The following is a 144,179-nucleotide window of genomic DNA, read 5'->3' as shown; positions in this document are numbered from 1 at the left end:
ATTAGAGTACTTGCCAATAAAAGGCAATTTAAAATACCTCTTTTCTAATACATTAGTTGTCTCTGTACTGACAGCTGTAGAAAAATTCTTATCAAGGTACTTTGAAATATGGCGGTTTACCAGTTTTGTAGAAAAAAAGTTTTTTCTCAAAATTTCAGTCAGAGCCTTAATATTAATGTCAAAGTGTTTTAATGAGACCTATTTTATAGATTTTGGGAGTCAAACTAAAATAATTAGTTAAAAAGGCCAGTATAGGTTGACTCATGGAACACAGAAGTATAAAATTTGTCACTGGTGTTCTCAATTAAAATGTCAAGAAAAGGAAGTTTACCATCAACTTGTTTTTCTAAGGTAAATTTTATATTAGGGTGTCTCTGATTCAAGTATTCAAAAAAGGCCAACGCTTCACTTTCATCGTTAAATAAAGCAAAGATGTCATCCACATATCTACGGTAGTATGTTGGGCCACAACCCGAGTAATTTTTTATCCATTCCTTTTCTTTAACGCCCATGAAAAGATTCGCTAAAATAGGTGCCAGCGGCGAGCCCATGGCAACACCATCGACCTGTTCATACATTTCATTATTGAACAAAAAATTCGAGGATGACGTTGCAAAAACGAATAATTGTTTTAGTTCAGATTTTGTGATTTTGAGTTTACGATTTCCGGCAATTACAATTTCTGATTAGAGTAATTGAGTGGTTATCCTAGTGAAAATCAAATATGGGTTTATATTTGTTACAGAACACATTATTCGAATAAAGTTATCAATATAGAAAGGGTTGCGAGAGGTTGCCAAGGCAAAAGCATTAAGCACAGGAAGGAGAATGCACGGCAAAGGCAGGCAAGGAAATAGGAAGGTGAAATCACCAAGGTAGGGTAGGCAAGGCATGGCAGGCAAGGGCATGGCAGGAACTAGAAAAAAAATGAAAAGAGTAAGCAAAGGCACGGTATATAATGGCAAGGCAAGTAAAACGACAAGGCAGGGGCACACATCCTAATAGGAAGTCTCTCTTACGTATTCTCAAGATATTAAATTTATATAAGGTCTAATTTATATACAGTGGATCATCTTAACAAAATTATGTGCCAATACAAAAGCTTAAGCAATTAGTCATAATGCTAAAAAAACTATCACTTTTTGATAAATTTAGGATTAAAAGTCGATTTGGTTTCATGAATTTGGCAATATTGGTTTTTAATAACTCTAATAACATTAAAAGTCAAGGTACAGAAATGATCAGAGAGGTTAATGAGAAAGATAAGATTTTTCATTAAAAACACGCCTTTTTTGGTTTCTTGTAGCTACCAGGTTCATCAACATCAAACCTTTTTACCACAACTGACAGATCTATTACAAAAACATGGCATTTTAGTGCTATATAAAGGAAAGTGGAGAATATATGCAACTCTTCCCTCTACAACTCAAAGATTACCTATTATCCTCAATATAGCTATGTCACAAAGTCATGATTACTTGGATGTTGTAGGTGCAAGATAAATATGTTTCTCCTAGCCCTGCATAGGATTTGAAACTAGATCTCTCATTTTCATGAGTTTCATAGCCATTAGACCAGCAGGACATGAATATCTATACAAAACTTTACAGATGAATATTATATACATATATATTACATTTAGACCACACGGCTTAGTTAACTAATCTTTTGAGAAATGTTGGATTAGGCTACAAGCAACTTTGTTACCGGTGTAGAACGCCCAGTTGAACGATTAATAAGGACTGTATATTGTGTCACACAATTTGAAGGTAAAGGTGAAGCACTTTAATGCAGGTATACATTATATTTCGTAAATCGAGTGAAGTGCACACAACATTAAGGTGTTTCGGGTGTAATATATTTTTTAAAAAACAACTTCTGCAAATTTAACTAAAACAAAAACACAATTTCTAACCGTGTCGCACAACCGCACATCACACATCCGCTTTAAAGATTCATAAAATATCAAAATCAAGTACCTCGTGTACTCTACTCGTTATCTTTCTCAACTATACTCTCTAGAAAAATTGTACAACAAAAAAATAAGAATGCGGGGAAACCCCGAAAAAATAATAATGGCGTCATTATTTACATACTCCCCCCGTTGACATGTCCGATGTCAACACGGTATGACTAAACATAAAGAAATCCTAAATATATATATATGTCAAAAAAAAACTATAAATACTCTTCGCGGAGTTTACGCATCAACTGTCCTTCAACCGCAGCCTTTCTCGTCGGCCTTCGTTGTTGCTCATCTTCATTGAGAGTGTCTTCAGCGGGTTTTTCAAGTTCACTTTTTTCAACTTTTTCAACTTTGTTTTCAGTCTCATTTGCTATTTCAAGTGGAATCAGTTTTTGAATAGGACGCGTTATCGTAGAAACAAGTCCTTTCTTGGTGTTAACCCGAATCTTCGCACCACGAATAAATCCGTCCTTTCCATAGATCAGTTCCGTAACTTTACCCAATGGCCATCTACTTCTTGGCAGTTGGTTATCATCTTTCACCACCACGACGTCGTTCAACTTTAAATCAGGTGTTTCTCTGCCATCCTTTCTGTAGAAGTGATGTTGCCGTAATTCGTTCAAATACGTTTGATAAAATCGTCGCCACTGATCGTCAAGCACTCGTTGTACATAAAGTAATCGTTTCGAGCACTGGTCGGTATCATTCATTGGGACACATTCAGCACCAACAATGTTCGAGCCGTAAATCAAATGCAAAGGTGTGATAGTCTGTCCAAGATCGTCCTCACTCGGATATGTAAGTGGTCTTGAGTTAATCGATGCTTCAACTTGGCACAGAACTGTCTCGAGCTCTTCGAAAGTCAATAGTGCCTTCCCAATGGTCTTACGCAAGGCGGTTTTCATTGATCTGACGATCCTTTCATAAAATCCTCCCCACCAAGGACTCTTGGGGAGAATCGGGTTAGTTTCAATAGACTCATGTCTCATAAATCTTTTTACATGGTTAGATTTAAACGTTTTAAAGTTATCATGCACAACCGTAGCAGGCGTTCCTCTTCTGGATTGAAATCTTTTGAAAGCTCTAATGAACGCTGGCGCCTTTAAATCGGGTGAAAGCTCAAAGTGCACAGCTCTAGTAGTAGCACATGTAAGTATTAATACGTATACCTTTTTCGTGTTTCGGTTCTCGGTACGAATGTAGAGTGGACCAGCATGATCGAACCCAACGTGTTCAAAAGCTCTCGATGCGCAATACCTGTATTCTGGTAGATCTGGAGTCGGTGGTGATTTAATAGGTTTGCCTTGGTATCGTCGACAAACAATGCACTGTCGTAAAATGGATTTGATTGTGCGTCTACCTTTCGGAATCCAAAACTTCATTCGTAACATGTTGAGTATCGCTTCTACGCCTTGATGAAATGTTTTTTCGTGGGCATCTTCAACCAGAAGTTTTGTAAAATGTGAATCACTCGAAAGAATCAACGGATACCTTTCGTCATATGAAAGCTTTTTATTCTCACCAAAACGTCCTTTAACACGTAAATCTCCTTTCTCATCTTCAAACAACTTCAGGGCGGACGAAAGTTTGTTGAAGTAGTTTTGGTTGTTTCGAAGTTTTCGTTGATTGTTTGTAATCAAAATATCAAATGCACTTTTGTATTTTTGAGTCGACAGTTCACGATCGTTGCATACTGATAAGTCTCTTTTTCGAATTCGATTTAACAATTTATTCGCAAATCTGTAAACATATCCAATGGTAGTTATAAGCTTTTTCAGTGAGCTAAACTTAGTCTCGTCTATAATATCATGTAACTGCGAATGACAATGATGAGTGGAATGACTAATGTTAGTAGTGACATGACTTTTCTTCTCTTCTGACAAAACATCGAATGAATGTTTGTTGACATGAAACTCAGGTGGAACAAAGCTGAAATCAGACAGAAATTCAGGACCGTTTAACCACAAATTTGAATTGAAGTCACCAATTTTGTCTGGTCTGGTAGGTATATCACTGGGGTTATGAATGGTGGAAACGTGAAACCATGATTCCGATGGAATGACTGATCGAACATAAACAACTCTGTTTTCTACCCATGGCTTCCACTGCTTCAATTTGCCTTTTAGCCAACAAAGGGCAACTTCCGAATCTGACCAACCGAAAAAACGATCAACTTTCAATCTACCATTGATCGCATTAAGCACATGGCTCATCAACTTTGCTAAGAGAGCACATCCTAGCAATTCTAAACGTGGAACAGAATGCGGCTTTAGGGGCGCAACTTTCGTTTTAGCAGTCACTAGCGAAACACTTACGCCGAGGTTAGTTCGTATTTTTGCATAAATCACAGCAGCGTAGGCAATCGTCGAGCTATCACAAAATCCATGCAGTTCAATTGATTGAATTTCATGACGCGGTTCACAGAATAAATAACGTGGTATCTCAAAAGTTTGTAAATTCGCAAAATCGTTCAATATATCTCTCCATTGTTTAAGCAGTTCCCCTTGCAGTGGATCATCCCAGTCGGACTTGTGTTGACAACATTTCTGGAAAAGAACCTTTACTTTGGTGGTGATTGGTGCGATCAGGCCCAACGGGTCATAAAATGAAGCAGATATACGTAAAATGTTTCTTTTTGTCGGAAACAGTTCTTTCGCTCGTTTCAATAACTCGTCAAATCGGTACACTAGAATATCTCTGTCGATGTCCCACTCGATCCCTAATACTTTGGGGTTAACAGTTTTGTCGCTATTCGGTTCAGAATTCACGTTCTCAATTTTATCGATAAAAGTTTGTAATTCATTGTTATTAGTAGCCCATTTTCGCAAATTGAACCCTCCTTCTTTCATGATTTGTTTACTAATTTCGTAAAGTTTCTTGCCTTCAGTTACGGTATCGGTACCGGTTGTTAGGTCATCGACGTACAAGTCATCCTTCAAAACATCAGTAATTTCGGGGCAGATAATTTCGTAAGTCTCCAAGTGGTGTTGGATTGTCCCATTGAGTAAAAACGGACTGCACGTTAACCCAAACACGACACGCAGAAATCGATAGATAATGAGCTTTGAATCGTTCTCGGTAGGGTTTTCTTTCCACAAAAAAAGAAGATTATTACGGTCTTTCTCAGCGATTTCAATATTTAAGAAGGCTTGTTGAATATCAGCAACTAAAGCGACGTAGTTCGTACGGAATCTCAGCAGAATGTCAAACACCTTAGCAAGTAAATTAGGACCAGAGTACAAAATGTCATTGAGGGATGGTTTGTGAATGGCACAAGATCCATCAAAAACAGGACGAACTTTCGTTGTACTTTTATCTTGGCGTACAACCGGATGATGCGGAAGGTAGTGAGCATTTTCGCAAGCTATCTCACTTTCTGGAACTTTTTCTATAATCTGTTTCGATTCGTAGTCTGCAAAAACGTCGTTGTATTGCACAGCTAAATCAGGTTCATTTCGTAATCGTTTGTTAACAAGAGAATCTAAGCGTTGTTTCGAAACTGCAAAATTATCGGAAAGTTTATCATGATCAGGACGAAATGGTAATTCGGTCACGTAGCGTTCACCGTTGAATTCAAGAGTTTGTTTAAAAGAAGATAATACGTTTTCGTTTTCTCCGTCACCGATCGACTCAATTTGCCAAAACTTGTTCAACTCGTCACGAAGAATTGTGTTTTCGGTATCAACACGGCAGGCGTGGACTTCCATGCAGCTTGATTCGTTCGCTTTCGACTGTTCACCTCCGGACAAAATCCAGCCAAGTTTGGAATTGATAGCGATAGGACCGCCTCTCGGATCTCGAACAACTTCGCCGGTAACGAATGAATAATAATGGTCTAAACCAATCAGAACGTGAACATTCAGTCTCGTTTCACCATTTGAAAAATCTGCTAATTTCAACCGCTTCAAGTGTTCGTAATTATCAGCGTAATATTTCGCATTCTGATTTGAGAGAGGAGCGCAAATGTTTGGTACGGCAATGGCTTCGATGGGTACGGTAGATGAGCGGTCAGCGGTTTTTACATACAACTTAACAACGGGTAGCTCTCTCGATTGGCTGTTGCTATGGCCAAAAGTGTTAATAATTAATTTCTCCTTTCGAATTGTTTCTAAATTCAGTTTTTCTTTCAGTTCATTTGTGACATATGTTCTCTGGCTACCTGAATCAAACATGAATCTCGTTTGTATGTTCCTGCTCTCCCTTTCTTTCGAAACAAAAGCTTTAGCCGTCTGCAAAAGAATTCCTTTGTTTTCTTGGCTGATGTGATTCGCGTTGGTTTCGTTAGAAGGGTTTTCCTCCGAGCCATTGTTGTCTTTATCTTTTCTTTCGGCACGTTTTTCTTTCATACACAAAGAGATGTGGTGACGTCTTCCACATCTATTGCATATGTAATTTGAACAACAGTTCTTTGAAATGTGTCCATGCTGCAAGCAAAAAAAGCAACGCCCTTCCTTTTTCATAATTTGCGAACGTGTTTGTACGTTGGTAACTTTTGAACACCTCGACGGAGAGTGAGAATCGTGACAGAAAACACATTTTTTTCTGTCCAAAGTCAATAAGCAGTCTGCGGTAGAAATTCCTCCTCTCTTGTAATTTTCACTGGGAGTTTGTCCCTTGCCTTTCGCGGTTACAGTGCACCTCTCTCGAGCTTGCAGTTCGTTATTGATAAAAAACAGCATCTTTTCAACGGACCACTTCTCCTCTCCAAAGTTTCTAGAAATAATCATTCGTAATTCGTTGGGAATTCTTTCGTTCAGAACCGGAATCAATAAACTCAGCATTTCGCTATTATACTTCAAATTTTTCAAATTTCGAATACAGTTCTCAACATCATTATAAAGTTTTCTCAATTGTTGGGTGTTATCCATTGAGCGTACTGACTCAATCTTCAACAGGGCTTCCATGTGCGCGTTAATGAGCACCTGTTCGTTGCCAAAACGGTTTCTAAGCAACTCTATAGCATTTTCGTAGTTACTGTTCGTCAATTCTAACCCAGAAATAGTTGATAAAGCGGTTCCTTCGACGTATCTCTTCAAATAATTAAATTTATCAATTGCATTCAAACTGTCATTGTCATTAATGGCTGAATTAAACTGGTCCCAAAACGAGGGCCAATTCAAAGAGTTCCCATTAAATTTGCTCAGTTCTATTTTGGGTAGTCTCATCGATTTCTTTTCAACAGACCGTGTCGATTCTGTGGCTGAAACATGTGGTCCGGTAGCGGTAGTAATAGTCGCGAGACTCATGTTCACTAATAGATAAAATTCTGTAGCCTCCATAACGTCGGTTTCGATCTCTTCAGCCGATAAAACACCGTATAGCTCTTCATCTAACTCCTTTAACTGTTTAACAGTGTCAATTAAAGTGGTCTGTAAAGAAATAATTTCTGCTCGTTTCTCCTCCGAAAAGTCCTTAACTATGACATCAATTCGCTCGCGCAAAGTGCTCGCAATAGACCGCAACCCCTTTCGCCTTGCACTCTTCCTCGTAGTCGCAGTAGACATAATGAAATTTAATGTAATGCAAAAAATGAAACCAATGAAACTGGAAGCATGAAAAATGAAAGTTTTTGAAATTTGACGTGCAGTACACAATAAGACGATTTCAGAATAACAAACACTGTCTAAGCTAAGTTAAAGTTCATAACATAAATCCACCAATTCGAGCAAATAATATCCACACAACATCACAAGTCCACCAATTCAAGTAAATATCCAAAAATAATATCAAAAGTCCCTCATCGGGCGCCATTTAAAGATTCATAAAATATCAAAATCAAGTACCTCGTGTACTCTACTCGTTATCTTTCTCAACTATACTCTCTAGAAAAATTGTAAAACAAAAAAAGAAGAATGCGGGGAAACCCCGAAAAAATAATAATGGCGTCATTATTTACATCCGCATAAGCATAATACCCTTTTCTAAAAAAATTATAGTTACTATCATCCAGAAAAATATGGTTCTCCATTACCCTCCGTGGCATTCATTGTTAAAGTGCCATTTGGGGCTGAGCGATAATTACACATGACCACGTCAACCTCTACCTATATAATCTATGATTATGAGTTGGAGCAAAAAGTACTATCTGTAGAATATGTCCTTTATTTTGCTGACTTTTGCTCTGGGTTTTTGGTCTAAAATTGCCGGAGTTAGAACAACCTAGAACAAGCTATGTAATGGCACATTCCTATTCAAGGTAGAATTATCTCAGTCACTGTGAAGAGAAAATCTGTCCAAAAGAATTTTTTTATGCCAGCATGTAGCTAGTTACAATCTTGGAGAGTGTAAATTGGAATTTTGGTCTTTTGCAACACGAACTGATTCTGTCACAGTTCCTGCCTCCCTCCCCACCATCAAGGCAGTGTTGGGAGGCGCGGCACTGTTCGTGGGGCTGGGGGAGGAGGTCATAAGTTTTTTAAATCCCATTCACACTGTCTGAGATTGCAGCTATCTAATTTTTTGCTACCTTTAAGTTAGTAGTTTTATGCTAGGTAAATAGCTAGTCTTATGCTAGATGAGTTTGTAGTCTTATGCTAGCTAGATTTAGTGTTGTATGAGGCTAAGAAGGGGTTTATTACAGGTAAAAATGATATATACTAGCTAAACATACTTTCTCCGTTTTTTGAAAATGCCCTTCCGTTTAAGGCGTTATGTATCTAAGAAAATATCACGTGATAATAGTAAAAGTGAAAGAAACTTTTTAGTAAGGCCGGTCTTACATGGTAAATTTTTTAATACCAAATGGATCTTTATTCTCGTATTTCGGGCAGCACATTTATAAACTTTGGCTCGAACGTCAAATATGATATACATATATTTTAGTTGATGTTTTTTCTAATAGAAAATAATTTATCTTGTACCTTCAGGTGGTGATACACGATTCGATAATGGAATTGAAATTGTCAAAATACTATTGAGACATAAGGTATAATCGAAACTATATGAATGATACAAAATGCAGGGAGTAAAGAATGCATAGAAGAATTATCATGTGTTTTAAAGATTTCGGAAAGATTTCTATTGATGATTTCTATTGATAATTACATTGCCCCTAGAAGTGTTGATCTATTAACATCAGATTTTAAAAAATTAAAATAAGCTCCTTTTTGCTTATTGCAATTTGGTTTGAGCAAAACACAATACGCTTTGTAGAATTTGAAAAATTTGATCATATGAGTTTTTTAATTAATTTGGTATTTGACATTAACAAATTTTTGGATTTGTCTTAAGTACCTTTACCATTCAGTTTCTTCAAAATTGTTCAAAATATAAATATAAATATAAACATAAATATAAATATAAATATAAATATAAATATAAATATAAATATAAATATAAATATAAATATAAATATAAATATAAATATAAATATAAATATAAATATAAATATAAATATAAATATAAATATAAATATAAATATAAATATAAATATAAATATAAATATAAATATAAATATAAATATAAATATAAATATAAATATAAATATAAATATAAATATAAATATAAATATAAATATAAATATAAATATAAATATAAATATAAATATAAATATAAATATAAATATAAATATAAATATAAATATAAATATAAATATAAATATAAATATAAATATAAATATAAATATAAATATAAATATAAATATAAATATAAATATAAATATTAAAACCTATAACAAATAGTCTTTAAAAATTGAAATTTAAACGAGTTTTGAAATTTGAATAAACTCAAATAGGCAAGTCTCTCTGTGTGTCTGTAACAGACAAAGTGGATGTGTTCATTTTCCTTTGACGTAGCTGAAAAAGTATGTCTGAAATTTTAAATATCTGACGTTACGGCGCAACGTCAATAGCCCTACTTTAACGACAATATTCTATATTAAATTATTGAAGCCATTACAGTGCACTTAAAACTTTGAGGCCAAATAACTTGGAAACGAGGTGGTGACGTCGATGATTTTTTACTGTGTGAGTAACTAGGGACCAGCTAAGACCAAATTTGGCAAATCTGGATTCCCAAATCCGTTTCGGAATGGTCGGGTTTATGACGTCTTCAAAAAACCTTTAAACCACAATATCTCCGTAACCGTTTTTCAAAAGTACATAATCCTATACATTTTCTTGATCAGCGTTTCAAGATCTATACAATAAAGGCAACAGGTATACAAATTTTTTTAAAAAAAATTTATGTTTTGGCGCGTCTTTGCTAACGTCAGCAAAATTTTTAAACCCTTTTATCTCCTTTGGCGTTCCTTGAAAAAATATGATCCTATACATTATTTTGATCAACCTTTTAACCTCTGCACATTACAGGATTACAGGAAACGGATAAACAAATTTCGCCAATTCTTTTTTGTATCTGCACTACTGACGTCAGCAAAACATCTAAAAAAACCTATTTTCTGTTGTCCTTCTGCCTAAGTGGATTTCTCCACAGGCCTTATCGACTAGTAAGATAATAATAATAATAATGATACATACTTTAAATCGCCAAATGAAAGTCGAAAATAAAAATCATGTATCACTTGCTTTAGTTGAGGAAATTGTTGACTATTTTGAAATGTTCATAACTTACTCAATAATAATACCTTTTCATACAAAATATGAGAAAAATATACTCTTTTGGCAAAAAATTGTTTGCGCACTAATTCTAAAATTGATTCTTTGGCAGATTTTGTGGCTTGTTAGCTACATCTTCCATAATTCAAGCTTAAGACAGATCCCTGAGAGAGACTACCAAGGTGATGGTATAGATAAATAAGTGGAATAACAACATAACTTACAGGTTAGCTAAGACAGCCAGTTAGATATATCTAAACTGGGGTTGGCTAGCTAAGCATAAATTATAGCTAGCTAGCTATTTATGCTTATTAAAACACATTTAAAGAGATGTAACAATGGCTATATAAATTAGGAATATAACTATCTGATACACGAAAATAAAGCAACAGCTATAAGATGAGTTCAACATGCCAGGGTTTTCCGTTTGACTAGGAAATTCGGTCAGTAGCCAACAGCTTAGTATAGTATTTTAGGAAAAAAAATAGTAACGCACAGGCAATCATTAATTATGCAAAAAATTTAAACAAATTTGTTAACTTTTAAAACTTTAAGGATTTGAGAAGTGCCTTTATGGAAATTCGAGTCTGTTTGACAATTTAAAGTGTGCCACATAAAACGTAACATGCACCTCTAACTTACATAAACACTGAACGTCTAAAAAATTTCAAAGTTCTTACTTTTTCTGAATTCTAACCCACTTTAAACTCTTGCTTTCAACTTCTAGTTTCAATAGCTTCTACCTCCTTACTTCTACTTTTAACCTCTTTATATACTTTTTAACTTCACTCTACATCTTCCCTTTCAGTTTCCTTGCTTTTACTATCTACACTTTTATCGTGACAAAGTGGTCGTTATATTTATATAACGTTTAAAAATAAGACATTTTTTATTCGCGTCTTTAGATCGCCTTTTGTTGAGAACTTTAAAAACACTTTTTTTTTGTTTTCAGGCAAAGGGAACTTTCTATTCGAATCCCGTCCGTTAAAAAATATGTATTTGAGCAAATCGTATTGCTTACTGTCACCACGTGTTTTGTGATGATTGCGGGACGAATGTAAACAAAACAAAAAAACACGAAAAACCCGCGCAATCGAATGGTAAAACACATCGTCTTTGTAAAAGTCACAAAGAGCGACATGGAAGCTTCGTATTATTATAAGAGACTAGTTATTAAAACCCGTGGAAGGATCCACTGAGATTAGTAAACTTCTTATTACAATACGGTTAGTTGATAATTTCATTTAAAACGCCGAAAAAAAAAACGTTTTAAACGAAATCCCGTTGGGGAATCCACTCAAGAGCATTTAATATGTTTTGTATGCAGAACATTTTTATATAGGATACATTATAGACACTTTTAAAGAAAATTGTACAAAATATAATTCACTTTGCATGTTACAGACAGACGGACACACTTAGCGTATTAATATAGAGATAATATTTAGTCCCGTGGAAAAATCCACTAAAGATACCGAATAAAAAAAGCGAAATAGTGAGCGAAATTAACCATAAAATCCATTATTCCTTTCGACAAAATGTTGTGTTGTTAGTTCCAATTAAGCAGGAAAAAATAAAACCAAGACACGTGCTTAAGGGAATAAATAAAATAAATAAACCCTGACTTTTTTAAAACAAAAAATTTAATTCAATTTGAAAAAGCACACAAAAGACAGAATAAAAATGAAGTTTAACAAAAGTGACATGTTAACGTGGCTGTTTCTTTAGAAAAAGCAACACATCCACTTTACCTGTTACAGACACACGGAACTGGTGTATTGTTATATAGACTAGTCTTTAGCCTGTGGTGAAATCCACGGATTCGCCCATCCTTTAAATTTACCCGTCGGAACAAAGTTGATAAAAATATATAGCATTTGATATTCGTGTTTCCGCAGCACTATTTTCTAACTCGGCGGGGGATCCGCGCAGAGACAGACAAAATACGGCTATTATTAAAGAGACTAGCCGGGAAACCCGGCGTCGAAACGCCGGGGTAAGTCACAAGTCAAGGTGTGACCCGCCGTTGAACACTATGTGAAGCGCTAAATAAGAGGGGTAAACTGTGCCACACAGTCAGGTGGAGTGCTTTAGTACAGGTATGCAGTATGTCGTTAATCGAGTAAAGCGCACACAACACTATAGTGTTTCGGCTGTAGTGTATTTTTGAAAATATAATTCTACTGCAACTTTAGCCAAAATAAAAACACAATTTACAACCATTTGTTACCCCGTCATAGGAAAAACAATTGGTCAATTTTATTTTGTTGTGCGAAATAAGTTTCAGTAAACGTTAAAAAATTAATCGTGACATCGGGCTAAGCGTTTAATACAGTTAAACAGAGTTGAAGAGACGTGTAGGGATATTACCCTTTTGGAAAAAATTTCTCGCAGACTCTGTTTAAATAAAAACACAAGAAACAATGCATTACCAACACGGGGTTGAGCGGTTAGTCCAGGTAAACAGTGTTGCACACCCGTACAGACGTGATTCCCGAGAAAGTTTAAAAAGTAATTGTCACAGCGGGCTGACCCCTTAGTACAGGTAAACCACGTCGCACATTCTCTAGGCGTAACAGCCTTTTCCAAAAAACAGTCCATTGTTAACACTGAGCTTAGCACTTAGTACAGGTACAATGTGTTGCACATGCCTATAAGCTTAATAGCCTTTTCCAAAATACTTTAGTTTAAATAAAAACACAGGAAACAGACCGTCGTTTAACAACACGGAATAGGCACATAGCACAGGTACTCTGTGTCTCATTAATAAACTTTTGACTTTTGCTAAATTTTATATTACAGTAAAGTGGTAGCTAACTAATTAATTGCATTTAGTATGAAAAAGATTACTTAAAATTCTGTTGCAGTCAACTGTATTTGGTTACTTTTACATTTTAGCTAGAGGTAGCTAACCCCAGTCACAACCAAGTAAAAATCAGATTGGCAAAGTTAACACAAAAATCAAAAATGTTAGCTAACATCTACGTTGGTAGCCAGCAATATTAATATATGGCTAGAGAACGTGACAGTAAGAGGCAAATAAAACTAATACAAATCTTTAGGTGGCTAAATAGGTAGCTTAGCTAGTAGCTAGCTAGCTAACTATAAAGTATAGGTGAATAAACATGTAAACAATTAAAAAAAATACCCGAAAGTAAAAGAATCTACAATCTTGTTAGAATACAAATAGAAGTATGAGAAAGAAAAATTAAAGCAAACTTTTCTTTCTCCAGCAATGAGTTGGTTCAATCTGCTTGCCAAATTTCGGACCGATAACGTAAAAATCGTTGCTAAGAAATATAAAGAGCTTTAGTTTCTGATTGGTCATTTATATAAAACTCCGCTCCTGATTGGGTCTTTATTTTAGCGGCAATTGTCCCTGTACCGGTGGGGGCCCGACGGGTTTCTCGTCCCTGCGCATTTTGTATTTCGTGCGTGGTTAACACAAGTTGCTTTTGACGCACGAACATACAGGTGGAATACGGTTATTATTATAGAGACGCCGGGGTAAGCCACAAGTCAAAGTGTCACCGGGTGTTGAACACACCAGGTTGAACGCCTAGTACAGGCAAACAGTTTTGAACACACCGGTGGAACAATTAATAGTAGTCGTAACTGTTGCACAGGATCAGGTGAAGCGCTTTAGTACTTGTATACCGTATGTCGTAAATCAAGTGAAGCGCATACACCATTATAGTGTTGCAACATATTTTTTCAAAAAATAACTTTTCCGCAACGTTAGATGAAATAAAAACAGAGTTAAAACCGTTGTTACCCCGCCATAGCAACAACAAACATTGAATATTATTTTATAATGCGGAATAAAAGTTCCTAAAGTAAAAAGATTAATTGTGACACCGGGATGACCGCTTAGTGCAGTTAAACGGTGTTGCACAGGCGTATAGGATAATACCCTGTTGAAAAAACTTTATCGCAGATTCTGCTTGAATAAAACAAACAGGAAACAGTCCATTGTTAAAACCGGGCTGAGCAGTTAGTCCGGGTAAACCATGTTGCGCAACCGTACCGGCGTGATTACCGAGAAAGTTTAAGGATTAATTGTCACAGTAGGCTGACCCCTTGGTACATGTGAACAACGTTGCAGAAAAAAGTCTGTTGTCAACACTGGGCTAAGCGCTTAGTACAGTTAAACATGAACAGGCATATAGGCGTAATACCCTTTTCCAAAAAAACTTCATTGCAACTATGGTTTAAATAAAAACACAGGGAACAGCCTGTTATTACTTGTCCAGTTAAAACAATTGCTCAACCATTATATTTGCAGAAAAAAGTGTTTAGGAAAATAATAAAAAATGTAGCTACCTAACTGCATTTAGCATAAAAATTATTGCTTAAGAATATTATAAAGCCAAACTGCATTTTTATAATTTCACTTTTTAAGGAGCTAGCTAAATAGCCGCAGCCTCAACATAAAAATAAATGTTGGCTAGGATAAAAAGCTCTTATTCCAAGCAGAATAGCAATACGTGAGGCTCTAGCAGCTAGCTAGCTATAATCTTCGTTCCTAGCCAAACATCTAAAACTGGTGCGTTTAAGATCTGTACGTGGCTTAAAAACGTGACAATATATTTATCCTAACATTGAAAACAAACAGAAAGCAAATATTACAAATATATAAAGCTTTTAGATAAAAAAGTAATAAGATAAAAAAGTCATACAGGCCTACAAACTTCACACACTGACTACACACACGACCATTATCGAAATCAATATGGTCTTCGTTCCGCGAAGATCTTGGATTCTTTCTGGTCGCGAAAATCTTTTTTTTTAAAGAATCAGGCGTCGTGATTGGTACACTACGCGCGAGCGGTCAAAACAAAGTCGGTAATATTATATCGCATTTGGTATGGGCGTGTAATTTATAAAATTGAACACAAAAAAACACAAAGTGGATAAAAATATATCGCATTTGATATTCGTGTTTCCGTACCATCATTTTTTATCTCAGCGGGGGGTACGCGCAGAGACAAACAGACGACGGCTATTATTATAGAGATTAACCCGTGGAAAAATCCACGGGGTCGCCCGTCGCGTTCGCTCGTCCTTTAAATTTACCCGTCGCAACAAAGTGGATAAAAATATATCGCATTTGAGATTCGTGCGCATTTTAAAAATTTCGTGTTTTCATTACGGGACGCCGCTTTCGCAGACACACAGACAGACGACGGCTATTATTAGGAAGACTAGCCGTTAGCCCGTGGAAAAATCCACGAGGTCGCCTGTCGCGTTCGCTCGTCCCTTAAATTTAAAATAAACCCGTTGCAACAAAGTGGACAGAAATATATCGCATTTGGTATTCGTGCTCATTATAAAAATTTCGTTTTTCCGTTACGGGACGCCGCTTTCGCGGACACACAGACAGACGACGGCTATTATTAGAAAGACTAGTCGTTAGCCCGTGGAAAAATCCACGAGGTCGCCCGTCGCGTTCGCTCGTCCCTTAAATTTAAATTAACCCGTTGCAACAAAGTGGACAGAAATATATCGCATTTGGTATTCGTGCGCATTATAAAAATTTCGTGTTTCCGTTACGGGACGCGGCTTTCGCGGACAGACAGACAGACAGACGACGGCTATTATTAAAGAGATAGTCGTTAACCCGTGGAAAAATCCACGGGGTCTCCCGTCCTTTAAATTAACCCATTGCAGCAAAGTTGACAGATATATATCGCATTTGGTATTGATGCGCATTTTGAATATTTCGTGTTTCCGTTACGGGACGCGGCTCTCGCGGACACACAGACAGACAAACGACGGCTATTATTAAAGAGACTTGACATTCTATCAGATCTTTGAATAAATTTACGTTATTTACTATCGCTTAAAAATGTAAACCATTGTCGCCAGCTCTGTTGTTGTTAAATGTAATAATTGTTTTATCAAAACATTAATTTTCTCACTAGCGAAATCAAATCGATTTAATTTCGCTTTTTTCTGGTAACAGAAAGACTCAGCAACCGAACGGGGTTAATGTTGTGAGAGAAAAAAGCTGCGCTTACGGCACAGGTTTCAATTTTTAGGCGATAGTATTTAACTTCATTTCGTTACCATCGCATAAAAAGTCGCTTCGTATCTTCGTGGAAATGCTGGTAGGAAATTCATGATGCAAGTAGGAAAAATGTTATTGGTAACGAAAAATCTTGTCGCTAAAAAAATTCTCCATGTCATCACTTTTACTTTCACTTCCTTATTGTGAAGGACATTTTACCTGCCGTTTGGCAACACGATAACAAAACTGAATTTATTACTATCACATAAAGAAAATTGTCTTGTGCTTCCGTGGCTTTATATAAACCTCTGATACACATTTGCAACATCATCGAATTTTTTTGCATTCATGTCAAGCAAAGAGCTTGATGAATGTCAAACGTGTAAAGGAACAACAAATATTAAATTATCGGCTTCCTTCTCGTGGCTGTTGTGTGTTTATTCTCATTCAGCATATGTACTTAGTGGAAACGTTAATTTCGAACAAATTGAAAAAGAAAAGCAACATTTAAAACACATTGGTCTACGATTTTGTCAACTGAGCACGAAAGAAGTTTAAACTTAAAGCTTTTTAAACTATATTGAGAATTAGTAATGTAACATTTATTAAGTAAACTCAAAATAATAAGGTAAATATAAAGCCACATTTTCTTGTGTTTTTACCATGCTTTCTCTTCGAAAGCCGCTATTTTGTGGCATTCTATTTTTGGGACTAAACCTAGTTTGTCGTCATCTCCCGGATGGAAAAGAGCCTCTTAACAGTTTTCGCAAAACGCATAAAAAGACCTTTGGAGAAAAAGAAGAAGAGTAAATTATTACAAATAAGCTTGCGCTATAGGTTTTAGGTTTTTTTCTTATTTGTTGTTGTTTCTTCTGTCTTTCTTTTTATATTACAGTAGACTCCCGGTTATTCGAACCTGCACTTATTCGAATAATTCGGTTATTCGAAGTGAGATGGCGTTCCCCTTGGATCTGCTTACCCAACTCAGGCAAAAACACTCTCGGTTATTCGAACTTCAGTAATTCGAATAATTCGGTTATTCGAAGTGATTTTTATTCCCCTTGGGGCCAATTATAGGCTAAGTCACCCTCAGTTATTCGAATTTTTCTTATTGGGAGATCGTCGAGTGAGAACATTGATTTTCTGCGATTAAAACACTTTTTTTCTTCAAAAAATCAGGTTTCAATATTCATGGCTATTGACACTCTTCAAGCAATTTCTTCAAAAGTTCAATATTCTCCTTCGGTCCAGAGAATTGAAGCAAACAGGGGATCCTCAATCCCTTATCATCTCCAAAGTTAGTTCTTTTCCCTGTCACTTTTACTTTGCAAGTACACAACATCTCTGACTTCAGAAAGTAAAATATCGTTTTGGCAAATTTTCCTGTTTTTCCTTTAGGCAAATGACCAACAATATCTCCTTTTTGCAGACGAAAGCTCGATTAAAAAACAAGTGGGTGGATGTAAACAAACTTTTTAAAGGCTCTTCAAATCCACATTAAAGATGGCAACCGCTCAGACAACGTCAAGGAAGAAAACTGTTCTGACGATCAAAGAAAAATATCTTGCTTTGAAAGAGCTTGAAAAAGAAGGAACAACTAAAAAGTCTATTGCTAAAAAGTATGGTGTCCCACCTAACACACTTTCATACTGGGTTAAGAATAAAAGTGACATTTTTACCAAGTATGAATCAGGCCAGTATGGAGTTAAAAGACAAAAGCTTTCTTCCGAAAAATACGATAACATTGATAAAGCAGTTTACAAGTGGTTCGTTAACGCTCGTGAAAGAACTGTGCCGATTAGTGATCAAATCATTCGAGAAAAAGCATTGGATTTTGCAAAGCAATTCAACGAACCTGATTTTAAAGCTTCAGAAGGCTGGCTAGACAGATGGAAGTACAGACAAAACATCATTTACAGAATTATTTCTGGAGAGGAAAAGTCTTGTACACCAGGGATGACAGCAAGCTGGGAAGAAACACACCTGCCAACCATTTTGTCACGCTATGATTTACCAGACATTTTCAATGCTGATGAATTCGGCTTGTTCTACCAGATGCTTCCAACAAATACCTATCATGCCAAAGGTGAAAGATGTGCTGGTGGAAAATTCAGCAAAGTTCGTTTAACAGGACTTGCAGCAGGAAATGCCCTAGGTGAAAAGTTGCCCATGTTTGTTATCGGAAAATCGGTTACACCGCGCTGTTTCAAAGGAGTCAGAAGTCTTCCCTGTCAGTACCAAGCTCAAAATAAGGCCTGGATGGATTCTGAAATCTTTACCGATTATGTGAAAAAACTCGCTGTTAAATTTGAAACTGCGGGTCGAAAGATTGTCTTGATAATTGACAATAGCCCAGCTCATCCAGAAGTCACTGGTCTTAAAGCAGTAGAATTAAACACAAAGTGGATAAAAATATATCGCATTTGATATTCGTGTTTCCGTACCATCATTTTTTATCTCAGCGGGGGGTACGCGCAGAGACAAACAGACGACGGCTATTATTATAGAGATTAACCCGTGGAAAAATCCACGGGGTCGCCCGTCGCGTTCGCTCGTCCTTTAAATTTACCCGTCGCAACAAAGTGGATAAAAATATATCGCATTTGAGATTCGTGCGCATTTTAAAAATTTCGTGTTTTCATTACGGGACGCCGCTTTCGCAGACACACAGACAGACGACGGCTATTATTAGGAAGACTAGCCGTTAGCCCGTGGAAAAATCCACGAGGTCGCCTGTCGCGTTCGCTCGTCCCTTAAATTTAAAATAAACCCGTTGCAACAAAGTGGACAGAAATATATCGCATTTGGTATTCGTGCTCATTATAAAAATTTCGTTTTTCCGTTACGGGACGCCGCTTTCGCGGACACACAGACAGACGACGGCTATTATTAGAAAGACTAGTCGTTAGCCCGTGGAAAAATCCACGAGGTCGCCCGTCGCGTTCGCTCGTCCCTTAAATTTAAATTAACCCGTTGCAACAAAGTGGACAGAAATATATCGCATTTGGTATTCGTGCGCATTATAAAAATTTCGTGTTTCCGTTACGGGACGCGGCTTTCGCGGACAGACAGACAGACAGACGACGGCTATTATTAAAGAGATAGTCGTTAACCCGTGGAAAAATCCACGGGGTCTCCCGTCCTTTAAATTAACCCATTGCAGCAAAGTTGACAGATATATATCGCATTTGGTATTGATGCGCATTTTGAATATTTCGTGTTTCCGTTACGGGACGCGGCTCTCGCGGACACACAGACAGACAAACGACGGCTATTATTAAAGAGACTTGACATTCTATCAGATCTTTGAATAAATTTACGTTATTTACTATCGCTTAAAAATGTAAACCATTGTCGCCAGCTCTGTTGTTGTTAAATGTAATAATTGTTTTATCAAAACATTAATTTTCTCACTAGCGAAATCAAATCGATTTAATTTCGCTTTTTTCTGGTAACAGAAAGACTCAGCAACCGAACGGGGTTAATGTTGTGAGAGAAAAAAGCTGCGCTTACGGCACAGGTTTCAATTTTTAGGCGATAGTATTTAACTTCATTTCGTTACCATCGCATAAAAAGTCGCTTCGTATCTTCGTGGAAATGCTGGTAGGAAATTCATGATGCAAGTAGGAAAAATGTTATTGGTAACGAAAAATCTTGTCGCTAAAAAAATTCTCCATGTCATCACTTTTACTTTCACTTCCTTATTGTGAAGGACATTTTACCTGCCGTTTGGCAACACGATAACAAAACTGAATTTATTACTATCACATAAAGAAAATTGTCTTGTGCTTCCGTGGCTTTATATAAACCTCTGATACACATTTGCAACATCATCGAATTTTTTTGCATTCATGTCAAGCAAAGAGCTTGATGAATGTCAAACGTGTAAAGGAACAACAAATATTAAATTATCGGCTTCCTTCTCGTGGCTGTTGTGTGTTTATTCTCATTCAGCATATGTACTTAGTGGAAACGTTAATTTCGAACAAATTGAAAAAGAAAAGCAACATTTAAAACACATTGGTCTACGATTTTGTCAACTGAGCACGAAAGAAGTTTAAACTTAAAGCTTTTTAAACTATATTGAGAATTAGTAATGTAACATTTATTAAGTAAACTCAAAATAATAAGGTAAATATAAAGCCACATTTTCTTGTGTTTTTACCATGCTTTCTCTTCGAAAGCCGCTATTTTGTGGCATTCTATTTTTGGGACTAAACCTAGTTTGTCGTCATCTCCCGGATGGAAAAGAGCCTCTTAACAGTTTTCGCAAAACGCATAAAAAGACCTTTGGAGAAAAAGAAGAAGAGTAAATTATTACAAATAAGCTTGCGCTATAGGTTTTAGGTTTTTTTCTTATTTGTTGTTGTTTCTTCTGTCTTTCTTTTTATATTACAGTAGACTCCCGGTTATTCGAACCTGCACTTATTCGAATAATTCGGTTATTCGAAGTGAGATGGCGTTCCCCTTGGATCTGCTTACCCAACTCAGGCAAAAACACTCTCGGTTATTCGAACTTCAGTAATTCGAATAATTCGGTTATTCGAAGTGATTTTTATTCCCCTTGGGGCCAATTATAGGCTAAGTCACCCTCAGTTATTCGAATTTTTCTTATTGGGAGATCGTCGAGTGAGAACATTGATTTTCTGCGATTAAAACACTTTTTTTCTTCAAAAAATCAGGTTTCAATATTCATGGCTATTGACACTCTTCAAGCAATTTCTTCAAAAGTTCAATATTCTCCTTCGGTCCAGAGAATTGAAGCAAACAGGGGATCCTCAATCCCTTATCATCTCCAAAGTTAGTTCTTTTCCCTGTCACTTTTACTTTGCAAGTACACAACATCTCTGACTTCAGAAAGTAAAATATCGTTTTGGCAAATTTTCCTGTTTTTCCTTTAGGCAAATGACCAACAATATCTCCTTTTTGCAGACCGCCACTGCATATTTGTCTATGTCGTTTGTTGGTTCCATTTTAGCTTCTAGGACTTCACCAATAACAGCGTTCCATTTCTTTTGATACTCATGATATCCCATAACGGTTGAGTTACTCTCATAATACTTGATAAGAATGATTTCTATCGGCTGTGTTTCGTTGATTATCATTGAAACAAGATCCATTGTAATTTTCACTTCTTCGTCCTAATTGTGGTGTGACTGCTTTGTTGTTGTGTTGTTTCGTTTCGTTTTATAACATTCCAACGTTTTAAAAGGATCATTCAAAATTCGAACGTTTCCTTTGATTTTCAAACGTTTCATCTAATTTTCGAACGTTTCGAAAGCTCGATTAAAAAACAAGTGGGTGGATGTAAACAAACTTTTTAAAGGCTCTTCAAATCCACATTAAAGATGGCAACCGCTCAGACAACGTCAAGGAAGAAAACTGTTCTGACGATCAAAGAAAAATATCTTGCTTTGAAAGAGCTTGAAAAAGAAGGAACAACTAAAAAGTCTATTGCTAAAAAGTATGGTGTCCCACCTAACACACTTTCATACTGGGTTAAGAATAAAAGTGACATTTTTACCAAGTATGAATCAGGCCAGTATGGAGTTAAAAGACAAAAGCTTTCTTCCGAAAAATACGATAACATTGATAAAGCAGTTTACAAGTGGTTCGTTAACGCTCGTGAAAGAACTGTGCCGATTAGTGATCAAATCATTCGAGAAAAAGCATTGGATTTTGCAAAGCAATTCAACGAACCTGATTTTAAAGCTTCAGAAGGCTGGCTAGACAGATGGAAGTACAGACAAAACATCATTTACAGAATTATTTCTGGAGAGGAAAAGTCTTGTACACCAGGGATGACAGCAAGCTGGGAAGAAACACACCTGCCAACCATTTTGTCACGCTATGATTTACCAGACATTTTCAATGCTGATGAATTCGGCTTGTTCTACCAGATGCTTCCAACAAATACCTATCATGCCAAAGGTGAAAGATGTGCTGGTGGAAAATTCAGCAAAGTTCGTTTAACAGGACTTGCAGCAGGAAATGCCCTAGGTGAAAAGTTGCCCATGTTTGTTATCGGAAAATCGGTTACACCGCGCTGTTTCAAAGGAGTCAGAAGTCTTCCCTGTCAGTACCAAGCTCAAAATAAGGCCTGGATGGATTCTGAAATCTTTACCGATTATGTGAAAAAACTCGCTGTTAAATTTGAAACTGCGGGTCGAAAGATTGTCTTGATAATTGACAATAGCCCAGCTCATCCAGAAGTCACTGGTCTTAAAGCAGTAGAATTAGTTTTTCTACCACCAAATACAACGTATAAGACCCAGCCCATGGATCAAGGTGTAATCCGAGCATTGAAGGCATATTACCGGTCAAATCTTGTGAAACGTCAAATAAAGTTCATTGACGGCGATAAAGAGGTCCCTAAAATTAACATTCTTGAAGGGATGCAAATCTTGGTCAAATCATGGGACGCTGTTTCAAAAGACACCGTTAAAAACTGCTTTGAGAAGGCAGGCATCTCAAAAGAAGCACAGATCACGAGTCTCAATGATGCTGATGACCCATTTAAATCTCTTTCTGACAGCATAAGCGAGTTGAAAAAAAGAGAAGTTGACGGCGACATCTTTAACGCAGATGATTTTGTGGATATTGATTTTGAGGTATGCACGAGTAAATCAATTGAATTGACTGATGAGGAAATCGTGGAAATCGTACTTAATGAGGACAAGGATCAAAACGCGCCGAATCTCGAAGATGACGATGATGATGAAATTGAGGCACATGACATCCCCCCGAAGAAGCGAAAGCAGTCAGAGTTGGAAGAGGCCTTAGAACTGTTGGAAAGATGGTCTTTGTTTGACGAGAATGGTCTTGAAATCAGAAAGCAGTTAAACATGATAACACGTACATGTCAAAAACACTACATCGATAGTAAAAAACAATGTAGCATTAAAGATTTTTTTAAGAGTTGAACTCCTTGTATTTACTAGATACATTTTCTTTATAACTTTCATATTTTAAAACCTGTTAACAATTTGTTCAAATTTATTCTTTCTTCAAAAAGTAAAAATTCTTTGTGTTTACACGCTCAACTGAACCACAATGCCTCAATTACTTAAGAAAAGTCCATCCCATTAAGGTTGAGTTAAAAATCTGGCGGGAAAACGAATTTTTCAGTTATTCGAACTCCCGGTTATTCGAAGTAAATTCTTATCCCCCTTGAGGCTTCGAATAACCGGGAGTCTACTGTACTTTCTTTTACTTGTTTTTCGTGTCGTGTACGCCTTTCATCCTTCTCACGGGCCACGGGCTGATTTTCAATTACTTTTTCGGGAGGTAAGCTTTAAAAAAGCTTGAGTGCATCAAATGCAAAAATATTTAATAACAGTTTTTTCGTTTCACTTAATCGCTCTGAACCCAACAAACGGTTCACAGTTATTTTTATAAAGTTTTGTCAATAATTTTTTATCAGTTGAAGCTAGTATGCAGTGAAATATAATTTATTTATAAAAATTCTGTTTTAATTTTTGCTCCCTGACAAAATTCCCACAAATTTAGACGTAAAGGTTGATTATAAGTAGATAGTTCGAAGTTGGAAATTTGGAAACGCATTGTGATTCATTTTTTAAAAAAGTACAGCACTGCACTGACGGTATGGATTCAAATGGCACAAAGGACATTTAGGCTTGCGGTCAAATTTCAGATCGAGGTAGAAAAACCGAGCTATTGCATTCACCCCTGGGTTAACCCTATTCGGTCCGGGGTTTTTCGAACATACTATGCCCGGGGGGAGAGGGGCGGAATCCGCCCCCCTCAATAACTCTTCATAGGGTTGTTCAAATTGAATTAAACTTGGCACACTTATAGTACGCCATAAAAGGAACAAAATGGCAGCAATAAATTTTTGCTTCCGTCAGAACATCTCTGTGACGTCATCAGAAGCTAGAAATTTGTTAAAAATGCCACTATCTGCTTAAAATTTAATTACTTTTGTTCCAGAGCGAATTTTAGAATTCTGTTTAAAGTTTCTGAAAGCTAAATAAAAATTATTTAACATATTTTCCGGTTTTTACGTCGTCGCTTAAAATATTGCCAAAAATTGCCCGAAAATCCGGTTTTTTCCGATTCTTGGGTAAAATCGGACAAAATCATGAAATCGGGTTAATCATGTGTTGCACATTATACGCTTAGATATTGTACGAGTTCTTTAATAAAATTAACGGGCCAAAAAGAAAATATGACAAATCAAAAGACGTATTTAATAAAAAAAAATTCAACATAAGAAAAACTTTCCATGACTGTCACTTTCACGCTTTTAAACAAACTGAATTGTCTAAACACGTCTGGAAATTCTGGCATGGACCCAATTCATGGAAAGTAATTGATCGTGTTTTTTTTAAACAATTTTTGATTTATAATGTTTGTAAAGATAGCCTAGGGTATTTCCTATTTTATTATCGAAGTTTTTTAAAGTATATATATTTTTCAAGTGTATATTTTTCAGTACATCTGAAGATCGCGTGCTCATACCAGTCATGTACAATTTTCAAAGTTTCAAATGTTGTTTATTATGTATATTTATTTCGCTACTGGCTGGGTATTGAGCACTATTTTAACTTTTCTCACCACTTAAAAAATAAATAACGATAAAAAAATCATAGAAAAATGATTTGCTTTTACATTAATTCTTATAAATAAAAAAGAAGTGACAACAAAAGGTAGTAAGTTATACCAAATATAATTTTATAATCAGATTTCGAATAAATACGGATCACATATTAACATCTTCTTCTTGGTTATAACATTTCTAATGCAGTCGTCCATTTTGTCTACACATTCGATCGCAGTCGCTTCTTTCTTCCAAACAACGTATCCACTTCACCAGATCAACTTCACCCTTTGTGGTTTTTGAACAATCTTGGAAACGATCAAAACAATAATTCTCTTGCATGCAATCCACAGCAGAAGCGTGATTGACGAATATCACGAGAAGAAACATTGAACAGACGATGAAGCTAAGCTTTGTTGAAGATTCCATTTCTAAAGTAAGATACAGTTGTTATTTAAGCAAACGTACTCTAGAACAATTTCTTCAATCTTTTATGGAATAATAAAACATATAAGCATGAAGTTCTAACTACAAATTAATTTTTCGCGCATCCTGCACAAGAAGCGTCGAGCTAAAATTTTTATAACATAGTTTTATTATACAATAAAACTCCATAGAATGGATAGTTATAGGTAGTTTTAAGAAGTTAGACTGATAAACGTTCTTTATTTTGCATTCAAATAGTGAAGAACTTGTCTTCAGTGTAGCTAAAAGAAAATAACAGTTTTTGAAGACTACTGTTGTTACTGTTTTTTTAACTTCAAAACGATGGTTTTCTGTCGTTTCTTTTTCAAATAAAAATACGACTTCCCCAGAGTTCAATCTTTTAATCATGTACAGCCATTATGTCTAACAATTTTTTTTTCTGCAGCACCGTAATACACCGTAATACACCGTAATACTTATGCCAAGTTATGTCTGGTTTAATATTTCAAACAAAAACATATAATATAAAAAAAGATTACTAACACGCTTTTTTTCTTGTGAAAGATCTTTAAAATATTAGCCGCATTTTGTTAAAATGGTCGCGCCGCAGTGACACTTCGGACCCTTCGCAAACATTGTTGCGGGAAATATGTACGAATGGCAAACATCTAAGGACCCACGAACCCATGGATTCTGCCACGGGCTACCCACTAGTTCTTAAGTAAGTAACAGAAACAACAGTTGATGATGTCTTGTAAGTAATGATAATTTTTGATGGGTTAGAATTGTCATTATATCTTCTGTTGAAATCATCTTTTCCAGTTCAGTAATTTGCAACATTTTTTTCATCCATGTTTAACTTTGAAAAGAAAATACACAAGGTCGAATTTACTTGTTTTACTATTCTTATCATAACACTAGTAGCTAGCCAGCGAGATGTGTTAAAGGAAATCACGGTGTGAGGTCCGATGTTAGCTGTTCTATTTAGCTTGCCAGCCCATACAACATCAGTATAGAATAAGTTTCTTTCATGATTCGTACATATTACATCCATGCATATATGTTTCAATTTGCTGTATCAAATCATGTTTTTTATGCGGCTAAACTTTAACTTGAAAAAGACGATACGTGTTTTGAAAAAATTGTACCTACCCACGCACCGACTCTCTGAGTCTGTAAAAAAATGCTCTGCCGTCTTTACTAATGGAACTAATGACGTAAGGTGGTCAAAGAGTTCTAGGTTGTCTTTTTATAACAAGAACATTACATCCTGTTTTTCATAAAAAGAGACTCACCATAAAAAAACACAGCTGCACAATTGTAAGAAAATAAACTAATGGGTATTTATTATTTTAGCAAATAAACTTTGTGATGTCGGAAAACTTAAGCCTTTTAAATCGTTAAACATTTTTCACTCAGTCAATAAAACAAACTATGTATGGGAAATGTTGAATCTCGGAATTAAAAATAGATGTGAAAGTTTTTGATTTCTTTACAAAGAACTGTTGCACCAATCGTATCGCATTTCAAATTAACTTTATTAGTCGCTTGCTTTGATAAAGATAATCTTATCTCGCTCAAAACAAAAACGGAAAGTATTATCAGCAACTTACTTTTTATGGTAAACTTCTATTTTATCAAAGAGATAAAAGTACTCGGAACGAGTTGTTTTTTTCACTGTTCGACTTTCGTTAAGAAATCGCAGCGCTTTTTACTATTTATGTTTGAATAATTTATATTTTAAAATCCCAATGCTTTCAAAACCTTCAAATTGTTCAGAAAATGGCGCCCCAGTATATTTCTTTCCCTTTATCAGATCAAAAAATAGATTACCGAATTTTTCGCACATCGATGTTAATATCAACATAGATAAATACTTTATCGCATGTTTGCTCTTCTTGTAATTGCCTTTTGTCTTTTTTGCAAAACATTTGAACTTCTAACTGACGTATTTTATAGTTAAATAAATACCGCCCTCTGGAGCAGTACCTAAGTATACGAAAGTCAAATGCTGCTAAATCTCGATGAGAAAGCACATCTTCCTAGTTTGCTAAAACGTGGTCAAGGTTAGCAAGAAACATGTAATGACGCCTCTTTTACAACAAAAGTTGGACATTTTCCAATTATTATTTTAATTGCTGGGAACGGTTGAATTCTCATATCTTTTGAGTATAAAAAGCGTGTTCTGAATGTGACTGATGCGAGACAATTGAAGGCTGTGAATGAGAAGAAAACATAAATGTGACTACTGCTACTACTACTTCTAATAATAATAAAAATACTGCTAATAACATTATATTGAAAAGAATTACCTGCGTTGCTGTTTATAGTCATTTACCCTCGTCTTTGGAATAGATATGCTATGATCTTTTTAATTTATCCATATCAATATCAGAGAGCTGATTTTATCTACTCTCAAAAAAAAGCACACGTAAATGTGTTGCAATGGAATTTAAGATTATTGTTAGATAACTTAGAATTGATTTTCAGCTAGGTATGATTTGATATCTTTTCTTTCATTTTTCTTTGTATCTTTTACAATCGGAATGCTTTGATTCATGTTGGATGCAACGAGGATGGGAGAAACGACATTAGCAACAACAGCTCTTTTGTCAAGAATAACAACAAAACAAGTACAACAACAGGAAAAAACAAGACTGTTCATAGAACATAGAAGATAAAAAAGATTTTGACAAAATTTTGATCAATTCAAAAGCACAGGATTTGTATGATTCTACACATGTGTATTTTTATTCGATAATTACCTCAAAGTTAACGTAAAGGTAATAAACGAACAGTTTATTTTGTGTTAGTATTTTTGCGAAACAAATTCGTCCTTATCTTTTAAAAACTTGTTATCAAAAATAGTCTTGATGGTAAAAATTAAAGATGTTTTTCATATGTATCCTGGATGCCTGATATAGTTATGAGTAAATAAAAATAAGCTGACAATGACGTCTGGACTAATGTCTGGACATCTGCGGAAACGAGTTAAGTCGTTATCAAAATAAAAAAATCATAACATATTTATCTCACTGGAATAATGAGAATAAACAGAATTAGGCTCTTTTTAAGATAAAAGAGGTTTACTTGTTAAAAGAACGATAAAAGAAAGATACGGTAAATTTGTACGTGATATACTGTGTGTAAATCCTTTTCACGCCGTAGCAACAGTAAAAAAATAGACAAAAGACAAAATATACAAGCGTAGTTTACACATCTAAAAATCTCTGTCACACGAGGTCATTTGCATTACTTACCCGCACGAATAGATATAAATTAAAGCTTAATAACGCGACGTTCGCTTTGATTGAAACAACCGTTTTTAAGAGTAAGAGAGTCAGCTTTTAGGGGAATGAAATTTTTATATCGGTCATAGTCTTCAAAAAGGTTAACTTGATTTCAGTCATTTTCATTGAAAGTCATTTTGGTGTTGGTTTCATCTCGGTTCTAAGGGACCGTTTACATGAAGTTTCAGTTAAATCTTTGTATGTGTTTACAATGTGTATACATTATATCGGGCGAAATGAAACTCATTTCGAGGTCTGATTCGTGGCGGTCAAAATGACGGAAATGAAATCCGTTTCTTCATTTAAACAGTCCGAACCGAAATGAAGCATGCCTTGATCCAGTACTATTTACACGTGCATAATGGCGCGACGGAAATATCGAAAGACCTTATTAGCCAGTGAGTTTGTGAGCAGGGTGAAGGGCGTTAGAAATATTAACTTTTCTGAAAGTAGCGTTGATAATTGCAGAGATGAGGAATTGGAGAGATTCAAAAGGAAAATGGAGTCGAAGAAAAGGTTAGGAATGAGTAGGAAATGATGTGTTTTGAAACAACAACTTTTTGCTGAGCCTGAGCAATAATCTGAGTTGTTATAATCGAGAAAAGAAAATTTCCTGCTAGCTGAGCAATTTATTTTTTGTATATCCTCTTCAAGGCATACCAGTTTTTTATAGCTATATATATATTTTTCAAGACCTAATGCAAAGCGAGGTTTTTTTTGGAAAAAAAACTATTTCTCTAAATGACGTCAGAATTCTTATAAACAAATGACATCACCTTTATAAAGGTCTATGGGGTGCCTCTACTGAGGAATGATTCATGTCTGTGCACAACATTTCAGGGTTTTTTTTCATTTTATTTTATTTAGAAAGTTGAGCACTGTAAAGATAAGCCACCTTGATGACTGATCATTGTCTGCGTCCTCCGTTAGCAGCATCAGCAGCAGTAATATTGGTCTCGATGATAACGTTGCCCTATTTTCAACCATGCATTTTAGTGATTTGAACCCAGAGGATGAAAATGTTGCTAATGTAACTAATTTAAAAAAGTGAAGCAAAACTAAGAGTGGTAGATGGATATGAGACGATGAACACATTGAATCACTTATAGACACTCCGATTGCTTACAAAACCGAAATGTTATACAAGGGCTTTTATCCGATGGAAAATTTTGGTCCCGAAAAGGTTGATCAACTTGGCAAGGAAGGTCATTCGAAATAAACTTTTGTCATATGTTGTTAGGTGTCGGCCAAGATAAAAACATATATATATCTATAGTTATTAGATACATTAGCTCCTCATATGTTACAGGTTTTGCAGTCAACTGACTGCAAAACTAGAACACCCACTGACCATACCTGAACTCTCCATCCTAATGCTAAAGGAGAGTCTTGACTAGACCCGAGGTGGTCAGTGGAAAGTAAAGAAAAGAAAACCAAACAAACATGGCTAACTCACAGCAAAAAAAATGCCCTGTTTGCAGGGCAGGGAACACTGAGATTATAATATAAACTCTGTATACAATTCATATACGAAATATATTTTCTTTAACAATATCACCAACTTCTGGAAGATATCGCATTAACTTTAAGAACCAAATAAATTGTAGTGTATCAACACCAAAATTGAATCCAATCACGTATGCTTCGACAGCTAATCGCGCATAGATATTTGCACCTCATAGAATTTTCGCGAATCGTCTTCTATCAGCACCAGTTGCAGGATTTGATCAACAACCTTCAACAATAATAATTTACGTTGATACCGACTTAATATGATTCATCGATTTGAATATTGTTTAACAATGTTTAATTTCAATATTTTCTTTCTAACAGTCATTTTAACTATGTGCAATTTTACGTTATAACACCTATTGCATAACTTCTTAGGAACCTGTATTGCAATCCGGGTAGCAATATGACATAGCACAATGACGTACAATGTCAGGAACATCCTTGTGCATACCAATACAAAGACAGTCGTGGTTGACACACGTCGTGATTTCGTCTGACAGATAGAGTGTGGCTAATTCAGTAGACCGTTTTCCTCTATCCATATTGGTTGGGTGATAAAATATCATTTTTTTTAAGATGTTTACAAGTTGAACATAAACAGCTCTCTACATTATTTTAGATATAACCGGTAGGATGGAGATCGGTCCATAGTTTGACATTTCATCCGTTTTCCCATTCTAGTGGAGTGAAATAATTTTCGCTTACTTTCATTCAGTTGGAATGGTGGCTGTTTTTAGCGACAAGTTGATGATGAACGAAAAGGGACTTTTAAAAGTCCTTTTGGTACTAATCAAAACCTGTAGCTTCCTTGCGCCGCAAGTTCTTCACCTGACTTTCAAAAAATACATTCAAAACGCAAGTGAACGCAAAAACAATATTTGTATTTTCATTTACTCCACTTGGTTTACCCCATATGAAGTCCTTCATTGCCATTGGAACAGATGTGGAAAAATATAAACAAAAACTAACAGATTTTGTTTAGTTTTTTGCTGCCGGTGTACATATTCCATTGTTTTTTAATTTTCTTTTTGTTGGAGAAATGCTTCTTATAATTTTTCAAAATTTTCTTGACTTACTCTTGTTCTTGATTAAGAGGTTTTTGTGGAAACTTAGCATTTTTTAACATGTTATTGCAGCGGTTCTGCAGCTTTTTATAAAGACGCCAATCACCACTGCTGTTTTATTTTAGGACTTTCTTAAGAAGGTATCTCACTGATACATCAGTTTCCGAATTTCCGTACTTAACCACGGACAATAGCCTCCCTTCACTCTCTTTTGTATGGACGGCGCGTGTTTATCGATTACGGTTAATAAAATGTTTTTTTTAAAAAAAACTCCACGCACTAATTACATCAGTCAATGGGTACAAATGCTTTTCCAATTTTGTTTATTTAATCCTTCTAAAAAATCAACTGTTACCAACTGATTAAATTCCGGGACAACCATTAGCTCTTTAAATTCGGAATGTTCATTTTTATTTTTGTAGTTAATATTAAAGTCGCCCATAACGATAACGATAGGTCGTTAACAGTCTCAAGTGTGTATTAAAAATATTCTTTCCACCGCTTGTGAATTGAATTGTCCTAGGGTCCGTACATACAGCAGATTAGATAATGTTTCGCTTTCTCCAGGTATATTTCTATCCAAATGTTTTCTAAAAATTTACTCCTAAGACAATTTTTCGTCTCTTTTCTACAAACTCAAACCCCGGAATACAAAACAAGTTATCGCTTTCGTGTACGATATGTATCTCTGAGAGATTTAAGATGGAGTTTTTCTCTCCGGACAATAAGTCTGTATGATTTGTTAAACAATTTGTCAAACCTTCACAGTTTTTGTGAAATAACTTTACTTCGTTTCTCAAAGTAAAATCTGTTAATCTACAAACTTTTCCATCAGCTTGTGGTCCCGGGCAGGAAATTGAAGCATCTACCCGTGTTAAATTTGCTGAAACTTCACTATTTGTGAACAGTGGCTTCCTGACAAGTATACCGATAATTAAAACAACAAAAATCTGTACGCTTCCCAGTCGAAACACAGCATTTTGTAGTCATATTAGACACTATTTTTGAGGGTGTTCTTCTTCATTTTGGACGTCTCTTTACTTTTAGCTTGTCTTCAGTCTCCAGTGTCTTATCTGCCGTCCCTTCTGTGTCATCATCTCCTATGGTTGTCTTGTCAGAAGCATAATTTTCTGATTTATCTTCACTGTGCTCTCCAATTCTTCCCTTGGTTCAACTGTGCTTTCCTCTTCCCCTTCTGTTTTAACTTTGCTCTTCATTTCTCCCTCCCCTACAATTTTGACGTCATGTATACTATGTTTTTTCTATATTTCTGTAACTTTCGCAACGATTACCTTTTAAGGGAGTCTGATGAGTAGTATCACTAAAAACAAACTTGTTGAATTCACTTTGTCAATTTCTCAAACAAAGCCAATCAGTTTCCTGTAAATGAAAAATTGCAACTAATCCGACTTCCCTAAAGAAATTCAAATTTGAGAATTTGAATCAAAAAATTGATTGTATGTTAAGTTGTTACCTTAACAAGTATATTCCCTTCATTGTGTAAATGTAGGTTATCAAATTACCTTAGCAACTGTTCGATTTTTCTTGGTAATGATTTGATTTGACATATCTGTGGCTTTTTGGTCAGTTTCGCAGCTTTGTCAATTCAGTACCTTCTACATCACTGGCAGTGTCTGCATCGAAGAACAATAAAGCATTTATACTAACTGGTGTGTCAGTTGTTGTATCCAGCACAGGTGAGTATTGCTGTTATTGATTGAATACTGATGTTTTCTGTATGATTCTTAAAGTAGTGAAGTCTGGATAGAAAGTCACAATCATTGCTCATCTTACCAGGTCTGTATTCTGCGGTGAACTGGTATTGAGATAGAGCTGATACCTATGGAGGACCAATAGCATTGAGCTTTCCTGTTGTTAGAGCATAGGATAAAAGGTTGTTGTCTGAATACACAGTAAAAGGTTTGCTGTAATAAAGGTACTCATAAAAATTTGTCAGATATAACCCACTTTAGGACCAAGATTTTTAATTTTCCTTTTAATTTTCCTGCAGGTGTTAATGTTCTAGACGCATAAGCTTATAACTTAGAAACATAATTGTGCATTTAATACAGCACTGCACTCAAACCAGTTTGCGACGCATCACAATATAAAATGAACGGCTGATTAAAATCAGGGTATGCTATGATTTCGGGTGATTTTAATAGTTATTTCTTTTAAGACGAGCAGGTTTCCAGTTAAACTTTTCCAGAGACGCTTTCTGACCTTTGACTTTCTTAGCACTAGTAACTCTGCTATCTTCGTTTCCCTAGTATTAAATTAAAATCAAATCAAAAAGTGGCTTCACTTTTCTAGCAAAATCATTTTCAAGAAAACCCAGTCAGTTTCACAATTTTTCTACATTCTTAGGGATCTGCTGATCTTCGCTCGTATTTCTAAATCATCAAGGTGGTCTTCAAATGTTGCGCTGTAAGCAATTATATCATCCATTATTTCAATACGGAATTTATTTATAAAGCGCTGAAATTTGGTGGGGCATTCTTCAGGCCACACACTATCATGATCCACTCATACAGGGTCCATTGTGTGGCGAATGCCGTATATATTTGGGATTCTGAATTGTCAAATTCGTAATGGCATACTTAGGAAAGATACAAGGTAGAAAACCACGGTTTTCCTGCAAAGTTGTCAATGATATCGTTTACCCTTTGTATTGGCAAGCGATCAGGGATAGTTTTCGCATTTAAATCTCTATAATCAGACTTCCAAAATCATTTTGATATCTAGAGAGAGTGAAGCTGAAATTTTGTGAGTTTTCAATAATCTTTTTAGGGAACATTTGGATGAAGAAGTGGCCACTGGCATCAGAGATGTGATATGGTTTTGTGCTTTGTTGTTGGATTGTCTGTATATATATATATATATATATATATATATATATATATATATATATATATATATATATATATATATATATATATATATATATATATATATATATATATATATATATATATATATATATATATATATATATATATATATATATATATATATATATATATATATATATATATATATATATATATATATATATATATATATATATATATATATATATATATATATATATATATATATATATATATATATAAAATCGTTAGCTAGCTACTAGCTAAGCTACCTATTCGGCCACCTAAAGATTTGTATTAGTTTTATTTGCCTCTTACTGTCACGTTCTCTAGCCATATATTAATCTTAAACAAACCAATTTCAAGATTCTGGCTACCAACGTAGAAATGTAATTTTATGTTAGCCAACATTATTGCTTTTTGTGTTATCTTAGCCAATCTGTTTTTTACTTAGCTGCACCTGGGTTTGTGACTTGCACAGCCAAATACAGTTGGCTGCAAGATAGTTTTAAAGTAATCTTTTTCATACTCAATGCAATCATATGCAATTAAGTAGTTAGCTACCACTTTACTGTGATATAAACTGTAGCAAAAGTCAAAAGTTTATTAATAACACATGGAGATTACATGTGCTATGTGCCATGCTAGGTAGCTACATCTTTCATTATTTTCCTGAAAACATTTTCTGCAAATAAAATGCCTGAGCGATTGTTTTAGCTAGACGGGTAACAACAGTCTGCTCCCTGCGTTTTTATTTGAACTGAAGTTGCGTGAAATTGTTTTTGCAAGAGGTGTTATGAACTTATTACTTATTCTGCAAAATATTTTTTTTAACAGGACCGGGTAACGCCAGGCTGTTTCCTGATTTCTTTTTAAACCGAAGCGATAAAGATTTCTTGTAAATGGTATTACCGTATGCACATGTGTTTGACACGATTCACCTGTTAAGCCCTCTGCCTGGTGTTGACGACAAGCTGTTCCTGCGGTTTTTTTTAAACCGAAGATAAGATACAGATTTTTGGAAAAGGGTATTATGCCTATAGGCCTGTGCCACACTGTTTTACTTTACTAAGCGCTCAATTCGGTGTCACGATTAATTTCTCAACTTTCACAGAAACTTATTCCGCAAAATAAATTATTATTAACCGATTGTTTTTGCTATGACAGGTAATAACGGTTTGTAAGCTCTGTTTTTATTTCAGATATTGTTGTGGTAAAGTTATTTTCTGAAAAATATGTTGCAGTTGTAACACTATGATGGTGTATGTGCTTCACTTAATTTACGACCATTGTTACGACATAGTGTATAGCTGTACTAAAGCGCTCCACCTGATGGTATGGTATAGTTTACGTCTCTTATTAAATGCTACACAGAGTGTTTAACGTCGGGTCACACCTTGACTTGTGGCTTACCCCGGGGTTTCTCGCCGGGTTTCACGGTTAGTCTATATAATAATACGCCAGTTCCGTGTGTCTGTAACAGGCAAAGTGGATATGTTCATTTTCCTTTGATCTTACCGAAATTTTCTTTGAAGTAACCGAAAAATGCATGTATAATATGTTTAATTTTCAAACGTTACGGCGCGACGTCAATAACACTACTTTAACGTCAATATCCTATATTAAATTAATGAAGTCATTACAGTGCACCTAGAACTTTGAGGCCAAATAACTTGGAAACGAGGTGGTGACGTCAATGATTTTTCACCGCGTAGGTAACTAGGGAGCACCTAGGACCAATTTGGGTAATTTTTCAAAACTTAGTTCCCCAATCCGTTTCGGAATGGACGGGTTGATGACGTCATCAAAAAACGTTCAACCCCTAATATCTCTGCAACCGTTTACCAAAACTACATGATCCTATACATTTTACATTTTCTTGATCGGCGTTTCAAGAACTATACGAAGAAGGCAATAGGTGTACAAATTTCTAAAAATAGTTTTTGGGTTTTGACAGGCAATTCCTGACGCCAGCAATATTTTTAAACCCTTATATCTCAATAACCGCTCATTAAAACCACACGAACATATAAATTTTCTTGATCAGCATTTTTAGCTCTACACAATAGAGGCAACGTGAAAATAAAGTTCTAATTTTTTTTGTGGATAGGTTGTTAACGTCATCAAAATTTTTATTCTGCCTCAGTGGATTTCTCCACGGGCCTTATCGACTAGTTTTATAATGAAAACAGGAATGGCCTGCAAGGTGTAAAGTCAAATTCTACAAAGATTAGTTCTTTCGGTAAATTGCATGATCCTCATGATTTGCCACAAAATGTAACAATTTTTTTTTTTAAAAAAAAACACAATTAAGTTTGCAGATATTATATACACTATGTATATAAATGTATAGTCACCCCAGCCTTTCCTGTATATTCTTTACCCTAAATGTAAAAAATGTAAATCCTTCCACCACCTCCCCCCCCAAAAAAAAAAAAAAATAAAATTAAAAAATAAATAATCAAATCAAAAAATGTGAACTACGTAAATTTTCCCGATAATGTCAAAAACCTCTGGCAAATAAGAATTTAAAAAAAGCACAAGTTAGCATGTCTATATACAGTACTCTCCCTCAAAAAAGTTTCTATAAACTTTTCATAAATAATACGAAATGTCATAAGCAAAAACATTTGAGTCAGAACATAACACAAATCATCACACTGAAGCCACCAGGACTACTACATGTTAAATAAAAATCGTTTTGTCATATTGCATGCAACCTATGTAAGTTTAGTTACACAAAATGTGAAAAATACATTCTTTGCATAAAAAAGAGCCCTTAGATACTTTTTTAAAAGGTGTTGTGGCTTGTTATATCTTCTAATTTAAGCTTAAAAGGTCAAGTCAAATAAGTTACAGCCATATTCCTAGCAAAGACCACTAAGACAACTACGGTAGCTATAGCTTACATGTAAAAAGCAACATAAAATTCAAAGGTTGGCTAGGTACTGCCGGTCATCTTAAGTTTGAAGCTAATATTATCTAGCTACAGTAGCTAATAGGTGGTCAGTTAAATATAAACTTGCGACTCAGCTAGGTATAAAGAACATGGCTACATATTTATAAATTCCTAGTTAGTTAGTAGTTGTTGATGTGGTTGCTGGCTTTATGATGCTAGCTAACAAACATGTCTCGCATCAATAATACAAACAAACCTTACGGAAACTTTTCTATACTTCATATACCATGCTATGCTTACTATATACAATGCCCCTTTTTAAATGTTTTTGTAAAGATTTATTTTGTAGGAAAGAGTAGACAAATGCTTAAAAAGGACAGCCATCTTTTTGCAAACACAATTTCTGTTACTTCGTGCTTTAACAAACTTTTTACGTTTGATTTGATCGTCAGGGGAAACTTGGAATTTTCAGCAAACAAAATTGCTTTATTTTGATCACGTGGTTTGATTCATCCAAATAATTTTTTTATTTTGATAACGTGAGTTTAAAAGGCAAACAAACAAACGTAAATCGCAAATTCGCGACATTTCCTGACAAAGAAGACATATTTTTTCAGCAACATCAAAGATTTTTTCGGGACATAAAGAAAAATAAGCACATCCACTTTGCCTGTCACAGAGACACGGAACTGGCGTATTATTATATAGACTAGTCGATAAGGCCCGTGGAAAAATCCACTTAGGCAGGATAACAGAGAAAAACAACCGTCATTTAAATTTTGCTGACGTCAGCAGAGACCTGTCAGAACACAAAAAAATTATTTTCAGAAATTTGTATGCCTGTTGCCTTCATCGTATAGATCTTGAAACGCTGATCAAGAAAATGTACAGGATCGTGTACTTTTGACAAACGGATGCAGAGATATTAGGGTTTAAAGGTTTTTTATGACGTCATTAACCCGTACATTCCGAAACGGATTCGGTGACCCAGGTTTAGAATACTTACCCAAATTGGTCCCAGGTAGTCCCTAATTCCCCAAGCAGGAGATGACGTCAGTTATTTCCACCCGTTTCCAAGTTATTTAGCCTTAAATTTAAAAGTGCAATGCAATGGCTTCACTAATCTTAATATACTTTCCTTTGACATCAATATTGCTCTAACATAAAAGTTTGCTAATTTACAGAAAAAATTTATAGGCGATGTTTTATAGACTTTATCACAGACAGACGGACAGAACTGGCGTATTATTGTATAGACTAGTCGATAAGGCCCGTGGAAAAATCCACTTAGGCAGGATAACAGAGAAAAATAACCGTCATTTAAATTTTGATGACGTCAGCAGAGACATGTCAGAACACAAAACTTTTTTTTTCAGAAATGTGTATGCCTGTTGCCTTCATCGTATAGATCTTGAAACGCTGATCAAGAAAATGTATAGGATCGTGTATTTTTGACAAACGGTTGCAGAGATATTAGGGTTTGAAGGTTTTTTGATGATGTCATCGACCCGTCCATTCCCGAAACGGATTCAGGGACCCAGGTTTGGGAAACTTACCCAAATTGGTCAAAGGTGGTCCCTAGTTACCTCCGCAGGAGATGACGTCAGTTATTTCCACTCGTTTCCAAGTTATTTAGCCTTAAATTTAAAAGTGCAATGCAATGGCTACACTAATCTTAATATACTTTCCTTTGACGTCAATATTGCTTTAACGTCAAAGTTTGGTAATTTACAGAAAAAATTTATAGACGATGTTTTATAGACTTTATCAAAGAAATTTTATCCACTTTGCAAAAGTCACAGACAGACAGAACTGGCGTATTATTATAGAGACTAGTCGATTAGGCCCGTGGAAAAATCCACTTAGGCAGAAAAACAATTAAAAAGTTATGTCATTTGAATTTTGATGACATCAGCAAATATTTCAGTATATTGAATATGCCTTTTACTAAAAAAAATAATCTGAAAATGCATAAAAAGAAAGTATATAAGTCATAATTTAACAAAAAAGTTCTTAAAATCTAACACAAAATATCAAATGTCAAATCGCATGAAATCCTCCCAACAAAACTTCAGACAAAATATGAAAAACAACGGCGTGTAAGGTGTAAAATCTAGTTAGTACAAAGTTACAACATTGACAGTCACAACCCAGACAGTTACGACAACAATAATAATAATGTCAGAAATAACACATATCTCAAATATGTATACATCTTATTATGTGATTATGTTGAAAACCTTCAATATTTTAATCTGAAGTGTCGAAAAGAAAGGCTTGCAACAGTAAGCACAGATCTATGAAATAAGAAATGTCGAAAAAGCAATGAGCAAGGAGTAAATTTCAAATCAACAAAAATCATTATTTTGAAAACATTGTATATATATATATATGGTCCTTCCTCACAAAAGTTTACAATAAATGTAGAACACAAAGGTTTATGAGGAGCAAATCAAAATATGAACAAAAATCAGTTCAATTGGCATGTTCTATATTGTCTTCAGCCATAAAATCTTCCACAAAATTGATATGAAACCCATCAAATTCAACTCAGAAAAAGCAGTCATTTAAATGCATACAAAAATACAACTTGTAGAATATCAAATTATTATTTTTAGTATATATAATTGCATATGGTCCTCCCTCACAACAGTTAAATTTTTGCACTAAATTTGCAACACAAAATACAAATTCTAAATAATTACTATGGTTTTCCTCAAAAGTTTAATCAAAATATAAAAGATGAGAGGTGAACGACAAAATCAAAGTTTGCAGAATTTAATTATTTTGGTATATATATGTCTATTGATATATGCCCTTTATAACAATATTTCAATCCAAAATGTGAAAAAGAAAAACAGTTTGCAACAAAATCAGTTATTCTGATGATATTGCATACACTTTTTCTCCACAAAAGTGTAAAAAAAAGAATGGTTGTAGGAAATACTTCTGATTCAACAAAAATCAGTATTTGCATCTTGTACTCATTAAATATTACCCAAAATTTCAAAAAACTGTGATTTGGAACGCATCAAATTTATAAATAGAGAGGGATCAGTCATTTCGGTATGTTGTACAGAGTCCTGCCTGGTAAGAATTTATACAAAATATAAAAAAAACAAGTTTTTTCGGTGTTGTACTCCCTCAAAAAAGTTGAAACTTTTTTTAATCGAGACAAAATGCCATAAAAAAAAACATTTTAGTCAGAACATCTAGAACAACAAAAATCACTACACTTAAGGTACCAGAATTACTACATGTTAAATAAAAATCGTTTCGTCATATTGCATGTAACCGATGTATATATATAAGTTTAGTTACACAAAATGTGAAAAATACATTATTTGCATACACAAATTGTGAAAAATACATTATTTGCTTAAAAACAGTCCTTAAACTCTTCTTAAATATTATGTAATACTTTTTTAAAAGTTGTTGTGGCTTGTTAATTTAAGCTTAAAATGTCAATTAAAATAAGTTACAGTTAGGTAACCCTAACATAAGGTAGCTACAGCAGCTAATAGCTGGTCACTTAAATATAAACTGGAGACTTAGCTAGGTATAAAGAACATGGCTACATATTTATAAATTCCTAGCTACCTAGCTAGTTGTTGTTGGTGTGGTTGATGCTAGCTAACAAACATGTCTCGCATTAATAATATCATCAAAACTTTAAAAAACATAAAAAAACCTTACAGAAACCTTTCTATACTTCATTTATATACCATGCCCCTTTTTAAATGCTTTTTTAAAGATTTATTTTGAAGGCAAGAGAAGACAAATGCTTAAAAAGAACAGCCATCTTTTTTGCAAACACAATTTCCGTTACTTTGTGCTAGAACTTCATTTAACAAACCACACAAAACTCGCGGCTTTTCACGACAAAGAAGAAGACAAAGAAGTTTTTTTTCGGCAACATCAAAGATTTTTTTTCGGCAACATCAAAGGAAAATGAACACATCCACTTTGCCTGTCACAGAGACACGGAACTGGCGTATTATTATATAGACTAGTCGATAAGGCCCGTGGAGTAATCCACTTAGGCAGAGGGACAATTAAAAATATGCTTTTTTAGATTTTTTGCTGACGTCAGCAGTGCAGGTACAAAAAAAATTGGCGAAGTTTAGTTTATTCGTTGCCTGTAATGTGTAGAGGTTAAAACGCTGATCAAAATAATGTATAGGATCATATGTTTTCGACAAACGCTTAAGGAGATATAAGGTTTTAAAAATTTTGCTGACGTCAGCAATGAACCGTCAAAACCCAAAAATTTTTTAAGAAATTCGTATACCTGTTGCCTTCATCGTATAGATCTTGAAGCACTGATTAAGAAAATGTATAGGATCATGTACTTTTGGTAAACGGTTGCAGAGATATTAGGGTTTGAAGATTTTTGATGACGTAATTAACCCGTCCATTCCGAAACGGATTCAGAGACCCAGGTTTGGGAAACTTACCCAAATTGGTCAAAGGTGGTCCCTAGTTACCCACGCGGTGAAAAATCATTGACGTCACCAATTCGTTTCCAAGTTATTTGGCCTCAAAGTTTTAGGTGCACTGTAATGGCTTCACTAATTTGATATAAGATATTGACGTTAAAGTAGTGTTATTGACGTCGCGCCGTAACGTCAGAAAATTTAACATATTAGACATGCATTTTTCGGTTACTTCAGAGGAAATTTCGGTAAGATCAAAGGAAAATGAACACATCCACTGTGCCTGTCACAGAGACACGGAACTGGCGTATTATTATATAGACTAGTCGATTAGGCCCGTGGAAAAATCCACTTAGGCAGAAAAACAATTGAAAAGTTCTGTCATTTGAATTTTGATGACATCAGCAAATATTTCAGTATATTGAATATGCCTTTTACTAAAAAAAATAATCTGAAAATGCATAAAAAGAAAGTATATAAGTCATAATTTAACAAAAAAGTTCTTAAAATCTAACACAAAATATCAAATGTCAAATCGCATGAAATCCTCCCAACAAATATTCAGACAAAATATGAAAAACAACGGCGTGCAAGGTGTAAAATCTAGTTAGTAGAAAGTTACAACATTGACAGTCACAACCCAGACAGTTACGACAACAATAATAATAATGTCAGAAATAACACATATCTCAAATATACATCTTATTATGTGATTATGTTGAAAACCTTCAATATTTTAATCTGAAGTGTCGAAAAGAAAGGCTTGCAACAGTAAGCACAGATCTATGAAATAAGTTCTTTACGCATTTTAAACATTGTCTTTTCCCTAAATGCTTATACAACAATACAACCTGAACAATATCAAAAAGCCAAACTTAAACAAACACAAAACACCTAAAAACAAAAAGTTAAACTTTGAAAAATCATTTATTCGGTTGCATACCATCCTCTCCCGCAAAAATATGCACAAAATGTAAAAATTAACCGGTCAACAAAACAATTTTTTGTCTAATGATCCGTACTGAATTTACCAAACATTTTAACCTGAAATGTCGAAAAAGCAATGAGCAAGGAGTAAATTTCAAATCAACAAAAATCATTATTTGAAAACATTGTATATATCCTATATGTCCTTCCTCACAAAAGTTTACAATAAATGTAGAACACAAAGGTTTATGAGGAGCAAATCAAAATATGAACAAAAATCAGTTCAATTGGCATACACTTTTTCTCCACAAAAGTGTAAAAAAAGAATGGTTGTAGGAAATACTTCTGATTCAACAAAAATCAGTATTTGCATCTTGTACTCATTAAATATTACCCAAAATTTCAAAAAACTGTGATTTGGAACGCATCAAATTTATAAATAGAGAGGGATCAGTCATTTCGGTATGTTGTACAGAGTCCTGCCCGGTAAGAATTTATACAAAATATAAAAAAACACAAGTTTTTTCGGTGTTGTACTCCCTCAAAAAAGTTGAAACTTTTCTTAATTGAGACAAAATGCCATAAACAAAAACATTTTAGTTAGAACATCTAGAACAACAAAAATCACTACACTTAAGGTACCAGAATTACTACATGTTAAATAAAAATCGTTTCGTCATATTGCATGTAACCGATGTATATAAGTTTAGTTACACAAAATGTGAAAAATACATTATTTGCATACACAAATTGTGAAAAATACATTATTTGCTTAAAAGTTGTTGTGGTTTGTTAATTTAAGCTTAAAATGTCAATTAAAATAAGTTACAGTCACATTCTTAGCAAAGACCACTAAGATTAGCTTACATGTAAAAAGCAACATAAAACTGAAGCTAACATAAGGTAGCTACAGCAGCTAATAGCTGGTCACTTAAATATAAACTGGAGACTTAGCTAGGTATAAAGAACATGGCTACATATTTATAAATTCCTAGCTACCTAGCTAGTTGTTGTTGGTGTGGTTGATGCTAGCTAACAAACATGTCTCGCATCAATAATATCATCAAAACTTTAAAAAACATAAACAAACCTTTCTATACTTCATTTATATACCATGCCCCTTTTTAAATGCTTTTGTAAAGATTTATTTTGAAGGCAAGAGAAGACAAATGCTTAAAAAGGACAGCCATCTTTTTTGCAAACACAATTTCCGTTACTTTGTGCTAGAACTTCATTTAACAAACCACACAAAACTCGCGGCTTTTCACGACAAAGAAGACATATTTTTTTCGGCAACATCAAAGATTTTTTTCGGCGACATCAAAGGAAAATGACGATATCAACTTTGCCTGTTACAGACACACGGAACTGGCTTATTAATATATAGATATTTCAGTAAAATTTAAGGTTAACAGCACTTTTCAATCAAAATTAATGATCAATTAATCAATAAGTAAAAGATTCTTGTTTTTGCACGGTTTAAATTTTTTTTTTTTTTTTATTTCAATTTTGGTGCACCGTAGACAATATTGTTAGTTTAAACATTTATTTTCATTTTGTACATTGTGTAAGCTTCGAAAAATAAGAAATATGAAGGAAAATATGTTTTTCTATCTCTCTTAATTGCCATTTCAGTTTAGTATTGTTCGCTGCTCTTAGCGAAATCTGCTCACTATTTCGATGCATGAAATCCTGAACAGCCTAATTTTTTTTCTTTTTTAACTTTTCCTTTAATACATGCTTACTGACTAAACATCACATGCTTTTGAATACAGAAATCCCTGGAATTCTTTGTTCTTCATTCTAAATTTAATCAAATATTTATCTCCAATCAAGTCCACTATTTGCTTTCTGCACAGGCTACTAGCAGTGACAGGGCCCGCATCTGTTTATTTATTTATTGGTGAAATACGCATTATATATAATAATAATAATGATAATAATAATGATAATAACAATGAAAATGATCAACAAAATGATCACACTTAAGTGTAGATGCGCTATTAGTAGTCTCAGAAGAACAATTTTTCTCGCCAGATACATGCAGCTTTCCTTCACATAAAAAACAAACCTGGTCAATCAACGACAAACTTACGGGACAAATATTCCTGTACTGATCTTTATATTTACGGTTGTTATTTACACCAGTTGAAGTCGCACCGCCCGACCCAACTGTGTCTAGCTTTTTTCATGCTTATTTTTTTAACTTGCATCTACCTCCTACAGAAAAATGTTCCTTCAGATTAACAATAAAAACAATAAGTACAGTGTTTAACATTATTTTTCTGCCAGTTTTCACAAAAAATTACGTCCTCTTTCCTTAAAACGATCTGAAATAGGCGTCCATTTGTACTTTCTTTGCCGTACTTTATCTGCAGTGCCTTCTGCGCTATTAACAAACTTACTTCAGCAATATTATTCCTAGCTTCAAGTAACCTTCGGCAAGGACCAATCTTGAGGTTGAGAGTTGAAATCTTTGGCCTGGAGCGAATTCAAACGTTTCTTCACCACGATAGGATCATAACTAGCTTTTTCTTCTCTATGCACAAACAAAACTTTCTGCCTTAGGTTCCTCATTCTTAGCACAAAATCTTGGGCACTTTTTTGCGATTTTTATTTTCCTACGCTGAGTGTAGCAAAAAGTGTTGTAGCATCCAATTCTTTAAAATGACATGTGAGTATCCTGCTCACTTGCTCAAGGTGTAAATCACAGCGGCTATTTAAATATTGTCTAAGTTCGTGTTCATGTGAGATGCTTTCGATAACTGCACCTTTTTTATTTAATTCCGAATATCCCTTTTCGACCCCATTTTAAATTTGGAAGATAAGGCTACCAAAAGTTAGGGAGTCTTTTTGAATTGCTTTTCCAATTTTACAACTGACTTTAGAAGGTTTCATTAAAATATTACTCATTCTTTTCTCTTCCTCGTCTTTGTTTTTATATGGACTTTCAAACTGGGATTTGAACAGACTGCCACTTAAACTTTTTTTTAAATACTTGATGACCCTATAAACCTTTCCAAAATACTGTCCCCTTAGCCTTCGATTTGCATAGATGTTAGAAACCAGAATATTCGTCTCAGGAGTAATGATTTAAATTTTTAAGGCTCAACATCTAACTTCAGTGACAGGCACACCTCCTCCAATTCTTCCTATGTCAACTCTTGAAGGGATTTTTCTTATACCTTTCCTGTAACTTTGTACTTTTTGAACTACCCTCTCTACCAAATGTTGTTAGGTGCTGGCCAAGAAAAGAACATATATATAGCTATAGTTATTAGAAATATTAGCTCTTCACGTGTTACAGTTTCTTGTCAACTGACTGTAAAACTGATACACCCATTGACCGTATAGAAACTCTCCATCCTACAGCCAAAGGAGAATCTTGACTAGAGCCCAGGTGGTCAGTGGAAAGTAAAGAAAAGACTACCAAAACAAACATGGCTGACTCACAGCAGCCAAAATGAATTGGCTGTTCGATGTCAAGCCGTCCAGGCTCTACATAAATTATCATTCGAAATGCAAAACGCTCTTAAAGCAATGACACAATCAGTTGCGTCAATTAGTGAAAACATAAAGAAGTCCAAGGTGTGATAGCAAATGCATTTGTCAACAGTAAACAGTCGCCATAGTATCCCATGTCATTCGTTCCAACACAAAATAACATAATGCATCAAACTAATGCATCCACAAAAAGCAACATGATGAATCAAACCCCAACACAAAGCAAAATGATGCATCAAACTCCAACAAAAAACAACATGATGGATCAAAATCCAACACAAAGCAACATGAATCATCAAACTCCAATGCGTGGTAATATAATGCGTCAATCATCAATGCATAGCCAATACATGACTGAATTTATCTATCATTTGTATACAGCTGAGTATTGAATTTCTGTTTTCAACATTTAAAGTATATAGACTACTATGCGAGGTTGAAAGTTTTGACTACATTTTGCATCAGCAATTTACATAATGATAAACCTTATTGGTATAAAAATTTTCATTTAATTACATCATAAATCATTTAACTGAATTGCGAATTAATTTCAACTTTGTTTATCTCACACAAGTTATGCAAGATAAAGCATGTGTAAATCATCTTTGTTGCAAAATCCAATTCTACATCCATAGTGCGATTCAAAATACGCCGTGTAAATTTGTATATGCTAAAAGAATTCTATCTGATTGCGTGCTAACCTCAACATACTAAATAAACTAGTCGATAAAGCCCGCGGAAAAATCCACTGAGGTAGGATAAAAATGGAAAAGAAACGTCATTTAAATTTGGATGACGTCAGCAATCCATCCACAAAAAAATTAGAACCTCGTTTTCACGTTGCCTCTACTGTGTAGAGCTTAAATTGCTGATAAAAAATGTATAAAATCATGTGCTTTTGGAGCAGTTAATAAGATATAAAGATTTAAAAATTTTGCTGACGTCAGCAATAGTCCGTAGAAAAAACTCCAAAATTTCTTTTATAAATTTGTGTATACCTGTTGCCGTGGCGTAAAGATCTTGAAACGCTGATCAAGAAAATGTATAGGATTATGTACTTTGAGTAAACGGTTGAAGAGATATTAGGTTTTGAAGGTTTTTTGATGACGTCATTGACCCGTCCATTCCGAAACGGATTCTGAGACCTAGGTTCGGGAAACTTACCCAAGTTGGTCGAAGGTGGTCAGTTACCCACGCGGTGAAAAATCATTGAAGTCACCACCTTGTTTCCAAGTTATTTGGCCTCAAAGTTTTCAGTGCATTGAAATGGCTTCATTAATTTACTATAACACATTGACGTTAAAGTAGTATTATTGACGTCGCACTGTAACGTCAGAAAATATAATATATTAGACATGCATTTTCGGCAACATCAAAGGGAAATGAAGACATCCACTTTGCCTGTCACAGAGACACGGAACTGGCGTAATATTATATAGACTAGTCGATAAAGCCCGTGGAAAAATCCACTGAAGCAGGATAAAAATAAAAAGGAAGCGTAATTTGAATTTTGATGACCTCAGTAATTCACACAAAAAAAATATTATAACCTTGTATTTCCGTTGCCTCTATTGTGTAGAGCTTAAACTGCTGATGTATATGACCATGTGCTTTTGATGAACGGTTAATGAGATATAAGGGTTTAAAAATTTTACTGACATCAGCAAAACTTGTCAATAACAAAAAACAATTGTTTTTGGAAATTTATATACTTGTTGCCTTCATTGTATCAATCTTAAAACGCTGATCAAGAAAATTTATAGCATCATGTATCTTTGACAAACGGTGGAAGAGATATTAGGGTTTGATTTTTTTTTGATGACGTCATTTTGATGACGTTTGACCCGTCCATTCCGAAACGAATTCGGAGACCCAGGTTTGGGAAAATTACCCAAATTGGTTCTAGGTGGTCCCAAGTTACCTACGCGGTGAAAAGTCATTGACGTCTCCACCTCGTTTCCAAGTTATTTGGCCTCAAAGTTTTAGGAGCACTGTAATAGCTTCATTAATTTAATATAGGATATTGACGTTAAAGTAGTGTTATTTTCGTTCCGCCCTAACGTCAAAAAATTTAACATAAACTTTTTCGGCAACATCAAAGGAAAATGAACACATCCACTTTGCCTGTCACAGACAGACAGACAGACAGACAGACAGACAGACAGACAGACAGACAGACAGACAGACAGACAGACAGACAGACAGACAGACAGACAGACAGACAGACAGACAGACAGACAGACAGACAGACAGACAGACAGACAGACAGACAGACAGACAGACAGACAGACAGACAGACAGACAGACAGACAGACAGACAGACAGACAGACAGACAGACAGACAGACAGACAGACAGACAGACAGACAGACAGACAGACAGACAGACAGACAGACAGACAGACAGACAGACAGACAGACAGACAGACAGACAGACAGACAGACAGACAGACAGACAGACAGACAGACAGACAGACAGACAGACAGACAGACAGACAGACAGACAGACAGACAGACAGACAGACAGACAGACAGACAGACAGACAGACAGACAGACAGACAGACAGACAGACAGACAGACAGACAGACAGACAGACAGACAGACAGACAGACAGACAGACAGACAGACAGACAGACAGACAGACAGACAGACAGACAGACAGACAGACAGACAGACAGACAGACAGACAGACAGACAGACAGACAGACAGACAGACAGACAGACAGACAGACAGACAGACAGACAGACAGACAGACAGACAGACAGACAGACAGACAGACAGACAGACAGACAGACAGACAGACAGACAGACAGACAGACAGACAGACAGACAGACAGACAGACAGACAGACAGACAGACAGACAGACAGACAGACAGACAGACAGACAGACAGACAGACAGACAGACAGACAGACAGACAGACAGACAGACAGACAGACAGACAGACAGACAGACAGACAGACAGACAAAAATGTTCTTAAAATCTTACACAAAATGTCAAATGTCAAATCTTACACAAAATAAAAAAAGAACAGCTTGCAAGGTGCAAAATCTAGTTGATAAAAAGTTACAACAACGACACTCACAACATCAACACTCACAACACCAATGCTCACAAAACCGACAGTAAGAACACAAACAGTCACAACACGGATAATAACAAGGTTAGAAATAAAGCATCTCAAATATGTACATCTTATAAGTAATTATGTTGAAAACCCTCAGTATTTTATTCTGAAATGTCAAAAAGTTGGCCTGCAAGAGTTAGCACAAATCAACAAAAAGAAGTTCTTTACACATTTTAAATATTGTCTTTCCCTTGAAAGTCTATACAGAAATATGAAAAAGTCACAGTTAAGAAAACTTTAAATGTAAATCTACAAAAGTCAGTCATTTCAGTTGCATACCATTCTCTTCCACAAAAATTTACACAAAATGTAAGAATCAACCAATTAAAACCACAAATATTTTTCTTTTTTAGTATGATGATCCGCACTGCCCTTTACCAACAATTCTGAACCTAAATGTCAAAAAACAATAAGCAGAGAATAAACTTAAATTAAAAAAGATCATTATTTTGGAAACATTGTATATATTACGGTTTGTAAACAAAAGTTTACACAAAATGTAAAACAGATTGATTTTTGAGAAACACATCTAAATCAACAAAAATAACTTCATTCAGTATGTCGTATATTGCCATTACCCATCAATCTGCCACAAAAAGGTTATGAAACACATCAAAATTTAGAAAAATCAGTCATTTCAGTGCATACAGTCCTCGACCATTATATTACAAAATCAGAAACACAAACAATAATAAATAACTTAACACACACTTTAAATTCTATAAAATTCGTTCCACTTGTCATATTGCTTGTAGAGTGCACAGGTAATGTGAAAAAAATTATAGTTAAATTCCAGCATGACGTCTATGTTTACTTTTTAGCAGTAAGTTCCTTGGCTCTGGCTTTTGCGTGGCAGGAAAGAAGATGCTATGATTTGGTGAAGAAAGGTCTTTTACTGTGGATTTCTTCTAATGGGGACATCGTTTGGGTTATAAACTATTATCGAGTGTAGGTTGATGCCTTCTGATTTATTTGAATACACGTTTACGATAATTCGGAAAAAATAACACTCCATCGCAGCTTATTTTGCGATCAGAGGAGGTTAACATCACACTTTTATAAGAGTTTATTAAGGAGAAAACACGTTTTCTCAAGATAAATTTTCTTGCCGCGTTTTGTTTTTAATGAAATGTACACATAAGTTGTGTCTTATTATTATTAACGTTTCCTGAAAATTTGAAAGAAATTGATACGACGGAAGTTAAAAAAATGGAGAAAACACGCTTTCGTCTCTAACAAACTCTCATAAAAACACGATTTTTACCTCCTTTTTTTCCGATATTGTAAAACGATGGAGAGCCGTAGGAACGCATGTACAATTGAATTATCGTAAAGGTGTATTCATTAAAAGTCATAAGAATGCCTTCGTTTGAAGAAATGAACTGATAATTACTTTGCTTCACCTAGCACCCCAATCTTTTTCCTTGCCACGCAAATGCCAAAGCCTAAATAGCTTACCACTGAAAATGTAAACACCAGAATTCATCTATACTCTATGGGCATAAAAATACATCCTACTATCCTGCAAAAGTTCAAGTCTTTGAAAGATTTTGTAGGTAGCTTGTAACATAATTCGTGCTCATAAAGGAAGAGAAATTTGGAAACTATAGTAGTTAGCTATAGATAATTAAAAAAGAGGAATAACAACAGAAGTCATAGGTTAGAGCTAGCCATGGGATGGGGAGCTGGACTTGGAGGCTAACATTAGCTAGCTAACAGTAGCTAAGACTCCCAGTTAAATATACTCAAACTGGGAACACTTATCTAAAACTAAAGCTAGCTATTTATGCTTAGTAAAACACATATAAAGAGAGGCAATAGTGATGAAAAATTAATAACATTACAGTTCAACAAATCAAAGTTTTCCGTTTTTTGTCAGCCAACAGCTTTATGTAGCATTTTGAATTTTAGGACAATACATTAGTTACGCGCCAGGGCACATGAATTATGCAACAAAACGTAAACAAATGGCTACATACCCGATAAAATATAAAACTGTGGCTTTTCCTGGGAAATGCAAGTCTGCTTGCCCCACTAACATAAAAACCGAACGTCTAAAAATATCAAAGTTCTTACTATTTGTGATTTCAAATCCACTTTAAACTGTAGCCTTTGTTTTCTACTTCTAACTTTACTTTTCATCTAGCTCCACCTCTCACTTCACTTTTCTACTTCTTCTTTTCTTTTTAAATATATAGCTATGCTTTTTAAAACCACTTTTTTTCCATTTTTCCAAGGTAAAAGGATCGTTCTTCTGTGGTTTTTTTGGTGACCTTTATTTTCTACTTCTAAATTTACTTTACTTCTAGCTCCATGTAGCGCCATTTTTACTTCCAACATCACTTTTCTACTTCTTCACTTAGACTTTTTTCTTTTTAAATATGCTTTTTTGAAACACTTATTTTACCTTTTTCAAGATCGTTCTTTTGTGGGTTTTTTTGGTGGCGAGAGGATACCATTTTTCAAAAGTTAGCCGTTAAAATTATTTCAGCAAATCAAATTGAGTCGTTTTCATCACGTGATGCAAACAAAGTTAACCCGCTAGCGATATCAAAGGAAAATGACGATATCAACTTTTCCTGTCACAGAGACACGGAACTGGCGTATTATTATAATAGACTAGTCGATAAGGCCCGTGGAAAAATCCACTGAGGCAAAATTAAAATTTTGATGACGTCAGCAACCCATCCACGAAAAAAAATATAAATTTGTTTTCACGTTGCCTCTATTGTGTAGAACTTAAACTGCTGATCAAGAAAATGTATATGTTCGAGTGGTTTTGATGAGCGGTTAATGAAATATAAGGGTTTAAAAATTTCGCTGACGTCAGCAATGACCCGTCGAAACTTTTTTACCTGTTGCCTTCATCGTATAGATCCTGAAACGCTGATCAAGAAAATGTATAGGATCATGTATCTTTGACAAACGGTTGCAGATATATTAGGCTTTAATGGTTTTTTGATGACGTCATCAACCTGTCCATTCCGAAACGGATTTGGGGATTCAGGTTTGGGAAACTTACCCAAATTGGTCTCAGGTGGTCCCTATTTACCCATGCGGTGAAAAATCATTGACGTCACTACCTCGTTTCCAAGTTATTTGGCCTTAAAGTTTTAAGTGCACTGAGACGGCTTCATTAATTTAATATAGGATATTGACGTTAAAGTAGTGTTATTGACGTCGCGCCATAACGTCAAAAAATTTAACATATTAGACATGCATTTTTCGGTTACTTCAAAGAAAATTTCGGTTAGATCAAAAGAAAATGAACATATCCACTTTTCCTGGTACAGACACACACAACTGGCGTATTATTATATAGAAGCTGAGTGTTGCTGGCACAACTTGGATATTCTTTTATCGCGCTTGGCAATAGTGGCTATGCAGGGTCACCAATAGGAAAGTGGCCAAGAACACTCCGAATGTGTTGGCAGTCATCCTGATAGTCCCTAGATACTTCAGATAGTATAATACTATTACTAATCTTTTTTTCACGTTATTGTGTCTTTTCGGAAAGATTATATGTTAGGCGAAATGTGGTGTCTTACTGAATTAGCCAGTTTCAAAAATGACAGGTACTCCATTTGCACATTTTTCACCCATTCTTCTGCTGGCATTGAACTAGAGATCTAGTTTATCCACCATCCATCTGTTCCACCAGGATTATTCAAGCTTCTCCTGGCATTTTTTAACTTGAATAACGAAATAAACTCTTATACTACATGGTTTATGGGATGGTCTTCAACATACAGCTAGGTGGTAAACTAACATTTTGTGACTTTTGTTCTTCCTTTTTTTTAGCTGATTTATATTCCAAGCATAAATCCACGAGCTCTCGTTATTGTCTTTCATAATGACGACTTACTTGAAATAAATCTATTGCGCATGTGTAAAAAGTCATTGCGCACTTGTACAAAGTTATTGCGCATGTGCAGTTCACACAACCCTGTTATCAAAAACTCCATGCAAACACAATGATATTTCATACCAGTTTGCAATCTCAACTTAAGCAGTTCTTCGCTCTTTAAAAAATTCTATGCAATTAATTAAAAGATGGTCCCCATATCAAATTTGATGAGAATTTTCAAATCAACAAATATTAGATTACTTTTCGTAAAGAAAAATTAAGTGAATTTTATAAGGCGAGCAATGAAAATATGAAGCAATTTTCGTGTTCATTCACCGTCAATATTTTTATTGACAGCGTTATGCTCAATAACCACTCAAGGTGACTGCTAAAATTTTTATACCATTTCATAGTAATTTTACCCTTTTATCCCCTCCCCACCCTAGGTCAAATTGAATTGATTTATTTTCATGTTAAATCTCTTGATTTATTCTTGTTTCTATTTTCGCGTGGATTTGGTATAAAAAATTAAATATTTTAAAGATTTAATATTTTAAACTCAATATTTTATTGATTCGCCAAATTTTTGTCACTTCGAAAGTTCCACTTAATACAAGACAAATTATAAAACATATGGACAAAAGTTTTAAACGGTATAAAAATACAAAATAAAAACTGTAATGTATCATATATCAAACTTTATTGGACTAAATCATTGTTTAACCAAAAAACGAAAAATAAAGGTAAAATCAATGACGTAGAGCCTGAAACAAAGTCGTTTTTTTTCAATTTTAAACCATGTTTAAACATAATAAAGCAATACTACATATCGCAAATACCTATGAGTCATCCACTCTCCGTCCAACACAAGTTCTCGCAGCTAAACTGCAGATACAGACAATTTATTAACATTCTAAACAATGAACTAAAAGGCGTACTTGTAATTTTAGGTTGCTTTGAAAGTTTTTTGCTGTTTTGTTCGTAAATTTTACATTTTATTCTTGCATCGTTCGAGTTATACGGTATTCGAGTTATACGGTATTCAGCTTATTTATGAGAAGTTTTCCCTTGTTGAGAAACTGAAAAAATTTAAGCACTGCAGCATAGGCACCTTTCATAGGCGATTCATGTTTTACCTCATTTGGGTGCCCGTTTTATAACAAAACAAGGCAATACCTAAACACACGACGCTAGGGACATCAATTAACAATAAAACTTGAAAAGAAGCAATCCAAATATATCAAACAGTGGAATTTTGAGTTAAAATTGATAATTATGATTTCGTAAAAGGATTTCTCAAAACGAAACAAATCGTTAAACTGCGACACAAGGAGAGTCATTTTCAGTTCACTAGGCGTCATCACAGAGTCACAATGTCAATTAATATCTAAACAAAGTTATTGTGCGGCTTTAAAGCTATAATATTGATTTTTTTTCTCGCAAAAATGAAACACTAGATGGAAGCACTAGATATGTACAATTAAATACCAAATTCAGATGAAACAATGCATTAACCTTTAGCAGCAGTGTCATGTTTGCTCGATGCTTCTTAGAGCAGAATTTTGTATTTAGGACATCATAGGATTTCCTTTATTTTGTCTATGTATTTCTATAACAGTACATCATTCCTTTACCACCCTTTTTATGTGACATTCCTTTGTAGAGCTTTTGCACTCACTGCACTAAAACTTTATGTAGCATGCTGTGTAAAGCACACCTCCTATATATACCGCGTATATACTATACTCTGTATGACACACCCTGTATGACACACCCTGTATGACACACCCTGTATGACACACCCTGTATGACACACCCTGTATGACACACCCTGTATGACATACCCTGTATAGCACTACCATATTTCAAATTGAAGAATGTTTATGTGTCCAACCGTATTTCATCATTTTTAGCCATAATGGCGTATTTGTCTTTAACATTAATATTTAATGCTTTTCCAACTGGTATATATGCGTACGTGCTTATGTATTCCGTACAGACTTGCTAAAGAGTTTAATAACTCGTTTATTACCTCCGCTCGATTTTTTATCATCACAGAATCTTAACTTTCTTTTTCCTGACCTAACAGGAAGGGAAACTCGCTCCCAGGCTCTTTGTTGTCCCTGAGACATTATAACGCTATTATGGATCGGCTAATATAATAATGACCCTGTCGCAGACTGGTCACGTGATACAAAAATAAAATCCAAAAGCTAATCAGATGCAACTTCGACGTTCGCCTCAAAAGCAAAATCTAGAAATGGTGACACAAAGATGAAGAACATTTTTTGTAGATGGAAGCAAAATTGTCATAAATCACTGACTATATTCCATTTTATCGGGCTTAGCTAAATTGTTCAATGTTGGCAAAAGGTCGTTAATTTAATGAGCTGTATCTATCTGCTACGCTGTATACTAGTTAACATAATATCCGGTGACAGATTTAATTAGTCACATAACCGACTATAATTATTCCAGGTGGGTGATTTTTTTAAAAACACGTTATGAATTTCCATGAGAAGAGCTGGGTACTCCTTTTAGCTGAAAATTACAATTTTCTTTATTATGCACAACAATTTCCCCCACTTTTAAACAAAACGAAACCAGTTTAATAATGTAAAATTTTGCCGAGATTTTCTTAATTAACATTTTAGTTAAATAAATAAATAAATAAATAAATCCAGTTCTTAAATTTTTAGAGATTTTAAAAACCTTTTTTCGTGAAAAAGACTACATTTGATATCATTTAACGATATAAATAATGGGTAAGTTAAATTGGCTTGTTATATGCTAATACAATATAAACTGTATTGTATATCTATACTGGGAACAAAATCCCTGCGGCAATTTTATTTGGGCATATCTTTTTTCTGGATGACTTTGAATGTTGAAATTTGGTGACTTTTCCTAACTTTTATACGGATTCTGACAAAATTATAGTAACGTCGCACTGTGACCACACATGATATTGTGATGACGTCATTAGATGAGTACTGTTGTCAGTCCACGACGTAACAATAACGTTTAAAAGACGTCATCTCTAACGTCATCAGTTGGTGACGGTTAGGTGATATGACGCCTAAGTAACGTTAGCATTTATTTGCCTGTTTTGACAGGCAATTAAAAAAGGAAAATAAAATTTTGAAAACAATTCAAATGTTTCAGATATGTTATGATATGGAAATGTGTATTTCAAAGACCACAGGTGTAATGTACAGACTAGCTTCTACTACAAGTATAAATTAATTATATAGATATAATGCAAAACAACTTTTAAGCATGTGGATGTCAAAACACAAAACATGTGGCAGTTTAAACAAATCAGGTATTTTAATCCTTAAAATTTCAAAAAGGCTCTAAAAACGCAATTCTGACCCAAATGTAAAACATACACATATATCAGGTCGAGCATTTCACGTCGACAGGAGGTCTAAGTAAGACAATAAAATAATAAAAAGAGAATTTAACAAAAAGTAAAATAGATCTGATGCCGAGGAGAAATGAAAAATAAATGGTTATCAATCTGACGACATTAGTTTTCCTACTTAGTCAATCTGTTTAGCATGGAATCAATCAAAAAGGAGAGTTTTTCATCGTAAAACGAACTCAAAATGTCCATTATTAACACTCAATGATACTCAATGTGGTACTAACGATACTTAGTCAATGAAGAGGTAGAACACAAAAAATACCACCGTAGCAAAAGTGCATGTAGGCAGTGGAAAATAATTGCCAATTATCCCTGAATAACCTCTTTGTTTGTTTGTTTATTTCCATGTAAATGTAATAAAAGTTCATTCAAATCTGAGCTAGGTAAAAACAAAATGCCGGCGTCTTTGTGTATATACTTTCTTCCCAAGAAGCATTCCTGCTCAAAAGTTGGAAGGGTAAACAAAACCGAAATCGAAAATTCGCACAAAAAGAGATACATGTTTGAAAATTTATTCAAACAAGTACTCTACATACCCTAAAAGTTAAAATATCAGGCGATAATCTCAGCCTTCGACTACACAGACGCCTTTTTACATCAAATAAAAGTTTAAAAGTATTTTTTTCTACCATGGCCGACCCGTATTATATATCTTCATCCGGATTATATGAATTTCATCATTGAACAAAATATATATACACAATTAAAAGAATATTTCTATTGTTTTATATGGGAATTTAACAACTTATGTTTGAGTACGTACAGAACCGGCGCCCCATTTTAGCCGGACGCGTTTTCTTCACAAATCGCGCTAGCGGATTTCTAGACGTTCTGGTCACGTGACTAAAGTGGCTATTCGGACAAAGAGTTTGTTATTCTTAGAATTTTCTTTTAGCAAGTCAATATAAAACAGTTTTGTTGCATTGTTTTGTTTCTTAAATAGTTTTATTTATGCTAATGAATGTTTTTGTGTTGCCAAGGATAATATCACAAGTTGTATATAGTGCACAGAATTTTTAGATTATTAGGACCAGAAAATTAGTAATATATGATGTCATTTTTTATCCTTTTGACGTGATCAAGTTATTTTTACCTGGAATGAGTTTGTACTAAGACATTCCACAAATGTGTCAATTTTCATCACTTTAGCATAATTAGTTCAGGATTTATCACTCGCGACAAGGGCCAAAACAGCTCAGGTATAATAGGGTTAAACCCCCAACCTTAATAAACGTAAGAATTTAAAACTTTTCGAACGGATTGATTTTCTCTTTGAAATTCGTTACAATCCTGGTGAAAGTATACCGAGACAGGAATGTAATTTTTAAAATTTGTCATGACAATTCATTTTGTAACCAATTAGATTTAAAGTTTAAGTTATCAATGTTTATAACGGACTGAGGAGTTACATCCAACACCAAATTTTTAAAAACAGCACCCTTCCTTTGATTGTTTCTTAACCCAGGCTTGAAAGTACTACATCAGGTTTGCAAAGGTGACCAATAAGAAACGTATTACACAAGTTTATGCTCTCCCAAGCATGTGGAAGTATTAAAGTAGCTACTAAAATTTTTACTTGCTTTAAAGCTGTGCAAAGCCTCTACTATGCTAGTAGCTGTTAGTAGATTGATTCAGAATCCACACTCCACCTTTTTGTCTTCCAGTGATGCAATTTATGTAACATTCTTTATTTTCATTGGTTTTCTTCTTTAGAATCTTTTTATCTAATCACATCAGCTTCATATAATTATCCCTTCCTACAAGTCATTCGTTAGAGACTCTTTTCGTTAATTATTTCCTACATAATTATTTTGTAAAGATGTTAAAATATTTATCTGATGGGTCATATCCAGTTAATGATGCAACAAATATAGTAATTTTTCTCTTTATGGTGTCGCAAGATGCGTTCTTGTTGGCAGGACAACCTGTCGTCGTAGACATTTTAGTATAGTATTTCTGTCTGAAGAAGGAATACTCTGAAAGCAGCGTTGTTGAGTAAGTAGGTCTCTTTTATAGGGCATGGCTTCTAGATGCAATGGAGTTGAAGGATGGGTTCGGATCAGTAAGCTTATTTGGAAAAGTAATTGAATGACAAGAGAAAAATCGCAGTTTCAGTTATCGTTTTATCTGTTATTTTCGCACTGCAATAGCGTTTTAAAAAAATTATTTTCGTAATTATATATCAAAATATTAATATGGCATATATCCGCGATGGATGAGGCATGGTAGAGAAAATTCGGTTAAAAAGTCGTTAATAACTTTTTTAATCTTCCTATATAATCAATTTCTAATACTTCTTTTTATTTAAAAATGCATTTCCTTTTGATAAATGTGAAAGCATGCTGCGTAGCAACTGTGATATCTCATTAATAGAGCGCAACAACGGACAATTAAACAAATTGTTTCTGCTTGAAATATACAATAATTGTTCAAACTCGTCATTGGTAATAACCATATTAAAAAGACTTTGTTGACAATTTTTACTTACTCGAAATAGTTGATTTTAGGTGAACATGTGTTACATATTAACTTCAATCGCTTTAAAACGTTTCAGGAATGTTACTATGACTTAATTAGGTGAGTGATTTTGTAGATATGATTTTTTCATGTTTCCCAAAGTTGCAAACATATCTGATACTTTGACCCTCTCCCCATTTATAGACTTGAGATGTTATAAACAGAAAATATAATGCCTCTGTTAATCAGTACAAACTTCTTTAAATTGTGTTTGCCCAAAAATTCTTGACACACAATGTTCGAAAAACCATAACTTAAAATATAGAAATATGATCTAATGTGTAATAAAGAATATGTAGAATGCAATGTTTACGTTTCCACGTTGTGGCGTGCCTTATTATAGTTTAATACACGCCACACGTGGTTTTCGCTATGGATTGTTGTTATGATAAACATTGTGAAGTGAGTAAATAACTGCATTTAGTATCTGGCAGTGTAATGACTTCTTTATATCTGACGTCTTTATTGGCTTATATCGATCACGTTAGCGGGCGCTATTTTTCTGTAGCGACCGGATAAAATCCAAACAAAAAAAGTGAACAAACTCTGGTGAAATTTGAAAGCTGTGAAATTTCTAAATGAAGTGTTTTAAAATAATTGATTTAAGCTTTTGTTTTGGGAGTAAAATGAAATAGATCAATTCATACTGTATCAACAATCTCTTAAAACGAAGTATGCTAGTAATTACCTTCAAGAAGCTTTGTTAAAGCAACACAATGGTCATAAATTTATAGACTCCCTCAAAAGAGACAAAGCAGCTCACAAAACTCACCTTTTTCAAATATCTCGAGTTCTTTAAACAAGGATAAAAGTCTATAGTTTATAAGTCATTAGGATAAGATATCAAGCCACAGCTTTACTTTCAACTATACTTTAATATCATGTAGGGAAAAAATCTATGATGAAACGACAGGAAATTTCTTGGTATGTTTTGCACATCGCAATGGCGTACCTTTTCAATTTCAGGACACCTAACTAAACCTTCAATTTTATGAAATCAGTTCTGGTGTGCAAGGGGTAAGATAAACGGGCAATATTTTTCATGAGAATTTTGATTGGTTGTTGAAACAATTGGATAATGTGTACAATTACGTCTGTAAATGATGTAAGTATAGTAGCGTCGACAAATTGCTCATGATAAAGTCATTACTAAAAAGAGTTGTTTTGAATCAAAAAGTATGGTGTGGCTCTGTATGAGCAATGCCCGTGAAAGACAACCATGGCGCTAATTCAGGTAGCTAGTTAAATTCTTTTCCTTCGTAGCCATTATGCTCTTAAAGCAAAAAATAAATTTACAGGTAATGTTTACATTCTTTTTAAGATCTCTGGTGCGCTAAGAATGAAATTGTTACTGAATAGCCAAAACCTTTTGTTTAAGCACTTGATGTAAATGTAAGCAAATTCATTTACGAATTCTGGCCCCTGCCACTCTCCCCCCAGCCCCCACCTTCCCCTGCCGCTTTTTTGTTTTGAGAACTATATTTTGCTGCATGGTTATGACACTTACTGCCTTTTTATATATTTATTAGGCATCTGCATGCTGTTCATAAATATTGAGAAAATTGAAGTTACTACCCATTTTGTGAAATTGATGAATTTTCCGCAGCCAAAATGCTGATAGAGTTCTGCTTTGGCAGATATGTAGGTCAGAAGACGAGCGTTGAAAGTGCACCAGTCCCAATTTATGCGGCGCCTGCATTTTTGGAAATATTAGCGCAACGGTCCGCGTAGGTCTAGGAAATCGAGGAAATAGGCCATGTTGACTACGGCAAGAACTCCCATGTCCTACGTCCCCTTTTATTATTTGACAAATGGACCTTGACAAGCTCAAATATTGACACGCTGTATATCTTTACTTCTGGGTATGATCTTTAAAGATAATTATTTGTTTCGTTAATTTTTTCAACATAATTGTAGATTCCAATCTGAAAAGAATTAAAAATAATGTCTAATTTTATTCTTTGGAAGTCACCTTAATCCAGGTCAGGAGGTCACAAACTTGGCTGTTTATATCATGTAACTTCAAATCCAAATCGAATTATCTGTTAAGTTAAACGAAACAAACAGAAGGATAAAACAGCTCTTAAGGAACTGGCGAAAAAAATTGAAAAACTTTGACTTCAGTGATTTAAAATTAGGTGTTGTTTGTTGACAAATATAGAACCGTTATTTAACAATCTCTATATTTTAAGAACATTTCAATCAATGTTTTCACTGAATACACTTAGCTACCAGGAAAAAACCCTGAATCATAATGACCACTTCGTAGACATGTGTGGAATTAGATATTTTAAATTATTGTTGTTTGAAAACAATGATATGTTGTTTTTGAGGAAATGATACAAAGTAATTAGACAAGTTGAATAAGATTAATATAATATCATATCGCAAGTATGCCATTGACTCATACCTAATTGATATTGAAGTGGTAAAAACACGTACCGCTATTGCATGGTAATACTGCCGGGAATCTTTTACTTTTCATTTTATAGTCGAACACCCTATGTTACCAGTACATTTCAAAATAAATTTGCCCCTGTAAGTAAATGCAACTAAAAGTGGATTCTGGCTTAATAATGGAACGTTCAGATTGGATCTAAAAAAACAGAATTCTTACAATCTAATTGATAGATGAATTTTCCATTTCGGTCCAAACTGAAAGTTTGTCCAAAACTGTCCGAACTGAAAGTCATTTCAACATTGATATCCTTCATCCGTTTCAAATCGCTTTGTTTTTAAGCGAAAATTTTCTACAAAAACAATTTAAGCAGAAAATAGCTTTAACAATGTGTTCGGTTTATCGATTTTGTTGTTCCAGCGTTCAAAAGCGTAATACACCTTTACCCCAAATTAGTCTACTTTGATGTACCGCTGCTATTTCTCAACTGTGTCAAACAAAATTAAATGTGATTTTTGAAATTCTCATCTGAAACTTGATAAAATGTGAAATCTTTAGATTTATCCAGCAAACAACCTTTTTAATTTTATGCTAATTTTATGCTAATTGAGCTCTACTTGAAACAGAAGCTTATTAGTAAGTTGAAAATTTAGAAGACTTTTACTATAAAATTTATACACACACCAATTCAATGATGTTGAATATGATCCTAAAGTCGAAATATCAAAATTCTAAAATTTTTAAAACATTCAATTCGAAAAGCGTGTATTAATAAGCGATTTAAATGGTGATGCTATGTTGAATCTACTTATTTGTCGCAAGGCAAACCTGACAAGTTATAAACCAATCACAAAAAAGCAGTCACTTTATACCATCACGGCTGATTAAACCAAAAACTTACATACACTTCAATCTGTTTAAAGTTTAAAGTTAACAGTTGATAATCGTACCCTGATACAAGTTTTCAAAAAATCTTGGTCTACAGATGCAGCTAAAACCCTGTGAAGAGTATGTTGTGTACTTTATTTATTAACAAGTCAAGTAAAAATGTTTTAAAAAATATGGTTAGAATTTCAAAATATTTAGGAGGCCGATTAGCTGCAATTAAATTTCAACGCAAAGTCACATGCGTATACTTTAAAATTGACGGTGGTGTTTGCGTCGAATTATTAACACATTATTTAATGCTCTACTTAGTTACAACCTTTTGTCACTATACTCTGCAGGTCAGGCTTTAGCTACTTTTATACCTGCATTACCCCAGAATTCACATTATGTTTCAAAAATTCACCATTTTAACATGAAAATAGTTATTAACTTTTAGGGTTATGAACAGTCTAAAGATCCTGTGTTAATTTCGCTAGCAAACAAAGTTTTAAATGTGTTTATGATAAAGAATACTACATTTGTTTATAGGACGAAATTTCGAAATCTGTCCACAAACATTCCTGACATGATAATAAGCTGCACTGATTGTAAACATAGATTTATAGTTAAGATGGATATCCAGGTTGATAATATCATTTTTGTAGAAAGGAAAGAATTTTATCTTGTTTAAGTAGGTCCAAATTTTATTTTATAAGGATCTTTATTTGCCAAATTGCTCAAATTTGCTTCAAAGTCTTCAAAGTCTTTAGGCTGTTTTCCATTCAGCGTTTTTTGTCGTTGTAGCGCAAAAAACGTCGACACATATTGCCCAATGCATATGCAAAAAGCAAATCAATGCGCTATAGCCCAGATCAAGAAGTTGAAGTATTACGGCTTTTTGACAAATCCAAATGAAGAACAGAATAATTCTTAATAATGTTTGTTTACATATGCATAACAGCAAAGCGAAAAGACATTCAATTTCCCAACAACATCAAACTTTATTTCTTTGAGCAATCCTTCAACACTGTTAAATCACAATACGGAGTAGTGCGATGTGTTAGTTTACCTTTCGTTAGCGGCAGCAAGGATAAGAACATTTTTGGACCACTGGATTCAAGTCATTGTAATTTCTTATTTCACTGGATTGAACTTATGGAAGAAGACAAGATCTTTTATCTGTTTTTATTGAGGCGTTGCGCTTAGTTAAGATTGAAAAGTAGCTATTGGTGTTGTTGTTTTTTTTAAAAAAAAGTTTTTAAACCTCAACGATTTTAAGATGACTTGAAAGGAAGCATGTTAAAGTGTTTTTTATATTACAATACGTGAATATTTTGTTACATTTGTAGAGTTCCCTTAGCGATCAAGAATGTAGAGAGTGGATGAGGGAAACTTAAATTTTACTTTTCAACAAACAAACGAACAAGCTAACAAACGAAAAAACAAACAAACCAATTTTCATAATGTGTATTTCGCTATGTTTTAAAGAATCGTTGCTAAGAATTTATTTGTCGTATAATTTATTGTCTTTATCTGGACAATATTGTATTTACATAAGTTTTATTATTTGAAAAGTTTATGTTTTTTTGTTGTTTTTTTTATTCTTGTGCAGAGCGCTTTCTTAAAAATCTTAATCAACATGTCAGAGGTTGGATTTACTCTTGACTCAATTTATAAAAAAAGAATAACCAAATAAAGTTATTTTTGTTGCGTTTGATTCGCCTATTTTTAAATCTTTTATTACGCCATGTAGCCATACGCCATTTAAAGGGTAACATCGTCATCAACAATCAGCAGAATTTAGATTTTATTTTTGCACTAACTGACTTTTTATGGTGTTCTCTATGTAATTTCAATGTCTAAGAGTCAAATGTTCTTGTTCAGACGTTATTACACGTTGTTACGCGGGAGAGGCGAAGAGCGTGTAATTTAGATGCCTCTTGCGGTTGAATCGCATAAATAACAAAGTTCCTAAAATGCTCTCGAAAGAATAGTCAAAATTAACAATTTTTTTATTTAGATTGATGGGCAATAAAAAAAGTGGAATTATTTTGTTCATGCACAGTGTACTTCTTCTTTGCAACCTGATTGGCTTCGTCTCTATTCTCATTTCACTCGCCTCATCATCATGGTGGACTCAACGTATCAACTTAACAACAGTACACTTCAAAGAGCTTGCAACAAATAAAATTGGTCTGTGGAAAATTTGTATTAATTTTTGTAAGTTCTTTCTATTCTGTTTCATTGAGAGGGCTGCTAGAACTTTCTTGTTGCTCCGGAATGTTGATTGATGTTGTAGAACAATTTTAATAATTTGATTAAATTCTCCATGTTTCCTAATATCTATTTTGTTTTTGAAATGTTTTAAATTTTTTAATTTATACGGTTTAGTGAAAAATTTTCTGGTTAAAATTAAAATTTCATCATTCATTCATTAAAAATTTTTTAAACTGTACTATGTGTTGAAAATGAAGAAAGTTATGGACGTGATGCCCAATACATGTTTTTATCTTTTTGTAATAAATAGCTAGTAATTTTGTATCCCTTGTCAGATGACGAGAACAATCCACCTTAAAAGAAGCATAGACAGTCTATATTATATTCTAATTATTTTTCCTTTGTTATGTTAGATGTGAAAGGAATACAAAAATGTGAGAACTATCAAAACGTACTTGCATTCCAAGATAACAGACTCGTTTTAGGTCATCTGTTTCCAGTGACCATAACACAAAGAGGTATGTTACACTTTTTATTAATTGGTAAAATTCCTCCTAAAAATGTAGTGAATATATATCACACCAGTACACCAGATAAAACGCCCTCACAAAAGTATTAATTATTGAAGATATTATTTCGGTTTGTCTGTTCAGTATTCATATTACTGTGGAAAGTTTATCATTTCTTGAACATGATAGTTTAGTAGGCGACGTTTCGGGAGATCCTTCTCCCATCATCGGGCAAAGTAAAATGATGTGGCGCATGTATATATATAATTGCAGAGGATCGAAATTCAAAAAATATAACCAATCAGAAACGAGCTGATAATTACTGTTAATTACGGTGATTAACATTTTCGGACCTAGATGTAGGTATCTACTTCTTCTGTAGGGCTGGTAACCAAATCTCTAAAGTTGATACGAGATGCTGTTTATGTGTTTGTTACGTTCTACACTTTTGATGGTTTCTTTAATCTTCCTGGCCGTTGTTCTGGATTCTCTGTCAATGATTTTCTTCTCATCCTAATTAAACTGATGACTTCTGCTCCAGCTGTGGTCCGCAATTTCGTTTTTCATAGCAGACGACGAATGCATGGTATCATTTGATGTCACATCCCTCTACACAAATGTTCCCATAAAAGACACCTTAAACATCATTAAAGACCTAATCGAAAACAATGCTGCATTCGGTGAAAAGACAAAGATTCCAGTACCGGATTTTCTGCGTTTGGTCGAACTTGTTCTAACCAAAACATGGTATCTGTTTAAAAAGAACTTCTACACTCAAACAGACGGAGTTGCCATGGGAGGCCCTGCATCATCAGTAGTCACAGAAATATACATGCAAGCACACGAGACAACAGCATTAGTCACATCAGACAGACGTCCAAAGGATTGGAGAAGATTTGTTGACGAAGTATTCGCCATAATTAAAAGATCTCATCTAGAAGAGTTCCATGAACACATCATCGGCCTACATCGACAAATCAAATTCACTGTTGAGCTTGAACACGATGGAAGTATCGCTTTCCTGGACACTTTGGTCAAACGCAAGAATGGTTCCATTTCAGTTTCCGTGTATCGTAAACCAACACACACTGACCAGTACCTTAACGTCGAATTAAGACATCAGAAATCTTGCAAAGAAAGTGTCATATCTGCATTACTGAATCGTGCCAACAGCGTAGTCAGTGACAAACAGGAGAGGAAAATAGAAATTCGACGTGTAAGAAATGCATTAATCGGAAATGGATACAGTCATAAAGTCATCACGCAAGTAGAAAATAAAATAAAGAGAAGATGCAACGGAGACAGCAAGGAAACATCAGAGGAATTTATCGCAGCAGCATTCCTACCCTTCGTACCAGGTACCAGCGAGATCCTTCGTCGAGTTTTAAGGCAACACAAGATCAAATTCTTAACTCTAAAGAGCACTTTGTCTAAACCAAAAGACAAAATAAACCTGGAAGAACAAAGCAATGTTGTTTACGAAATCCCGTGCAAAGATTGTGATGCAGTGTATATAGGTGAAACAAAAAGAAAGTTTAAGCAACGAGTACAAGAACATATGCGCGCAGTGAGAAACAGAGATGTGAAGAAAAACGAAATTGCGGACCACAGCTGGAGCAGAAGTCATCAGTTTAATTGGGATGAGAAGAAAATCATTGACAGAGAATCCAGAACAACGGCCAGGAAGATTAAGGAAACCATCAACAGTGTAGAACGTAACAAACACATAAACAGCATCTCGTATCAACTTTCTGAGATTTGGTTACCAGCCCTACAGAAGAAGTAGATACCTACATCTAGGTCCGAAAATGTTAATTACCGTAATTAACTGTAATTATCAGCTCGTTTCTGATTGGTTAATTTTTATGAATTTCGATCCTCTGCAATTATATAAATACATACGTAACATCATTTTACTTTGCCCGATGATAGGAGAAGGATCTCCCGAAACGTCGCCTACTAAACTATCATGTTCAAGAAATGATAAACTTTCCACAGTAACAAGTACTAATTACTTTGAAACATTTAATTTCCCCACTTTGCTTGAAATGACATAAAATTGATGAAATTTATATATTGAAACATTAAACACTCTATAACTGCTATACTGTTGTCTATTATTATAATATATGTATCGCCACATGCTAAGATAGAAAACAATTTTCTTGCATTTAGATTTCGATATTGTTCTACTACTGATAATTATTGGTTCAGTTGGATACCTTATTTCATGCTTGGGCTTTATTGGAATGATACAGAGACGAGATTATGAAGTAAATAAATGGAGGAAAGCAGCCTTCTTTACCATTGCAGCATCTGTCATGACAGGTTGGTCAACTTTTTTTTTAATAGAATAATTTTCACCCAAAAATAAAACAGTTAAGATCGGAACGCAATAGAACAAGAAAAATACTTTAATTTGATCGGCTATTTTGCTGGTTAATATTTTTTTTCATCTTTGTCGCCAGGAGAATTTGAAGTGATATTAACTTTCTGTTTGAATTTAATCAACCAATTAGATTCCAGAAATCGCAGTTATACTATTTAATCCGTTTCTTTTAGGCCTTTGCGTTTAACAACGCATAAATATTTCAATCAAACCGAAGCAACTTGCGTTTTACAAATAATTTATTTTATTTGAACTCAGTGGCTTTTTTTGGTCCATATATGACAGCCTAGATCTTTGTCTGCTCTAGCAGAGTAATTGTCAGTCAATAATACATTGATAACCAAGTTTTCTAACCAGATGTAAAATGTTTAATTTTCCCGATCATAATGGTCCAAAACAGACTTTCATTTACGGTGTAGTTTTGGTAACTCTCGGGTGTGTCATGTTCAGAATCTATGAAGTCTACGGAGTGTATCAATGCATGTCAATACATGGTGTACTTAGATCACCATCAAATAAAGCTACTATCTATTTTTATTTAATTTAGGCTGGCATAATATTAAAGGTCCATATAGTTCTTATTTTTTTAGGATTTATTACGTTGTCAGCATGTTTATATGCGGAAAAGAGAATTCAGAGAACTTGGTACGATGAAAATAAGCGCGTCAATTACACGTACGGACATGGCTGGTGTTTGTTAGTTGCTTGGGTTTGTTCAGTCATCCCATTCATCTTCGTCGGAGGAATTATTTTCGTGATTTGTTTTCTCAAGAAAGCATAATCGAAAAGATAGAACGAAGTTTACATGCGGGTACCAATTAATGAAAATCCCTGTCATTCCAAACCAGAATGTATCCTGTACCAAGAAAGAATCCAAACAATGAATTAGATACCACTAATTCAGTTACAGTGTTTCTATATTTAACGTGAACGAAATTTTGAACATGGAAGATATTTTAGCGGGTATTATCAAACATATAGCCAATAATCGAAATCAAATCCACATAAAAGAACGATATCGAAAAACAATGATAAAAAAGTTTACAGAATGATTACAAAGTAATACGAAAAATAAATGATAGGACGAGGATTCGAAGGTTCCTTTTGATGGAATATTGCAAGGTGGGACTAACTGGTTTCCGTATATGTTTTTAACAAACGATCGTCTACTTCTTCTTTAAAACTTGTCGTTGACCTGGGTCAATTTGTCTATAAAATCTCATCAATACAAGAATGTTCACATATTTGTAGTGGTGTTCATATCATTTATTGTTTTCTATTATCACTCACACCGATGCTGCAAGCGCGTATGTCGATTGTGACACGAAAACCCCTTGCAGGATAAACGGTTACGCATTTTAAATTCATGTGTATTGTCCTATAGAGTTCGAGAAAATCATTTGCTAATAAAGTCTCGCTAAATTATACAGAAACCAAAATTATCGTGGCCGTTTGTCTAGCAAGGCAATGTTTCGTCTAAAAAGACAGGCAATAACATGTAAAATGGATCAATCATGCCAATTTTTTTTTCATCCATTTTTTAGTTGAATTCTTATAGAAATTCCATAATGCTTTTTTTCTTTTCAGCTTAGAAAACCTTAAGGTCATATTGTGTAACATGCAAACAGGTAAATCCATAGACCTTTCATTGAATTTCTTAAAATGAAAGCTTCGTCCTTTAGTATAAAAAACCTGCTTCAATTTCCAAGAACTAAAGTCACCTCTTTAATAGTTAAAACTATATAAAAAAATCTAAACTAAATAATAATTCGCCTATAATTAGAACCAGTTCCCTAATGTGTGCACAAGTGCTAAAGCACACTGCAAAGCATACCCAAAACATTTGCATATATGCATGCATTTTGTTACACATTTATTAACTTTCTCCTATCATTTGACTCCAAAGTTCCTAAAATAACAAGTTCTTCAAGTCGGTGAACATATGTTGCTAATATATATACTCATTAGTGTCTTATGCATACTTATGCTTGTTTATCGATTCCAGGGCATTGTGTAATCTTAGAAAATCTTAAATGAGTTATCGGATCCAGGTATAAGTTATTAAAAAAAGGAAAAAATAATCAACAACAATCTACAACGTTTCGGGTGACATACACCAGCTTCAATATCACAAATATTTTACAAAGGTGTTCTATACAACCTGTATACAAATGTTACTAGCAATTGTATATATAAACTCTTTTAGTTCCTGTATTTTCTTTTTTTCAACTAAGTACAAACGGAACAAAAAAGATACGTGTGCGTTCAATATAGAAGCCATTCAAAAAGTATGTACGCACTAAATCACGAAATACGTCTAGACCAACTTACGCCAGAGTGTAACTACTAAAGAGATCCTATTGCTCAATGTTTCTTTCGTAGTTCTGATTTTCCCACCAAACTGCTATAAAATAACCACAGCTAGCTAGAAAGAGCTAACTAAGCTCCTCTCCTGTCTTTGTTGCTTACTGTCACCACCATATTAAATTAGCCAAGCCAGCCAATGGGAACTAGCCAAGTGGAAATAAAAATAACGTGACTTTGCAGTGACGTTGCAGTGACGTCACGGCAATCTTTTTAATAATCAGTCGAAAATAGAGGAGGAGAAAAAGGCTTCCCGTTTTAAGAAGATTTCGGATTTAATTTAATTCTTAAGGAGACGGAACATTAACATTTAAATTTTTGAAGACAGTACTTTATGTATTACAACGCATTTTGTTATAAAGGTTATGAACATACGGACGAGATCTTTCGTTTTTTGACCTATGTTGTCATTTATTTTTTGACATTCTTCAAAAAAGATTCTTCGAATTACAAGCAAAACCTCGCCTTGTGGTAAAGAATACTTCGCCTGTCAATGCATTCAAAAAGATTCGGGAAGAGAGACTAGTTCATTGGTTTTCCGGAGACCAAGAAAGGCTAAAACAAACACACTTTCCTATGGAATATTTAAAAACACTGTTCATGTGAGTTTTGTTGTCTAGTATACTCGTTTTTCGCCATTGGCAAATCTTTGTGCAAACATCCTGACACTTACAATATTATTTACAGAAGTAAGAGAAGAAATAAATATTTTACATTATCAATCAAAACACAATTTTGTCAGTATAAATTCTCTGGATCTATTGTTTTTAAACGATATTCTATCCACCGGAGATTATAGAAGCATTCTGATGCTTTGATATACAACGCAAAAGTTTCTTTTTAAGCAGTGCAGATGCGTATTGTTTATCATTTTGATTTGACCAAAAATTTGATTTACGATATTGTTAGTCTATAAGGAAATCTTCGTCTTGGAAAAATTTCCACCCCTCCTACTATACTTCTAAAGAATCACTCCATATTCTTATACTCTTTGTCAAATATTTGTAACTTTTATGAGATTTCTAGAATTGTGTGAAGATTGATTCTCACATTCCCACTAATTGTTTAAAGGGTTCTGATCGTCCTAGGATAAGCTTTATGACGATCTTACGACTATAAGTGATAACCAGCCTTAATAAATTATAGTTTTATCTTTCAGACTTAGTTATTTAGATTAGCATCTCCTTAGTTAAAAACATTTGCATCTGATATGTGTCTTCAATAATGTCTAATTTTTCATTTTGCACTGACAAAGCAAACCTGGATGTAACTGCTTGCTCCAGGTTTGTTTCGTTTTGATGAATCAGGCCAAGTGACGTCAGTGTACCAATACATTGCACATTCTTGTAGCAAATTCAAAAAAGGCGGAATCCACTTCCCCTGGGTATAATATGTTCAAAATACCCGGACCAAATAGGGTTAAAATAATTCTACTACCTTAAAATATTTTATTTATCTTAATATAATTTTTGATCTACAAATAAGATCGTAGAATTATCTTAAGATCGTAGAACTACGTAACATAAATAAAGTTGTCTCACGGTATGACAGCTGATAATGTAACATTGCCGTTCTTTGTTGTAATAAAGAGGTATTTTTTTACCTTTTTACGGAAATTATCAATTAAAAAGAAATAAAGAAATAGACAGCCAGTTTATTACAAACCATATTCCTATAAAGACGTATAGTATAGAGCTTTCTCACAAATTTTTTCATTGCTATTCAAATTAAGTGTGGTTGCGATGTCATTATCTACATTTTTTAATGATGAACTTCACCTCTTTCCAAATCTCCTTTTTTAAACTTTGCCTAAAAGTAATTAGCAGAGGCGATAGATAGTTTGTCTTCATCGTTTTGCATTTGACATATTTTGTCACCACCTATGACCTTTATGCACCGACGAAAAATTGTGGTGCCAGCCAATTAGCAAAATATAACATTTTGTCAGCTAAAAATAAAGTTGGCTAGAAGAGTCTGCTAGAATAAAAAAGTCTAAGGGCGTTACTATTACATAATTTTGTATAAGAACATCACAATACCAAAGCACATTTAATCTTTATCCAATTAAATTTAATATTTTTTCATTGCCTTCACGGTTTGTTGATATGCATGGTACAAAGGATTGTCTTCAAATCACCCTCAACCCAGGGTTTTTCGGCATTATACATCGGAAAAAGACCCTCACCCTGGGTGGTGACGAATTTGATTATCAGCTATTATTATTAGAACAATTTTTTGGTTTCCCGCGTGTAAGAACTGGGAATGCAAGACCTGTGAAATTTTAAAAAAACTGTGGTAGTAGTATGTATGCTTTATCGCATCTTCCATATGTTATGTTGCATGGGTTGGCAGAGAGAAGAAAAGAGACGTGCTTGCTTAACATAACGTAAATCTTAACTAAATAAAATATGTCACAGTCAATACAATAAAGTTTAATAAAGTATTATGCCGAATAGAGCATGTGCGACATAACATCTCCCCATCGTTTTAGATTAATGTTACTGTTTCTTAGATCGCAGTGGATATTGTTTTCGTGTTATATTATCGTCGTTGACTGTGTCGGATTTCTGATCTGTTGCATTTGTTTTGTTATAAACAAGTTTTGCAAATGAAATTTGGCGTTTGATAATGATATTTGTTCTGTTATTTTTAACTGTTATTTGGGTACCACTGGCTGTAACTACTGTGTATACATTTGGTAAATATGTTGTTTGGAATTTGTTATTTCTTACACCCCTTCTTATGAAGACTTGGCTGTTAACTTTGATTGGGATTGCAGGACGGCAATGTTTGTCAGCGGTTTGTTTTGCTTTGTGAGTGTAAGTATCGTGGTGACGTTTGACTGTGTCGTACTGTGGTGACGTTTTGTTATTCTTTGTCGGTATTCCTGTGTTGATTTCACGACCAAATAATAATGTTGAAGGTTTTTCGTTAGTTGCTGGATGAACGCAGTTTCTGTAATTCAGGAGCATCGATCGTAAGGTATCTTTCCAGTCGGTACCAGCGTCGAATGAGTGACGGATTAATTTACTCAAGTTTGGCATAAAACGCTCAGCTTGCCCGTTGCTTCTGGGCCAGTAAGGAATTGAACTGCCATGTACAATACCACGTGATTTAAAAAATAGATCAATTTCATGACTGTCCCAAGGGGGTCCATTATCCGTTTTTATCATTTCGGGATAACCAAAAATTGAAAAGAGATTATCAAGGCGAGTAGATACAATATTGAACGTCGTAGATTTCATAACTTCAACAATCGGGAACTTCGAAAATAAATCTGTAATTACTAGAATTTTCTCACCTGTTGGTAAATTACCATAAAAATCGGCTGCAATGTGTGACCATGGTGATGTCGGTAATTTGGTCATTTGTACAGGTGTTGGTTTGTTGTGTCTCCCTATCTTTCGACATGATGGACATGATTGAATGAGATTTTCGATGTCTCTGTCCATGTTGTACCAATAAACTTTGCAACGTAGCAAACTTTTTAATTTTACTATACCAAGACATTAACGATGTGCTATTTCCATGATTTTCTGCACTAATGATTTCGGAATAAATAAACGATTTCTACGTAATATAATACCATTAACTTTACAATATTCTTCTTTATAAACTTCATATTTTTGTAACGAGGACCAATTGTCGGATGTAAGTGCTTTACGTATTTCTTGAATTTCGTCATCATTTTCTGAGGTTGTGCGTATTTTATTTAACGACATAGAGTGTGGTACGGAATTATTTGTAATAAAATTTACATATTCATTTGTAATGTATAATTTGTTATGTTATGTTTGCATGATATAAATAAACGTGCCATTTTGAAACAGCGTGGAATACGGCTAAACTTTCTTTTTCAGTAACTGAATATTTTTGTTCAGTTTGAGATAATGCACGAGAGGTGTAACAGACAGGTTTTGGATGTCCTTCGTCATCCGGTTGTAAAAGAATACCACCAATAGCATAATTGCTAGCATCGACCCACAATGTTATCGGTTTACGGGGATCGAAAAAGGATACAACGGTATTAGAAGTTAGCTCAGATTTTAACATTTAAAATGCCTGTTCATGGCGATCTGTCCATGTAAATTTTACATCTTTCTTTACCAATTCGCGAAGAGGGGTAGTTTTCTCGGAAAAGTTCTAAATAAAGCGGCTCATGTAAGTACAGAGTCCTAAAAATGATTTTAACTCAATTACGTTTGTTGGTGCGTTTGCATTTGATAAGCACTGGACTTTTTCTGGGTCTGGACGGATACCACTTGATGATAAAATAATACCAAAAAATGATATAGTACTTTTACCAATTAAGCATTTACTACCATTTACTTTAAACCCATGAGCTTTCAAACGTTTAAACAATTTACTTAATAGTTCTTTGTGTTTATGGATGTTTTTCGAGTAGACTATGATGCCGTCGCTGATGCACTTGACTCCATGTAAATCACTGATTTTTGATTGCAAACATTGTTGAAATATATCGCCGGCATCATTAATTCCATATATTAAACGATTGAACTTGTAAACACCTTCGTCTGTAATAAAACTTGTTAATTTACTTTATTCTTCATCTAACTCGATCTGAGTATACGCTTCACGTAAGTCTATTTTACTAAACACGTTTGAATCTCCGATTTCGTCGATAAGCGAATCAACTGTAGGAATTGGATATTTTTGTCGTAAGATAGCTTTGTTGATCTTACGAGCGTCGAGACATATTCGGATATCACCATTTGATTTCGGTGTAACGACAATATTACTTAACCATTCTTGAGGTGAATCGACTTTGCTTATTAAACCATCTTTTTCCATCGATTCGAGCTTTTCTTTGATAGGTTTGCGAAGTTGATACTGTTGACGTCGAAGTCGTTGTTGGATAGGACGGACATTTTCGTCGATTTTTAGTTTACATTTATAATTTAAAAATTTTCCTTTTCCATGATATAAACATTGGAATTTTTCGCAGATTTTTCGATAATCGTTCGGTAGATTTTGGAAGGCGTTATCTTTAATTTTTTAATTGGCTGATACGTTATTGACATTGTTAATTTGAAGCAACTTTAAATCATTGGCTGTTGAGTAGCCAATCAGATTACCAGCTGATTCTTTATCGATTACGTAAACAAGGGCGGTAACAATAGTGAATTCACTTTCTGAAAAGTTGGATGAAAGAAACCAAGCATTTTCAGTGGTTTTCGTACACCATACGGAAATATATTCTTTTTCGCACGTTTTAATTAAATAGGTTTACAGGTCTTTTGAATATTATTGAAAGTATTTCTATCGATTATATTTATATCAGCGCCACTGTCGATAATAACATTTGTATTTACGTCATTAACCTTCGGCACAATCTTTGTTTTCTTACGCTTCGATGCTTCTTCATAACTATGATTGACAGAAAATAAAACAGCAAATGCTTGACCTCAACCTCGTTCCCAGGGCAATTTTTCGCTTTTTTGATATCCGAGACGGCGCAAAGAAATGACCCTGTGCCAGGCTGGTTAAAATCAGTACGATTCGTGCTGATTTTTAATTTATTCAAAATTTGGTCATTTTGTTAAGAATTGGATGCGGACCGCGAGAACACCGTATTGCTATAATTTATGCAAAACAATCTTAAATCGAAATCATGGATAGAGTTTTATTTTTAATCAGAAACAAGTTAGTTAAAGTGTTTTGAGTTTTTGCTTCGAGAAAACATGATTGCAGTGTTGCCATCGCTTTTTTTGGCTACATACAAATTTTAAATATATATTTATTTTAAAGTTTTCAGCCATCTATAGCTAGCTAGCTAGCAAAGGTCCAAGACGTGCTTTTGTAGCTATAAAGGTTGTGCAAACCATGGTAGCTAGCTATACACTTTTTTAATTATGATTTTTAGCTATCTTTATTTCATATTATAGTTAAAAGTGAAAGTACTTTTAGCTAGCTTCCAAGCCACAGAATTCTCAGAGGGTTTTGTGATTAGAATTACTGAAGATGCCCCTTCTTATTTTATTATTGAAATTATTTACCCCAACCTCGTTCCCAGGGCATTTTGCCTTGTTGATAAAGCTGATAGCGGCGAAAAGGCCCTGGAACAGGCTGGTCACATGATCATGGAACATCAAAAATGGATTAAAAAACATCTAAGTGAACTACCAGAAAATTAGAAGTATATAAGTTATTTGTGATGGTTTTGGATGGGTTTTTTTCTACTTTATATATTTTACTAAACTTTTACTCTCTATATATATGTTTTTATTTCAAATTTTTGGACAGTTTGTTGCGTGAAACTAGTATCAAGAAAAAAAATATATACACTCTTTTCATAAAGCATAGATATAAAAGGCTGGTCATACTCTTCTTTAAACAATATAATACTTTACTGACCTCTGTAGGAAGACTTTTGTTATTTTTATGAAACAAAGTGTATATGTATTTTCTTAAAAATACTTTGACAAAATATTTTGAACTTCTTTAGCAATGTTCTCATCTAACATGGATAAATCAGGGGCACCTGTGTTTGATTGTGAGCTTGTGTAACAAATGTCAGCGGCAAGCTCTTTGGGAGTCCCAAACAAAAATATCGAATTTTCTTCACTAATGTTGGATAGGGCCATACATAGTTCCTTATTTAATTCATTTCTTAATTTTGCTGTTAAACGAGTTCTTACAGTGGTTGGTTTTTCTACCAATTCCACTTTTTCACAGATTGAACAACATTTTTCTTGAAGTTCGTGCTTGGAACCAAAATGTTTTTGAATATGCTCCCTTAGGCAAGTTGATGTCTGGCAGTACAATTTCATATTTTTATCCACATTTGTTTTATTTGCCAAAACATCGGAATTATTGTAAAACAAAATAGCTGTTGCAGGTTGCTCACTTCTGCCAGCTCGTTCTATTTCTTGAACATAAGCTTCAAGATTGCTGGGTGGGGTAAAGTGGTAAACATTTTCTACATGTGGAATATTACCACCCATTCCGAGCGCAGTGGTAGCAAAGATAACTCTGATCCGTGAGTTCTTCTTAGAAATTTCCTTTATGATAATTTGTTTCATAGCTTTTGTCTGCGGTGCATGGTATTGACAAAACAAACGACTAGATGGTGTTTTTTCAAATCCCACGTATTGAAATGTGCTTAAAATTCTTTCAAATAGATTAAAGGCAAGACCACAATATTTTAATTTCATATAAATGATTGTCATTGAAAATTGTTCTCTTACTGAATTTAATGAATTTGCTATAGGTAACAATATATTCTCATAGCTTTCGAATCCAGAAGCATTACTTTTGCGGATCTTTTTGTCAAGAAATATGTTTTTGCGGTTGGGATTTACTCTGATAACTTTTGCTGTTGACATATTCAATGACTTCACTAAACTTGTTATATGATGAGGTGAGGCAGTTGCAGTAAGGGCTAACATAGATGCTTTTGGAAAATAAGTGCGCACTGTGGAAAGTTCTTTAAAATCTTTTCTAAATTCTTCTCCCCTGAAATGTATATTTAGATATTTTATTGGTTAATTTTTTTTTTATATAAAAGTACATAGTCCTTTTTAGAGCAGCATCTTATTAATTTATTTTGTTATATATTTTTTATTAATTATTTTCTTTGTCAACCTGACAAAGAAATAATCGAAACGTAAAATCAAAATGAAATGAATAGTTTTTTTTGACTCCATATGTATAGCTAGCTATTCGAGGTAATTTAATGACATAACCAGCTATTGTACAAAAACCCAATCAGGACTTGCACCCGAACTGCAGAGTTGCAGGTAGCTTATCTACTTTAGGTTTTCCACAATACAGTACACATAGCTAGTCATAACATTGTAAATTACTTTAACTTAGTCAAAAATGTTTCTAAGATGTAGCTAACTTGTTCTTAAATATATATATGAGAAGAAAAAAACAGTATATATATACTTACCAAAATTCTACACAATGGGCCTCGTCAATAACAATTCCAACAACATTATCTTGATACACAGTTGACTTTAATAAATTTCTGCCTTGCTCGGAAAGTATTGCCTCTGGATGAGCGAAGAGTAGATTTATATCCCCTTCTTGCACCTTTTTTGATATATTGATTTCTTCATGAGTTTTCATTTCGGCAAACAAACTTTCATAAGAGCTTGTGGAACTATTATTGCAATGAAGTGACATTGCTGAATTACCAACACTGTTTAAAAACTGCACTTGGTCTTCTATAATTGAAGATAAAAGACACACCACAATAACGATATTCCTTGTACTTTTTTGTGGTATAACGTCAGGAAGAAGTTGAAAAATTAACGACTTTCCATAACCCGTAGGAAGGACAGCTACAACATCCCTGCCCTTTAAAAGAGCTTCAAAACATTGAACTTGTTTAGGCTTAAGGCAGTGAGAAGGAAAACCTTCGTGCATATTAAATACAAAATCCAAACGTTTCAACACATCCATCTTTTGACTATCTCCTATCTCGCTTGTATTAATGCGTCTCTGTTAAAGCTTGAGACGAGCGTCAAATTTGCATCTCATTATCTCTGGAATTTCAAAAATGCCCAGTATATCTGGGCATTTTTGTATCACATGACCAGCCTGTTCCAGGGTCATTGTTGGCCACTCCGAAATAACGGCTCAGGGGCCACAAGACCCTGGGGACGAGGATGTATTTACCCAGGATAGCCTCTTCAGTTCCTGTTGGTACTGCTATCAACAAGGGTCCTGCGAAGGGGGTCCTAGCGCATTTAAAGCCATTTGAGCTACGAAAGTCTTGCAAGCACAGCAATCACTAAACTAGACAACCGCCTAAGATATCAATCCTATTCTCATGCTGAACGCTAAGCAAAAAGGATAGATTCACACTTTTGTAGTATCTGACATGATTCGGCTGGGGTTTGAACCCAAAACCTTCCGCACTGCAAGCGAACGCTCTACCACAAGGCTAGCTAGTTAGTTTTTAGTATTATTTTTAGACACATGCAGTCTTTCTAATTCCATTTTTGTCTTGCGGGTGACTTATTGCTGACGTGAACCTCTATAAACCTAAGTTGAGGCTTTATCACGCCGGCATTATAGTGAGGTGGTGCAGCTATATATTATACTAGTATTGAGTCATCAACCATCATCAACGTAACCATGTGTCAGATACATACGTTTTGACGTATATAATAACTGGCTCCTTTTGTCGCTTATCGTCGTAACGTGCATAGCTATGCAGCTAAATAAAATTGTATTTTTACAATTGTTAGGTCAAAATTTATAATTGTCTCTAAAAAAATCTTATTGCCCTGCTTGCTATTACAGAATCATTTTTTATGCTAATCCCATCAGACCAGCCTAAACGCATCTCCTAACAAGTCATCCTTCTTTTTTATCATGTTACAGTTTCGGTTTTCACGAAACGAGTCCCTGGAAACTCATTTACAACTAAATGGCCGCTATGGTCAAACCAATTGACTTTTTTCAATAAAGTTATGTTTGTTGCTTTACTAAGAGTTTAAAAGTCATAAAACATAGGATGTTGCATTTCATGCAGTCAGAGAAAATTGTTATTTAATCTGTAAAATCGATTTAATTAAGCGTATAACTATTTAGTTAATTAAATGGTATGAACTTCTTAATCCAGTTTTTAATCTTTTTCAACCAAATCAGCAGCATATGATTTTTTTTGTTTATGTGTTTTGCCTCGAAAGAATATTACTAGAGTGTAAAAGAAGGTCTGTTCAGGAGAAATAGGATTAGTTGTGTATACCTGCATATACCTTGTGTTGTATTCGAGCTAGCTAGATAGCTGCCAAACATGTCTTCAAAGAAACCTTCATTGTGTTTTTTACTACACTCTGTGCACAAAAGCTAGCATAGCTAGCTTTCTAGTCTAGTGTAGCTAGCTACCTCCTCAACTGCACTGCAAAAAAAAAAACAGAAGCTTACTTTAACAGCCTCTGAGTACAACTAAAAGCTATTTAATTTTGTTTGCACGTTAAGCTATACTAACAATGCCAAATATTTTATTTTTCCCTTTCGCACATAAACTTAGCCGCCATTATTGTTTTTCTGTTATTATTCATTCTTTTACGCATAAATTAATTTATCTTCATAATTAACGGAAACTTGAGAAACCAATCAGATCTCGGAACTGACTAGTGTGGCCCAGGGTCATTTCTTCTCGCCGTCCGAGGTTGTCAGAAAGAGAAAAATGGGCCTGGGGACGAGGTTGGCTTGACCTAGGTCATCTTCAGAATTATCACTGTGGGTTTCTTCTTCGACTTTTCGAATACGGCGATTTTTACCATCATATTTGGTTGATTTATTTCTGCAAACTGTTGATAAATGATTCGATTTACCACAATTTAAACATTTCTTACCAATAGCATAACACGTCTTTTGATGATTCGGTGTAAAGTGTTCTCCACATTTATAACAATACTTGTTGCTATGGTTACTACGATTTCGATCGTCGTGTCGTTTTTGCTGGGGTTTATAATGTTCGTTACTACGATAAACTTTGCTCACTTGTTTGTCTTCAGTTGAACTTGACGACGACTTTGTTGTAGCAATTTCGGCTGCTTGTTTCTGCGATATTTCTAGATTCCGACTAATTTCTAATGGTTTTTCTAACGTAAGATTTTCTTCTTGAAGTAATTTCTTCTTTAAACTTTTTAATTGACATGTAAAAATAAAATGGTCGCGTATTTCGTTTATGGATTGATCATTGAATGAGCATGTGTCTGCGAGAGTCTTAAGCCTTGTTATGTACGACGAGCAAGCTCACTTACCCGTTGTGTTGCACTTTTAAATACGAATCGTTCGTATGTTATATTTTTCTTCGGATTAAAAACCGTCGTTAATTTTTCTTTGAGTTCATTTTACGAGTCGTTTTCTTGTTTTACTGTTTTGTAGACTTCTCGTAAGTCTCTACCACCAAGGTGAAGCAGAAGTGCGATTTTTTGTTTTTGTTCACTCACGCCAGATGCTGTTATGAATAATTCAAATTCTTCTAAGTATGATTGCTATTTCTTGTCTAAATTTGTTGTGACTGCTTTATCGATTGTAAACGGTTCCACGAAGGGTATATTTTGCATAAGCTTTGCCATCTTTTTCCCTCACAAAATTCTCGTCGCCAATTATTATGTTGCATGGGTTGGCAGAGAGAAGAAAAGAGACGTGCTTGCTTAACATAACGTAAATCTTAACTAAATAAGATATGTCAGAGTCAATACAATAAAGTTCAATAAAGTATTATGCCGAATAGAGAATGTGCGACATAACACCATATTTTTAAAATGCGTGGATTTTTTGGAAATTCATAAGTACTACGACTTGTTAAAACTAAATATTTCTATAATTCTTTGCAAATGTAAATATTACTTTTTCTGTACCAATTCTAAATTGTTATGGTTTTTGTTCACAGTTTTGCTCTTGAGCAAATAATGTTGGGTAAAGATCAAGAATTTTGAAAAATGATGACGTGAAGCCATCGAACTATTTTATCATTTCTTTTAACATGTACATGCGGAAATTTATGCTCATTCCGTTATTAAGAAAATATATCGAAGGCTTGAGTATCCCCTAAAACGACTGACGTCAGTAGGTGAAATGTGAAGTTAATAACACCTGTGGAGGAGATTTTTGAGAGGAAGAAATGAGCTTTGCGTTAAGCTGCAACGCTTGTTTATTTAATCAATGCGGTTATAAAAGTGACAACAACTTAACGAAAACGCGTGAACCTATAAAACAACTTTTTAACAGCTATTATTGAAACTGCGGGAAACAGAACATAAGGTACGTACGCTTTTAAGAAACTTAGCACAGTTTCGAATATATATAACATCAAAAAATGAAAATAATGATTGTGGCTACTACAAAAAAGTAATGCTTGAATAAATATTGTTAATTAGATCATCATGTGGCAGGCTGGCAATCGATTTACCCGAGTTATTCTAGTCGCGACAATGTTATTACTAAATGTATACAGTTGTTATATAATGAGGGAACAAGAGATAAAAAAAAGCTCTACGAACACTAACATGAATGGAAGAAGGCGAATAAGTGCAATACCAGTGTGCACACACAAGTATTTCACCTTGTTATTGTTTCACTTGTGCAAGGGTCAGGATAATCACAATAGAAGAACTGCGATAAAAGGTAAGTTTTGCTACTTCACAGTGGGTACTCTCGTATGCGAACATTGAATTGTTGAGCTTTGAGTCAACAACTGCCTGCGTAAATTTTTCGGATTTTTTGTTGTAATCAGCAGATAATTTATTATAACTTCCTCATTAGTCTCAACTATCATGTCATCATGTTATAAGTACTAGCTTATCTCTGCAAAATTTATTTATATCATGCAAAAAAGAAACCCATGCGTAGCTTTCTCTAGTGCATTGATTTTAAAATCTTGAAGCACAGTGTCGCATGTGTTGAGTGTGTTCGTTTGAGATTTCTCAATTTCAGAATCCCAAATTATACTCCACTACTAGGCTTTTATTTATTATTTATTAACAAGTTTTTATTAACAAGATTGTGTTTTTTTTAGATTTTACTATTCACGAAAAAAAAGCAACCGAATTTTTGAAACTCCGACGTGGTGTCGTCAAGCCAGATCTATCACACGGTTTAACTTATCATCAGTCATCTTCTAGCAGCGATATTTATTTTCTTGATGAATGTTGTGTCAACAAAGGTTGCGATTTAAAAGAGATAACAGAATATTGCACTTGAAAGCTCTTTACTTGCATATAAAAACTTACAAAAACACCAATAGATAAAAAAACAGGGATATTTAGTCAACTCAATCAAGAAAGCAAGAAAAAACAGTGAATCGTTTGTTGGAATGACATTCGTGTGTTTTTTTAGTGACGAACTTTCGTTATAAAAATTGTCATTACATGCGATTATTATTGTATTTTAAAACTTTCTACATATTATAGATATTTCTAATTATATGTACTAAAATTACATCCTCTCTTTATATTCTTTAATAAAATTATTTTTTTGGCGTCCTCCTATGTACCCTACACAACAGACAGGTTAAAGGTATGCTGGACTTTAAATTATGTTTAAGAATGTTTTTGAAAAAAAGCACTCTAGGAATATATGATCACTCCAGTCTTGTTTTACTCTCAGGCTTGAAAACACAAAAGACTAGCTTAAGGATGTGATTCTAAGGACGTGTGCTAATTTTTAAAACGTTTACCTGGTGAAGTGTATGAATTATGTAACATATTTGATTTGTGGTTAAGACAAACCTTCGTCAATTGCAAAATTAAAAAATAGACCTTTGCTGAGTATCAATATTGTGTTGAAGAAAAAACCCTGCAGAAATCCAGTAGCGAAAAAAAATTGATCTAACTACTACAAATTTGGTCTTCTATTACGGGGAATTCTTAAAGTGAAGAACATCAAAATTTATTCTTTTTTTCTATGTACACATACAAAAAATAATAATTATATTTTTACATTATGCCACTCTTTTACGACTGCTTGTGGTTTGATCGTCATGTTTGACCAATGTTCCAACTCCCTACCACGTGCACACATGGGTCCACCAATCAGAAACGTTCCTAATGGTTTATCATTTTTCACACCCGTAGTGCTATGAAAGACTTCAAAGTTTAAACAAGCCATCTCCATGCCAGGTTGATCGATTTTAAACTCAAAAGTTTGGTTGTAAAAAGGTTCAGTACTATGTTTTTGTGTACTGGTTTTCTTAATTTTGTGCACCTTGTTCAGCACGGAATATGTCACTTTAACATACGAATCTAAATAAATTTAAAGGTATGGGGAAATATATTCATTGCATTCACTAATTATAATAAAAGTTCATGGACATAAACAAACAAATGTTGATAAAAATCAAAGACACGTGTTAAAAATATAACGAAATTACTCTGTTGTTTCAATTTTCCAACTTTCTCTATTTTAAGATAATCCCCGCAATCGTTATAACAGGGATGGAAAAGAACGAAGATTCGAACATGGTAAGCCACATGAAAAATTATAAAAAAACTAAAATTGACATATATGAATTTAAGATCAAGAATAACTACACCTGTGTAAATATTCTTTTTCCTTGAACAAACTTACCGGGAATCGGATATTCATCATTTCCAATTTTCTGACCCCGAATTATATTTACAGCTACACGATTTAAAGCTGGTAAGTGGGTCAATCCAATTTGCAAGCGGCCTTCGTTATTGGCTATCTATAAAATAAGTAAATAAAACAAAATATTAATAAAAAATGAAATATATATTAAATTACGTCACGAAAAAAGAAGGCGTTTGGTACAAGGCAATATCTCAAAATAACTTTATTACATTTAATCACAAAAATCTCACCTGAGATGATTTCTCGACGTCCTTCCATTCTTTAGTCAACGACGTTATATCAAGTTCACCAAGTGGATATAAAACATGACCAATAATAGTCTGGCGCATAAAGCGGTCAACATCAAATATGGTGATGCGTAATGTTCTTTCGATCAACAGATTGTAAGACATCGTGAACATAAATGTTTCGTTGAAATTCGGATTCTTCGTCTTCCTTTTCATCTTAGATTGTAAATATCTCTTTTCGTCCGGTAACAGATATAATCTCATAAACGGATCACAAGAACTTCCAGCAGCCAGTGATAAACTTCCGCGTTGTTGCCTACCTGGTAAATTTCGTATTTTTTCAACTGTAACTATGAGTTTTTCGGATTCGGCGTCATACTCTAAATTAAACCACACTCTGCCAATATTACCTGGAGGTAAATCTTCATCCAAATCGTAGTCGCTGTCAACATCATTGTACAATTCTGGTTTTAGAAATCCATAACTAGTTTTCACTCCGGATTCTTTTTTGGCAGGTTCTGATAGATGTCTTTGTTTGGATGCTTTAAATTTGGCTACTTGCTCATCAACATGATAATTAAACCCGCCGTCACAACCCTCTAAGTGGGTTGTGGGACGTTTATGTATGCTCTGTGGCAAAGTAAACTCTAATGTATTTAATTGTATGGTTGGAGTTTTATTCACAACTTGATGTTTGTCAGGTAGTGTTGATAGTTTTTCGAAACCCCCACCACGTCTTTTCCGTCTCCAGTAGTAGTACCATACTAAGTATGATATAATAAGTAGGAGTATCAATACAACCAACAGTGAAGCAATGCCATAAAATTCACCTAAAACAAAAAAAACGACGTTGGTAACATTTACTGATACACATCCGTTTATCCCGAACGATGTTGTATAGTATTGTTGTTCTTTTACTGTGTATAGCCAAAGTGTCATAAACGTCACTTGGTCTTTTTAAAAAAATGATCACTCACAAAAAAGTTCACTTAAATTAAACAATTATAGCAAGTTAAAAAATTTTCAATTTGCTTTTATATTTCTCAGGTTTCCTTTCCAAGAATTGGCAGCACTATCTACGGTCATGCCAAATAACAAAAAGAACAATGTGCTAGTTTTTTCGCCACAAATGAAAACAAGTCTTTTGGGTAAAAGACACGAGAAGAAGTGGAAAACTATCCAATAAACGAAGAACTAACGAATAACATTTGCTATTATGTCAACTCATTTACAAGTACCAAATTAGCAGCACGTTTTTCAACATAAAATAAAAACAAATTTCAAACATAGAAACAAAATGCAAATGACTTGTTGAAGATTATAATAAAATGCATGTACGTAAAACAAACAAATGATTAAAAGCGGGCATAACCGACAACAGCAAATGGATAAAAATCTATTAAAACACAGTCGAAAAAAAATATAATATTACGCCTATCGCTTAGAAAAAAAAACAGAAGAAGCTTTGCTCAACCTTAAATTAAATCAACCGAAACTTCATATATCGAGTTATTAGAGTATTTGATAATGATTTGAAACTTTTATAACACCCACGTTACAAAACGTTTAGCAGTTTGCGTATATTAACTTTTATTTGAAACTGAAACTTCTCATCATTCGTTGCTGATAGGCACTAAAACGAATTTATAAAACTCAGTCCCTCCATAAACACATGCAATACACGTTTCCCTAATGAGATGTATAGATCATATTCAGCATCATTAAATTAGTGTGTCTATAAATTTGCAATTTAATCCGACATGTGAAAGTGCTGTTTGGTGGTGTTAATGTTATGGTCAAAGTCTTCTTAATTTTCAATTTGTACTAATAAGATTCTGTTTCAAGCAGAGGCCGATTAGTACAAAATTAAAAAAATTGTTTTAACTGGTTGTTTTTTTGCTGTATGAATCTAAAGATTTCACATTTTATCAAGTTTCAGGTGAGCATTTTGATAATCACATTTATTTTGTTTGACAAAGTTAAAAATAGCAGCAGCACATCAAAGGAAACTAATTCAGGAAAGGTGTATATCACTTTTATTGTTTTTTTTTTCGGGTGCAACCTTATTTTTTACGTTACAATAAGTTCACGTTACAATAAAAAATTAATTTCAGAGATTATTTTCATTCTTTCGTGAATCAAAAAATATTACAATTTGCAGAGAACTACTTACCTGTGCTCATTGCCATCTTTAATGAAAGTTACTGCACCTGAAAACATAAACAAAACCTTATTAAAGAATGGTGAAGTGATGTGAAGCGACATCTGAGCGTTTGTAGACAAGTTTGTTTCAGTCAAACGAAAAATAGTAATCGAGAAATTCTACACCCTCTTTTGTTCAATATTTCAAAATATATCATGTAGTTCTTGTTTTTTCGACTATTGTTAATTTTTCTTGTATAAAAGTTAATTTCCAGTCCTTCCTTCTAATAAGAACGAGAAAGGAGCCGACTGTATAAAACTCAATGTGTTGTTTTGCAAAAAATTTATACTTATAAATCATTGATGTTGTTTAAAAATTACACTCTTTTGTTGTGTTACTGGAAGAAACAGCTAGCAAGAAATCAAGTTTTTTTGTATATTCGACTAGATTAGATCATTGGTAAGGTCAAAGGCTAAATACAGTCGGCTCTTTCTAATTCGAATTAATCAAAGCAAAAGTTCAATTCTCTTTGAAAAAAATTCTCACTGTAGTTAGAATTCTTATCTAGTTTTCCTATGAAGATTATTAGCTGGTCATTATATCACCTTCGATTTTTAGATCTTTTATGAATTTGCTCACCATCTTTTATACCAACAAGCTCGTACCAATTGCATGCAAATCAAATGGTAATTAGGGTCAAGAAGGGAATACTGGCAGCAAAAATTATAAACAAATGACAACATAAAATAAGCTTTAAAAAGTTTCTATGCAGTAATTTTCTGTTCTGTCCTTTAATGACAAATATGTAGCAGAATAAACAGAATAATAGAACAATAATAATAATAGAATAAATAACAGAATAAATTTGAATAAACAGTCCACCAATTGCCAACTTCGAATTACAGTTAAACAGCTGGCACAATTAATTTTAGTAGCTACTTCCCCAAAAAATTAAAGTAAGATTGCGAAGATAAGTGAATGATTTATGTTCAATGCGTTGAAACAAAAATGTACCACAAAATTTTCTGATTTAATTCATTATTTTAACTATTTATGAGCCAACAACGTAGGATATAAATTAATGAAAAGAGGGAGGATTTTTGAAGATCGCAATCAAAATTAATTGAGGAACGTAGTTTCTATAGCAAGTAGCAAGCAGCACGCACTTCAAACCTGTAAAAGGCAAATTGTCATTGTTTTTATAGCGGAATTAGAATATTTGGCTAGATTCAAGTTCCTAAGCTGTACTAACTTTTGCTTATCTCAGCACGCCATAATTCCCCAATTTTTCAGACCTTTCCGGGCTGCGTTACGGATTGCATCATAATATGCGGATATTGTGGAAAGTGCAGTATTTTGAAAGTTGTTTGCTTTGCCTACTCTTTGCGAAAGTAAAACTTTTCCAGAGTACTGGCCAAACGATGCTGTTTTGCGATTTCGAGAAATAGTTAAGACGGTTAGTTCCACAAATGGTATGTTTAAAATCGCAGATAAACCTGCTCTGGCTGTCAATGTATTTTGGTGAAAAGAATTTGATTGCATTAAGTGGAGTAGATAGTTTTAACAAAATTTAATTAGCACTTATAGCACAACATAGAAATGACTAGGCGAATAATACTAGAACTTAAGAAATACATATGATGTTAGCCACATGGTCACAATGTTTTTTTTGTTTTATCGTAGGGCAGAAGATGAATTTTTTCTAAAAAGCTTTTTCCCAAATTTTAAATTTTGTTTTTTGCTTTTTTGGAAATTTTTTATTATTTCGATTAATGAAAAGTTATTGTACATTTTCAATTTCTGCTGCTTTTAATTCTCTTTTACCAGTGTTATGATTATTGATATCAACATAGTAACTGTAAAAAAGGTAAATGCTGAACAAACTATTTTCTCAAACTTGTTAAAATGAATTTGTGTGTGTGGATAAGAAAACAAAAGCCAAAATATTGCTGCCATGACGACTTGTCATGCTGTGTTGCAATACAATTTTTTTTTAAATAAACTGAGTATTGATACAGGAAAGTGGTCACGCTCTTCTTTTTATTTCGCTGAAATTGTTTATTATATTTTATTTATTTATCAAAATGTTTATACAGGATATGTACATTTCAGTTTTAAAAAACTGCTATAAATATGTGTCATGTTTAGAATATAAAAGTAATGATTCAAAAAAATAAATTATATATACAATATGCTCTTGACGATTAATCAAAACGTAGAGAAATTTGAAGAGTTTAAAATTACAATTTCTATACCAAAGAGTTACCAAAACATTTTTTATAAGCTTCCAGACTTCAGTAAATACAATACATTCGGCCATCCAGTTTTTCAGTTGGCAGGAAAACATTTTTTTCAACTCATAAGAAAGACGCAACATAGTGGATATTTTTCTAAAGTATATACTTACACTTTAAAATTTAGAAAATGTATTTTTAATTCAAAAAACTCGTGTGTTAAAATCTGCATAATTAGTAAACAAAACAGATCTATTTAGCTTTTCAATTTTCAATTTTGAAATTTAATTTTTATCACCATCTGTGAATCATCAACTAGAAATTAAAAAAAAGTTTGCGAAGCATTTCGCGAGTTGCAAGCAAAATTAAACTATCCAATACTTTGTCCCTAGCGCTTCTTGTTTCTTTGGCGCTAACATCTTCCGAAATACATCAAAATTGAATATCATAGCGTAGAAGAACCCTGGGGACGAGGTAGGGAAATGAACGCTCTGCCGAACAATTCGTTGCGCAAAAACAGTTTTTTTTTGCGAAGAGACTGCGCGAGTATTTGATGTGCGTGGGATATTCTTTTCAAAATGTGCGAGAAAATTAGATTACGCGAAACTAACACAAACGAATAACGCGTGTTAAAATTTTGTACCGCCTTTTCCTACAGAATGATAAAAGTAAAGAGCGCAATACAAAATTACACTTTTAGCAGTATTCCGAAAGATATGTAATACATCGAGTGGTACAACCCGCAGAAGTTGGTCCTAACGTTAACGATTTCGTAAATGACCTTACAACAAAACAGTATTTTTTTCACGTAAAAATACCGGCACTAGAAGCCACAGAATCTGCTTGAACGAAACTCACGGGAAATTAAAACAAAAACAAACAAATCAAAACAGTTTTTTAACTTTATCAAGATTTATTAAATAGCTTCAATTTTGGGCAGAAAAACAACAACGGTTTCGCCTTCTTTTCACCACACGCATTGGAAGATTACATCACTCACTCCCATTGTACACAATCTAAAAGAAAAAGAAAACATTTTCTTATAGTGAAGCTTCCAGTGCCTTTAAGGGATGGCCAAGTCAATGGAATTGAAAACGCTGTTTTTCATCTCATAAATAATTAAGGCTAATTCGGAAAAGTATAAAAGAAAAAAACTAAACACTCCGGCAACTTTACTAATTTTATATGCAAAGTTCCAACCGTACCAACAGTTTCCAAATCTGACAAAATCATTTTAAAAGTGTTTATTTTTTCAGAATTTGATTGATGCAAGGCCAAGAGAAATTAAATAAGTTTATTGTCCTAGACCCATTTAAAAACATATGCTTCTCATCATTCAGATTTTTTTTCAACCAACATTAATGTAATCACCCAGAGGTAATTATAATGTCTCTTGTGTGTGTTTTAGAAGCTGAGTACACAAATACACAAATATTACAAGTGCTGAACTTTGGCAATCATATTTTGCAATCAGACCCTTTTAAAAACTATGCTGAATCATGTCAATTATTAAATTTAGCACTAATAGAAAAGCACCTTGGATAGGATTCTTTGTTGGACGAATAAAATGACTGACAAATGGTTTATCGTGAATAAAATAGTAATATTTACACAAATAATTTAAAAAATAACGAACTTTTTTATGTGGGTTGTTCTCAAACACACGTGGGCGGTGGACAAGAAACTGTGATGTAATTTCTCTTGGTCTATTATTCCTGAGAATATTCTAAAATAAGAGGGTGTCAATAAGCTGCAAACGCCCACACATATAAGGGCGAGTTCGGGGAACTTTCCGAATTAAGTTAGCAGTTGTCTTCCAAACCGCCAGCACTTTCCCGAACTTGCCTGGAGCATTTCCAAAATTCAATTCCTTGTAACATACCTTGTGGACGATAGTTGGAAAAAGGTGCTTTAAGAGAAAGGAGTTAATAAAGTTTAAAAGTTATTTATCAAGTAAATTTTATCAAAAACCATCAAAAACAGTTTTTTTAGGAACTTTGCTACCACATTGTTTATTTTATGGTCTATGCGGGTTTTTTCGGGTGAATACTTGAATTTTTTTCAAAACGCCAAACTTGCCCAAAAACGCCTGCATGTTTTACGGCGTATGCAGCTTATAAGCAGTTTCGAAGATGCCCACGCCGTTTAGAGGACGTGTGCGGCTTGAGCATCCTTGGAGTTCTGTTTAATGACAGTTTTAATGTTTTAATGTCGTTTTAAACCTTGTTCTCAGGGAGGGTGTACGGACAACTAATTCCTATTGACAATTACATTGCTGTTGGTTTCATAGCAAAAGTGGATATTTTTTTTAATTACTGTAGCTAACAGGTTAATTATATATAATAAATAAAAAACTGTGATAAAAAACAGTTGGTCGGCTCACTCTAGCACCCAGAGCTATTTGTTTTGTCTGCGCCCTAGCTACAGGTTTTCCTATATCTTGGTATCAGTCAGGTAGTAATACAGCTTCTCCATATGTATTCTACAAATTACTTTTAATTCTTTTATACAAAACAGAGCTCTAGGTAGCTACCTTTCGTGTAATTAAGCCTTACCTTGATTTGGATAAAACCAATTAAAATTGATAATATTGTATTCTTACATCTTCTTAGAAACAATAAAATAAAACACAGCTCGGCGCGTTATAATTGTACAAATTACTTCAATATTTCTTTACAAAAGGGTAGCTTACACAGGAGCTTTCCAATCCAACTAAAATCTCCAGAAAAAGCACAGCAACAAAAAACCTTAAAATACACAAGTAAAGTCGATTAGAAACAGGACTAGCACTAAATTTTTTCAAAAGAAGAAAACCGTTTTAATACTATTATGTTTCATTAAAATACAACTATATTAGTATTAGAAGCAGAATTGCAAAATAATTAATTAATTATTTATACAATGATTAGCTATAATACAAAGAAATAAGGCATATTTTAGGTCTGTAAAATATACGTGTCTAAAATGCCGACTACCGTTTCTTGTTCACAGCATATTTCTCTTTGTGTGTTCAAGTTCGGCGGACGTATAATCTGGACCGAAAGGCGGGGGGGTCAAAATCCGGGGGTGGGGGGGGGGTACGAGCCGTACTTATTGCATTTTTTACTAGACTTATACTTTAACCCCTCGGTCCGAACTTATTTGTTTTATTAGAAAAAAAAATACCCTAGATTTATGTGCAAAAATATCAGTCCTATTTCTTTACGCTGATTTTAAGAGAATCTCAATAATTCTCTTGGTATACCTCGCGTGTAGCAAACGTGCTCCACAATTTCGCTTCGCTCGCTTTGCTCGCGAAGCTAAATTGCTTCGCAATAAGAAATTGTGATGTTAATAATTTGAAAAAAACTTCAAGTGTCACCCGAAACAAGCACTTCAAGTGTCACCTGAAACAAGCACGTCAAGTGTCACACCTGAAACAAGCACCTCAAGTGTCACCTAAAACAAGCACGTCAAGCGTCACGTGAAACAAGCACGTCAAGCGTCACCAGAAACAAGCACGTCAAGTGTCACACCTGAAACAAGCACCTCAAGTGTCACCTAAAACAAGCACGTCAAGCGTCACGTGAAACAAGCACGTCAAGCGTCACGTGGGACAAGCACGTCAAGATATCACAGAATGCATAACGAACCAATATTACCGAGTAAGTCTTTTTTTTCTTTTAAGTTGTCCAATTATCTTACTGTGGTAAACATAAAAATTATGGTGCTTTTTGAACTGGAACCACATTTACACTTTTAATTTAAAAATCTTACCTCTAGATGATTATGTCTTTTCTTCCTCTTTTTTTTCACATTATGTTCTTTTCGAAGAAATGCAATGTGTAACACCTTTTTCTATGTTATCTAAAGCACAGATTTTGTTGCCTAAAGTGTTATATTGCACGTAGATCTAAAGACGAAAATATAAATGATAAAAAGAATAGACGAATTTAAGGGAAGATGAAAAGCCGTAAGATAATTTTTTTTTCTTGTATTAGAAAAAACATATTGTGTGCCTTTGTGTGAACGATTAAAAAAAGTTGTACTTCAAGTAAAAAAGTAAAGAATAAAAGAATTTTGATTTGTTTACAATTTCTTGTTAGGCTCTGCTTACACCGGTTAAAAAGTTTCCCATGGCAGCTTAACTTTTCACTAATCAAATTTGTGGAATTCTACGTGGTTTTTTTATCACAATCAAAAACAATTCAAATAATTTGTAAACTGAATTTTTTTTAACAAAGCGTTCCAGTGAAAACCAGCCTTTACTAAGTATTGTTCTACCTATGTAATTTTTATCGCAGATGTTAGATACGGCTGTGTTTCACAAAAAGTAGTGTTTATAGATACACGTTTTTTATAAACAAATAATCGCAGCTAGTTGTTAAGTAGTAGAGATTTTTTATATTGGCACTGTCTCTTTATTTCTTCGTTTCTTCAGGTTTGTTGCTGTTGTTGTTGTTAGAGTAGCGGCAGTGACTAAAAAAGACCTTCCCCTCATCTCCCTATTTTTTGTTATAATTGTTTTAGGGGTTGGAATTTCGTGGTTAGCTTCAGAATAATGAAACAAATTGATATAAAGTCACGTTTGTTGTCATTGCGACTCATCAGCTAACAGGTGGTCAGAAATTATTTTCTTCAAATAACCTTATCAGCTGTTCAAAAGTAATACATTACCGTTATTTATGTTTCTATCAAGTAATTTTGCACTCTATTACCAAATGTTTAACCCTTTCTCAAGTTCAGAAACATAAGATTACGTCATCTTGACCTGAATGACGTCATCCAAATTTCCCCCAGTTTTTTCTCCAATGTGCTAACAATGTTTGTCCTGTTTTGTGGCAATACAACGACTCTTTCGTCAGTTTCGAAAGAGAAAGGACTTTCAGCCCCATCCCCCGGCTATATTGGAACCACAAAATGTCCGGTCTAAATAGGGTTAATGGAATTGAAGAAACGCATGGTGAAAAACGCTTGTTACTGTTAAGAATAATTTTTTTTAGCAACTCTATCACATTACAATGTTCTTCATCTTTAAAGAAAGTTAGGCTGAGTAGGTTCTTGATTTGTTCTTTTTAGTAAAATCTCAGCCGCAACGTTCTTATAAACTCTTATTGACGAAAGATATGAAGAAAAAGATGTAGTTTATTAAAATATTAAGGCTCGAAATTACGGAGTTTCATACTACGCAGGTCTGGGCTGTAGCAGAGCACTTAAAAGGACTTCATATTTCTCAAACTAAAAAAAAAATAACAGCAAAACGCAGTGGAACAGATTATTACATGCCTCGCTATCCATACACGATGAACGTAGATTGTGAAAGACATATTCATTGAAAGTTCCAGAAAAATTTTTGCTGGATAATTTTCGCAGCTAATTCCCCTTATCCTCCCCCTCCCTGGATAATTGCCCCGAACAATCCCCATGCAGGTTACCAAACCAGAAACTTTTTTTTTCATCAGAACCAAGTGTATTAGAACATAAAAACCGACAAAGTTGTTTAAGGTGAATTATAAGGTTTTGTAAAGCTTGACTACATATGTTTCCATGAAAAAAGAAACAAAACATTACGAATTTAAAAAAACGAAAGATGAAAAATAGCTACAAATTAGTAAATTATCAATCATTGTTGTCAATTTTTTACTTTTATACTTGTGTAAGTAGCAAGTATCGCCGAAGTACCTGGAACAACAGATGTTATAAGGCAGAAAATTAAAGAACTTTAAAAACACTTTGAGGCTTGCCTTAGCGTTCTTATAAAAGAAAAGTGGAATGGAAACAGACTTTTAACTAAATCCATTTCCAAATACATATTTAAAAAAATCGACTTTCCATCAACATTTTTCGAAAAGGAAAGAATAATTTTTAAAATAAATACTTAATGCATCCTAAATTGCAAATAAAAAGATAAAGGAGTTAAAACCTTGATTAAAAACTTTGAAAAAAAAATGATGCCATGTGCCATGTTGGACTTGTGCACTATATGCTTGTTTTTTATAAGAACGATTTTGGACACACGGCTTCAGAGGTCGAAAATTAAGGAAATTTTAAGAACATAAGGCTTTGTCAAAACCAAGAAGTACTAAAATTAAACTAAGAAAAATGATAAAATGAGAAAAAAAATTAGGAACAATTTATGAACATTTTGTGTCTTTTAAGATAAGTATTCTTATATAAAAAAAACGTGTAGCCAGTTCGTCAGCTAGCCAGCTACAAGGGAACATTTGATTCTCTGTAATTTTTGCATCAAACATTTTATCCATATGTAAATGTGCCACAAACAAAGGCTAGCAGTACCACTTAAAAATGGTAGCACCACTTAATAATGGTAGTACCACTCAAATATAAGATTATATAAAGTCAAAGCAAGAAAGGACTTGTTTTACAGGGGAATGCTCACAACTTTTCTTTACTAAACAATACGTGTTACCCACGACAACAGTAATTCCCCTAGCTCTATTTACGAGCTATGAAACTCGTAATGGATAAGAAAATGCTTAGACTGTAAATTGTATAGCAATTTTTTTAGAAGAATGACGAATTTCAGAAGCAAAGCTATTTACAGAACGCGTTCTTGGAAAACAACCAGAAATCGTTATTTTTTGTAAATGTCTTTAGACACAAGGCATTGCAAAAGCCTTATGTTCCTGCGTGATTTTTTTCTGTTTAGAAAAAACTATAAAATCGAATTAATGTCAGCCGTAGTTATCATGCTTTTGTTTATGGCTTAGATACATTTTCCAAAACAAATTCAAACTAGCAGAATTAGTAAGATGAGATTTCCAGCAAAACAAAAGGCATAAAGATTTTGAACCCTTGCACTTTCACTCGGAGATGTGATATGGGACTTGAAATACATCTAAGTTATCGTGTGTATGTAGTATTGAGCAAAATAGAACTAGAACTTACCCACCCAAAAATAATGTCAAAGGTTTACCAGCACAATTTCAATATATCTATGCTAGTGATTGTCTTCGCTATTTATTTTTATTTTTCACCTTACCAATTCCTTTATGTTGTTGTGTTTTGCGTTCTTTTTACTCCATGCAAATATAAAGTGAAAAAATATCTAGCACCTTCGTCACCAGTCGTTATACATATATTTGGGCATGTTTTATACTGCGTTCACATCTAGAGAAATTTATCTGGATTCATAAGTCAATGTATTAAAAATAGTAACTAAAAAAATACGGGTTACGTTGGCACAACATTTTGCATTTTTATTCGGATTCGGAATGAAAACGATTAAAAAATAAAACCAAAAAGTCCCCCAAAAAAGTTTTTTCCAGAGTTGTTTCAATTAGGATACTTTCTTTGAATCTGTAAAAATGCTCAAGTGTAAGTGTAGTATTAGAAAGTCGGAAAAAGAAATCAGGTTTCTATCCTACGAAATAAAAAATATGAATTTAAATATATGTCAATAATAAATTATTTATTGTTGATAGAAATAACTTTATAAAGTTCATCTTTGCACTAAGTATATTAAAATGAAGTATGAAAATAAAAGATAAAAATCAACGTTCAGAATAACAGAAACAAATACAGCTGCATGAGAAAGCATTTTCTCTTCTTCTGTTTGTATTTCTTTGTTTGTTTGAAAACATCACTTAAATTTATACGGACTTGCCCGTCGTTTCGCTTCGATCTTTAGTGCCTTAGACTGTTGGAACGCAGTAAAAAATGCAAGGTTTCAAAGTGCTACGGAGCTTTCACAGAGTAATTATTGCATTGTTACGACTTAAATCCGAACCAGCATGCGCAAAATTCCTACGTGGAAAATATGTACCACGGGCCAATTCTTGTGGATTATGCCACGGACCAACCACTACTATTAAAATAATGCGCTAAGCAACCGAGTCGTCTGTAATAGGCAAAGTAAAATCAGTCCTTTTATCAGGTAGTCAACCGTTATTTTTTTAACGTTACGTCATGACGTCAACGCATTAGATTGACGCCAATAGAGTTATCATTATTACTGATTAGTTGTTGAACCGTGAAGCAATCCATGGGATTGCCTGTCCTCAGATTCTTCCCTTCTTACATATTTTTCCCATCGGTATTTTGCGCACTTTTATCCGCCTGTTTGAATGACGTAATTAACTTACTCTGCGGAAAATAAAGCTGCGTCACAACCATTTTGAACGGAATAGGGCCACGCGTATCTTTTTATTAGAATACAAAGGTGTTAGTGTTATATTTTTTTTTGATAAGCACTGTAAGCTCTACTCGATGGAAGCAACTGTTAAACAAAATTCTTCAGAGAAAAATGTTGCTGACATCATCAAAATTTCTTTCTTTAAATTTCTATTTCTTTTAAAATAAATATTTCCACGGGCCGATCAAATAGTTATGTGATAATGGTTTCTTTCAATCCTCCATCTTCTTCTCTTTCAAATGGCGTCAAAAGTGGTGGTAGAACTCAGAGAAAACAAGAGTGGAGGGGTTGGGTAATGCTCAAGTTTTCCAACTATTAATTCTAAATTTAGAAATTCTTGCTGATGAGACTGTTTTGTTTAAAGACCTTGACCTTAAAGGCTTCCACCGAGAATGAAAACTACACCAATCTGTGCATAGGTGGTGAATCTTTGAAACAATAACAAAAAATAAATAAATTTTAAAGATGAAATGTAAGCTACAAACCATCGAATCATTTGTTGATTTTTTAGTAAAATAAACCATGCTGTACAATATGTCGAAAGAAACACAAACAAAAGACAGAGTAGGTTGCGTTTATGAAATAGATTGTTAAATACTTGAGACGCAGTTGCAAATAGGTTGCCATGGTCACACAGAAATAGAACGTCAACATACGATACGAACTGATTATTCGACCTCTTAAAAAAGTAATTTGCAAAGTTTGGATATTGAAACTTAAATCTAATTGGCAGGGTAGCGTAAGCGATTTAGGTAACTGTCAAAAATATTATCAAATTGGACCGAAAATCAATATTTTAAATTTTTTTTCGGTCCTTGTTTCTCATGTAAATAATGATTTCTCAATCAATGCTATGCATAGATTTTACTAACATTTTCCACACCCGAAAACAGGACTATAATAGAGTTTACCACAGTTACAAAGGATGCAAGCTCAACCTTGAATCCAGGAAACATGTCAGACGAACGCCGGAGCTGTTGTTACCTTATTATGTAAAATTAACAGGGTTATCACTTTTATGTAAATTAACACAATTGCCAGTTAAATATTATAGGTTTCAGCTCGTGACCTAAATAATAAAGATAAAAAACAATGTTACAAAATTGTTTAAAATGCTTTCTTCATTATCATTTAATATAAGTATCCAAAAATGCTTGAAATAATATGTTTGAAAATAATGTTGTTTGTTAACGCAAATGAAGACTAAAGTTAACCTTATTTCGACTGGGTTGTTTAGGACTTTCAACGGCTCATTATAGTTTTGAACTGTTAATTTATGTAAAGTAACTCTAAGAATACTGGACTTGTTTGAGGCATATAAATCTGGATGACCTTCATTATGCTTAAAAATCCTGCAAAATCAATGTTTGCTTAAAATGCAATTTTCTTTCCGAACACAATTTTCCTGCATTTTCTCTTTATATAAAAATCCTAAAATTTTGAAACAATTTCTAGTTTGCAGCAGAAATGTCGTGGTACTTTGTAAATTTCATTTCGCGCGTAAGAAAATAAATTCTACTCGAAAGCAGAAAACTATGGACTCGCTTTAAACAAGAACGAGTCATAAAAGACCGTTTTTAAAATCATCTCATAAAACACGATACAATAAAATCTACGAAATAAAACAAAAACTATTAATATCATTTTTTAACACTGCCCAGTTACTCTTCTGATAATATACCTTAACAACAACATCGTCACTGTGGTACAAACATTGCGTTGTCATTCGGCTTCTGTGGCAGGATTTATTATCTTCTTAGCAATAAAAAACGTATCTAACCGCAAAAAGAATAACACTCGTCATCAATTTCAACCAGTATGGTTAATTATCCACCAATCTTTTCACAAGTATGTGATCTAGAAAGCTGTTAAATGAAGTTTAAAGTAACTATAATAAACAGTGGTTTTTTTATTGACTATGGCCACCCGATTAATCCAGCGATAAGTTGATGTCAGCAATGGATACGTACATCAGAACGGACATCTTCAGGCCGAATGGCACAATGACTACGCTTTGTCGCATGATTTTTGCCACACACGCATATTGTACTGTGTACACATTATTTTTTTACCCACAAAAATGTTGTCCATTGTGTCGTATATGATATAATATAAAAATCAGCCAATCCAGCATACAGAAAAAGGCGAAAAGAAGGAAAGAGAAAAAAAACATAAAAAACCTCTTCGAAGATTACACAACTTTTTTTCCCGTCAAAAGTGAATACAAAAAAAAACGCTCGACAAAAATCGTGTAGCTAGTGTGTTTGAACCTTTAAACAGTTTTCTAAGTGAGCTTTTCTGTTTGCACACCTTTCGTAGAATATGTCGCGTCATAAACAGCTTTTGATGTGGAATGACTCAAACTTTCGCGCTTTTTAAGGAGAGAAAAAAAATCAGATAAATATTTTATGCTAGATACGATCGAAATCAAACAAGATGAAATTGTCAGAAGCCCGAGAAAAATTAAAACAGAACTAACCCATAAAATGCATCCCATTAACTATACTGCACTCACGATACGATCTACGACTACTGCGTCAAAAACAAACTCAAAAATTTAATGACAAATTTTTACAATTATTTGAAGAACAAGAACGGCCGTTGTTTAATGTCCATAGTTGTTTCTATTACAGTCATATGCTACAACATTGATAGAATGCCACAAAAGTTCGTAATTGATGCTTTGTCTTTAGGACCAAAAAATACTTATAAAATGCACACATTAGTTGTCAAAATTTAACGCTTTTGCTTTTAGGGATTTGCATGTATTAATCCAATTTCCAACTAATTTACTTTATGTGTGAACATTTTGTGGAGTGCCATGCTTGTACGCTGTGCATATTTTTAAAACTATTTTTAAAACATTTGTTATTTGTTTTTATAGTGCTAATCTGATGATTGGACATAATTCTCAAAATATATCATTTAAAAATACATACATAGTTGGTCTATGAATCGCTAAATATTTTTTGTTTTTCTTCTTTATTCTTTAGCTACATATATCAGAAATTTTGGTGCAAATTTTGCAAAATTGCAACAATTAATTCTTATTCTTACTTCAGAAAAAAAATGTAAGATTTTATTCTGTCCATTGTTTTCATGTTGTTCATATTTTACTATTCGCAGCCTTGTCGACCCTATAAATTCACTGAAATTGTGTCGCTATATATGTAGTTACACTATCCGACTTTACGTCAATTGAATAAAAAAAAAATTAGATATGACGTTAAAGAAATAAAAAAGGAATAAAACATTTTCTTTAAAAAAAGCGATAAGGATAATAACATACTCACAAGCTTTGCATAAGGTTCGCAACTAAATCAAAAAATTAACAAACTTTCAGTAAAGACCAAACACATTACTAGCTGTGAATATATTTTAACAAGAATTTTTTATAACTTTTAAATTACGCAATTAGCTAACCGTATGTTCTTTTAGCCTATTAATCGACAAAGCAGATGGTAAAAAGAAAAGAAAGAAGCCAGTCTAATAAAAGACGACTGTCACATTTTTATAATACTGTAGAAAGTCGCTTTTAGGAAGAAGTATAATTTTCTCGTTAGAAAATAATTTCTATAAGTTTTTTGTTATTTCATAAACGTGCTTCATAGTTTTTTACACGGAATCATCCCACGTGCTTAAAAAGAATTATAACAAAGTGATAGCATTCCTTTGACATTCATTATTTATCAAATCACTTATCTTCCTACTATAAACATATAAGGAAGCGTTATTAAGAAAATGTTTCTCCTTTAACGTAATTAGAAAAGTAAACTTTACGAAGACTTAACTTCAATTATCTTATTGCCCATCAGAAAGCACATCTTAAGCTAAGTAATCAATAATTTCTGCTGTTTAAAAAATGTCATTTGTGCAACGGTTTACACGATTTCGTGGCCTTGTCTAACTTCACCATAGGTACAAATATTTCTCTGGCTTCCTCAGATTTCCTTAAAAATTACAAACCAACTTCACTTTTTTATTTTTTTACAAATCTTTTAACTTGGGTAGCACACGCAAAGATAAAACATATAAAGTTGGTGCATACAAGAGCACAGCTGACAAATGTGGATAAAAGAGGACAACCTCGACGTTGTTTAATTTGTTTTTTAGCTAAACAGGGAGCTTTAGCTACCCTGATACATTTCGAATGAAGTTTGTAATTTTTATTGGCACCATTGAAATGCCTAAATTCTGAAACTCAGTAAGTATAGTTAAGTACGTAATTATTATTTATGCTCGTAACAATAACATTAAATCAATACCATTATTTTTACTAAAGCTATTACACTTTTAGGTGGTTTTAGGTTGCTAAATTAATCAATATGGATTGTTGGCGCCAATGTAGCATAAACGTCTCCTTAACCCTATTCGTGCTGGGGGGGGCTACAAGCAAGATTTAGAGATGGCGGGCGAAAAAAGACACAGCGTTAAAGAAACTATTTTTCAGAATATTACTGACTTAAAGTCTATTAATCTGGCTTAGCTTGATTGTTCAATATTGGCGAAAGGCTTTTAATTTAGAAAATGTTTTGAAAGTTTGTTTCCATAAAAATTCATGAGCTCTAGCTAGCTAGCTGGGCTCTGTATTACCTTTTGACCCTTGTAAGTATGGGGGGGCATAAAGTGCCCGCGGGCTCTAACTTTTGTTCTGTTTGGTTTTAAGTGACAACACTTGGCACAAAGAAGCATCAATATGTTGTGACTTAATTAGTAACAAAATATTTAGACTGACATGTCATCACAGGAAGTGATGACGTCATAATGAGGCAATGGTTGAAAAAAAAATGTCTTTCTTGGAAATTCTCTTTTTTTATCTTTTTTAAAACTATTTACAGTACTAGTCATTAAAAAAGTAATATAAGAAGGTAAGATATTAATAAGAACATTAACAGGTGGTATAAAGACAAAGGATCTCTAAGGAGAAAATGGAAATCGATCAAAATCTTTAAGAATTTTTTTGAAAAACATATATTTGAGAACCTTAGTGTTAGTACCTGTCATGGAATAAAACTTCATATATCTATTAGCACTTACGTCAGTAGCTACTCAATAAGATAATTTAGATTGACATGGGACAAAATGACCTATGACGTTATCATATGACAATAGAAATAGAGAAATACGAAATTACAAACATTCTGGTCTGTAAATTACCAATATTCCGGTCTGCAAATTACACAGTATGCATGTAAATATTGTATGATGACCTTTTGTCACTATCACATACATAATCCCATTTTAATACAACTGGTTAGTTTAGAAAGCCTTTATTTTTAGCACTACAATAAAAAAGTTGATATGACCACCTGTCAAAAAGGACAAAGTGACATCTACAGGACAATTTTTGGGAATATTTTTTTTTATTTTTTGAAAGTCCAATAAAATTTAGGAAAAGTCACAAAATTTCAGATAATTTCATCCAGTATTTAAAAAGTTATTAGACTTTGAAAATGCCGCGGGCACTTTATGCCCCCCCCCCCCCATACCAAATAGGGTTAACATGTTTGACACCTGATCATTTTCAACCAAAATGACCAATATTTAAATTCAGCATCAAAATTTATGGAATCATGCAATTTTCAAATTTATACTCTAAGTAACCTGCCCCTATTAGTAACAAAACATTTAATGTTTTATGATGAAATGACTACACAAATCAAGTGCAGTGAAAATGGTTCACTACAGTTGAATATTACAGTCAAACTCTTATAAAATTAATTCATTTTCTCCGAATGTTTTTGTTTTATCTTTTAAAATGGTCATAACCAAGATCCGAGAATAAAAACTCTATTTCTACCAGTTCTAAAATGTAAACATTTGTCATGTTGTTCTTAATTATATTTTGTAAAAGGGACAATATTTGATCATTAAACGATATAAACAATGGGTTAAGTTAAAGCTGGTTTATTATATACGTGCAGGGTGTTAATTCCAAAAATGCCATTTGTGGTTGGCCATGATATGTAAAAATATGCTGGTGGAGCATAATCAATCACTGGCCAAAAATAAAAGTAGGACATTTATTGGCCTTAGAAGAATTATTTGTTCAAAAACCTTACTTGTTTGTTCATATTTGGTCAAGATTTAGTGTTACAAAAGCCTTATCAGCCTCATTTAAATTGCTCAAATTCTGAAACCTAGAAAGTATAGCTAATACAAAATCATTCTTTATATCTATCCTGAAGTATATAGGTGAATAGGAATAAAATTTGTGATATGACGAATTTGTAAGAGCTTCTTCATTTAAAAGGCAGTGCCAAAAAAAGCACAATACTGGTTGCATTTAAGTGCCTCACTTAGTGTACATTCCATGGGCCTGGTTAATATATCAAATAAGCTCATCATATTTACCTACTTATATACATATGAGTTCCAATGTTTACATTTTTAAAGATTCTTGTGCATGGCCAAAAAATCAGAAAATCGGCAGGTAAAAAAAATGCAGACCTTAGGTGAAGAAAGTCAAATTATGGTTAAAAACTTTTTTACTGTTTGTGTTCTAAATCTAAACTATATGCAAGTTATATATATACTTTAATTTCATTTTCAAAATATGTCTCTACCTGAAAAAAAAAGTTTGGAATAGACTGGCACACGGCTTACCGTCTGCATTTTTTGCCTGTCGCCGATTTGCGAAAGAGGTTTAGAAATCATAAACAACACAGGTTATTATTATTAAAACAATATTTATACAGGATTTTTTACACTTCAGTAAAATGAACTACTGCTATCATCGTGTGTCCTGTCAGTAAAAATATATAAAAGAAAGAAAAATATAAGCAAAAACTATTATCTACTAAATAACCACTCATGTGTTAGCTAAGAAATTAATATAGTCAGGAAAATTATTATTAGAAATTAATATAGTCACGATGAAAGTCAGCCGCAAAATTTTTAGCAAACAAAATGTTTCTCAGAAATGTAACAGATAATTTAGCTAATTTGCCCACATAAGATTTAAGGAGAACACAGCCGGCTTGTCATCACAATATTTATAAAAAAAAACTCAAACATTGACTAACAACATCCAGTTTTATACCCAAGTAGGGTAATGACTTTAAGAACATCGATATATGTGGCTACTAACTATTAGTTAAATGTTCACGTAATTTAGACGGTATACGCTCTAGCTAGCTAGCTACCAGTAGTTCTGTAGGAAAAGACAAACACCGCATATATATTAATTTAATTATCGAGATAAATTTGCTTCATATCATGTTGAACTAAAAATGGTATCTTTCCTTAATATATTTCTCAAACTAGTCGATAAGGCCCGTGGCAATATCCACTAAAGAGGCAGGATAAATATGAATAAGAAGAGTCATTTGAATTTTGATGACGTCAGCAACCGATCCATAACAAAAAATAACTGAGATCCTTGTTTTCACGTTGCCTCCATTGTGTAGAGCTTAAAGCGCTGATCAAAAAATGTATATGATTATACGCTCTCGATGAACGGTTAATGAGATATAATGGTTTAAACATTTTGCTGACGTCAGCAGAGACCTGTCAAATACAAAATATTTTTTCAAAAATTTGTGTACCCGTTGCCTTTATCGTCGGCAAACTTTTTAAACCCTTATTTCTCCTTGGCATTATTTTGATCAGCGTTTCAAACTCTACACATTACAGTCAACGAATAAACTAAACTTCTCCAAATATTATTTTTTGTATCTGCACTGCTGACGTCAGCAAAAAATCTAAAACAACCTATTTTACCATTGTCCCTCGACCTAAGTGGTTTTCTCCACGGGCCTTATCGACTAGTCTATATATTAATACGCCTTGTGTGTGTTTGCGCACAGTGAGGCCATGTCACACAAATCACGGGTCACTTTCCTACGACGTGGCGTTACGCTAAAATTTACCAAGTTAAAAATAACGAAAAAATAAAACTCTGTTTCTTTATTTTATTAAAGCTAATTTTTATTTTATTTTTAAATGATTTTATTTGTTTTTTGTTTTCATTGCCCCGTTGGTCGTTATAGATAGAATAATTTAATTTTACCCCCGGTTTACCATGTGCGAGCCGTATCTCACGGAAACAAAGTTTATCAACTGAAAAATGAAAACTGAACCGAAGAAAGTTGTCTCTTTTTCAAAGTAATCCTGAAAAAAGTTATTTCAAACAATGTTTACTCATCATGAGGTTAGATTAACGCTTATTACTTGTTTCTTCTATCATTTTTGTGTTCTGGGACCGAGGTTGCTTTCTTTTTTAAAAAAAACTATCGAATTCGAATGATAATTCGAATCTAAAATGTAAAAAACAAAACTGTTGTTGTAGAGCGACTGCTGTTGTCGAGTGAGTTTAAGTTGTTGTCAGAAATATTTGTTATAACGAAGAAAAACGTACGATGATATAACGCCAAAAAGAGAACTGATTGGAAATGTATCAGACAATTGTAGCTAGCTATACATTTTCAATTTGTTTTCTTTGGGATGAAGCGAAGTTTAATAATCGAAGTAAAAAACTGATTGTAAAAACTTTTATCCAGAGAAAGCTAGCTACTACTGAGAAAGCGAAAGCAAAGCAGCTGTGTTGTTTAGAATATTTGGTGGAGAAATGAATTTAGGTGAATAACGTTTTTACTTTCCCTTTCAAATATGAAGGTAAATATGTTTTGTCTTCAGCCTGAACATATTTAACATGTTTTTGTAAGAATATACTCAGGGTTAGTTAGAGATGTCTTAATCTGTTTGTTCTAAATAAATATAAAAAGAATTTGCCAATAGCTATAGCAACTTATAGCAAGCTTTATTTTATTAAGGCATTATATATTTTAAGGACATAGAATATAATTAAGAATAACGAGGATAGTACTTGTCAAGAAAGTTAAGAACATTTTTTGTAAGAATATATATATACACTTTAAACAATGGGTCAGAAGTTCAGAATATTCTAAGAATATGTCTAACCTTGATTGTTTCTTCTAAATATAAAAAAATTGTCAATAGCTATAGCAATATATAGCAAGGTTTATTTTATTGAGGCATTATATATTTTTAGGCCACGAGGATAGTATTTGTCAAGAAAGTTAAGAACTTTTTTTTGTAAGAATACACTCTAAACAATGGGTCAGAATATCCTAAGAATGTCTAAGCTTGATTGTTTGTTTTAATATAAAAATTTGTATGATGCCCAAATTTAATTAGAAGTTTACTTTTTTATTGCGTATAAATCTCACAAACTGAATCTTTTTCTCTCCAAAGCAATGGGCAAGTACACCAGGGAGAGTTAAGAACATGAAGGCTGAAACGAAAAAAACACTATTCTTATAAAATACAGCGTGTATATCGTAGAGAAGAATTTGTATAAAATGTAAAAAGTAATTTTTCCGTTGTTACTGTTTTTAACGCTACGAAGTGGTTGATGTCGTTATAATAAACGTTAATGTTAACAAAGTTAAATCAATGTTTACATCTGTTACGTTACCGTTTGAAATATATTCGATTCTTAAATTCGAAAACACTGCATTTTTATCATGCACAGCACGTTTACGCATTGGGAGGGCTGCTGTATGCAATAGACTAAATAGCTAATTTGGTATGATGCATTAGAAACTGGAAGTTTTGCAATAATCTTTTTTGTGTGACTTAACGATTTTTTCTTATGTCTGGTATACTATTTTCCCTGGTGTACTTCTGGCATGGTAAGGCAAAGCAAGTATATAGTTTTAGCAGATTTAGCTTTTCACATAACCGTTGTTAGACACCTTCGATTACGTTAGACCTTTTACATTTTTATTCTATTTTATTTTTTTATTTTGTTGTTGGACCTGCTTATATTTTTAAACGCAGATTGTGAGCAACCTCAATCGCAGGGCTTTTTTTTCTTTTCTTTTTATTTTTTTTATTGCTGCACATGCTAATTTTTTTGGACGTTTTTATTCAGCGGTTATAGATATAGAATAATGCAAATTGTGACTTTTAAAAATTCAAATTACTGTGTTCTATGTTTTTATTTGGCACCCATCATATGGACTCGATGAGAGATTCAGTGGATTCTTCCACGGACTTCGGCTAGTTGTTTAATAATACCTGCACAACACTTGTGGTAAGTTTCGTGTCCAACGGACAGCAATTTTAGAAATTACACAGGGGTGTCGAATCACCCCCCCCCCCCCTAAAAGGCCCAGCAGGAATAGGGTTGAAAATATAATGCACTCAATAATCACCAACCAGCACATGCAATAAGGAGTATAGAACATTTCCATAAATGGCTTTTTTGGACACATCGTAATAAAAAGGTTTATAAAAAAAGGCAATGAAAAGGGCTGTGTAGATGCGGTACACCTATAGCTACTGGTATGATATGGGTGTTCAATGAAAATGTGAACTAAAGTTCAGTTAAAGCTAATATTGAAGTAAATTTTTTAACTAACTAGCCAAGAGTGACATGGACTGTTTTATGTTGCCTGAGGAACCAAAAAGTCTGAAAATGAGGGGGAACGTATTTATACCATAAATTGATCCTGTATCATAGAAAATGTAGCCAAATAATTAACTAGCTATGTTGAGGAAGCTACCAGATAAATATATTGACGTCAAATTTGGTCACTTTAACAATAAAAATTGAGATTGTTGTTGTTGTTTTTATCCTATGAAAATGTTTTTAGCAATAAAAGTATCATAGCAGTTAGAGATATGATTATTTCCAATGCTTCTTATAACTTTTTTCGTGCTTGTTATATGCTACCGTTTTTCTTTACGACGGGCAATACTGCTCCATATCGCGTATTCCACGCTTACAAAATCCAGACGGTTAACAAAACTAAAAAATACTGCTCCATATCGCGTATTCCACGCTTACAAAATCCAGACGGTTAACAAAACTAAATATAACTACTTCATCCAGGATGAAATTAGCCACAATAAATGATTTCAAACTTACTCGATAAAATTGAAAAATTTTCGTATCTATTTTAGTTGAGTAACCTGGTTGTATTTGTATTTTAAAAAAGAATAACTCAAATGACGCATCACTGAAAATGTTTTACTGGTTGTTCTGGTTGGTATTGAAGGAAATTTATTTATGGGTATGCATCGTATATGGTAATTTGAACTTATGTAAATGCAAACACAGTGTAGCTATCAATGCAGACATTTTTGAAACATAAAATGCATATACGGGTCGTTTAATATTGCTTCATGAGCACTCGCACAAGGAGGATCTTTTTCGAGAAGAGAAAAATTTCTCCAAAGTAAGACATACAAATACTAACAAACATGTTCGCAGGGAATTTTGTTCTCTTTCATGAGGTAACACTTTTCATGTTACTCTTAACAATATAACCCTCGTGTTTGTAGGAGCAGAATAATGTGTTTTATAGCTAGCTTTAAACATAAAGTAGTAAAAATATCACTTACCATGTATTCCCATTCTCTTCTGACTAACAGGTAAAGTAAAAACGCCTGAGATAAATTTTACAACGTGTGTCTAGGTAAGTGAATACGGATTTAGCCGCTAATTTGTGACGAAATTTTATTTTTAAGGGCTGTAAAAAATAGACTCTTTTCTGTCTGTTCTCGTCAGTGTGTTTCGCAATAAACAAATATTTTAGTTGGGAATAAAACTGAGATTACTTATGTCCACATTTTACTGCTTCATGTTTTATTGATTATCTTTTTTATATACTTTTTATATAACTTATTTGAAGCTTTTATCAAAACACTAGACAAGGACGGGACATTCTTTTTTTGTCATATTTAACTTTTAAAACCAAAGACGGGGTCATTGGCAAGCTGCCTACGCATAAAGGTGGTGTAGATTGGCTAAAATTGTTTTGGTGTCATGCTATTGTATTTGCAGTAATGTTCCCAAAAATGGACGCCACATGTTTTATTTCTAAGTGATCCGTCTTAGTTAGTATATGTTCTATTTTTTAAAAAACCTTCGAACATACAAACTATTTTCTAATTTCTTTATCACAAATGAACTTTATGTTTAGCACTTGTTATTCAGTCGTGCTTTTCATAAGTACAAATAATTGCACTAAATTCAAAATAAAAACACACCAACCTAGTCACACGATTATTTTCTGTGTAGATATGCTGACTGGGATGCTGTTGCTGTTCCGGGAAACAAAGTTGACATAAGGCAAAGCTAAAAATTTATACAATTACGTTCATTTTTTACAATAAGAGGTAAGATATGGAATCTACCAATTTTTGGGTAAACAACTTAGGCGGAGGGGTGATAGGGGTAAATTTCTGGAAAAATTTTGTGTGACACTTATAAATTTATTTTATTAATTACAACCTAATTCAAATATTAAAAAAAAAAAATTAAACATTCATATTTCAAGTGACTGGCGCCGCACTGGTTCGTCATCATTTATTTCTTTGTAATTGACATCATTAATGTTTTATATTAAAATAATTTTCGCACGAACTCTTTTTATTTGATGGAAACTGTCTTGAAAAGTATACATACATCATCAGATGCGAAAGTCCTGTTTAGCTTTTTCGCAATACCTATATAAACTTATTTGTTAACAACCGGTGTCTTAAGAGGGGTGTACTACCCCGCATTCGTTAACATATCATAATCTTTGTATTATGTGTGGTCAGCTTCTATTAAGACGTTTCCTAACTTTCATTAAAGTTTGGGAACTTTTTTATTTTTTAAATAAGAAAGACTTTTGCGGTACTGATTTTTAAGGGTAGATTTCCATGCTAACAGAAGCATTTTTTGTATTAGGTAAGATACTATGACAAGCCAGACTAGCTCGAGGAAGTAGTTCCTTTTATTTTTATAAGTAAAATAAAAAATTGTAGTATCAAAAGGTTTTGATAATAAGATCGTGTGCTTGAGATGAGTATGTTCAACATCGAAGAAATCTTTTGTTTGCTCAGTATGGCTTTGATGAGAGTATTGCATAAGGAAGTAAAAGCAAGACAGTGACAACATACGAAGATTTTAAGTACTGAAATCTAAAGGAGGAAAGTAGCAGAGAGAGCACTGTCTAAGCTAGTGAGACTATACCCTTGACTCTATGATAAGGCTATGATAAGGCTCACTAATGTTGAAATTATGGTACATTGACAGAGGCCAGTCCCGTACAAGACATTATCTACACTAAAGTCCCTGAATATAGTGATGATGTCTTAGATACGTCGCCAGTATATGATTCATTACAGGTATCTCAAACGTCACAGGTACCCCATACGACACAAGCTTTTGATACCTCACCAGCTTTCCATGCTCCTTACTTAAATCTCCGAATCTGAAGCCCCAAAATAAAAGGTGTAAGCCATTACTAGCAGAGAAAGGTGAGTCACGATACTCAATTGCAATAACATACTGCAACTAATGTTAGCGAAAACAAGAAAGTTAAAGATGAGGATGACGTACTTGGAAAAATGATACTTTCTAAGTTTGCAAAGCGCATATAAAGTTTGAAATCAAAAATCTAATTTTCAAATGCAAGACGTAACAGTTTGCAAGCAACAAAGATAAACCATCTGCAAGGTACAATAACTTTGGAAACTACACGCAATGAAAATGTGAACAGGCGTAATCCATAGATTGTTTTACGCTAGCATACGATTACGCTTTTGAAACAAACTGTTCCTTAAAGGCACAGATAAAAGTTATGTTGAACAAACAAATGTAAAAACAATGTGTCCAAAATATTGTTCTTTATTTATTTTCCACAGATTTAATCCCTCTGTCATTCAACCACACTCACTATTACCATAGTTCTTGATTGTTTGCGCATATCTAGAGTGTCTTGTCTTCACCTCAACCTGCGAACATTTGTGATTAGCACTAAATACGAAGTATTGTTAGTACAATTTGTTAGTAAGTCGCAAGCAATCAACGGTAGTTGGATTTGTTAAGTGCATTTCATTTATTTTTCAATTTCTGCCCGATTGAGCTATTTAACCACTATCGTTGTTTAACCCACATGTTCAAACGCTGTATTATGAGAAACAGTAGCTAGCATCACAGTGTACCAGAATCCTTAGAACTTCGTATGTGCTTTCCATCAATTGTACTATGACATTGGACAAATTAAAATTTCTTGGAAGTCGGTATTTGTTCCCAATCATCATCATCACTTAGTAGTGTCTCAGACAAAGGAAGAGAAATAGCATCGCATGTTCGTCATATTGAAGAGTGTTGACCGTCCAATTCGAAATGAAAAAGACAAATATTGCTGAGATTCACAAGATGTTAAAGATCGTAGGGTGACAGCGAGTCGCTCTGCAGCTGTATTGTGTGTGAAACGACATTGAGGAGATCAAATAACTTTGGCGACATTTGTAGAAATCTAAGAAAACGTTGTTTGTATTAACCTTGTTCGGTCCAGGGTTTTTTGAACATATTACGACCGGGCCCCCCCCTTACAATAACTTTTCATAGGTTTGTCCAAATTGAACCAAAATTGGCCCACTTATAGTACATCCGAAAAGGAACAAAATGGCAGTAATAAATTTTTCCTTATGTCAGCACAATTTTTGTGACGTTATCAAAAGCTTAAAATTTATTCCAAATGCCACTATCAGCTTAAAATTCAATTACTTTAGTTCTAGAGCGAATTTTCCATTCTGTTCGAAGTTTCTATAAATAAAAGTTCTTTAACATACATTCGGGCTTTTACATAGCTCGCGTGAACAGTTCTTTCCCGATTTACGTGTAAAATTCGAAAAAATCGGGAAATCGGATTAATTACGTTTCTAAACAAACAGAAGAATTCTATTAGATGAAAAAAAATTGTGTTGTAACTTTTAATCTCTAAGGTTAATTCTAACAAGAGTTATTATATTCTTCCAATTATTGGGGTTTCGTAGAGATTTTTAGGGGTAGTTTCGAGTAATAGTCAATAGCAAAGCCAAAAATTTGTTATATCCGCTCTCAAAACCGTGATTATTCGATAATTTAATAAAAAGAGTTAAACCGGTTTGACTTTTCGAGTCTGCATGTAATCCAACTTTTCAAATTCAGGAAAGTATTGTGTGTATTGTTTAAAGGAAGTAATTTTTATGGGAATAAATTTTTAATGGAAATAGACTAATTGTAGAGATTTTAGACTCCAAAAGTAAGCCAACTTATTAATATGTGTTACATATTGTTTTTTAAAAAAAGATAAGATTGTTTAATAAAAATTGTATTTGCGTAATAAAAAGTGTTTTATATTTCAACATAATTATAATAGAATCTCGATGGTCAGGTGTCAACTTCCGTTGTCTATCGATGTGCGCTACTTCCGAAATGGTAACTAAATTTTCGGACAGAGTTGGTTTCAACCTATGCACTTTAAACTTTCCAGCTTTAAGTGACAGTTTTTCTGGGGCTGACGTCTTACACTTTTCGGCCATCCGTCCTATGTTTGTTCTTTTCATTTTGCTTAGAAAGTATTTAAAAAGCAAAGCCAACCGAAAAGATTAGTATGGCATATTGACCATAAGGGAGTCCACTCAGAGAAATGAAAGAAAATCATATTTTTGCGAATAACTTAAAATTTTACTCGAAACTCTTTTTGCGGTTTACCGGCATAATTTAGGCTCGACATACCAGCGCCGTATATTTCAAGGACATTTCTTTCGGCTGATTATAACATATTTTCTGTACCTGTATCCTAGCCAAAATTTGTATGAAAATGGCTAAATTAAGGAACTCAGGAAGAGTGATGTGACTTTTTTCGCTCTTTTTATCAAACCATATCATACAAGGTTTCAAGCTAAGTTCTTTTTATAAATTAATAAATAAACTATGAGTGTTATTTTTACAAAGTTAATTTTAATTTTTACTAACGTTATGGGACTTTTAAAAGAAGCGAGGATTGTTTCTCTGTGTTTTTTAACAACTAGGCGCTGGTAAAAATAGGGTTAACATTATGTACTTGGGAAATCACGTGACTTTTTGCTTTTGAATTTTTGACTTCTACTTGTGAATTTAGGGACAGTTGTGTAACAGAAACGAGAGAGCACGTAATATCTCATTTTTATGGTTTTTGGATAGTGTTGTTAAGTAAAAAAATAATTTTTGTATTTTAATTTCGTGAGCGTTTATTGGGACCTGATTTGGTAGAGTGTCTGATGTTCTTCGAAAAGTAATATTCATATGCACATATGCAAGGTAAAGCTCAATCAAGGTGTGGCTTGAAACGCGATTACAGTTCTATTTATCTAAAAGATCTTTTTTCATAGGCCTAGAAACAAACATTTTACCGAAAATCTTCTTAATTTTATGCTATTTCATTAAATGCGTAATTTTCTAACAAAATTATCTTTCATCAGATTGGTATAAAAGCACTCCATTTCAAGTTTCAAATCAACAACGCCATTTACTTAACAAATTTAATGCACTTTCAATTTTTTGGCATAGGGCGAGTAAATGTGATTCATCGACAAAATGGCTATGACGGTTCACCTGTTAACTTTGTTATATTTTTATGCTAGGTCGTCGTGAACTGGACATACAAAGTGAAAAAATTTACTTGTTAACCACAATATGATATGTATAAGTTAAAACATGTGATATTAATTTTGTAAAAACTGTGTCTCTCGGTAGTATAATTTAGTAGCTAATGTCAGTCTCGGCATTAAGCTGCAAATTGAAGCTTACCTCCCACTTATAAACAAGTTTATTTCCTTTTCATTTGGTTTGTTCATCAAGCAAGCGTTTTTCTTCTTGAAGAAGTTTTTGAAAAGGCAGCTAGTTTATTTTCTTATATTATCGTATATTGGTTTGTTGCGAACAACATTTACGAATCCCAATTTTGATTCTAGTTTGACACAAATCTTCTCTCTTCGTAGAGTATTAGCAGCTGTGACTCTATTTGTCTTTAAATATTAAACTTCCATAGATTTTTGCTTATAATCATTTAAATATTAGTTATTACAAAACTTAGTTTCTAACTTTTTTTTAGCATTTTGTTTGATTGTCATTAGACATGCATACACAGATCTTTACATTTATCGAGGAAGAAGGTTTTTATTTAGTTTAGTACAAGAGCTTTTTATCCTAGCCAACATTATTTAACCATAGTCATAAGAAAGAGAGATAGTCTGGGCACTGCAGCAAGGGCGCTCCGCGTCCCGTATCGAGGTCGTATTCCGGATTTTCTCGTATCCAGCCTATTTTAGTGTGCAAGAAATAAACTTTATTAGCGGCAAAATTCAACATTCGTTTGTTGACATTACATCATTACTGTGCTATACTTTAAACCTTGAGATTGAATGCAATGTTATGCGTGGAGAAAAATGTTCTATATATGGCTGCTCCAGTTCCAGATACAAATATTGTACGATATTTGGAAATGATGAATATAGCTTTTCCTGGAGGGAAAAACTTGTAGCTGTTATCACGAAAGATACAGTGGTGGACAATCTTTTAAAGACACAAATTGAAAATTGTACCCTTAATATTTGTGAAAAACATTTTTCTGAGAAACAAATTGTTCAAAGAAAGTTAAGCTTACTAGGTTACTTAGCTTACTATTAATTATCAAGTTCCCGTACAAAAAGAATTATCTCCATTATTTTTTGCTGCGTTTCAGTGATAAACATTAAAAATAATCATTCGTTGGCAAGAAGGTGTCTGAGAAGGTTTATCTGGTATTCACAAAACAAATTACAGCTATTTTTTTAAACTAAAATCATCAAAAACTGCTATTTGAATAGCAACAATACATTACACGAGGCTCACGCTTCGAAGTACTTTATTATATATATTTTATACAACAAAAAGGAAGATCAACATGAAGTTGAACTGGAGGTTGAAGATTTTCAAGAGCTCTTCAATGATGTCTCAGTAGGTCAGTGATAGCATATAGATACATGGACCTTCAACAAGTTAGACAGGGAAAACACAAGGATTATTATTCACTATAAATTTGCTAAAAAATTGTTTATAATTGTATTAAGACAGACATATTTTCTTATATTTTCAGATCCAGGCAGCATTATTCTAACCGATGATACAAAAAACCACTTTTGATAACAATGTTTTTGTCTGAAATACTTCCGGGATAAGCTGAAGATACAAATGTGAAGCCACCACCAGGTGCAATGCCAACTAAAACTTTAACAGTTGTGTGGCTTTTGTAATTAGAATACATGAGCTTATGTATCACAAGTGAGGATGGTACTGCTATTTTGAATTCGACACAGTCTATGATGCAGCGTACATTAGGGAATTTGTCTTTCATTGATACATACATGACTGCTTTTACTTGTTTCCTTGTGGGCCATATGCAAACAGATCCAAATTTTATATGCATAAAATTTATCCAAGTTAATATCGTATTAGTTATCGTACCTTCTGATGCTTGAAAAAGATATGATAGGTGAAAAATATCAAAGTTTCGTCTTAGTCTCACCAATGTCAATAAGAAACTTTCTAATGGTGATAAAGTACGAGGTCTACCTCTTGATGAATCCCCCTTGACTTGTTGGTTGTTATATAATACAATGTTCTCGCCATTCTCACCAGCATTTAAAATATTAACATTCCCCGGAAAATATCAACCGATGGCTAACCAGTGTAGTGATTCCATCAGCACTTGTTCAACAAATTTACATTTAACTGTACTTGTATTTGCTTTCAAGGTCTTATTTTCTTCTATTAACATAGAAATTTGCTTTTGTAAATCTGCTGATTTTTCTGTTTGAGTAGAAGAATCTATGGCAAAAAAATTTTCTTCAAATACATCCATTTCAGGTTCAGGTGGTGCAATTTCTGACACTGAATTTCTGAATTTTTTTCGTGGAGATGGTCGGTCAACTGGTGGCTTTCTTCTACTCGAATCATCTTTTACCATTGTCTTCAAAAGCACAGGTCTTGCACCCTTCTTTAGACGTCTCAAAGTACCGCCGGGAGGTCGAATAATGTCCGTTTCAGAAAAGTGTTTTTCACACAGAACAGTGTGGTTGGAACGAAAGTTGTCCTTTCCACCCACACGTTTGATTCTACTACACCACACTTTTCTCTCACTAACATTTTTTGGAAACGTGAAAGAACTTGTTGCTGTTGAAATCTGTTCACCTTCAAACTCTACTAAACCAGTATTATCACAAACCCAGACTACACATTGCTTTCCAAGACTTTTTGTTCTTTGTTTACGTTTTTTTTGACACACTATCCGCCATTGCGATTTTTATTATGAAGAAAGTACACAACGGCTACCTCGTTTTCGTGTTAACGCGATTACGTCATCGCGAATTTATGAAAAGGAGTATAAACGTTTATTGAACTTTCCGTTAAATCCACTCATTTTTTTGAGTATTTGCCACTTCATTTCTATCAGGTTCATCAAGATATCTAGCCACGGTAAGTGCTATTCAGGTTCCCGAACTGTTTTTTCTACGAACCTGAAAGTTGTAAAGATTTTTGAACAAATAGGGAATCTTGTCGTTTTTTGCAATTCTTATTAGTGCCAAAACCATTGTCAACAAGAAACCTTGACGGTTTGAAACACTCGTCGTTTCTGTATATGTGCATGTTCATGAGTATTCTATTACTTATATTTTGCGAAATAGCGACAAAATCGCTAAATGGACATATAGCTTTACGGCCGTAGTTCAGCGGGCGCGGGTTCAACTACCCAGTGAAAAGTTTTGTTCATCGGACGGACGATCATATATATTGCGCAATATCCTCAGATTGCTCAGAGCACGCGTTCAAATACCCATGAACCGGCTTCGCAGCTGTGCGGTTCGTTAAGCACGGTCTCACGTCTCCGTAACACGTGACTATCCACACATAACTGTCTCACACTACGTTTCCCCGAGGCGACTATCCATACATCACCGCTGTCTTCGCGCTACACCGTCCTAAGGCCGATAACGTTTCAATGCGTTGTTTTCACGACACATCGTGATCGAGATTTTCGAAAGAAAAATGATTTGAGAAATTTCAAAACAAAATGCGCATACCCGAAACTTTCTCACACCAATGTGTCATGGATTAGGCAATGGAAATAATTAAGCGAGTAACTTATTGCATCAACCAATCACAAGACTTGAAAACTTATCCGCGTAGAGAGTTTTACCCATGGTTTCACAAATCGATTATAAATTTCATGATTAGTACGCAAATAATATTGAGTCATAAATATTGTTTCGAATAATGCATTAATACATAAAAAATTAATACAAACATTGTTCCGCTGACGTTTTCACGAAGTAGCAACCTGCTCCACAAGATTGTTCTATAACATTCTGCATGTCAATCGTATATGTCCCAGCATAGCACGTAATGCGTTTTCTTTCCATTATAAGATTAGGCAAGTCTGCATGTAAATCGTATATGTCCCAGCATGGAACGTAATGCGTTTTTTTTCATTATAAGATTAGGCATGTCGCCATGTGCATCGTATATGCCCCAGCATAGAACGTAATGCGATTTCTAGATTGCCTGATGGATTAATGCTCACGTGATGGTTCAGACGAATATAAAGGCTGCATACGATCTGTATAGTCTTCAGTTGCACTCGCGTGACTGTTGTAGCAAATGACAAGCATTAGAGAAAAGCTATGAATGAGAACAAACAATTTTCAAAACAAGAAAAAGTATCGTTTCAGCAGTTTATAGGTTTAAATAACAACAAAATACTTTTGAGGTTCATTATTGCAAAACAATGAAAAAAAAATGAAGCTTATATTGTGTAAATATGAACTAAATATTTTCTAGCCAAGATAGGGTCATTCAATTACTTTATAAACGAATGAGGTTGAACAGTTTTATGTGTAATACAGCACACCAACATTCTTTAAAAAACCTAATCCAAAATAACAGAACATGAGAAGAAGTTCATAATGTAGACAACCATCTTGTTGATAGTAGAACAATGTGATTTTGGTGGTTGATTAACTTCAGTGAGCATATTATTCACTTACTGCATTGCCACATAAATACAAAAGGTATATATACAACCAAACTACTAAAAATATTTGAACAAATGTATTTTTTTAATTTATATATATATATATATATATATATATATATATATATATATATATATATATATATATATATATATATATATATATATATATATATATATATATATATATATATATATATATATATATATATATATATATATATATATATATATATATATATATATATATATATATATATATATATATATATATATATATATATATATATATATATATATATATATATATATATATATATATATATATATATATATATATATAGAAGATTTGAAAAAAATCGAAAATTTTATACCACACCATGTGTTTTGAATGTTTTTATATTCATACACACATGGGCGAAACTGGTTTTCCTTGTGTATACACTGAAGAAGATTTGAAAAGAATCAAAAATTTCATACAACACCATGTGTTTTTAATGTTATATTTAATATAATAAATATTAATATATATTTAAAATATGCTAACAGGATGATATCATCATCGTAACTCTATAAAAGTGGCTGCAAAGTTGATTGATCAAAATATGGCTTGTCAGTTTGTCAGCGTGGTGTCGTTTAAAGGCTTAATTTGATAGCATTATGATCAGAGAAATGTATGCACTTGACATAGCAATTAATGCAGTACATCGACAAAACGCTACTCTTCACATAAACATGATGAAGGATAGCACCAGCTAGATGAGTAGGTCCTGGTACAATTTGTGAATAATCATTCATGATATCTGCTAATTCTGGCTGGTCAGCTTGGGCATTTATATTGAAATCTTCAAGTATAACATGTATGTCAGAACTTGCAATTTTCCTTGACAGCATGTTGTAAAATGTCTGCAGATGACTGTTAACTTTTCTGTAAATAACCATGACATTAAGAACATCAGATGAAAAGGACGGTTTGCGAAGTGAAACAGAACTGACCCCAGGATTATCATGAATATTATAAATCAATATATGCTTTCGAAAACACAATGAACTGTTTCTGAATGCATTTGTCCATGAGCTAAGAAGTAATGTTCATCACCCAAAAGAGCTGACGTAATACTCAGGAAACTTATAGCAATTTGAAAACGATCAATATTGATGTTGGTAACTCATAACATCCCAAGGGTCTGTTGAAATTTGACTGCTTAAAATTAGCATCACCATGTTCTAAGATGTTATCTAAATCAAATGACTAAATCAATTGATATTCAAAAAGAAATTCTTTTGAGTTGGGACCAACATATAGCTAGAAGAGCATTGCACATACACTGAATACCAGCAGTTTCACCAAACTTTTTGTCGCCTTGATTAAATGACCCATTAACTGATTTAATATGGTAAGCCGGACCTGGATTAGATTCAATATCCCTGCACAATAATAATAGAAATTTGTGCAAGAAGGAAGATACCGTAAAAACATGGCAGAAAAACATAATTAGCTAGTTACATGAAATAAAATAATACACTAAGTCAATGGAATGATGAATAATATTCAGCACGACGTACCTTGGTACCTAAAGCAGCTTCCCCAGGTATTGAAAGTCTTCTCGATCTAGCAGTTTTAAATTTCAGTGAGTGAAGGCAGACTTTGCAGAACAACAACACACTAGGCACACTTTGTACAACAACAGTAGGTCAGTAAGTCTAGCAAGATAGCAGATTGCATGAAAGCAAGATAAATATTCCAGCGATACTTCATTTATATTCCGCTACTATTTTTTAAAAGAATTTCGTAGAAATGTGAAAACACAGCTAAGAGTGCTTCGATTCTCAGCGGGCAGTGCGCATGCTTCGACTTCAGCGGTAGCGATGCATAAACGACTGGTCTGTGGTCTGCAAAATACGGGTTAAGACACGCACAACATGATAAGAAGCGAAAAATAGGGTCGCGGAAAAAAAGAAGAATTATGGCGCGGGGGAGCGGGTAAGTTACCATATTTGGTCAGATCGCATGTCACTTTTTGTCGCACAAGCCGAAACCAATACACTCCTTTCCTCCGGGACGAGTGTAATAAATAATGCAATCTTGATCAGATTTCCTCTCTAATTTTCTAATGACTCTCATTGTTTTTGTAAAAATAAGCGGGGCAGGAGAAAGACCAAACAGTAAAACTGTAAAACAAGGTACCTTTTCCTTCCTTCTATGACCCACGCAAACCCTAGGAATTTTTGATATTTTTCTGAAAACTTTATGTGATTGTAACCCTGCTTTATATCAAACTTAAAACTTCTAATCTTGCTAATCTAGAAACTCCCTTCTACTTTCCGATTCTCAAACTTAATTTTCTCTTTGTAAATGTGTTGCTTTTCAGCATAAGTCTATTCTTTCCTTCTTCCGTCTTGACTAAAACGGGATTTACAACATGTGGTGCAGAAGACACTTCCTTAATTCGACCTAAAGAAGCTCTCGTAGCGCCTCATTGACAAATTAAGAATTTTTTATAGCACATTAATTATTAGAAATTGTTTTGATAGTGTCGTGGAAAACGGGATAGTACAACATTCCTTAATAATTGTGTAAACAGTCGCATTACAGCCGATGGTCTGCCAACATCTTAAGTGTTACTATGTACGCTGATTGGCCAGAATAGGCCGTCTTATGGTTGCCGCAACTCTCTGAATGTTGAGTTGTGTATTTTAGAAACCCAAATTTTGTCAGATGAGGACATTATTTGGGTGTTCACAGAACCTTTTTTAATAAGATAATTGATGTCTTCTAAATCTTCAGATAATTTCTGATTAAATTTAAAATGGAATTGATCACCTTTAAAATAATAAAGCGCCTGCAAATATATATCTGTAATAAGAAGGTGTTGTGGGCTAGGTTGAAAAAAAAATTATAGAATTCATTTACAGTGTAGAACAGCCTTACAGAAGTAACCTCCGTATCACGTTCTCACATGATTTTCAAGCAAAAGGGCGGAATTTTCAGAAATTCAATCACACGTTGAACAATTTATGTTTAAGGAAGGTTAAGTGTAAACATGAAAGAATCATATTTGAAATACATTCATTTTTTTTTCATTGTGGCAAGCGTTACTTCAAAACGAAGGTTGTTGTTTATACTACATCAATGCGCCGATCTTATTTTTCTTGCCTTTTGTGATGTTAAGCTACGTATTTATTTCGCATATAGTGAACCAGCTTGACACTTGAGATGGAAGAATGTGTTAAAAAAGTACTAAACCTTTCTGTAATTTGACACTTTACGTAAGTGAAAAACACGCTACAATCTGTCGTTAAAACATGTCATAGAAAAAATTGTAGCTTAGCATTTTCTTGCTGAAATGTGCTAATTGTTGCTGACGTCATCATGGTCCTTTTTTCAAGATTCAAAGAATTTGTGGACCCCATCGTGGACTATTCTTTGGACTATTCCGTAAAGCGAAAGTTTTAAAAAGTTCAACTAGTTCCCTTTAAATCCCACACCTAAAAGGTAGCATTTCAACAGCTTGCAGTCTTCCGCGAGCTCGCAAGTTGATACTATATGCCAACTTTCTAAAATAGTCGAAAAAGTGACATTTTCTCAATGTTTTCGTAGGAAGTTGTAACTACAGTTTGTCGTTACCAAATTAGTTGTAAAAAAATATTATATATCCTGCTGACGATCTCTCCAGGTTTAAAAAGAGTTGCCACCTAACAGCTTTCAACATAAAAAAGGAGACGTTGCAGCTTAGAATAACACGCCCTTCGTTACTACGTTTATTTTTATAATGTTATTTTTGCGTAAAACATCACTCAACATTTGATTATCATTTTCAGCATGCGTTTATTGATTGTTGTGTTCATTCTTATCAAAAAGTCGTTTTTATTGTTAAAGCAAGGTGACAAAGAACAATTTTTTTAGAACACGATTTCAGCATGCTATATTTGTTCAACGTGCCAAATTTTTTAGAAAACAAAGCATTTCATTTTTCGGACAAAATTTAATTTTTTTGACGCCACTTTAATTTTCAGATGTTTTTTTAATTAGTATACTAAGTTATGTCAGAAATGGAAACGAGCCACAGTCAGTAACTCAAATCCCGGAAACCACTTAGAGAAAATGCAAAACGGTGTCGTACAAACAAGGCGTACTTGAAGGTAAGGCTGAGATGTAATCATACCGTTAACGCAAAAGCTTATTGAATAAATCACTCTCCTTCAGGGTGTGTTTAGTAAGAAATGAAGCTATCTGTATTTGACTAATAAGGTAAAAGTTTTTCACTTTTTATCTGGTTCCGCCTAGTTCAGCCACCCTCAAACTAAGTTGCAGATCATATTGGTAGAGGATAACAATAATGTCGGTTAGAATAAAAAGCACTTTTACCAAACTCAATAAAAACCTTGATAGAATAGCATAAATTAAACTAGCTAGCTGGATTGCAAATAGGGTCTGCTTCCATTGCTATCTACATTTGTAGCCGAAATCTTAAACTTGGTTTGTTTAACCCTATTTGGTATGGGCTTTTTTGACCCTTGGAAGTATGAAGGGGGGGGAGTCATAAAGTGCCCTCGGGTTTTAACTTTTCTTCTGTTTAGTTTTAAGTGACGAAACGTGGCACAAAGAAGCATCAATACGTTGTGACCTAATTAGCGATAAAATATTTGGGTTAAAATGTCATCACAGGAAGAGATGACGTCATAATGAGACAATGGTCGAATAACAATGGTCTTTCTTGGAAATCCTCGTTTTTTTTTTCTTTTTTAAAACTATTTACAGTAACTGCTTAATCATGGTCTGGAATTTATAAATCACTTGATCTGAAAAGCACAAATATTCAGTTCTGCAAATTCCCAATATTCCAGTCTACAAATTACACAGTATGCATATCAATATTGTATGATGACTTTTTGTCACTATCACATACATAATCACATATTCATACAGAAGATTAGTTTAGAAAAAAATTATTTTTAGCACTGGTTGATGAACATCTGTCAAAAAAGACAAAGTGGCATTGACAGGGCAATTATTTGAAAGTCTAATAAAAGTTTAGAAAAGTCACAAAATGTCAGGGAATTTCATCGGGTAATTAAAAAGTTATGAGACTCAAAATGCCGCAAGCACTTTATGCCCCTCCCCTTCCCAATACCAGGGTTAAGACTTATGCATGGTTTTTAAAGCGTAATTAAATATAAAGAACAGAGAGTAAAAAATTCAAAATACATAATCTCAAAATCCAGCAACATATACGTCAAAATCAAAAATTGCCTCGTCATTGTTGTCTTTGAAAAGTGCCTTACGAATTTCTTAGGAAGAAGTTTTTTTCAAACGCCTTTGACATTTAATGGAAACCTCAACCTAACCGAATTGACTTGCAGTATTGTAACTGAATTGAATGTTTTTTATGTGGCTATCAGTTGTGTTACTACGATGGTGCTTATTTTGTTTTGTTAAAAATTAAATAAAGGTAGATAAAATTGCATTTTTCATCACCTGTCCTAATAAACTTATGGAAATTTTATCAGAAAAGTTGAGGACACTTAAACTTTATCAGCTTTTTTATGTATTCAGTTGCTTGATACTCAACCGGGGGAGAGAAAACTCTTACGATGTAAGTGCGTAGTAATAGCATTCTGCCGCATCTAAAGCAAATAACATATTGGTTTTTAACTATCTGTTTCAACAAGATTTATAACGCTTTTATTTGAATAGTTTGAAAGCATTTGTGAATTTGCAGTTTTTTGTGTGTCCAGTAACTAAGTATGTGTACGTACCAACGCAAACGCAGTCAAGCAATCTACTATCTGAATCATAAAGCCGCACCCCTGGCTTGAAATTACATTTCGCCCACGTTTTGTATTTTCTGTGATAAAAGAAAGGTAACAGCCAAACTTTACTTTATTTCTCATATTCAAAATGAAGCTTTTCATTTTATTAGTAGTTGCTGTTGTAATCAACTGTGATGTGAATGTTGAAGTAAGTTTCTTCTCTCTATGTAAATTGATGATCTACTGCACTGTTTTGTCATAATTGTAACTTGCAATGGATCGTGTGGTTAACAAAGTATCCTAAAAACTCTTTTTCTCATAGAGCATGGTAAAACTTAGTAGCTGCTGAAGTAACAACAACTTATAAATTTCTTTTATAGGATTATTTAAAGCAATTCGGATATTACAATCCCAACAGCTTTGATGGCAAAACATTGACAGAATCTGTCAAAACCTTTCAAAAAACGTTTGGACTTGCAGCAACAGGTGTTGTTGATGATGAAACGAAGAAGTTAATGAACACACCAAGATGTGGTATGGCTGATCATCAGAACAATGCTTTTGCTGATAAGAGATGGAGAAGCACCGCCTTAACCTATTATTATAACAACTACACACCAGATCTTGATCGAAATAAGGTCAGAGAATTGACAAAAGATGCTTTCAAGTTTTGGTCGGATGTGACACCATTGACATTTACTGAGAAGTCAGGAGGAGACATTGTAATCTCGTAAGTTGTTTTTCTTTATTCTTTCCTTTTGTTTCCTTCGTCTATCCTTTTACGTTAAGAGAGCTTTAAACCTTTAATTCATTCAAGACGGTGTTTGTTTTAATGTCGCTAAATTCTCTTTTAAATAAAAAATATATAGAATCAAATAATATTTAAAGCAAACGCGTACACCTGAAATGGTTAACCATTTATTGTAATCGTTTCATGTAACGAAATTGTATTACTAAAGTACTTCGCATTTTGTACAAGTCTATTATCACAAGCACATTTTCAGCTTTGGATCTGGTGCTCACCATGATGGCAGACGCACTTGTGGATATCCTTTCGATGGTAAAAGTGGTGTACTTGCTCATGCGTTCTTCCCTGAAGATGGTCGTCTTCATTTCGATGACGCAGAAACTTATACATACAAATCTTCATCAGGTAGAATTTTGCGGTTGCTTAGTCACGTGTTGTCTTCTAAGACGTAATGTTAACACAAAAAACCTATTAACTATTACGTTTATGCTTACCCTTGCGTGTTGATCTCATGATCTTTAAAACCAGTAGCTGGGTAACCTTTGATGGAATATAAATGTTATTACTAACTGTAACTTATGACCCACCCAATTTTATCGCTCAAGACCTTTATACTTCATAAAAAGTTGCAGCAAAGTGCTTTAATAAAATTTATTTAGTTTAAATTTCCGATTTTTTGAACCTGAAATTAATACCATACAATCAGTTCCAATCTGACAACAACTCCAGCCTGTTCTTGCTAAATCACCAAGTCAATTTGTATTTCAGTTTATATTTTAACCATTCGACACAGGTACAAATTATCTCTGGGTGGCTACTCACGAGTTAGGCCATATACTTGGATTGGAACACGATACGAATAACAAAAATGCAGTGATGTATCCATACTACCGACCTTATAACGCCAATGGCATGAAGCTACATTCCAATGACATTTACAGAATTCAAGCGCAATATGGCAAAAGCACAGGTGGTGGTGGACCAAACCCACCTCCTACTCCTGCGCCCACCCAATCTGGTAAGTATTCTCCTGCTTTATGTTCACATAGTAAGGCTTTTTAAAACTGTGCCAGTCTACGACTTGCCATTATTTTAGCCTGCATTGATCGAGTAAGCAACTGCGAAACAGATAAGGACAAATGTGATGGATACAGCGATCCGTGGACCGAGTACATGCGCAAATATTGTGCAAAGACTTGTAGAAAGTGCAGTAGCGGTGGAAGTAAGTCTGTAGTTGGCTACCTATCAAAGACCTGTCTCTTTAACATCTAGAAATAGGTTATAAAAAAGCAAAAATAACAAAAATAATAAAACTTAAAAGCGTAGGAATAAACAGACTAACTTGGTGACACTAAGTACGTCTATATGATGGTTCATCTTCTCATCTTTCAGTGAAAAACGCTAGTTTGAGTTAATTAGCTTTTTCTAATATTTGTCTTTCAAAAAATAAAAATCTGTTCATTAACTTTTTTTCCGTATTATGGGAAAAAAATAGTAAAGACAATCTAAAATTTATTTTCTTAAAAAAACATACAAACAAACAACAACAACAACAAAAGAGAAAACAAAAAAAAACTTGCGAAACGTGTAAGTAAGTTACTACTTTAATTCAAATGTTAATAATAATTCTAAACTTTTCCTAATACTTTATTTAATTAAGAATTTATTGATTACAAAATATCGATGTTAACTTTCTCTTTTAGTTTTTGATAGTACTAAAGCTGAGTTTTTTGGGATCTGTACGAAACCGACGGAAAGGGAGGTGGGAGGGATTAGGGGCAAGGTGAAGAAGGATATAAAGTTTTGACATTTCCTTGACCAACCCGGCCTTACTAGGTTTACATAGGGCTAAGTAAAGCAAAATAATTGTTGATTTTACTTCTGATTTTAGATTGCAAAGACCAGAGTTCCAACTGTTATCAATACAAATCTAAATGCAAAGGATACAGTAAAACTTGGACTGATTACATGTCAGAACACTGCAAAAAAACATGTAATGTTTGCTAATGTCCTGTTGATGAGAACAAAACTTAGAAAACTTGCTACGTCTTCTGAAATCTCCGACCCTTTAACAAGGGCAAATATGAACGTAATCTTTAGGACCTTTAATTGCATAAACTAAATTTAAAAGAATTTCTCCAAAATCTGACATATACCAATATATACCATATATTTAAATCCTTTTAGATTTATGCATGCTTATACTGAGGTTCGCTCTTTCTTAACACAACTTCAATGTCAATGACTGTAGTATGTATACTTCTGCTGATATGACCGATAAAAGTTCTGTTCATTTGCGTTGGTTTATGTTGCCAATCCAAGAAAAACAGGAGCATGTCCTTATACCTTGACTGATTCTGATCTCCGTTGCGTAAATCGATGTTTAGATCACTATGTTACGGTTCCTACTGTTGCACCAAGCTATTATTTTAGGTTTCAGATTCAGTTCATTTTGGTTGATAAAGTACACCAACTAAGAAAACGGTGATATTATTGTTCCTCTATATCCATGGTTCCTTTAAGTTTCTAATGAATGTCCAGTTTATTTAGATTTTTTCGTTCAATAAAAAGAAATGTTGTTCGTAATACAACAACTCTCCCGTCTCGTTAAATCTCCTGTTCTGCCAAGAGCCAATAAAGTTTCAATTAACTCTCAGCATAGACAGCCATTACATGTTTAACAAAAAGACATTAAAAATTTCTTTATACCTAACCTGTAGTTTGGTGCATTCTTCCTACTTCCTGTAGAGCTAACCATTTTCGTTTAAGTGGAGTCTTCGGACTTACCGTCCTGATATAAAACGAGAAAACGAGTTTGATAGTGAAGATATAAATAATAATAATTGTTATGATAGTTAGCTTTAATTATTACAGCGATTTTTAATGATCTATATTTTCTTTACCAGCGACCAGACTGATATCAAACTTCTCTAAGTTTGTCAGCACAAAGGTTTTACTTTTTTATGTGTTGAAATGTTAAACATGTTTTATCAATTCCCTGTTTTGATTATACAACTACTATTTTAAATATCTGAGTAAGTTTTGAACTTCAGTTTTTATAATATTAGGTTATCAGGAATTTCAAACGATCATTATGCGAGGCATCTTCGACCTCATCTAGAATCTCCCACCTCATCTAGCATCTCTAACCTCATCTAGCATCTCCTACCTCATCTAGCATCTCTGACCTCATCTACCATCTCTAAGCTCACCTAGCATCTCCGACCTCACTTAGCATCTCTAACCTCATCTAGCATCTCCCACCTCATCTAGCATCTCTAACCTCACCTAACATCTCCGACCTCATCTAGCATCTCCGACCTCATGTAGCATCTCCGACCTCATCTAGCATCTCCGACCTCATCTATCATCTCCGACCTCATCTAGCATCTCCGACCTTACGTAGCATGCTTTTTTAATAAGCAACCATTCAAATTAGCAACAAGTTCTGTCATGGCAGGTTGAGCAACAATTTTTTAACAAATTTGGTGCTCAACCTGCGTTTTAGCACCTATAAAAAATTAGCGTTTTATATTAAATTTTCCAACCGATTTTAATCAAATTAAGTTGCTAGCATAAACAACACTAAGCAACGTTTAGTACTAAAATAATCGAAAAAAAGCAACCTAAAAAAGTGTATTTTGTTGATTTGTAACGACATGTGGCATATTCGCAACAAACTTTTCTAGGCCATGGCTAAAAACCTCTTAAACCATCTCCCTCACTTCGTTCGTTTTGTTTTTACAACATCGCTTTTGAAATTAAAACATTTTCACAAACTTTCGCAATTAGTTGACTTTCTAAGACAAATTAAAGCAGAAACGTCTATTTCAAGATACATGTAAGTGATGTGAGCACGTTTATATATACTTTAAGAATGATGTGTTTTTATTTTGTTTGCTTATTCAGTATGGGTTTGTTTGCATCCCATGTCAAAGTGTTTTGCAAAAGCTAGTCATTTACCGAACAGAATATCTTATGTGCACTGTCCCGCGACCGCGGTACTCTGACTTCTCAACCTTAAAAACCTCAATAAACAAAATTAATTAAGTGCAGAAATACACAGTTTATATTCACACTAAAAATTCCTTTAATATATATATATATATATATATATATATATATATATATATATATATATATATATATATATATATATATATATATATATATATATATATATATATATATATATATATATATATATATATATATCTTTTTTAATTCAAGTTTATTCTTTGCTTATTGATTTTTTGATATTTAGGTTCAGAATTGTTGGTAAAGGCAGTACGGATCATCATACTAAAAAAGAAAAATTTCTTAACTGGTTGATTTTTACATTTTTGTGTAAATTTTTGTGGGAGAGAATGGTATGCAACTGAAATGACTGATTTTTGTAGATTTACATTTATTGTTTTCTAAACTATGGCTTTTTCATATTTTTGTATAAGCTTTTAAGGGAAAGACAATATTTAAAATGTGTAAAGAACTTATTTTTGTTGATTTGTGCTACCCATTACAGTTCACCTAAAACTTTGAGGCCAAATAACTTGGAACCGAGATGGTGACGTCAATGATTTTTCACCGCGTTGGTAACTAGGTACCACCTAGGACCAATTTGGGTAATTCTCCCATACCTGGGTCCCCGAATCCGTTTCGAAATGGACGGGTTAATGACGTCATCAAAAAACCTTTAAACTTTAATATCTTATCTCGGGTCTTATCGACTAGTCTCTTTAATAATAGCCGTATTCTGTCTGTTCAAAAGGGTTACTGCGTCCCGTAACAGAAACACAAAATGTGATATATAAAGGACGGGAGACCCCGCGGATTTTTCCACGGGCTAACGACTAGTCTATATAATAATACGCCAGTTCCGTCTGTCTGTGACTGTTACAAAGACGATATTTTTTACCACCCACCAGTCCAAGTGAAGAAGTAGAAGCACAAAAGTGAAGTTAGAAGCCACGTGAAGTTACTTCGAAAGTGAAGAGTGGAGCTAGAAGTAGTAAAGAAAAGTTAGAAGTAGAAAATGAAAGCTTGGGTTTAAGTTCGATTTGGATTCACAAATAGTAAGAAGTTTAATATTTTTAGACGTTATGTTTTTATGTCGCTAGAGCTACGTGTCAGGCAGACTCGCATTTGCCAGGAAAAAGTCACTTAAAAGCTCAAATTCTTTATATTTTTTATTTTACCACGTTTTTTTATAAAAAGCTAGCATATCTAAAATTCAAAATGCTACATAAAGCTGTTAGCTGGCTATCAAACAAATGTGCTAGTGAACCTTTTGGTTTGTTGAACTAACTGCAAATGTCATAATTTTTATATGGCTATTGTTTCTCTTTATATGTATTTTGCTAAGCATAAATAGCTAGCTGGCTATATGTGTCTTCCCAGTTTAACTATATTTAACTGGGTATCTGTCTTATCTAATGTTACCATAGCTAAACACCATCCAGTTAAACTTCTGTGAGCCCGCATGTAAATCAACAGGTTATATATATTTACACGGGTGGTGGTTGATATTTTTACAAAGGTTGTTGACATTTTTGGGGAAATATACCAGGGGTTTTGACATTTGTGGTTAAATTTTCTCAACAGAGAATAGTATGTTGCCGTTTATATTGTTTGTGTTCCAGACTGCTGTTTTTTAAATGCTGTGTAAACTTTTGTGGAAAAAGACCAGATGCAAAATACTGAAAGAACAAATTTTTGTACAATTAGACTGAGCTGTTGTATAAGTTGATTTTCTTTATATTTTGTGTTATAAACTTTTTTTAAAGTCCACAGTTTCACGTTTTTGTTTGTGTTAAGAATTTCACAAAATTTTACGGGACTAAATATTTAGTGATAATAAAAAATTACTGAATGCTCAGACTGAAACTGTTTAACTGTTGTGAGGGAGGGCCATATGCAAGTATATATACTAAAAAAATAATTTGATATTCCACACTTTCCTAGTTGTATTTTTGCATGCACTGAAATGACTGCTTTTGTTGAATTTGATGGGTTTCGTATCCTTTTTGTGGAAGATTTTATGGGTGAAGACAATATAGAACATGCCAATTGAACTGATTTTTGTTCATATTTTGATTTGCTCCTCAGAAACCTTTGTGTTCTACATTTATTGTAAACTTTTGTGAGGAAGGACCATATATACAATGTTTTCAAAATAATGATTTTTGGTGATTTGAAAAGTACTCCTTGCTCATTGCTATTTTGACATTTCAGTTTAAAATGTTTGGTAAAGTCATTTTTTGGTGTTTTGTGTTTGTTTAAGTTTGGATTTTTGATATTGTTTCAGGTTGTATTATTGTATAACCTTTAGGGAAAAGACAATGTTTATATGTGTAAACAACTTATTTTAAAAGATCTGTGCATAGATCTGTTGCAAAGCCTTTCTTTTCGACAATTCAGATTAAAATATTAAAGGTTTTCAACATAATCACATAATAAGATGTATACGTGTTATTTCTGACGTTATTATTATTGTTGTCGTAACTGTCTGGGCTGTGACTGTCAATGTTATCACTTTCTACCAACTAGATTATATACCTTGCACGCCATTGTTTGTCTGAAGTTTTGTTGTTGGGAGGATTTCATGCAATTTGACATTTGATATTTTGTGTTACATTTTAAGAAATTTTTTGTTAAATTGTGACTTCTTTCTTTTCATGCATTTTCACGTAATTTTTTTTTGGTAAAAGGCAGTATTCAGTATACTGTTGATATTTGCTGATGTCGCTGAAATTCAAATGACGGAACTTTTCAATTGTTTTTCTGCCTAAGTGGATTTTTTTACGGGCCTAATCTACTAGTCTTGTAATAATAACCCTGCAAATTTTAGCTGCAAAACTTCACTAAACAAAGTGTCTTTCCATACGTCATAATTTACAGCGTTAGCTTCACAGCAACAGAATAAAATATTTTATCCCAGTAGTATAAACAAGTTTCAATGTTTACGTTTTGACGAGAAGTTTGTAATAGGCTGGTTGGCCTACAGCTTATTGCATGTTTATTTTGCCTGTTGATTTGCGCAAAAATCTTGGGAATATATGAAACTAGTCTGAAATTGCTCAGATTTGTAGAAATTTTTTGCACACCCTGTCTGAAAGGGCGTTCTATTGGAAACAAGGGTTGATTCAGATATTTTAAGATTTATCATCCCTTTTTCAGGGTCCTCAGCACAAAATGACAATTCGGCTACCAGTTTGAGTAAAATACGTATATTATTATTGCGTTTGCTGCTCAGTGACTAAACAGGAGGGGTTCTGCAATTTTGCCAGCTAAGTATTTTTAATGTAAGCTCAAATAAAACTTGTTTTTGTGATACATGCTTTTTTATATAAGAAACACGCTTATAAGAAGGCTGGGGATTAACATTTGAAAATATTAAGAAACTTAGCTTGGCTCAGTTTCTCAAGCTCCTCCAAACCATAAACTATTACAGAAAATATTACAGTGAGCTCTTAGCACTTTTTTTATCAAATGACATACAAAACTAGAACTATTAAGAAAGAAACAACCCTTCATTTCCAAAAGCGATATGAATTATCAGGAAGCAATATTCATTCTACTAACACAGCACTAGTATATATCACTTATGTACAAACAAAATCATTTGAACTGTAAAGAAATAGGTCAAAAATGTTTCCATCGTTGGTAAAGCTCATCTACTTCCATGTCGTCAAAATTAAGAAACTGTTTGTACTAGTTTCGTCAGAGGCAAGCTCTTGAGCATCTTGAGGTTTAAAGAGTCTCTGCGCGAGCACCTTGTTATACGATTCGACAAACGCCGTTAAAGTGTGGTGGTATTTGGTAGTTGCACGCTTGATCTCGACACCCTTACCCTCTAGCAGCTTGCTCACGGCAGACTTGAACTCGGAGCTGTTGTCACACTGAAAGGTCTTCGGATACTTAAGGGGTCCGGCCTTGTATATGTCCTTGAGCATGTCAGCTACTTCACTAGCTTGTTTCGTTCTAAAGGGTCTCGCTACTTTGTACCTCGAAGCCACGTCGATGCCTGGTAGGATGTATTTATAGGTGTTTCCATAGACTTTATCGTGAGGCATATAGAGCAAGTCGAACTGGTGCATTTCATTGGGCTTTGTAATAGTGAAATGTGGGTAATTGATGCGCTTGGGCCCTCGAATATGGCGGAGCCAAGAAAGTTGGCGAGTCAACCAATGAGTAACACGCTTCTTAGAGAGACCACTCTGCTCGGAGAGTTTGATCGCCTTGCGTCCAGTCCAGAGATGTTCCGGGGTATAGTATATTTGGCTTAGCCTTTCAGCTTCTTCTTCTGTGAGGATAGGTGCTTTCAACATGTTCATTACATGTCGAAAAATGTCCCGCAGAGCCGCTAGGCGAAATATACGCTGCAAAACCTAAAAGTGCTAGCGAGCCCACGATGAACGTTGCTTGGAAGGTGCATAATGGCGGACAGTTTGGGAGCTTCTTCGATCGTCGCGTTATAATACTCGCGCATGCCTTCATCAAGCTCTTTCAAACTTTCGCCAGCTTGACGCTTAAGCTCTCGCTGCTTGTTGTACCAATCGATTTTCGCTTGACGATCCCGCACCCACTGTGCTTGAGCTGCTTGTAATTGTTCAATAGCTTTGTCATGCCGCTTACGTTCTGCTTCAGCATGCCCCGAGAGCTTGAAGAATAGGAAGTTACTTCCGGGGAATGCCAGGGCGTTAATCAAGGCCCCTCCTGCTGCTAAGGTAGCCATTGTTTATTTAATATTTTACGTTATGAAACCGCCCGTTGAGAATATTCAACTGCGCATGTTGCAACAATTACACATAACAGCGGATATCCCTAGTTCCATCCGCCTTCTTGGTCATATGGAGAGTGATACCGTCTGAGAACCTCTGTAATGGCCTTCTACTACCGTGGAGACTGTGATCGGGTGTCTCTCTGAAATCAATGAACAGGGCGTAACGTTGGCTGAAGAACTGACCGATTGTCACCTCCGAGTCGTGGCTACCAAAGAGTTCAACGACTTGCTAGAGATGATCCTTCGGTAGCATACAATGGCTATACAATTCATTCGTGATCGCAATTTTCTCGATCTTGGTGTTGTAGAAAACCTGGTTAACGCCAGCATAAGCTTTCACTTTGTCCGGATCTACAAACAAGTTATAGGAGGTATCAGCTTTCATCATCGTTATAACCTTGCTGCGAAGTACACCCTCATAGGGCAGGGCGAGACGGCTGTAGCGTGACATCATAGCACTCGCGAGATCCTCGTTGGTAACCTTGTCAAACCCAAAGCGAATGTTGGTGATCTTGCGACCAGCATCAGCGGGCTCAGCTGCCGTGCTTCCAGCAGCGGCCGTACCAGCATCTTTGATGACTTGGTCATAGGGTGCACAATGTATGACAAACTGCAGTCTGTCGTTTAACCTGCTTGATAGAATGGCAAGTCTCTAGTGGCTTCAAAAAATTTGCCGATAGGGATGGCGAAAGTGTTCTCATAGGCTTCCACGATCACATTTTCTTCATCATTTCCCAAATGGCCACTAGCCTTCACCTGTAGGCGCGGATTCTACCATCATTTGGATTGATGCCTTCTGAATCAAGTTGTTCTCTCGGTCAAATTTTGGCAGCCACAGATCCCGATACACTGCGAGCACATTAAAATCGCTGTTTTTTTGCACTTCGTGACCGTGAAGGTTCTGCACCAGGGCTTTATCAATGTTGCTTACGATGGTGCGCTTGGTATTGGTACCAGTAAGCTCCAGGTCGAATAAGAGTTTTAGAGAGCCTGGAAAAATTACATCATCGTTACCCAATTTGGGTACGTCGACGTACAAGTCTTCGTTTTGATTTATCATGCTGGGGTTATGGGAGACTTTCACGCGCTGATTCTTTCTTTTACATCAGACCAAGATATTCAAGACGAGCCTGAGGAGTTTAGTATCGATAGCGAGATCCTTCGACCCGAGGATATTCAGGGACCCAGCTCCGCGGCCATCGCTAGCTCCACGTTAGAAGGCCCGGAACTAGACACTACGCTAACGTCACAGGGAGAGCTACTGAAATCAAAAGTTGATAGCCTTTACGAAGCCTTAGTGAGGAGCTGGGAGAGCCGAGTGCAAGATACTGTAACGAGTTTGAGGTCGACGGAAACCAGCTTCTTTACGATGGTAAGAAGCTCACAAAAGGGAATGGTGAATTGAGGAGCGTTATCGTGCTACGGGATAGGCTGGGCGCGAGGCGGTTGCGAGTTATGGGGTTCACCAACTATACCAATCCAAAAAAGAAGAGACTCATTAACAGGTACGAGAAGGTTGAGAACACTGAAAATATTTCGTTGCAACCGTTGGGGGAGATCAAGAACGTAGTCAATGCCACGTAGAGCCTTCTGCAGGAGTTTGATGGCTTCACCGATCGCGCGAGAAGGGGGCTTGACCAAGGGATTCGAACGATCCGTGGCCAGCTGAGGATGTTGGAAAGCAAGATACTCATGAGAGTATCTGAATATGAAAATATTTCGTTGCAACCATTGGGGGAGATCAAGAACGTAGTCAATGCCACGGAGAGCCTTCTGCAGGAGTTTGATGGTTTCACCGATCGCGCGAGAAGGGGGCTTGACCAAGGGATTCGAACGGTCCGTGGCCAGCTGAGGATGTTGGAAAGCAAGATACTCATGAGAGATACTCAGATTGACAAACTACTAATAAAGGTGGAGAGACTCGAGAGAAAGAATAAGAAGACGCCTGGAATAACCAAGGAACAGATAAAGATTGAGGACGGGAATATAGCCTTGGCTAGGGAAGAGATAAAGAGACTCCAAGATGAGAAGAAAGCCCTACGGGAGCAACACGGTATACTATCATCCAGCATCCATACTCAGCTGAGGAACATCAAAGACACCTTGATCAAAATAGCGGGGGATGATAAAACCTTGGTCGAAAAACAGACAAAGACCCTGTTCAAAGAGCAGGGTCTGACCATAGCTAGCATAGTTTCGGCTGTTGGTCTCATGATTTCAACCATCATGCTCGCCATTACGGGAGGAAGTACAGGTGCTGTCGGAAGAGCTGCAGCAGGAGGAGGTGCTGAGGGCAAGGGGTTTATGCGGAAACAGCTTGAAAGACTCGGAAAATTCCTGAAGTACCTAGCAGGGAAGGCAGGTGCAGCCCTTCAAGGGATTATTGCCAGCGTGGTCTCGTTCTTCTTCAAGGTAGTGGCGAGAGTTGTAGAGTTAGCAGCTCAACATCTATACATGGCTGCTGCTGGTGCTGTGGGTATTGTTGTTGCGTATGTGGATAACAGGAGGAGTAAGGGTGGTAAGAATCGACGAGAGTCTATTTTGTTGATCAACACATTAGATCTACTTCAGCCAGATATACACCAGGATTAGCCCTACTCCCAACGTGATAACTGTAGCCTTGGTATTCCCATGCTGAGTTGCATCGACTCCTGGCGCGGTGTGCGACTCTGATTGGGAGGGAGCTCCTACGCTTGGTGCTTGATGTTTGGAACTCTGCAGAACTGTAGGGTGATGTAGCTTTCCAGCGTTAATCTGCGGGTTAACACGAATCGATAAATACTCCTTGCTGATGAGTATCTTGTTCGTGAAATTCACAACATTCCCTATATGAAGACTCATATTGCTGGGAATCATGTACACTTCCTGAGCAACCGAGAAGTCGACCTTGGACCTCGTGTACTTAAGCACATTTTGGAATCGCCTTATTTCCTCACCCGTGTCACTATGTCGGAGGATCAGCTCTTCAAAAGTCGTCAAGTACAAGCACTGCGCATCGATCGAACTACCTTGATTGACGATGATGTTGGACCTCGCATTAGCTTGGCTTTGAAGTATGAGGTAAGCGTAAAATCTTACGTTTTGGGAAAGCTTCTCTATACCTATCCGCGTGAGACCTTGAGAGGTCTCGAGACTCCATCGACTCCATGAATCTTCATCGAAATAACTAGACCTGCCGCCGGGATAGTCTTTACTAATAGCTTGCCAGCTACTGAACTAGCTCTCGTTCCTCCACTCGCTCTCGCTGGTACTTACCCCAAATTCACGTGCTAATTGCTGGAACTTTTGCATGTTAAAGGGGTTGTTGAGACGTCGAAACCTATCGGAGCCTGGTAGAGAAATGTTGATCTCTTGAAGGATTTTACGAATCTGGAAGTACACGTGGAAACGGTAGACACTGCGAACCAGAGGGAGGGATGTGGTTAGATGCTGCATAGAGATACCGCAAGCTGAAGTTGCGCAGTAGGTAGCAAAATTGAGCTGAGTGGACCAGAGGCTGAAAAGGTGGCTTTGCCAGGTATTCAACACCGCACCGGGGTGGAATTCGTAGTCGACGAAGATGTCTGGAAATTTCACCTTGAATGAGGACCCCTTCGCATCAATAACGATGTTCTGTATTGAGAGATCTTCACCCTTGAGTCTCTCGAGATATCTCCCATGTGTAGGGGTATACTTTGCCTTTGGGTTATACGAGTAAATGCTCATGTTTCTTTAAAGAAACATGAAGCAACTGTATATCACAGATATCGATAACCCTACGATATTCGAGGACTACCTAGGGCAGGACACGAGGATTGCCCTGAAGTCTATTAGCATTTGACCTACGTGGTTGAATATCTACAGCAACAACGATTTTGCTATCCGCAAGGTAGGGCCTGATCAAACGGTTACTCGAATCGAGATCATGAACGGTTGTAAAAGATAGAGGATTTGGCAGCCCTCGTCAACGACCGAGCGGAGGGCACGATCGAGATCTTTGTGTTGAGGAGACCAAACTCAACTCTATCGTTGACTTGAAAAGCAGAGCTGTGGAAAATGGTGTGATTAGCGACCACGAGTTCAGCCTAATCATACAGGAGAAGCAAAAGTACATGGTGCTGTAGGGGCAGATCAGACAGCGTGTCAAGAAGATCGTGGACAGTATCAATGAGCAGGAACGTATGCAGCTGGTAGCACAGGGCAGGCAGGAGGCGAAGGATGAGCTTCTGAAAAAAATTTAATCTGCGCAGTATGTCAGCGGTACTTAGAGGAGCCACCAGCTTATTCATAATCTAGTGTGTTGAACAACACATTAGACGATTTCGAGCACTTCCCTGGTGTCTCGATCGATGATAAGACCACGGTCATATACGACACGTCGCTGCTTTTTGGAGAGCTGTCTCGAGTATTCTTCGAGATTTTTCTGCCAAGCGTGCCTGAGGCAAGGTTCGCAATAGGGACCGCCTGCTTGTGTCGAGGCGTCCTTGTACTTGACCTTGCGGATCGCTTCGAGTAGGTCAGCCTTATTCATAGTTGAGTAGTTACGGATCTTTAGTGCTTTCGTTTCATTCTTCAGTGACTTAACGTCGTTCATGTTTGTTTTTGGTATGCTGGATCAACAACATACCAAAAGCCTCGGCAAGCCACTTACAGTACGGTGAAGCTCTCATCATCATCAGAGTCACTAAAGTAGCAAGTGCCATATCCCTCAACCTCTTTATATTTACATTCTTCCAAGTAGGTCTGTGCGTAGTAGTTGCACCCTTGTCTGTAGATACTCGCCAGTTTGATTATAGCCATACACTCGCAGCTTTTTTGTGGTATCTTCTTCTTATGGAATTTTGTTCTGATCTCACCATCCCACATCTTGATCTTGGTGTTGAGATATCGCCCTTTATTTACGCTGGCATTGGTGAAGCAAACCCCTTTCAGGGACTCCACCCTATCTAAGTTCTCTTCATATTTTTCTAACCACCTAGGATAGCTGACCAGGTCGAATGACATAGTTAGTGTGGAGCCTTCGCTGTATTGATACTTACCCCTGGAGCGGATCTTTTCAGGGGTCAGAATCAGTAACGGTCCTAGGTTGCCGTCTTGGTCCTTATGTGCAATCACGAAGCGCTCATCCTTGCCTTTTTTGCTGGTATGGAATCGCTCAGTACGAGGTTTTCGACTTGGGCTTATTCGATTTTTAGCGGTTTCGAATTGATGTAAAAGTCTTCAGACTTTACAGTTTTGTCTCCGAATTTCAACAACCTTTTTATTTTGTGGAGAGAAAATCTCAACTAGCATCACACGGACAGCTACCACCATTATACGTAATGTACTCTTGGTAACAGTACCAGCAGAGTAGCTTACCTCTTATGAAGAACCTCCGTCCACAGGAGCATCTGTCGTATTCGTCAAGTACTCGTTCACACTCATCGCATTGTTCCATTTATCTTACAACCCCGGGTTGTAAGATAGTCAGTGATCTCCATACCTTATACTAACTCCCCACGAGGGCCCCCAGTTGAACCATGTCCTGGGATCTGGTATGCTCCGGTACATATTCTAGTAGCAAAGGCATGCGCCAAACAACCTCAGCGCACATTTCCAGGGTCTTGAAATGGTCCGGAATAACCACGAGTAGCCAGGGGTTCTCTTGAACCGCCCTCGTGCACATTTCCTGGGTCTTAAACCAATCTGGAACGAACTCGAGCATCTCGGGATTATCATCCACGGCCTGGGTCTTGAAATGGTCTGGAATGTCCTCAAATGCCCTGGGATTATCTTGAACGGAGTTCGTGCACATTTCATGTGTCTTGAGGATATCCGGGATAACCCCGAGCGCTCTGGGATATTCTTTAACCGGCTTGATACACATTTCCTGCATCTTGAAACGGTCGTGAGTTGCATTCTCATGATGTCGGCTCTTATTTATATTATATCTCAGCCTCAGCTAGCAGTCACAACTCTATGGACTCTCCTCTACTTAATTGCGCATGCTCGAAATTTTGTTGATGTCAGCATTATTTCCGCTACTCGCTATTGCGCATGCGTAGGATTTTATCGGTATTTCGGGAATTGTCGGATTATATCGGATTCGGGATTTCGGGAATTTGTCTTCGTCGTCCGTCGACTATCCCAGAACATACATTTTCCTATCTCTATTGTCGATACATACCCAAACAATAAAACAAAATTACAAATTAATGTTCAGTCCTCTTCTGCTACAGTTTACACAGAATGAGTGGTTCAAAATAATTACAAATAATTTTTTTTAGTTCATTCAACATTCCGCATACTGTCTTTCCCCTACAATCTACAAAATTGCCGGTAAAATTTTAAAAAACATAACAGATTATAACTTGCAAAGTATGAAACTCTGTCTTATATACCATCCTCTCCAACAAAAAGTTTACACAAAATGTAAAAATCAAACGGTTAACAACACATAATAAAAATTCGTAAAATTTAATTTTTGTTAAATGACGGCATAGATCATGCCATAACAATTTTTTTATTCCGAAATTTCAAAAAATCAGTTAGCAAAGGGTATATTTTAAAGTTATTATTTCGGTAATATTGTATACGCCCCCTTTCTCATAAACTTTAACCCAATTGTAAAAGAAGAATGGTTTATTAGGAGTAAGCCAAATCAACCAAATCAGTACTTTCTGCATGCTACATATGATCTTTTATCATGAAAATTCTATATATAAAGCCATAGCTATATAAATAAACAAAAATCAATGATTTCAATCTCTATTATAATAGCCGTCGTCTGTCTGTCTCTGCGCAACATTGCGTCGTAAGTAGCGAGGCATATGGAATATCACCGCGGCCCTTCTGCTTTATATTTGATCCCCGGCAGACCCCGTTTTTTACGGCTTGGTTTTTACCGTTCACGCATTATTATCCAATCACGAGGCTCAATTTTCACTAATAACAAATCTAAGTTCTTAGCGGCCTCAACATGCCGACGGAGAACCCATGCTTAACTTACGAAGGTCATTTTTGGTTTGCAAGTGATGTGGTGTGAGTTGTATGTCTCCTTTTGATCCTTTTTTCTTCTGAGTACTTTGTATCATATAGGATTATTTCGTTAAGGCGAGTATAACATGACGTTTTCTAGCCATGTATAAATCATAAACAAACCAATTTTAAGTGCTTAGCTAGCTAAAACGTAGATTTCGAGGCAACTAGCTATAGCTATCTTTATTTTTATTCCTATTTTTTAATGTTTTTTCAGTTTGGTATATTGTTATATATTTTTATTTATGTTGAAGTTGGGTCTAACTAGCTAGTTCCTTTTAGCTACATCTGGCTAAAAAGTGAAATTAGCTAAATGCAGTTTGGCTGCAACACAATACTTAATTCTTATGCAGTTAGGCAGCTACCAATTTTATTACTGCTATGAAAGCTTATACTGAAAAATAAAATTCCTGAGTATATATTTTTTTAACTGAACTTGTTAACTTCAGGCGTTTTCCTGATTTTTTTTTTAACTGAAGTCGCGATAAAGTTTTTTATAAAATGGTGTTACGCCTATACTCATGTGCGACACAGTCTACCTGTACTAAGCGCTTAGTCCGGTGTTAACAACAGGCTGTTTCCTGTGTCTCTGTTTAACCGAAGTTGTGATAACGTTTTTTACAGAAAAAGCACACATTGTTTACCTATACTAAGCGCTCAGCTTAACATTTTTGTGAACTTTTACCGGAAACATCCCTGAAAAATAAAGAAGGTTTGCCAGCTGCTTTATTATGACGGTGTAACAATAAATTGTAATCTGTGTTTTCATTTTACCTAAGTTGTCGAAAGTTATTTTTTGAATAGTATATTACACAGGAAACACTATAAAGGTGTGTGCACTTCACATGATTTACTACACACTATATGGCTGTGCTAAAGCGCTTTAATCACTCATTCTGGTGTTTAACGCCGGGTAACACAGCTACTTGTGGCTTAACCCGGAGTTTCAACAGAGTATATCCTGTGTTTTGTAAATCAAAGCTGCAATAATTTTTTGAATAGGGTATTAAGCCTAAACGCATGTGCCGCACGGTTTACCTGTACTAAGCGCTCCGTCCAGTGTCACAATTAATTTGTTAACGTTTACTGAAACTTATTTCGCAAAATAAAATGAAATCGACCAATTGTTTTTCCTATGACGGGGTAACAAAGGCTTGTAAATTGTGTTTTTATTTGGGCTAAAGCTGCAGTAGAGTTATATTTTCAAAAATACACTACAGCCGAAACACTATAGTGTTGTGTGCGCTTTACTCGATTAACGAAATACTGCATACCTGTACTAAAGCGCTCCACTTGACCGTGTGGCACAGTTTACTGCTCTTATTAAGCGCTCCACAGAGTGCTCAACGGTGGGTCACACCTTGACTTGTGGGTCACACTTTGACTTGTGGCTTACCCCAGCGTTTCGACGCTGGGTTTACCGGCTATCTCTATAATAAAAGCCGTCGTCTGTCTCTATCTGCGCGGACCCTCCGCTGAGTTAGAAAATGATGTTACGGAAACACGAATATCAAATGCAATATATATTTTTATGCACTTTGTTGTGACGGGTAAATATAATGGACGGGCGAACCCGTGGATTTTTCCACGAGCAACGACTAGTCTCTATAATAATAGCCGTATTCCGTCTGTCTGTCTGTTCAAAAGGATTACCAATATACCTTTGATCTTTCCGCGATTTTTAGAAACCAAGGGGTTGTTTAATCGCACATCTTATTATTGATTAAAATAAATTCTAAAGTTAATTTATTTCATAATTAATTGAATAACTTAATTTATTGCCAAGTAAGAAAAATAAATTTAGTGATAAAAATAAATGCATTATTTTAATACAGCATTTTTAATAATAATTACCCCGTGACTTCAATCGCCGTTTTCGCTCAGGAGCTACAGAAAACAAATGGGACATTTTACTGATAGTGTTACTGACTTTGTTTTGACCGCTCGTACATATTACACCAATCAATACGCTTGATTGTTTAAAAAACCAATCCAAGACTTTCGCGGCCTGGGCATGCCAACGAAGAAACATGAGGACTGAAACATGATGGCCATTTTTGTTTTTAAGGTAATGGTGGGTCAGTGCTGTTTGTAAGTCTGTTTCACCTTTTTGTCTTCTATAAGCTTTTTATTTTCGTAAAATTATTTTTTTATATGTTCTAAAATGTCAAGATAAACATATTGTCACGTTTTTAGTCACATACAATTCTTAAACACACTAGTTTTAGGATTTTTGGCTAGGAACGAAAATTTTGCTAGCTACCTAGCCAACTACTAGAGCCTTACTTATATTACTATTCTGTATGGTATAACAGCTTTTTATGCTAGCCAATATTTATTTTTATATTAAGACTGTAGACTGTAGTCTTAATATAAAAATAAATATTGGCTAGCATAAAAAGCTGTTATACCATACAAAATAGTAATATAAGTAAGGCTTTTAGCCATTTAGCTAGCTCCTATCTATGGCTAAAAAGTGAAAGTATAAAAATGCAGTTGGGCTAATACAACAATATTCTTAAGCAATAACTCTTATGCTATGCAGTTAGTTAGGTAGCATCTGTTATTAATTTTCTGAAAACTTTTTCTGCAAATAAAATGGCTGAGCAATTGCTTTAGCTGGAGGGGTAACAACAGGTGTTTTCATTTAAACCGAAGTTGCAATGAAGTTTTTTTGGAAGAGAGTATTACACCTGTTAAACCTTAAGCGATTAGCCCAGTGTTAACAACAGACCATTTTTTGTAAAAGGTTGTTGTACCTAGCGCATGTGCAACACTGTTTAACTATACCAAGCGATCAGCCCAGTGTCACGATTAATTTTTTAACTTTTACAAAATCTTATTCCGCAAAATAAAATAATATTGACCGATTGTTTTTGCCATGATGAAGTAACAACGGTTTATAAACTCTGTTTTTATTTCAGCTATCGTTGCGGGAAAGTTATTTTTTAAAAAATACGTTACAGTCGCATCTCTATAATGGTGTATGCGCTTTACTTGATTTGCGTCATACTGTGTACCTGTCCTAAAGCGCTCCACTTGATCGTGTGTCACAGTTTACGACTCTTATTGTTCACCGCTGGCTCACACCTTGACTTGTGGTTTACCCCGGCGTTTGAACGCCGGGTTTCCCGACTAGTCTCTTTAGTAATAGCCGATGTTTGTCTGTCTATGTGTCCGCGAAAGCCGTGTCTCGTAACAGAAACACGGAATTTTAAAAATGCGTATCAATACCAAATGCGATATATTTCTGTCCACTTTGTTGTAACGGGTTAATTTAAAGGACGGGCGACCCCGTGGATTTTTCCACGCGCTAACGACTAGTCTCTATAATTGCGCCCCGCCGAAGGGGCGCACATTTAATGGACCGTGGGTATGTAATGTTTGTGTTGTGTATGGCAGAAATTTTTTTTTACTCTCTACTTCGCGGGGGATTTCTGCTCAATCTTCCAACCCGGCTCTGATAAAACACAACCTATGTGTTTGGTATCACCAAGACAAAAAAACACTCATTGAGCAAATCTTTTTTTTGTCTCGGTGTCCTTGTTGTCTCTAAAGATTTGAGTGCGATAAAAAATGTTAATCGAGATTCTTTTGTTATGCTAATATGGAGCTTTCTAATATGAGGCTACGTTTGCCTCGTTTAGCGTGCTTAAATGTCGGTGCAGCCCATGTAAATTTATCTTCAAGAATAAATTTGTTTTTGTCTGAATCACGTTGTTGCTAAACCTGTTAACGGTAAGTAAGTGGAAGGATTACTTATGTCTCATATGAAAACTTAGGACGGTTCCTGGCGTTGATCCAAAGGCCGCAATTTAGGGAGGCATCGAAATTTATAACTGGGAAGTTTTCTTGTGCCGTTGATACATTCTTTGAACTTTTTTGAATGCTGTATATGTCACTACTTGCCTTCTTGAAGGATGTTACATGTTAAGGTTGTTATCTGATGTTAAAGTACATTATGATGTCAATTATCTCTGGCCATGACTAAAACTGCTTACATTATGTTGGTCTTCAGTCAGGAAAAACAGCAAATTAGGATATCATAAACTAATTAGGCTATTCGCCAAATTAGGAGAGGGATTTCTAACTTGGCTATGCTAATTAGGCTATGAATTTTTTTTAAAAGCAAAAAAAAAACACTGTTAACGCGCTGTCCACAATTTTGATGAGTTAGGCGCAGCATTGGTAAGAATCAAAACAACAAGTAATATGGACGCGAATGTGCGTATTTTTTTGCAAAAGTTAAAAATATGATTTCATATCCTAGTTAGGCAATCAGCATGGCTTAATTAGGAGATAATAGCCTAATTAGGTTACATGTTTGCTGTTTTTCCTGACTGGTCTTGCCTTCCAGATGTGGCTTGTCATAGTAGCTTTACTGATGTAGCTAGGGAGCTAAAACTATTTTTAAATTCCTTTTAAAATTACTTTTACTAGCTATATATCAAGCTACCCGGCTAACTAGCTACACAAAATAGTGCTTTAGTTACCTTTAAATAACCTTTGTCCTGCTTTGCTTAATTTTATCAATAAGGGTGCTGATAAGCCGCA

General features: G+C 34.5%; 8 protein-coding genes and 1 long non-coding RNA gene across 10 annotated transcripts; 5 read left to right on the top strand and 4 right to left on the bottom strand.

Moving 5' to 3' along the window:
• Positions 1–2,067: 2,067 nt before the first annotated feature.
• On the bottom strand, positions 2,068–7,725 carry LOC130628870 (uncharacterized). The gene has a single exon (XM_057441902.1). It carries the CDS (start codon positions 7,468–7,470, stop codon positions 2,179–2,181), a length of 5,292 nt encoding a protein of 1,763 aa, XP_057297885.1. The 5' UTR covers positions 7,471–7,725; the 3' UTR covers positions 2,068–2,178.
• A 10,309-nt stretch (positions 7,726–18,034) lies between these two features.
• On the top strand, positions 18,035–20,592 carry LOC130628653 (tigger transposable element-derived protein 4-like). The gene is made up of 3 exons (XM_057441635.1): positions 18,035–18,916; positions 19,949–20,051; positions 20,486–20,592. The coding sequence occupies exons 1-3, from the start codon at positions 18,035–18,037 to the stop codon at positions 20,590–20,592; spliced, it is 1,092 nt and encodes a 363-aa protein (XP_057297618.1).
• A 1,287-nt stretch (positions 20,593–21,879) lies between these two features.
• Positions 21,880–25,086, top strand: LOC130628652 (tigger transposable element-derived protein 4-like). The gene is made up of 4 exons (XM_057441634.1): positions 21,880–23,425; positions 24,064–24,191; positions 24,674–24,921; positions 24,987–25,086. Exons 1-4 carry the CDS (start codon positions 21,880–21,882, stop codon positions 25,084–25,086), a joined length of 2,022 nt encoding a protein of 673 aa, XP_057297617.1.
• Positions 25,087–65,017: 39,931 nt separating this feature from the next.
• LOC130629018 (uncharacterized) lies at positions 65,018–67,197 on the top strand. The gene is made up of 2 exons (XM_057442109.1): positions 65,018–66,936; positions 67,108–67,197. The coding sequence occupies exon 1, from the start codon at positions 65,516–65,518 to the stop codon at positions 66,716–66,718; it is 1,203 nt and encodes a 400-aa protein (XP_057298092.1). The 5' UTR covers positions 65,018–65,515; the 3' UTR covers positions 66,719–66,936; positions 67,108–67,197.
• Positions 67,198–74,245: 7,048 nt separating this feature from the next.
• Positions 74,246–78,115, bottom strand: LOC130628651 (uncharacterized). The gene is made up of 5 exons (XM_057441633.1): positions 77,601–78,115; positions 76,124–77,161; positions 74,994–75,073; positions 74,782–74,838; positions 74,246–74,691 (listed from the first exon to the last, which is right to left on the bottom strand). Exons 1-5 carry the CDS (start codon positions 78,113–78,115, stop codon positions 74,246–74,248), a joined length of 2,136 nt encoding a protein of 711 aa, XP_057297616.1.
• A 3,168-nt stretch (positions 78,116–81,283) lies between these two features.
• On the top strand, positions 81,284–82,615 carry LOC130628782 (uncharacterized). The gene is made up of 3 exons (XM_057441791.1): positions 81,284–81,439; positions 81,556–81,802; positions 82,194–82,615. The coding sequence occupies exons 2-3, from the start codon at positions 81,562–81,564 to the stop codon at positions 82,376–82,378; spliced, it is 426 nt and encodes a 141-aa protein (XP_057297774.1). The 5' UTR covers positions 81,284–81,439; positions 81,556–81,561; the 3' UTR covers positions 82,379–82,615.
• A 163-nt stretch (positions 82,616–82,778) lies between these two features.
• On the bottom strand, positions 82,779–96,613 carry LOC130628781 (synaptotagmin-15-like). Of its 2 annotated transcripts, XM_057441789.1 has the most exons (6): positions 95,260–96,613; positions 92,128–92,263; positions 86,168–86,204; positions 83,998–84,824; positions 83,744–83,861; positions 82,779–83,418 (listed from the first exon to the last, which is right to left on the bottom strand). In XM_057441789.1, the coding sequence occupies exons 3-6, from the start codon at positions 86,181–86,183 to the stop codon at positions 83,105–83,107; spliced, it is 1,275 nt and encodes a 424-aa protein (XP_057297772.1). In that variant the 5' UTR covers positions 86,184–86,204; positions 92,128–92,263; positions 95,260–96,613; the 3' UTR covers positions 82,779–83,104. The 2 variants fall into 2 exon arrangements, with proteins under 2 accessions (XP_057297772.1, XP_057297771.1); XM_057441788.1 differs by having other exon boundaries at positions 92,128–96,613.
• A 21,656-nt stretch (positions 96,614–118,269) lies between these two features.
• Positions 118,270–122,877, bottom strand: LOC130628547 (uncharacterized). The gene is made up of 2 exons (XR_008981848.1): positions 118,912–122,877; positions 118,270–118,584 (listed from the first exon to the last, which is right to left on the bottom strand). It is a non-coding gene; the product is annotated as an uncharacterized LOC130628547 (long non-coding RNA).
• Positions 122,878–123,154: 277 nt separating this feature from the next.
• Positions 123,155–125,885, top strand: LOC130628545 (matrilysin-like). Its single transcript, XM_057441486.1, has 6 exons — positions 123,155–123,307; positions 123,480–123,829; positions 124,104–124,252; positions 124,641–124,865; positions 124,944–125,069; positions 125,739–125,885. Exons 1-6 carry the CDS (start codon positions 123,248–123,250, stop codon positions 125,852–125,854), a joined length of 1,026 nt encoding a protein of 341 aa, XP_057297469.1. The 5' UTR covers positions 123,155–123,247; the 3' UTR covers positions 125,855–125,885.
• Positions 125,886–144,179: the final 18,294 nt, after the last annotated feature.

Source organism: Hydractinia symbiolongicarpus, chromosome 15 (assembly GCF_029227915.1).
Source record: "Hydractinia symbiolongicarpus strain clone_291-10 chromosome 15, HSymV2.1, whole genome shotgun sequence".
NCBI classification, from domain to species: domain Eukaryota; kingdom Metazoa; phylum Cnidaria; class Hydrozoa; order Anthoathecata; family Hydractiniidae; genus Hydractinia; species Hydractinia symbiolongicarpus.
The sequence above is the reverse complement of the archived record's forward strand: the minus strand, read 5'-3'. Positions and strand labels throughout refer to the sequence as shown.

Coding starts and splice junctions, on each gene's coding strand:
- LOC130628870 (XM_057441902.1), bottom strand. CDS start 7,470: ATGTCTACTGCGACTACGAGGAAGAGTGCAAGGCGAAAGGGGTTGCGG.
- LOC130628653 (XM_057441635.1), top strand. CDS start 18,035: ATGGCAACCGCTCAGACAACGTCAAGGAAGAAAACTGTTCTGACGATC. Junction 18,917..19,948: donor AAGTCACTGGTCTTAAAGCA/GTAGAATTAAAC, acceptor TTTTCTCACTAG/CGAAATCAAATCGATTTAAT. Junction 20,052..20,485: donor AAGCTGCGCTTACGGCACAG/GTTTCAATTTTT, acceptor ATTCTCATTCAG/CATATGTACTTAGTGGAAAC.
- LOC130628652 (XM_057441634.1), top strand. CDS start 21,880: ATGGCAACCGCTCAGACAACGTCAAGGAAGAAAACTGTTCTGACGATC. Junction 23,426..24,063: donor CATCGATAGTAAAAAACAAT/GTAGCATTAAAG, acceptor GATTATAAGTAG/ATAGTTCGAAGTTGGAAATT. Junction 24,922..24,986: donor GTTTGTAAAGATAGCCTAGG/GTATTTCCTATT, acceptor TATATTTTTCAG/TACATCTGAAGATCGCGTGC.
- LOC130629018 (XM_057442109.1), top strand. CDS start 65,516: ATGGTATCATTTGATGTCACATCCCTCTACACAAATGTTCCCATAAAA.
- LOC130628651 (XM_057441633.1), bottom strand. CDS start 78,115: ATGGATGTGTTGAAACGTTTGGATTTTGTATTTAATATGCACGAAGGT. Junction 75,074..76,123: donor GTTCAAAATATTTTGTCAAA/GTATTTTTAAGA, acceptor TGTCAATCATAG/TTATGAAGAAGCATCGAAGC. Junction 74,839..74,993: donor TACAAATGTTATTATCGACA/GTGGCGCTGATA, acceptor CCAACTTTTCAG/AAAGTGAATTCACTATTGTT.
- LOC130628782 (XM_057441791.1), top strand. CDS start 81,562: ATGTGGCAGGCTGGCAATCGATTTACCCGAGTTATTCTAGTCGCGACA. Junction 81,803..82,193: donor TAGAAGAACTGCGATAAAAG/GTAAGTTTTGCT, acceptor TGTTTTTTTTAG/ATTTTACTATTCACGAAAAA.
- LOC130628781 (XM_057441788.1), bottom strand. Junction 83,862..83,997: donor ACGTCGAGAAATCATCTCAG/GTGAGATTTTTG, acceptor CTTATTTTATAG/ATAGCCAATAACGAAGGCCG. Junction 83,419..83,743: donor TGATGAATATCCGATTCCCG/GTAAGTTTGTTC, acceptor AAATTTATTTAG/ATTCGTATGTTAAAGTGACA.
- LOC130628545 (XM_057441486.1), top strand. CDS start 123,248: ATGAAGCTTTTCATTTTATTAGTAGTTGCTGTTGTAATCAACTGTGAT. Junction 123,830..124,103: donor GGAGGAGACATTGTAATCTC/GTAAGTTGTTTT, acceptor GCACATTTTCAG/CTTTGGATCTGGTGCTCACC. Junction 124,866..124,943: donor TCCTGCGCCCACCCAATCTG/GTAAGTATTCTC, acceptor CCATTATTTTAG/CCTGCATTGATCGAGTAAGC.